General features: G+C 36.4%; 1 protein-coding gene across 2 annotated transcripts; it reads right to left on the bottom strand.

Annotated features, from left to right (window-relative positions):
• Positions 1–51,036: 51,036 nt before the first annotated feature.
• Positions 51,037–116,457, bottom strand: LOC131041517 (disease resistance protein TAO1). 2 transcript variants are annotated; one of them, XM_057974647.2, is made up of 5 exons: positions 115,482–116,457; positions 54,656–55,727; positions 54,178–54,489; positions 51,649–54,099; positions 51,037–51,553 (listed from the first exon to the last, which is right to left on the bottom strand). In XM_057974647.2, the coding sequence occupies exons 1-5, from the start codon at positions 116,018–116,020 to the stop codon at positions 51,110–51,112; spliced, it is 4,818 nt and encodes a 1,605-aa protein (XP_057830630.2). In that variant the 5' UTR covers positions 116,021–116,457; the 3' UTR covers positions 51,037–51,109. The 2 variants fall into 2 exon arrangements, with proteins under 2 accessions (XP_057830630.2, XP_057830631.1); XM_057974648.2 differs by lacking the exon at positions 115,482–116,457 and adding an exon at positions 66,872–67,000.
• Positions 116,458–144,179: the final 27,722 nt, after the last annotated feature.

Raw genomic sequence — 144,179 nt, 5'->3', positions numbered from 1 at the left:
TCCTAATATTTGAATTTCTAAATTCAAATTCTCCTAACTTCTACCATTCCTAAACCTAACCCATTCTACCTACCACCATGTCCCCTTTCATCCAACATCTTCTAGAACCTTTGTGACACTTGTCACTAAGTGTTCCCTTTAATCCAACCCCCTTTGCCAACCTCCTCCAATTTAACCATTGATATCTTCAGATCAATCTCAACCGTTGATTCATGCCAACTCACCCCTAGCCTTGGAAAATCCTATAAATAGACCCTATTTTGGAGAACAAATGGCCAATTCATGAATTCATCCACTTCACTAATTCATGCTCAATTTTAGCTCATTTGCATTGTTACTATAGGCATCTAGCTTATAGTTTATCAGTTTTAGCAATGTTATCATGCTCATTTCAGCTTAACTCTTAGCTTAATCATGCTAGGATAATCATGAATTCATATAGCTTAATCATGCTATCATGCTACATCATGCATCTTAATCATTCAAATCCTCCATCTAAGTGTAGTCAAGTCACTGGAATTTGCATACTAAGATCTGAGAGCAAAATCCACACTCGCATTTACTAGGAGGCAATAAGTCGATTAGCTATGGTTTTACGTTTCATGGATTTAATCTACTAACCATGCTTGTAATGATTTATTGAGTGCATTGTGGTTGCAGGTACATGTACACTTCACAGAGAACGACACTTTGGCACCCACCGTGGGGCCGAAATCATCATTTTTAGCCTCCCAAGCTTCTTTAAACTTCATCTCTGTCGAATCAAAATCAGATTGTCGTACGAGTTGTCTTTCTAGCTCGTACGAACTTCCTTTCAGTCTTGGATGACACCTCATCCTAACTCGTACGAGGTATAAATCTGTGTTGTATGAGTTTTTAGACTGTAAATTCTTTACTCGTTTTAGCTCATTCCTGTGTCGTACGAGTTAAATTTCACTATCGTACGAGAGCTAATTCTGTGTCGTACGAATTCCTGGCTGTTAAATCTTATGTCGTACGAGTCAATTTTGGTCCCTGTGCAAAATTTAATCATTTATCATCCTGTTTGATAAATCATGTCGTATGAGTTTCTGCATCTGTGATTTTTTTTGAAAAACTGCAAACTAGAATTTTCAAATTTGTCTATACGTCGGTAATCTGCGTTTTTGAAGGCTTTCTGGTCATTTAAAGGGTGATTTACCTTCATACTTACTTCCAACTGGACCTTTAGGCATTTTTCTTGTAAATAGTGCTTCGAGTTCTTCAAGTTCTTCATTTTCTTTCCTGCTTTCCTCAAGTTTTTTTGCATAAAAGGCTTTCCAATCAGATTTGTCAAATGATGATGTAGATGATGTTGATGCTTTTAAGGCTAAATCTGTCTTTATAGTAGCAACATGACCAAATTCCTCAATTTCAAAGGCTGAAAGTTTTCCAATCAATGTATCCCTAGTTACTGATGTATTAGGCATTGTTCTCAACTCATTTATAGCAGTAACCTTCATTTTATATGCCGGTGGCAATCCTCTTAAAACTTTTGAAACAATTTCATCTTCACTTAAGGTTCCTCCACAACATTTAATACCTAAAACAATTTCATTAACTCTTTCCATAAAAGCAGAAATCCTTTCATCTTCTTCCATTTTCAGATTTTCATACCTGACCCGGAAGCTTTCAAGTTTTATAATTTTGACTATGGAATCTCCTTCATTCAGTGTTTCCAAATGATCCCAAATAGCTTTAGCAGTTGATCTATTTGATAATCCCATGATTTGCTGATCTGTTAATGCGCTCAAAAGTACTTCTCTTGCTTTGCAATCATTTTCCTCATCTTTAGTCAAGTTAGGTGGATTAGGCTGACTGAGAGTAGCAACAGTATAACCACTCTTTGTAACATCCCATATGTCCTTTCCAATGCAATTCAGATGTGTCTCCATTCTGATCTTCCATATGCCATAGTTGGTTCCATCAAGTTTAGGACTGTCCTTCCTGAAATAGTTAGTAGACATTGGATCTCATCAAGCTGTTAAACTTCTGCAAAAAGAGGACTTAGCTCTGATACCAATTGTTAGGTCCCAGAGGTAACTGAGAGGGGGGGCGGGGGGGTGAATCAATTGTCCAATATAAATTTAAACCAAAACAACTTAACCAAATTATTACTTAATACCGATGAACCAATCTATTATACCGGTGGACATATTTAATAGATAAATGCAATACCGATAAAGATTAATGCATGAAACAAAAAGACAAAGTCATCCACAACACATAACACTAATATTTGTATGTGGAAACCCTGTAAGGGGAAAAAACACGATGGGAAACCTTACCCACAATCAGATGATACTACTGCAGATAGTAAGTTTACATAAATGGGGTCTGCACATGCAGAAAGGCCAAGCGCCTAGAGCTTACTGCTCAAACACAAATGGGAGTCACACTGACTACAATTGGATGGTTAAATCCAATATGAATGTATTGCTCAAAATAGCATCTTCATATGTTGGATTCAGTACCAGTGTAGTTCTGATATGCTTTCACAAAAACCTAGCTTCACCTTCAAATGATGTCTGCGTGTATAGTTCTACTTAATCTCACATATTCCTTTACACAAATCCTTTTTCGCATTCCACATTCGATCTTACAATTAAGACCTTACATTTATACCATAACCTAAGACCAATTTTAGTAGGTTGGCTCTACAAGATATTACAATAAAATCATTTTACAAACAATACAATATTCGATGTAATAACCAATTCAACATGTCGGCTTAATGCATTTACAAAAATAATTAATCATCTCCATAGCGTGTCATGCTGATCTGGAAAAGATAAACCTACCGGTGTATACCCTGGACCTATTTGCCGGTAACAACAAATATGCAAATATGAATATGCTAATAAACAATTCTCCAAGATAAGATGTCCAAACAATGTCTTCGACATTACCAAGTGTTTTCCATGCCACTACAAGTGCCGGTGATCATTATATCCTACCGGTGTACCATATACCGGTGACTGTGCAAAAATCACTTGCTTGCCAGTGAATGTTGTTGGATCTCCAAAGTGATAGAGTTTTAGTAGGTGTAGATGTGCAGCAGATCCATGGACGACACCGGAGTATATATATATATATATATATATATATATGATATGCAGGTTTTGGCAGTGATCTATTTATGTTTTGTTTTTTTGTTTTCCACGTATGCTTATATGATGCTATGAGTTTTATGATGCCCATCTATTTGATTCTATATGATTCTCAATGCCATGGTAGTACATATATGAATCAATGATGCTAATGAATGCAATGGAATCTATATGAATGTTTAATGGAATCTATATGGAATCATTTTTTTTTTGTTTTTTGTATGATAATGCTAGAACTAATTTTTAACTCAGATACACCATGAAGAAATGTTAGTTAGATGATAGAAAGAAGAGATTGATGATAGAAAGAATGTTTGAAAGAATGTGATTTAGAGAGAAGATGAGAAATCAACAAACTATCAATAAGCAAATGAGATGAGAATGAAATTGAAAGAATCATGAACCCGTGTCACATATTTTATTGCGCAATATATATTCATCACTAAGCCTTATTTTTGAACAATGAAGCTTAACACATCAGGGTATAAGGAACCAAGATGTAAAGATATCTCATTGTAGAAACAAACACGTAGCAGACAAGGAGTGAACCCTCCATTCTGGGAATTAAACTGGGGGTCGAGGTATGTGTGGCATCCAATAGCTGAATGCTCCTATCACAGATACCCACTAGAGCAATGTCCCTAAAATTTCATCCGTTCACACCACAAACAACAAACAAAGAAAAAAATAATGCCCATCATAGCTCCTCTAGTCACTTGTAGACATCCTTGAGTAGCATAGGAACAATATCTATCACCAAATGATAAAAGATAAAGACTGACCCAGACAAAATTCAGCAGTTATACTGACCTTGTGCCTTAGTTCTCAGTTGCTTGATGTGATGGTTGATAATGTCTGATCTTAGAAAGTTGCGGACCCCATTTAAGACTGACTTGTCTAATTTCGAGTATATCCTCTTCTGTTTAAGACAAGATAATGATCACTTTGATATGGATACGATACGATTGGTAAGACAATTTGATCAGTTGATTGCAGATGTTTGATTGGATGGTCGTATCCTTTGTTAACTTCGTGCGAAGCGTTTGCTGGATATTTGCTAGGGTATTTGTTTCTCACAAGACATTTTATTGCAAGTTTTTTTGATTGATTGATTTTCGATTTTTAGTTCTTTTCCAAGAGCTTTTTTGATGTTTTTGGATTATGTGGATCGATATTCGAATGTTTTTGATTGATTTTTTTAGGACATTTTGCAGATGTTTTTGGTTGATTTTTCAGGACATTATATAGATGTTTTTTGTTTTTTTTTTTTCTGGTATTTTTTCAGGACATTATATGGATGTTTTTTTTGGATTTTATGGTTTTCACTGTTTTTGAATTTAAAGTTTTTCACTATTTTTTGGATTTTAAGTTTTCACTATTTTTGGATTTTAAGTTTTTCACTGTTTTTGGATTTTGAGTTTTTCAATGTTTTTGGATTTTTTCCGGACTTTATCTGATCTTTAGGATTTTTTCAGGACTTTATATGATTTTTAGGATTTTGTCAGGACTCTATATAATTTTTAGGATTTTTTCAATTATGCCCCTAGTGTGCAGACCTGTATGACATGATGATCTGCAAAATGCATGTGGAGACAAATGAATTTTTGAAATGACCTATGTGTAATGCAATATGCATGATGAAGATGCATTTCCTATTCGAACAAGGTTGACTGTGTTTGTTTTAGCATTTGTAATACACCAATTGAAATAGAGGTGCAAAACATCTCATAGATAAACAATCAATCAATCCCTAAGGCCCTTTGGAACATTCAACTCAACACACTTAGTGACTAGGATTTACAAATGGAGACGCAAAAAACTTCCCCATTGGTTCTTGAAACTTTGATCTTCTTTTGCCCATGCGTGTGCATATGATTTAATTCCTGCTCTTATGTTCACTAAAGATCCTTAGCATCCTATATGACTAGCTACATGGATTATCCTAACTTCAAAAGCATCCTGAATAGAGCCTCGCTGCCAGCAAGCCTTGAGAGCTCCAACGGGGTTATAGATTGTAATTTCTTAAATATTGCTCCATTGCCAGTAGGCGTTCATAGCCTTGATGGAGTTACTTGCATGTTTTCATAGTCAAGCCTTTTATCCCATTTGCATACATGATATTTCAGTTATATATCATTGCTCTTTTGCCTTGAGATGGATATTTGGCATAGCATTTTTTTCTTTTTGTTTTCTTGCCTTGACTTGTAAGTAATGAAACCTACTTGGGTGCGACAATTACAACGCGCTGAAGTAGAATTTTAGATTATTCACTAGTCATATGATCAACTAGGTTTCTAGAATGAATTAGAGATCTTAATATGCTTGAGATATAGCAATTGATAGATTTTGGGCTAACAAGTCTCAAATAGTGAAATCACTACCCAACCATAAGTAAAGTGTCATCACAGGGTAATGTTGAAAATGAATAACCTTAGGGCCTCAAAGACTTCATGTCTGAATATCTAAGAAAGGAGATGACCCTTGTTTCTCTTGGATGCAAACGAATGATAAACTTGGACAATTGCCTTGTTTTATTGATGCTGCTATATGAAAAATGCAGAAACTTTAAGAATACAATGCATTTGGAAAAGAAACTATATGTAATGCAATGTTTTGAATAATATGATATGCAATGCAAAAAGTAAAACCTAAACTACACAACCCTTAGGTATAATATCGTTTAAGGTGCATGCTGTTTAGAGGGTCAGAGAGTGGATCTCCCTCCATGGTAGCCAATTTATATGCTCCATTGCCTATAACCCTTGTTATGATGAAAGGACCTAGCCAGTTAGGTTCGAATTTCCCTGGCTTTTCTCGTTCCGCTAGGTTCCTCTAATTCTCTTTAAGGACTAGATCTCCCACTTGAAAAAGTTCATGGGCGGACTCTTTTATTATAACCCCGTCTCAGTTTGTTTTGATATCCTTGTAGATAGTTGAATGTTGTTTGTCTTTTTTCATCCAGGGTTTCTAGTTCTTGTAACCTTTCTACCCTGTAGTCTTCCTCTGATATGATGTTCTGTAAGAAAACTCTTAGAAATGATATTTCTATTTCAATGGGGAGTATTGCTTCTGTACCATAGACCAAGGAATACGGTGTTGCTCCTGTAGGTGTGCGTACTCCTGTTCTGTAAGCCCAAAGAGTGGGACTTAACTCGAGATGCTAGTCCCGTCTTGTGTCAATGACAACTTTCTTAAGAATTTTCAATATTGTTTTATTTGTAGCCTCTACTTGTCCATTTCTTTGTGGATAATAAGGTGTGGCAAATCTTTGTTGTATGTGAAATTTGTCACACAATTTGTTCACTTCCTGGTTTTTAAATGGACATCAGTTATCTATCACAAAGCACATTGGAACCCCGTATCTGCATATAATGTAGCTGAACATGAATTTTGATATCTTCTTTCTAATGGTGTATGTAAAAGGAATTGCCTCAACCCATTTGGTAAAGCACTAAGTGGCTGTTAAGATGAACTTGTGCCCATTGGAAGAAGTAGGGTTGATTTTACCCACTAGATCTAATCCCCATTGTGAAAATGGCCATGGTGATGTAATGGGTTGAAGATCTTGTGCTAGTGCATGAATGAGGTCTCCATGCATTTGGCATTGTTTACATTTCTGTACATACTTATAAGCATCCTTTTCCATAGTTGGCCAATAATAACCTTTTCTCAACAATTTCTTTGACAATGGTGGACCACTTTGGTGAGCCCCACAAATTCCATCATGGAATTCCTTTAAAGCAAGGTGCGCTTCATTCTTATCAAGACATCAAAGAAGAGTTCCATCAAAGCCCTTAGAAAATTGCATCTAGAACTCTTGGAGACCTTTCCAACGAGGTAAATGGCTTGTAATTTCAAGTCCTGAGCAGAAAGTTATGCCTATTTGAAGTTAGGATAAAATTTCATATAATTTTTTTGAAAATTTCATAGTTTGGATCACTAATGCTAATCTTGTTATGTCTATGAGATGTTTGCAGCCTAAATCTTTCTTGCAGATACACTTGTCAAAGAAAAAATTCAAAACAATGACTACTAATGAGTTTTTGCAGGCTGCCTAAGGATTTCGCAAAAAAAACTTTGTGCATTCTTTAAGATTTTTAGGCACATTTCAATTTGGGCTTAAAGAAATGAACTATCATGTCTTATGTGCTTGTGATGATAGGCGAGTATGCTCTCACCTTTCTTAGGTGATCAGAAAGCTAGACTCATCTTTTTTCTTTCATTACTGCATCTCTTTAGCAAGCCTGCCCTCCCGAGGAGTTATTAACTCTTAGCCATTAAGGCCGGTGAGAGGGGAACGACCTAAGTGGGAACGACTAACATCAAGTAATCCAACCCACTATAAAATAAATGTGTTTTTGATGAAAATCAAAGCAACGATGGTGCTCGGGAATAGCTCTCCTCCATACCTTCGTGTATATCAAACCTTGGTTTTCAAGGCTGGGAGACCTCTTAATTGAGTTTATACCTCGACGCGCCGAACGGATCCCTTACTAGTGCTGGTTAAAATAGAAGCTACCCGATTCACCTTCGAAAGGGTGATAATCTTTGTGCAAGAGAGATAGTAACTCTCCCAAGACACTTGCCATATCGTGCCCCCATTAACGTTTGGAGTCAGATAATACGACATTGAGAATCCATTGCGTGAGACTTAGTGGCCGTATTCTAATTAGCTATTGGGTGTGTACCTAAGTCAGCGAGCAAAGGTTTTCATTCTCAGCCAACTTCCTTAGGGTTTAGCTTGATTAAGAGTCATTTATCACATCATGTGTTTGCTATGTATTCATCCCTAAATTACAAAATCAGACACTTAAAACTGGAAAACCAAAGTAAAACATCAAAATTCAGTGATCCAAACTCAAACAAACAAACAATTTTTATCACTGTTCAAATACCCGTCGTACGAGTTAGAAGTCTCTGTCGTATTTTTTGATCCTTTATCGTACGAGTCAGGAGTATCTGTCATATTGCTTGATCTTCTGTTGTACGAGTCAAGGTTCTATGTTGTACGAAAAACTATTATTCACATGAAGTCACTAGTTTGTCATTCTGTCTTGTATCTCTTGTCGTCCTATGCTGCATAATCTGTCATACGAAACTCTACATCTGTCAGTCCAGAACTGTGTCTTACATGCCTATTTCAAACTTATCATTTATGCCTGATCAATTTGCAATAAGCATAAACACTTGTTATCTGTCAATCTGTGCTTAAATTGTCTGCTTGATTTGCTTGGTCAAGTTATCATCCGTCAAAATTAGACTTTAGAATATAAACACCTTAAGATTTTCAAAGTGCTTACCCCCAACAAGTTCAAGATCTAAACATCTCAAAGTGCATTATCACCCTCTTTGGTAAACTGATCACTCAAAAATAGTTTCTCATCAGGATCAATCATCCTTTATCACGAAACTGAAACGTTTGGTCAGGATAATCTTGTCCCATATCATAGGATAGATCATTCCTACTGGACTTGGTTCTTATCAATCATCATCATTGCACTCCTAAATAGAATATCGGAAAACTTGCAAACTTTTAAACACTTGAATTCTCTTTTAGTGTCATATCACTCTATGTCCTTGAAATTGACTATTGATCACTTACCAAAACAACCTTTAAACAATCAAATCTTAGCACAATATCAAACACAATGCCCATTTTAACAAGAGAGCAGAGACTTAAGATCGTTGAAACATTGGAAATAACTGAAATTCATATCAACATGACATACCAAAGAAAAACACAAGAAGACATAACAAGCCAACATATCAGAGAAATCAAACAAGTTCAAAATCAAACTATGTTAAAACCTCACAAGGATTTAAATACATCTCAAAACAAAGGTGGCTCTTTTATGCACCTCTTAAAGAGATCCCTAAAGGATTTGGCTAAAGAAGATCAAAATCATGAACCTATGTCTAACAATGATCCATCCATCCACAAGAAAATTGACTCTCCAAAGGCATCTATTCCTACACCTCTTGAAAGATTTCAAAAACCTTCCATAGCATCCTTTCCAAACAATACATCCAAAGCTAAAGTTCCCCAAGGGATATCCATGATTGCCATCAAACCTATTTTAGAGGATCCTATTCAAAGCTCATCTCCTTCATATCCAAGCATTGATTCCTTGCAAAATCTCCATAACGCTCTCTTGCAAATTGAAGTCCTCATTCATAGAACGCTTGTTAAACGTGTCCTGATAGATGGGGGAGCTAGCTTGAACATTTGGTCTATGAATCTTGTCCGTGCTCTAGACTATTCAGAAGATGTAGTTGATCCCCAAAAAAGGATAAAAATCAAAGCACATAATGAAGAAGAGCATTCATCCAAGGGAATGGTGATATTACCCATCACAGTGGGACCCTTGCAAAAAGATACAACATGTCAAGTTTTAGACTTGGACCTACCATACAATATACTCTTGAGGAGACCATGGATTCAGGACATACAAGCTACTACATCAACATATCATCAATGCTTAAAATTTCCATACAAGGGACAAGAAATCACAATATCAGCAAAATCAAATCTAGTGTAGTGTTGTAGTAATCTGAGATCAGCTCAAGAGGTCATTGTTTCACATAACAGAGAGGTAGCACCTTCAACAACACAATCCAAGGAACAATCATTTGAATCAATTTTATCAAACATGGAAGAACAAATGCAGCTGGAAGATCAAGGAAACGGAGAATATTTGCTATCATGGAAAAACAAACAAGAGCAACTTCAAATTGAGAGGGGTGAAGAAGAAGATATAGTAGTCGATATAGTTCACACACATGCAGAACAAATGTTAGGAACTAGCCTACTTGAATCAGAATCACATTCGACTGACATGGACTTAATTGAGGACGATCAAGATTTTCTTGCACGATGTCATTCTGATGAGAGTATCGATCTAGACATCAAAATACATACTGAAAGCTCTGACATCTCTATCATGACCCCTAATATCTTTGAAACTATTCAACCTGAAGATCCTTTATCCTTAAGCTATCATGAACCTATGGACTGGGAAAATGAAGGACATACTGCTATTGATATCTTTCCAAATGACCATGCTATATCCTTATATCTTGAGGAAATCAAACCCGCAACAACTTTCATCAGGGATTCCGCTAACATATCTTCAAGTCAAATGGATGTCAAATCTCCTAGTTGCAAAAGTGAAAATAAAGAAAATAATATCAGGTCTAATGTTGAAAACCATTATTTGGCAACATTAGACCAGGAAAAAGTAAAAACAAAGGACGCATCTAATGGTGAAAACCTCCTTGAGGCGCTGGAAGATGGGAAATTCGACACCTTACCTAAATGTTATCAAGAGAAGTTATCTATCCTAATGGAACCAACAAAGACAACTACCATTGGCACAACTAATCTACATCCAACAACTTCTCTATTAGAACCAGCAAGGCAGAAATATTTTGAACCATTCAAAAGATGGCAAATCAACTTTACCTATTCATATACAGATGTTCCAGGGTTCAATCCATATCTTACAATACATCACCCGAATATTAGTCTAGGAGAAAGCATCAATAATGGAACACATCATGGACCAGGAGCAGACATCAATAAAGGAACACATCATGGATCAAGAGCAAGCATCAATAGAAGAACACAACATAAATCAGGAGTAGGCATTCTATTTATCAAAATGGTTGTAGAATGGAATATCAAACAACTTCAGGTCTTCAGAGACTCCCAACTTGTCATTAATTAAATCAATGATGACTATTAAACCAAAGATGACAAACTCATGTCTTACAAAAAGATAGTTGATGATATCAAGAAGTACTTTGTGGAAATAACTTTTGAACAGATTCCAAGAAATGACAACAAAGCAGTAGACGCCATGGCTACACTTGCTTCTCTATTGCAGACACAGGAAAATCAAGAGCGTTATGAATTCCTGGTTGAAGAGTTGTTTCATCCCACCTATAATTGTCCTGATTCCCAAACCATCTGCCAACTTATTGGACACAATTCTTCTTGTTATGGCCAAACTTACACATACCTGAAAGATAACATCTTACCTCCTGACTTATCCAAGAACCAAAAGAGAAATTTTATTTGCCAATCCTCCCATTATACTCTCGTCGTGGATACCCTGTATAAACGACGTCTAGATGGTACTCTCTTAAGATGTCTTGAACAAGAAGAATATGAGAAGGCCTTACATGAAGTCCATAATGGCATTTGTGGCACTCATTCAAGTGGTCTTACCCTTTTGAAGAAACTCATATGCTTGGGCTATTATTGGCCGACTATGGAATGAGATTCTTTTAAAATAGCAAGAACATGCAAACAATGTCAAATCCTTGGGAATTTGATCCATGCACTAGCACAAGAACTACATGCTTTGGCAACATCTTGTTTGTTAGTGGGGACTTGATCTAGTAGGAAAGATAAATCCTTCTTCATCTAATGGACACAAATTCATCCTGGTAGCTATTGAATATTTTACAAAATGGATTGAAGCTGTACCTCTCATCAATATCACAGGAAAACAAATTGCTACATTTATCTTGAACTACATCATTTGTCGCTATAGAATACCAATGACCATTATCATTGATAATGGGCAACCATTCAAGAATCAAGATGTACAAGAGTTATGTGAGAAGTTCAAAATCCAGCACATATTCTCCACACCATATTATCCACAGGGAAATGGGCAAGCAGAAGCATCTAACAAAACTATCCTGAAAATTCTTAAAAAGACAGTGAATGATGCTGAGAAAGATTGGCATATCCAACTAAACTCTGCTCTATGGGCTTACCGCACCAGTATCCACACATCGATAGGCCACACCTTTCTCTCTTGTATATGGATCAGAAGCCATATTGCCAATCGAAGTAGAGATACCCTCTCTATGTGTATCACTAAAAGGACTCATCCCAGATAAAGAACAAAGAGTATCTAGACTGCAAGAGTTAGAACTAATCCATGAACGCAGACACAATGCCTTTGATCATCTAAAGGTATATCAACAAAGAATTTGCTAGAGCTATAATCATAAGGTTAAACCAAGAATCTTTCAAGTTAGAGAACTAGTGCTAAAGGAAAATCCACGCAACTAGGCATATCAAGAAAAGAAAGGCGAATTTGAACCAAACTGGTTAGGTCTGTTTGTGGTCACAACAGTATTTGGGTCAGGAGCATATCAGCTATCAACACAGGATGGAGATCAACTCAAGTAACCTATCAATAGCATGCACCTGAAAAAGTTCTATGTCTGAAAAATCAGAAAAAATAAAAAACAGTGAAAAATCAGAAAAAAATCAAAAACAGGGAAAAATCAGAAAAATGAAAAAAAGTGAAAAAGCAGAAAATCCAAAAAACTCAAATATCAAAAAAAGTGCAATAAAAACAGATGGTGAAAACTTGGCAAACAGGCGCTATCTATCGGCTAGCTCTTCCATCTATTAGTTCATGCATTCATTTTTCCATCTGCACTGATCATCATGAAGCCTTTATACATACGCAGTTATCCCAGGTGGCTTCTTACCATGGTTTGGATCATTGGATATATCATAACGAATTTGTTTCTAGGCTTGGGCAAAAATCCTACACCTACCTGGGGGAAAAACTCTTGATCATTTTGAGCTTAATCAAACAAGTAGACCAAACAGTTAGACAACTCTTATCAAGCAAAAACTGAGACACATCCAACATTGAACACAAGATCAAACTATCAACTATCAAGCTATCATGAAATCAATCTAAGCACATCATACACTTTTCAGTGGATAATATCTTTTTGGCTAATGATTGTAACATGATTGTTCAACTTTTCTATATTGCTTTTCGCTATCATGATTTCTGAGTGACTCCAGGATGTCATTGACTAGAGGAACAAGGAAGAAACATGATATTTTTCTTATCTACTGTCTGAAAATTAATCACGAATATGTGCAAATTTGTCTTGGGACATGATCATCAGAATATCATTGAGGACATTTCTGATTTACATATTGAAATGATTAATATTGTCTACTTTACGCAAACAACACTCGGGTCATCTCGGTTCAATTATACCTCGATGCTTGTGTTAACTTGCTATATCAAAATCCAGGAAAGAAGTGCTTAGGTCATCATGGTTTAATTATACCATTGATGTTTGCACTCACTTCCCACATTTCAAAAGCTCAATGATGACAAAAACACAAAATAATCCAGTGACTGGTCCGGTCATAGCTTTGCATTTCATTTGCATTTTAGCTTGCATTTCACTCTTGCATGGATCCAAAAAGCTCCTTTTTTCCCAAGTTCAAATCTATCGCAGGAATCATCAAAGTATCATCAAAAGTGTATACATAATCAGAATGATGATTCATATCTCTCCAAATATTGTCAACTCAGCGAAAATCTTATGCTATCTCCCTCAAATGCATCAACATCAGCATATCCAAAAATTTCTGCAAGTGATATCAACAAACTGTCAGTTCTTTATCTAATTAATCTTACCAAATGAAATCAATCAATCAAACCTAATCAACTCATGTCTTATATAGGAGGTATCCTTCCTAAAACCAGACGTGATCATCAATGTCTTATACAGGATGTATCCTTCTTGAAACCAGACGTTATGATCATTCATGTCTTATACAGGATGGATCCTTCCTTACACCAGACAAATTGATTCTGACTCATGTATTATACAGGATGTATCCTTCCTGAAACCATACGTGATCATCAATGTCTTATACAGGATGAATCCTTCCTAAAACTAGACATTATGATCATCCATGTCTTATACAGGATGAATCCTTCTTGAAACCAGACTAAATCAAATCAACCAAGATTTTTCAATCTTACTGATCTAGGCAATCAAGCTAATCAAAGAACTGGCACTTTCATCAAACAATAGTTGCAAAAATCAAATCAAATCTATCGGGATATCAATCTCGCAAAAACTCCAAAGATCAATTATCTCAATTGATCTCCCGAGGGGGCATCATTATACTGGGATTTAGCAATCAAGAGCTGGGGCATCCTATCAAATCAATACCATCATCAAAATGAGATTATTCTTTGAATCAATGCGTCATCACACCTCACTTCAAAGAGGGGCAAAATGTATACACCTAAAAATGGTCTAAAGATAATGAATTAAAAAAGCAATTATTTAATTAATCCCTCCTCCCCAATTTAATTGAATTCACTAAGCAATTTGATTAAATGTCTCTTTCATCTACTTATTAATAAATCTAACGATCTATTTAATAGGTTCATTTCACCCCTTTAATTAATTAATTCAAATTAATTAATTCCCCCCATCAAAATCATTTCTTCTAATTCCCTAATTAATTAAAACAAATCAAATCATGAGTTGTTGAAATTAATTAGCCATTTGCCTAATATTTGAATTTCTAAATTCAAATTCTCCTAACTTCTACCATTCCTAAACCTAACCCATTCTACCTACCACCATGTCCCCTTTCATCCAACATCTTCTAGAACCTTTGTGACACTTGTCACTAAGTGTTCCCTTTAATCCAACCCCCTTTGCCAACCTCCTCCAATTTAACCATTGATATCTTCAGATCAATCTCAACCGTTGATTCATGCCAACTCACCCCTAGCCTTGGAAAATCCTATAAATAGACCCTATTTTGGAGAACAAATGGCCAATTCATGAATTCATCCACTTCACTAATTCATGCTCAATTTTAGCTCTTTTGCATTGTTACTATAGGCATCTAGCTTATAGTTTATCAGTTTTAGCAATGTTATCATGCTCATTTCAGCTTAACTCTTAGCTTAATCATGCTAGGATAATCATGAATTCATATAGCTTAATCATGCTATCATGCTAGATCATGCATCTTAATCATTCAAATCCTCCATCTAAGTGTAGTCAATTCACTGGAATTTGCATACTAAGATTTGAGAGCAAAATCCACACTCACATTTACTAGGAGGCAATAAGTTGATTAGCTATGGTTTTAGGTTTCATGGATTTAATCTACTAACCATGCTTGTAATGATTTATTGAGTGCATTGTGGTTGCAGGTACAGGTACACTTCATAGAGCACGATAGCCTGTATTGTTGTATCAACAACTGCATCATTTTGTGACTCAGTGGTAGGTTCTTGTAGGAGTTGTCTCATGTCTTCTCCAGTTGATTTTGCACTAGGCGATGTAGGTTCTTGATTACTTGTTTGAGATGAAGATGGAAGTACCTGCGTGGACAAATCCCTTTGTGGTATATAGTTTGACGGTTTTGTTGATCGATTTAGTATATCAAGGGTACGCTGTCTTACTTCTGTGATATGTTGTACATGCTCTAGTCTTCCTTGATTCCCTAGATTATCATTAGGAACAATAGGCTCTAGTCTTCCTTGTTTCTGTATCCCCAGGCCTGTGGTACCATCATATCCATGTATTTGGAGAATTTTGAATCCATTTCTATACTGATCTGTGGGTATTTTGGGTATTGTCATATGATCTTCTTCTCTATATATCCAATGGTTAACATCTTCGTTCAAGGATTCTTCTTGTAAGTCACCCCATCTAATGAAAGAGCACGAGTCTGTGTATCTGACAATTTCTTTTCCTTTGTCTTGTTGTTGTACTGTATTGTGAGGTTTCCCAAAAGACTTAGGAGAAAGAGATAATTGTTTCCTACTTAAAGTATTTGCAATAGAATACTCTCCACAACCCATATCTTTTATTTGTAAGAAGGATGTTGTAGGCATATCCTTTTTTGTTTCTGTGATTTTTAATGTCTCTAGTTGTGTAGTGAGAGGTGTTGCGTGATTGATAGGTACCTGATTATCCACACTTTCTTTCAAGTAATTGCAATATTGGAAGGGATTTGGATCACCCCTTATGGTGATTTCAATACAATTATATGGGAATTTGACACATTGATGAAATGTGGATGGTACTACTTGCATGGTGTGGATCCATGGGTGGTCCAATAGCATGTTATATCCCAATTCTCTATCCAAGACTTGAAAAGTGACTTATGTTGTTATAGGTCCCACTTGTACGAGTAATGTTACAATGCCTTTTGATGGACGTTCTTCTTCATCATATGCCTATCCTCTTGGAAGAATTAATGTGAAGTTCAAAATATCTTAGTGCCTTAACCAATTTTAAAGTACAGATGTTGAGACCAACTCCTCCATCTATGAGTACTCTTTTGATTCTTTTCTTATGAATGTAAGCTTCCAGATGTAGTGGGTCGTTATGAAGTAGTCTATCACTAGGAATATCTTGTTCTGTGAATGCAATACGCGTGCCTTGTGTCAAATTTCCTACCATAGACTAGAAGGCATTTTCATCTATATCTTTGTCCACTATTGAATCTTGAAGTGCTTTGTCCAGTCTAGATCTATGAGTGGGTGAAATACACAAAAGTTCGAATAATGATATTTGTGCCAGAGTTTTCTTAAGTTGCTCAACAACATTATAGGTCCCTATTGCTGGTGGATGATTTTGTATTATTCCTTGTAAAGTTACCTTTGATTTGCGAGTAACTACTGCTGTAGTACCCCTACCCTAATCTACTTCTAACCTTGGTTTAATCTTGATTAGTTAATCGTAATACTATGTTATAGTCAGATGTTGATTTTACGCATAGCTATTGATGTGGTTCTCACACTAGTTTTATGCTAGTTGTTTAGTGTTCTTATTTCATGGTATTCATCGAGCTAACGCATTCATTAAGTTATTATATATGTATGCATGTATGATCGTTGGTTGCAGGAGATTTCAGGTACGAAGTCGCATGAGTGCGAGGTTCGTCGTCACCTGGTTTTGCAGGTTTGAGCATACCTTTTAATCCTTAGAGTTGGATTAGGTGGTCGTAAGACCCTAGTCGACCTTAGTCGTGCTCAAGTGAGCATCGTCAGTCGTCGTCGGTTACCCCTTTTTGTTTGGGTTTGCGAGTCGTCTGTTTGGTTGACTTTCTCGATTTGCGTGCTTGGTGTGTTTGGTTAATTTGATTAATTAGTCCTTAGTAAATTCTTGATTAAATATGCATTTGTGCATTGATGATTAATGGATTAGATTAATCTGGTTTCCGTTATGTGATTTTCGTTGATATGAATTGCCTATTTTAAATTGGAAGTAAATTAGATTTAATGACTGATCTTGAATATTTAATGCATTTATATATGCTGTCAAAAAAAGAAAGCTTTATATTTTATCGCAATAGAGTTAATTGCATCCTGTGGATTATTAGATCGGAAAGGTTAGATCGTATTATTTGAGGAAATCGATTTTCGATTTGAATAGCAAGTTAATTTGTGGTTATTTTTAGAAAAGGATTAAATTTTGTGAATTATTGGTAAATAAAAAGTTTTAATTCCAAAAATGGAATTTTTGGGTCAACTCTTCCATATAACCCAAATTTGGGGAAAAATGGAAGGATGGACAAATTTGGGAAAATTTTTGGTTGGAGAAAAATTTTGGGAAGGAATTTGGGGATTTTGGATGGAGAAAGAAGGTTTTGGACAGCTGGAGATTGGGACTCCTCAGCAGATCTTGCCAGGAACGCGAGATCAGGTAGGATTCAATTCCCAATTTTAGTTATTGGTTAAAATGGAAATGGGAGTTGGATGTCTTCATGTTTTTGTTTGATTTAGTGGATTAACCAGCTTGGCTGGAAGTGTTTTGAGATGTTGTTTTCCTCTTATCGTTTGGGTGTTAAAACCTGTTTGTGTTTGGGAAAGAAATGGTTATCATCAAATATCTTGTTTCCCAATACACAGTTCGTTTAAAACGAACTTGTTAATTTTGAACCTGTGTGTTTTATTAAAAGAAAATACATATCATTTTCGAACTGTGTTTATATTTTTTTAGCGCTGGGCGTTTTTGGTTCGGAACCAAACTGGGCGTTGTTTTTTTTAATTGTTTCGGACTGTGTTTTGGGGATTGGAGGCGGGGAGCGGAGCTCCACCCAATCCTCCTCCCCTCCCCCGCGCGTCCCTTGTTTTCCCCGCTCGCGCCCCCCTTACCTCCGCTCGCTGTGTAATGTTGTGGCTGCGGCTGCGGCCCACGGCGGTGGCCACAGGGGCCGCGGTGGCCGCAGGGCGCCGCGGCACTTGCGGGCACAGCCGCGAGCGCCGCCCCCCTTTCCCTCGGCTAGGGTTAGGGCATGGCGTCGCGCCTTGTCTTTGTGTCAGGCGTTTTCTAATGCATGTTTTAAAATGCGTTTTTTGTTAAATGAAAACATAGTTTGTTGATTCATGGTTTGTTTTTAATGTATTTTTTTTTATCATTTAAGAAAAAAAAGGAAGAAAAGAAAATGCATATGATATTAGTATCTTTTTCATGTAAGCTATCTTAATGTTAAGTTTTAGTTAGTTTCTTAATTAGGAATATGGTGGCATTAATCTTGGAAAATGATATTTGGATATTGATTAGTGTTATAACGGAGTTTATAGGTGAATTAACTATTCAATTTCATTTCATGATTTTTGCTCTTTTCCTGATCAAGTTCTGAAACTGTGAACTTTTGCAATTGAATATTGTTGTATATATTCTGATCGATCTTGGATTAACGAATCTAGATCTTGATCGTTGAAATACGAAGTAATTACTGCTTGATGACGTTAAATTTTATCGTAGAACATATCATTTGAGTAACTGTAAAGTAGTGAAATATTTATCGTTGGGCATTAGAATTTAACGATATGTATTGGAAATGACTATCTCCATTTAGATTCTCTTCCTACATTTTTATTTCCGTAATCCGTATTATGTAACTGGAATTGAAATTATGAATCTGTAGAGATTAATTTTAGACCAGTATGTCTATGATGCTTGTTGGAGATTAAATATCTTATTTTAATTGTTTACTGATTGTCTGAATTTGAGTATTATGAATTTGGTTTAAAAACTCCTAATGGCTTAAATTGCCTGTTCATTGCTTTGAACCTTAGGAGTTAGAAAACCAAGAACAACTTATCCCTTGATGAGGTAGATAACTGTAACCTGTTTTTAGATCTTGTAGAAAACTTGATCGATTTTAATGATTAAATCAATTTGAGGAAATATTGTCTTTTCTGATTATTGCCTTGCGAGTTTGATTTCTGTATTCGCCTTTAATTATGAAATGGCATGTTTTGCTTTGTGTAGTAGGACCCTGTAGTATGGTTTGACTTGGGGTACCTGTTTCAGTCCTCGAATTTTGAGTTGACTATGGTATTGTGATAGTGTCGTTTTGATCAAATCCTCTTTGAGTGAGTCGAATAATGATTCGTGGTTAACCTTAGTTGTCAGGTCTCTAGTTAGAGTACCATCTGTAAGTGATTACCCTTGAGTCGTGTTTGACCAGATGATTGTATCTCTCTTCTCGAACTCCGTTCGTCTGACCATGTGTATTCCTTGGTTGAGTTCGTTCGAGTATAGTCTAGTGTCGTATGGGAAAGTGGCTTTCGATTGGGGGCCACGCCCAAAGTGGCTGCTGGGTAACCCGTCGAAAGTGAGTCTAATAAGCGATAACCTAAGTAGATTAGAATGTAATTTATAATTAAGATAATGTGCCTCACACATGGGACGAATGCTATCATAGATTCGGCATGCTGTGAGAAGGCCTGAAATGGCAAACCATCTTCCTTGTCTTCACGAGAGGATGTGTGGGTCCACACGAGGCTTGGATGGGCCGGAAGTTCGGATTAGGGTGCCAGGGTGACCCAGTGTATGGGGCTGGGACCTATGAAGACTTGCCATGGTATCCATACCAGGTTGTGTGATGACACTTGTCCCTACGTTCGCTAGTGGGTTGTCGTTTTGTCCTGTTTTGAGTACCTTTGTGAGTCGTCCTTTTTGTCTCTGCCCTTATGAGTGTCGGTTTCATGTTAGACCTTGGGTGGTGATGGCTTAGTTTTATGGATGCTCTCATGGACCTCTTGTTTTTAGCTTTGATTATGTCAGCTGGATCCTGTTCTTTTTAAGGATCGTTTATGTATTATTGACCGATGTGGTCGTTTGTATATTGCTTATGTATCGCCTTGATGGCTGGATAGTACTTGGTGTAACCTCTTGTACTCTTAACCTTATTAATTATCAGAAGGGGTCTTGCAGTTGAGCAAACCCGGAGATGTAGCCCTTTAGGGGTGAACTCCGAGATCATTATGGTGTTATGTGGTGTATTCTCTTATGTTTCCTTTATTCAGCTCTATCATGTATGATTAATTTATGTAAAATGGTTAAGTGGATAATTGGAATTAACTATTAATGCTTATATTCATTTCTTCCTTAAATGCCATGTTGATCGAATGCATAATTGGTTGAGATGCGATTTGTCGCTAATGCATGTGTGTAATCGTCCTTTAAATGCAATAAGTTGGAATATGGAATAATGCATCTTAGAGTAATGAATTATACTCAGTTGTTGTTAAGGAATTTAAATATGCTTGGAAAGATCTCTTATGTTATGATGAAATCCTAGTGTGTTAGATGTTAGATGTTTGGGTTGTAATTCTAAATGAAAAGCTTGAATGAGGTTGATGAATGAATCTTAATGGATGAATCTTTGCTGTGATTATATTTCCGTCCTTTGAAAGAAATTATCCTGATTAAGAATTATCTCGTTGTTTAGATAATCAGCTTATTAGGATTAATTGTGTGAGTTAAGTGAATTGTGAAATTTAAGTAATCTCGTTGGGAAACTCTTTAGGTGTTAGTTGATGTCTTCCGCTATGTAATCTGAATCTTTGATATCTTGTTGCATCTTATGTGTTGTAACTTTAAAAAATAAAAATAAAAAAAAATTGCACTCTATTCTTGTGTTATAGCTTAATCCCTTCGGGGTTTCCTGGCGGGGCATTACAACTGCATAGTCTCTGTCTCTGGGAGTTATGGTGATCGTAGAGACTGCATCATTTGACTTACAGGTTTTATCGGTATCATATGTTGTTTTGTCAATATTTATGTTAAATCCCTCTTCATAGTCTTTATATTTATGTTTTGACATCCATGATGTGTTCTATGAGTTCATCTTCAAACCAACTTGAATGAGATGGTTGATCATGCCCCCAGTCTCTGAGACAAAGGTTTCTATCATCATCGTACTTTGGTGTCTCTGATATCATGCAAATTTGGTTATCATCTATGTGAGTGTCTTGATATTGCTCATCTTGATCAAGTGTTTCTTGTGAATCATTGTTTGCTATATCTCTTGAGCTAATGGCATAAATAGTGTAGTCTTATGAGACCTTTGTGTAGTTAGCTGTATTGGCTTGGGTACCTGATGTGGTAGCTTTCCCTTTGTCATGTTTAACAAATGGATCCTTAAAAATTGTATGATTTGTGTTTGGTGAGGTTTTATTGGTATCGATTGTGATGTTCCCTTGGTCTATCATATCTTGGACCAATTTTTTCAATTTGTAGCAACTTTCTGTTTTATGACCTTTAGTCCGATGATAATCACAGAAATCATTATCATTCCACCATGTAGGTTTGAAAGGACCTGGTTCATACACTCTTATTTCAGGTGAAGTGATCATGTTTGTCTATATTAACTTTTTGAGTGCTGACTCAATAGGTTCTCCTAGAGGTGTGTAATTTCGTCTTGGAGCATTTACCCTGGGGTATCTTGTGTTCATGTTTTGTGTGGCATTTATATTTGTGGAGGTTGTGTTACTCCCTATATGTGGATTAGATGATGGACTCACTCCCAAAGATAAAATGATTGAGTTCTGTTTACTATTCTGGCATCTACAATACCATCATTGGTCACATTTTTGTTCTTCGACCAAAACTTAGATTTGTCATTGTTGTTGGTTTTGCCATACTTAATAAGACCTTGTTCTACTAGCCCCTTCTCACATTTTAGAGCTTTTTTCATGATTTGTTTGAATGTGGTTAAACATTTCATTTGTATTGGATATTTAATCTTGGGAATTAAGTTTTCTATGAACATGTCCACTTGCTCTATTTCTGGGATAACTGTCTTGCACCTCCTATAGAGAACCCTCCATCGTTGTATGAAGGATGCAAATGTTTCATTCTCATATTTTTTAGTGGCACACAAGTCCATCAATGTAACCGGGGTGTCAATATTATGCAAGAAGTTTGCAATAAATTGTTCAGCTAATTCTCCCCATGATGTGATGGTTGGTGGTAAATGTGAAAACCACTCTAAAGTCGGACCTCCCAGACTTTTAGGAAATAGTCTCATTAATTAAGTATCTTCTATGGCAACCTCTATACATGCCATAAAGAACTCTTTGATATGATCTCTAGGATCACCCTTCCCTTGATATCTATCAAATTTAGGTATTTCAAAATGTTGTGGGAAAGGTGACATGTATAATGTGTGATCGAATGGATAAGGGCATCAATCCTGCATTGTGTAGCTCTTTTTATCATTACTAGTCTACATGGTCGTCATTTCTTGTTGCAAATTCTATTTTTGTTGTGTCAGAATATCTGTTTGAGTCAAAGGTAGACCTTGTGTTTGTGTATGTCCCATAAAAGGATTCGTGGTTGCATAACTAGGAGTTTGTTGGAAGGTACCACAATTATAATTTTGTGTGTTGTGCATTCCACTAGGTACTATGAAATAAGTGAGATGTGAACCCATGTTTGGTTGAGTTATACTTGTTGTATTGGTAAGACCTAGATTTGCATTTTGATGACTATATGTTGATCCTATAGAATAAGAAACTAGAGGTTGGGTTGCACTTGTTGCTTGTGTTTAAATAGGTACTGAGACACTTGATATTATCGGTATGCTGTGTTGGTATGCTAACATTGATCACAGAAGATTACGCACTTGTTTGAAAGTTTGCATTTGTGTTGACATTTGTTTGGATAGGTACATTTTGAGGAAATCTGGAGGTCGTTGCTTGTATTTGTGTTATGGGCGATGTTTGACTGTTATCTTGACCTAAAGTTTTTCCCAGTGGTAAGATCTTTGTGACATCAAAATCTTCAGATAGTTTTGCCCCATTTTGTAATAACAACGAGAGATATTTGTCCCTATCACTATGTATAAGTGCATCTAAGATCATAAGGACATGGGGATCTTGTTGAGCTGACTCAATTTCTTCTTTTTTAAAATGTTGTTGTAATTCGTTTAGGGTAGACATTGTTTGAGAACCTGATTGTTGACCAGGTGATATGTCCATATTCCAAGTTGGGTTTAGGATAGGGCCTGAAATAGCCCAAAGGATTGACTCAATACTGGTCTAACACAATGATACATAAAAAAGCACAAAACACAATCTTAGGCTGGAAAGTGGACACCATTCAATGAGGCCCCTGCAACAAAATACTGAAACAAGACAGACAAAGAGAGAGTCTGGCAGCACTAGCTCCACTCCATGACACACACTTCTCGGGCATGCCAGTCTCTCTTACCCCGAAGATCCAAAGATCTTATCACTGAGGGATTTCTATCTCATAATGTAAGGTACATGAGGGGTATCTATGGGGTATGATCCACACTCTCGGAATCACTAAATGTAGGATTTTGGGCAACTAAATTGGTTCGTAGTATAAGGTTTCAAGGGATCCCGATCCAACGATGGATTCTCAGAGCAAGCCACTTAAGACTTAAGTTGAGCTTATCGGTGCATGGAAGGCCCCCACATACTTCAAATTCACTCAACACTCTAGCTGCCTGACCAATATATTTATATAGGGACTCAAAAAACCTGCTTGAGACTACACTGAGAGAGATGATATCCCCAACGCATCCCAATTCGAAGTACCTCTGTGGGGTGATGAAATCCCCAGTCAAAGATACCCCTCACTACGTGGAATAAAATAAAAATGGATGTCATTGTCACCTCCTTCCTTTCTCCCAAGACCCTAAAGGCGGGTGGAAAGTTAGTTAATGCAACAGTAGGTCCACCCAAAACATGATAAAAATTCTTTACCTTAAGAAAAAATAAATATGATTTAATCTAATGCAACCTGATTCACGTTCATTTTATAGCCCAAATTGAGGTGTTGAATATGCATGTGCATGTCCATTTTAAACACCAAATTGAAATATGAAGGCATGCATGTCAATTTTAATCATTTGTTAATTTTAAGCCCACAAAGTGTGAGACACATGCATGTCAATTTTAGCCAATGTTTATTTAAGGCACCAAACAACAAAGTGTGAGATTATGCATGCATTTCCATTTTAACTGTTGTTGATTTTAAGCACCAAAAGATGAAGTGTGAGATTGTGCATGCAATTGATCTAATACTAATCCAATCCTTTCTGTAAATCTGCCACAGGCTGTAAACAGGAGATTAGTAGTAAAATCAAATCAATAGAAGACATAAAATCAAAATTTGACAGAGGCGAATGTGTGACAATACCTGCACGATTGCATGTCAGTGACAGATCAAATGCGTGAATCCAACATAGCATATGCGTGATCCTGACAGCTCGAATGCGTGATGATAACAAATTAATTGTGTAATACTAATAGAGCTATTGCGTGACAGACAGGCAAACAACAAAATATTAAAAACTAAAAACTAAAAACTAAAATAAATCTAAACCCAATTAGAACCCTGCAAAACCAATTGTGAGGCCCTAGCCAAATCTCTCATCATCCATTCAATATTGATTAGATCATATTTAACTTGATAAGAAAGAACTAAGTTGTTATATCTATTAAAGGCTAGTTGATCTTCCGAATCTTGTATCATCTTTTCTGCTTGGAGAACCCTTTGATAGCGTTTGGCATGTCTTCTTTGTTCCTTTGACCTTCTTGCACTTGAAATCCTGAATTGTACCTTTCGTGCCATAAACTGTTATAATCAAATCATGCAATAGAAGTAATCTGTTTCTAGATTAACCCAATTTTAGATAGAATTAAACATATCAAAAAACAAAAAGATTAAAAAAAAAAAAAAAAACAACAACAATTTTCCCTGTGAATGCGTGATCTGGAAAGGGCGATTGCGTGACCTGGAAAGGGCGATTGCGTGATGAAAAATCTGTTCTCAAAATTTGTGCAAAATCTATAAAAAAAGAAAGATCCGTATGACCTGCAACAATTACACAAAGAACAGAGAAGGTAAATTAACTATTGTTCACGTCACGTTCACCAAAATGTGTGCATGTAAAATTCATCTTAATAAAATATCAATTAGAAATAAAGGGAAATCACAAATCCCTATCTAATCAAAGAATTCTAACAAACAAACAATGAAATAATGCAATATCAAACAAATAGGAATTAAAATCATTCAATAAAACTCCCTATTCCAAGATCACATATAGCTTCAGTTGCTCTTCTCTTCACTGTGGTATGATGGCTCTCAGATATTGCACTGGTAACCTGCAAGTGACACAAAGATTCGAAGTTTGCGATTCTTGAAAATGGAGATTGAATGCTCAATTTATAGATTTTTGGAGAAGATTGATTGAAAGGTGGAACATAATGATCAAGAGGTGGAACTCAGGTGAGCTCTCATGAAAATTGATAGTTGAACTGCTGATTGTAGGAGTGAAACTGAATAGATTGAATAGATCAATGGAGTCAATTGATTGAGAAAAAGCTGACTGAAGGAAGAAAAAGAATGATTGGAGGAAATAAAGAGGATGACAAAGAAAGCTTAATTTAGAAAAACTAACTAAAAGATGGAAATATAGATTGGAGAGATAAATGATTTAATTTATTAATTGATTTAATTAATTAATTTAGCATGTGCTTGCATTTATATTTATATTTTCAATTTAATCTTTGCATGAAATTTATTCAAATAATTGAATTTATTTTAATTCAATTTAGTATTTGAATATATTTAGAACTTGACTTTGATTTTCAATTTGGTTTTTGAAATCATGCACATGTATTTGAATTTGGCAGAAATTAGAACAAATAAGAAATTAAACGAAATTAGAATTTGGGGGTTTGGAATTGAATAATTAATTAGTTAATTAAATAAATTAAAGAAACTATTTAATTATATAGAAATAGAACTTAATTAAATAATAAAGATTATTTAATTTAAAGGATTAAATCATAATTAATAAAATAATAAATATTTAATTAATATTTAGAAAAGGGTTGAATGATTAGATGATCAGAGATAGAAATTGAGAATTAATTAATTTGGGGAATTAATTAGGATTAATTAAATAATAAATATTTAACTAATATTTAGAAAATGATTAAATGATGAAAGAATAGGAAATAGAATAATTAGTAAGATGATGTGGAAATATGAAATTAGAAGAAATAGTTAATTAACTTAATTAAAGAATTAAAGAATTAAAGAATTATTTAATCAATTAGAGGAATAATTAGTACATGATCAATGAGATATTTTTAGGTGTCTATAGTCTGCTTTTGATTAATTAATTGTAATTAAAATCAATTAATTAATAAAATTTGCCCCCTTCTTCTACTAAATATATCAAATATGCAATTTGATTATTTAATTCATGTTGACTTTTTCCTCTCAAATTTCCTCATAGAATTAATTAATTTCCCCACATGTCTCCTAACATTAACTCTACATCTAACCCTTCCTCTAGCCTAACCCACCTAATTAACCATATGTTTTAGTCAACCTTATCCCTTGGGCTTCACCATATGTGTGCACATTCCCAAAATATCTCAAATTTCCTAAAATTTGGGGAAAATATTGTTGAATTCAAGGAAGTTTCCTAAAATGTGGGAAAATGTCACAAATATCCTAAAAACATGAGAATTTCACTCTTTTTAATCTCTTTTGGAACATAAGCTTCCAATTTGCGTGTCTTATTCCCAAATAGACATGTGTCCTCAGGGACACATGTCATTCCTTCCAATGACACATGTCCTTCTTAAGGGCACATGGCATTCTCATTCATGACACTTACCCTTCTTAGGGGCACACGTCTCATGCTCATGCCCCTCTATCTCTCATTCAAGCCTATTTAAACCCCCCATTTTCGTTCCCAAATCATCCACTTTAATTTTGTACCCTCATAATGCAGAAATGCTCACTAATCCTTTTGCATAAACACATCCATTTATCATAGTATTTTGCATCCCATCTTAGCTTATTTTTTACCTTAAATTCACTATCATAGAGCACAATCAATTATCTACCATATAGAAAGCACACATCAAATCAAGGAACAATCAAATCGAAGGAGGAAAATAGAGTTTGCGCTTTAATTAATTTTATGTTGTTTATCTAAGTTTTCTTTCTTCTTAAACATCCTAGACTTGAGTGTGGTTGAGATATGTGTCTGTCATTTTCTTATTCTATCTTTTCAATAGTTTACATTCACATTATTTTTCATACAAGCTTCATGTCCATATTATCTTCACATTATTTCATTATCATTATCTTAGGTTTGCATTGTAGGAATACTCCACCTTGCATTTCAATCAACCACAAAGTTCATTCTCTTTGAAGTCATCTTGATATCATTTGTGCAAAATTTTTGAGAGCAAATAGTGACAACAAGATCTCATGAGATAGAACACAATGGGACGATACATGGGTAATCAATAGGTATAATCTTTATTTTTGTTGATTTCTTGATAGTTTCATTGGCGACACTTGGTTAAGCAGGATTTCTCTATTATTGTGGTATATTAATAGGTTCTACAACATTTCCCTCTTCTAAGCTCACACAAGCATCTATAATGAAGAAACTATTCTAGATGTGCTCCCAAAATTGGGCTTTTCTAGCATCACAAATTTCTCAAGTGAGGTTATCAATGTTAATATTCCTACATCAAGTCAACAAATTTCAAAGGCTTGAGTCATTTGGAGGTTTAGAAATTGTCAAATCTAGAACTATCTTAGATATCCAAATACTTATATATTGTAAGATCCTTGTCCTTTTTAGTTCTTTCTTTAAGTGGAGACTCCATATCCACTTAGACATAAGAACCTTATTTTGTTTTACCTAATATCTCAAACCAAATCCACCATAAGAATTTGGCTTACAATGATATATAGGATAGTAAGGAGATAACAAAATAAAATAAGATCACCTGAAAAATTGAAAAAAATCTCTTAAGGGAATGTTGTCACTTTTTTAATGCCATCCTTCACACTTCTACTTTAAGAAAATGACATGTAGAAGGATAAAAATCTTGTTATGTGTACAAATTAAAAGACCTTCAAAATTTGTTGAGTTGAATGCATGATATTGTGTCAAAAATCAAATTCTTATTCAAAATGGAAATTCAAGTTGATTTTGTTCAATGTGACTGCATGCAAAGGCGTTACTTATAGAATATCTATAGAAGGTAATATTTCAATCACCATTGGAATTGTGAATTTTTATGGGATGCTAGCATACTAAAAATATGTCCAGACAAAGTATTCTTGTCTAGAAAATTCAAATTTAAAGAGCTTGAAACAATCATCAAAGTACTAGAAAAATGATATTTTGGTGCTATCATTTTGTAATTAGAATATTTATATCATAGGATAAAGGGAGGGAATTATGCTTGATCTAAAATTGCAAATAGGCAATTTATGACACTGCATTTTACCCCCACTTTAGTAGGCATGTTTCCTACACTAAATATGCATGCTCAAGTAGAAAATTAAAATGACACATGTTACCCAAGGATACTATAGAGTAAGCAATATCTTCAATCCAAGTGGATATGCCCCCAGGAAGAATACTTGCAATACAACCAAGGTATCCTACAAAAGACACAAAATATTATGCAAAAACTTTACAAATAATATGTTGGCTAAAATGAATGCACTAAATAGAGAAAACATAAAATAGACATTCATGCAATATAAGCACGTAAAGACAAAACTCAACCAAAATGAGTAAGAGAGTGTTGCCTGTGAAATTTTTGTAAACTCAGAGAGGTTTACAAAACGTGGGTTTTCACCACAGTATGTGAGAATATCTCTCAGAAGGCAAGATATGGTCCCTCCTACTTATAAGGGAAGCCTCCCCCTATCTACAACAAACTAAATTTAATACTATTCTACCTGCTAACTTTACACTAATCCAAGATGATACAATTACTTTACTCTCTTTTTTCAAAGTAAGTATCTACCCAATTCTCTATTTAGAACAAAGCAACAAAATAATTTTAACTTGCAGTGATGTTAAGAATCTATGCTAATTGGAAGCAAAGTGTCCATAAGAGTACAAAGCCTCTCGTTGCTCCCTTTTTCTGAAAATAACTTGGATAATAAAGCTCAAAGTCTTCTTTTTATCACTATCCTATCAACCTTTAAGAATAGATGAGTCTTTCTTACAATAATCTTTCAAGTACAACCAAGCAGAATTAACCAAGAAGCTCATGAAAGATCAAATACTTTCCATGACTTCCTATAAAATCTTCAGAAACAAAGATGAAATATGTGTATCTCAAAGACTTCAACATACACTTCACCTTAAATACACAAACATAGAAAGTAAAATCAGAACAAAGAATGCAAGTTATCTCCTTGCTTGAGCATGAAACATTAGCTTCAAATGTGATAAGTAGCTCAAAGACTACAAGATCAAGTTTGACAACATAACATTAATTTTAAACACAATAAGCAGCTCAAAGACTACAAGATTGGGTTTGAATCTCTTTCAGATAACACCACAACACTCACAATCAACTCCAAATAATGCCATCACATTGCAACTTGTTCCAACACAAAGATTGAAAGCAACTTGTCTCTTTTATTGATTGTAATTTGATTTACATCTAGAAACAAAGTTTTAGAGTGCCTCCCAAACTGACAGTTTTTTGTTGCATTGCCAAAATATAGACCGCTAATTATAATGAGCATCCTCACATATATAGAGGAGGTGCACTTAGAAAAAATAGGAAAGACTCAACTAACTATGACTAAGTCAAAAGTAGAGACCTATTTGACTCAAGACACGTGCAATCCTATATGTGTACAAGTGCATACATAGAATGACACCTGAGGTGTCGATTGATATTACAATATTGCACCACACTAGAGATGCATAAAAATGACTAAGTATCTATAGACACATCTTTATTATGATCATCCTTCTTCAAAAAATCTTCGTATTGTTGCCAGGGAGCCTGTATTTCAGATTCATCTGGTATTCGCAATTCTTAATGCCATTGAGGATGAGAGGAAGAGTGGCTAGGAGTCTTGTTTCGTGAACTTCATTTCCTTTTTCTTGGAGATTATTCTGACATTTGAATAGCACTGTAGCATTTGGAAAACATCAACACTTGTAAGGAATAATTTATCAACCATCTTGATCATTTGAACTGAACAGGATAATGTATGTGTTGAATTTGGTGTTATTAGGGCTACAAAAACCCTCATTGTATCATAGTAGAACAAGTGTAAATCAAGCCTACGAACCCTATTTATGTGTATGCATTTGGTGTAATTCGGGTTTGTAGGCTCGAATTACATTTAAGGCTAAGTGTGTCTAAAAGATGCAGTTCGAGTTCATAGACCCAAACTATACTTAGGAAAAACAAAGGTTAGGTGTAGATCAGACCTACAGGTTTGAACTACACTAAAAAAGTGCAAGATAGGTGTAGTTTGGGTCTACAGATCCAAACTACATCAAAATGGGTGCACAAGTGCATAATTGGGTTTAAGACCCGATTTGACACTAGAAGCCACTATACAAGTGTAAAATCGGGTTTAGGAACCATAATCAACAAAGATGAAATAAAACTAACTCACAAAAGGCATTTTGCTCAATCTTTCAAATTGACAACTTAATACTTCAAATCAAGATGATTTCTTGAGGGCCAAGTCATGAACGAAGACAATGAAATTATATCTTGAGCAACGTACTTAGAAAACATAGGCTAAAAATTGGAAAAAAATTGTAGGGGTTATCCCACAAATTTGAGCAGGCCAAAATTGAGGATAACAAAGAGATAACAAAAAGAGCATAAGATAAATGATTTAGTAGGTATGACTAGCAAGTTGCATTATGTTAGATTCAATATAATGTTTTTGATTAGTCGTGGTTACTATAGGTTGCATGGTAGGATAACCATGAAAAGGGCACAAAATATGAGGACCCATAATTTATAAAGTTGTATTATGGTAAGTGGCTTATATGCTACCAAGATCTAAAAGCACAAAGCTCATTGGTATTTTAAAATTAAGAAAATAAGTTGTGTGATTGTGATATCCCCCTTAGAATAATTTCATAATGTCATGAATCTTATTTTAAGGAGGGAGAAAAAGGAAAGATGTCTAACATGTGAGCACCAACAAGGATGTTCCATCATGAAACACAACATTCTACTCATGAAATGACATCACACAATATAGGGATGCCAAAAATAAACTACAACATCACTTGCATAAAAATACACCAAGGGATCCACAAACTTGGGGCTAGTACAAATTATGATGATCATGCATATCATAAGAGAAAACATATGTAAACTCATCACTCCCTGAGTGTAGTAGAACTTCAAGCATAAAGGAATAAATTCACATGAAAATGAATACAAACTTTGAGTCAACATGGAAGAGGCCTAAATGCCTCAATGATTTACATCATCCCAAAAGTTATAAATAAAAAATACAAAAAATAGAAGAATGATGACATAAGGAGAATGAATTCCAACATTTTTGCTCTATTATATCCATGTACCTACAAGGCTATCATGGGTTCTCTATGTAAGATTAATAAAGTTAATAAACAAGCATAGGGGAAAACAAAATAATCATTCAAACTCTATATAGTTATGAAGGTATTTCTCTAAAATTCATCCCCAAATAGATCATCCATCTTCCAATTTTGATCATAAGGGGAGGGAAGTTGACCTTGTAAAGGGGGTACTATTAAAACAGTGCTAGGCATCTTCCCAATGACAAGAGCTAAATAACTATCTACAAGTACAACATCACCCTAGACCTCTTACTGGCTAAGTATCAATAATCTTATCCATGAAGGATTCAAATAGATGCTCCCGATGAGGGGAGTCTAGTGAATGAATATCAAAATATGTGACAAGAAGATTTACACTACTAATCTCTTAATGCAAGCAATGATACGAATTGAAAATTTCAAGATTGTTTTGTAAGAAAAATATGTGTAGAGTAGTTTGGTGGAGGTAGAGAAAGTGGATATAACTTTTGTTTTTTGTGTGATAGGGTTATAAAATGCTCATTTTTTATTTTGGTTGATGTTGCAATATGTTCACATTAATATCAACATGATGAAGGATATCTAGAAGACATGATGGAAAGTGCATTGAAATTGAGGAAGTGCAACAAGGAAAAAAAACTAGATACAACCTTATTGTTAGGCATATCCAATGAATCAAAGAGGGGTGGAATATTTGAATGTTTTGGGATGAGAGAATGTTCCATAAAAGGAGTCAACAAAACTTGCACCCTTTTGGGATGAGTTTCATAAGGATCTTGATGAAGAATGGTAGACATTATAGGAGCAATATTGAGAGGTGGAGAATAAAGAGGAAAAGACATAATAGGACATAGTAGTGGTTGCATTGGAGGACAAATTTTAGTGTCAAGCATTTTCATGGTAGCCTATTCTCTAACCAATATATGTTTATGAAACTTGTGTATATGTGATGATCATGGGGTTCATGTAAGGCTATAAGAGAGGGAATATGATTAGGTTGATGCACTAATGAGGTTATCTTTATTTCTTGTATACACCTAAAAATGGTATGAAGATAGTTAATTAAATACGCAATTATTTGATTAATCCCCCTTCCCAATTAATTGATTAATTATATATTTCATTTCATATGTGTGCACATTCCCAAAATATTTCAAAATTCCTTAAAATATCCCAAATTTCCTAAAATTTGTGAAATGAATTTGAATTTGGGGAAAATTTCCTAAAATTTGGGAATATATCCCAAATTTTCTCTAACATGGGAATATCATGATTTTGTAATCTCTTTTGGAATAGAACCTTCCAATTTGGGTATCTTACTTCCAAATGGGCATGCCATTCCTTCCAATGACACATGTCCTTCTTAAGGACACATGTCATTCTCATCTACAACACTTGCCCTTCTCAAGGATATGTCTCGCATTCTCATGCCCCTCCATCTCTCATTCAAGTCTATTTAAACCCCGCATTTTCCTTCACAATCCATCCACCTTATTTTCATACTCTCATAATGCAAAAATACTCACTCATTTTACATCAATTTAGCAACCATCTTTACATATCATATTAGCTTAGTTTCATCTTGCATTTACTATCATGGAGCACAATCAAGTATCTACCATATAACAAGCACACATCAAATCAAGGGACAATCAAATCAAAGGAGGAAGATAGAGTTTGTAATTTAATTAGTTTTATCTTGTTTATCTATTTTTCTTTCTTCTTATACGTCCTAGTCTTGAGTGTGGTTGAAATATGAGTTTGTCAATTGCTTAATTTATCTTTTCAATAGTTTATATTCATATTTTTCCACATACAGTTTTGGCACGCCCAATGGGACCCCACTTCACAAGTTCAATCTCACATTTTTGTTGTTGTTTCATTATGCTGTTTGACAGATTTTTCATACTTGCAGGCAAAAACATGATAATTTAAGTAGATTTTTGCTTCGACAAAGGTCTAATTTTTAGAAAATCCAATTTATAGAAATGGCGGGATTAATTGACGAAATGATGGGATTGACTGGAGAAACAACAGGAATATGTTCCCGCCATCATTGGCAGGTATAATTTTCAGATTTTATGTTTTGGGTTTTTTTGTATTCCTCAATTTCATTTTACTAGTAAAATAGCAGCATTGTAGGTAGAAACAACGGGATTGTGGGTAGAAACACTAGGTTTGCATTTGTAAAAAAATAAAAAGATAAAAAATAATTTTTTTCCTCTTTAGAAATCATGGGAATGCACTGGAAAAACCATGGGAATGCACTTTGAAATAGCAGGAATGTGATCCCGCTGTTCTAGGCAGGTATAACTTTTTTTAATTTTTAATTTTTGGATTCTCAATTTTCAGTCAAATTAGTTTCACTAGTAAAATGATAGGATTGCTTGGAGAAACAATGGTAATGTGTTGCTGCCTGTTGGCAACAATGTAGCAAACTGAGAGGGGGGCGAGATGAATCAGTTTACACAAAAACTTTATATAGCTTAAACACAAATTCAGATCTGATAATTAACAGTTAAAGTACAAATCAACGCCATATCAATAACACACATGATACACATTTTTTTGACATGGAAAACCCTTTTAAGGGAAAAAACACGATGGGAACCTACCCACAATGAGATAATACCCTGTTAGGAGTAAGTGAAATAATACAATGGGGAATGTGTTGGCTTGATGATGATGATATTGTTGTAATAGGTTGTTTGATGACTTTATTTATGTTGTCATTGATGGCAAACATGTTTTGTTAGTTACCTAGCTCATCTAGACAAACCGATATAGACTAACCAGTAGTGGAATTAGTTAGTCAACAAAACTACTAAGTTGTTGTCAACCGGTAAATAGGAACAAAGCGATGATCAAGCAACCGATACAGATAATTGGAGAAGGGTTAGATGTTACAGTTTTACAGGAGTGTTGGAGACAAGAACATGCACCTATGTTCCAAACCACATTAGTAGATTTAGTGTATTGAGCAAGTTATGATGGATTTGCCAGTCACAGTTAGAAAGAACAAAGAACCAGTAAAGCAGAGTTACTAGTAGACTTATTATTATGTTTTTTATTTATGTATTGTTTTGCCGACATAAGAAAAGTGTAATGAGCAGGAAAATGTACAAAGTGACTAGGTTCATTGAATCTAGGAGATTGTTCCAAGGTTCTTAGCCGACTTAACAAAGTTCTTTATAAGGAGAAATTAGGGTTTGATGTTTAGTTGGTGATAGAAGGAGAAATTAGGGTTTGATGTTTAGTTGGTGATAGAAGCAGAGTAGAAGCAGATCTAATCAGGCACATAGGTGCTAACTTCAGATCAGTTGAACTTGTTGTCTTCCTAACAGTTGCAACAAGAAAATCCTCTAACAAGGTCACTCCTAACAGGGTGCGGTAGAATCCTAGCAGGCCTGAATGTGAAATCCTCTAACAAGTGACACACTAGCTTGTGTTTGTAAATCCCAGTAACGTGGGTAGCTCCTAACAGGGATGGGTCCTAACATGCCTTATTGTATAGCTCTTAATCGGGCTAAAACACTCTTAATCGGGTGTACCCCTAACGGGGTGGTTGTATGACCTTAATTGGTCAGATCTCTATATTATAGATAGTTGATCTTTGTGGGTACTAATTCCCACCGTGGTTTTTCCCATTTGGGTTTCCACATGAAAATCATTGTGTTATGGTTTGCATGCTTTGCTAGATGTTTGCTTATGTGGTTATACTTCTTGCATGCTTATTGATTTTCAAGTTGGTGAAAGTTGTTATCAGATTTATTAAGTTTTTGCTTGCACTAATTCACCCCCCCTCTCAGTGCCTTATAAGTTTATCAAAATGCACATGCATTCAGGCACACTGCCTAGAACTCACTGCACAAATCACAAAACAAGAAGGGCTACAGCCCTTGGGGAAGGCTCACTTCCTTACAAGATTCAGACAACAATCCAAATTACATGAATTGTGAAAATAACATCTCTGCATGCCTAGTTACAATTCCGATTAAGCACAATTTGATCTACTCTACCACACATTTCACTTCACACTTCTGAAAGATCATAACACTTGTTCGCATACTTACTTGATCACACACTCACAGATACAACACAAATACATCTCACAAATGAATATTATATACATTTATACAAATCATCAACCTATATTTTAAGGTCGGATAAATCCTCATTACAAACTATAAAGAAATAACCTCACATGCTACAACAACACATGCAAACTAGAAAAATGTTGACTAAGACATAGTCTAGACCCAAATCAACATTGTACATAAGAAACACCACCAAGAATTATGCCTCAATCATCCACGACACACTACAATCATCATGAATGTCCCATAACATGAAGAACACCATCGGATCAAGAAAATGATCAATAACACACACAATAATCAATGCGGACCATCAACATGGACATGACCCGATCTAGAAACATCCACAAAAACAACCACAACAACACCACTTACTAGAATTTCATCATCATTCTGGTAATGCCGACTAATTCCCATGTTTTATTTTTCTCAATCTAATACATCTCTTCTTTCATTGCCTTCATCCAATTCTGATCATTACAAGCTTCTTCTATTGTCTTTGGCTCAGTTTCAGATTAAAAACACAACAAAACTTGTTCTTGAGTTTCTTTGCTTCTTGTGAAGACACATTTTCTCTTATCTCCAATAATTTGATCTTTTGAAAGATTCTTCTGAACATACCTTGGGGTCTTGGATGTAGATGTCGAAGCATCTTGATTATTCTTTTCTTCACTTCTAATTTCCTCATCCTTTTTTTTTCTCTAGACTCATCAAATTCATATCCTATTGCTATTTATGAATCTTTCAAAGTACTTTCATCAACTTTCACATTTGCACTTTCAACAATCTTGTTCGGACTTTTGTTGTAAAATTGATATTATACCTTGATCTAGTGCAGTCACCGGTTGGGAGAGACCTTAAGGAGATCAATCCAGAATGGGCAGTAAGATTAAAGACAATGGAAACAAAAGATATGATGGAGACAATGCACAATTGAATGATTTAGATCATGAAAATTGTTTACAAGCAACCGATAACATCTAGGCTACAAGATTCGGCTCATAGGCCTGCCACATACATGCTCAATTACAGAATCGGTCAACTTCGAACCTCAAAACTTAAGATCTATCTACTATGTTCTATCTGACTAATCTCTAATGTTCAATTACAATAATTTATAGGATCCAAGAAGATCTGGTCGGCCCAAAAGGGATCAAATACCGAAGAACAAGATCAAATATGTAAAATAAATAGGTCGACCTCTGCCAAAGAGATTCCTCCAAAAAATCTAAAGGATAAAGTGAGGATCAATGGGAAGGTTGACCACATGCCAAGGAACATTGGAATCCACAAATAGGGGCTCCACAAGCTATGAAAAGGGTCTGCAAGATTTCGACAGTTCTGGTGTCCAAAGCCAGAGAACTGTCTCAGAATCCAGAATCGATAACTTGTTGGAAAATAATCCAAATGTTCCATAGTTTAGGAATAAAGAAGATGATCATGTCCTCAAGCAAAATCCATCTCCGCAAGATCTGGTGAGCCAATGCAAGAAAATACAGAAAGAAATTCTGAAACTGCAAAACAGAAAACAAACTAAAAGAAAATGTTTTTAGTTGATGCAAGATTGCTAAGAACCGGGGATGCTCCTGCATCAGACATCTGGGGTTGTTGAAAAAGTGAGTCTCTCATTTTGCTAGGGTCAGAGGAAAACCAAGATGGTCCACCTCTGCCTGAGAAATCCAAGATGAATCTTCAACTAGTCTATCTTTCCATTTCACTAGATATTCTTTGTATTGACTACTCTGGGTACTATGCCCAATCCTACTATCCAAAATGTCTTCAATCTGATCTAGTTCCTTCCGGGCCAACTACTTCTCCAAGTCTGTAATACTGTCTTCACTGAATTCTGATCCATGATACTGATGTAGATCTATAATGTTAAATATAGGTGAAATACTCAAACTATCTGGTAGCTCCACTTCATATGCATTTTTAGAACTGTACTTTTTCAAGATCTTGCAAGGTCCTAACTTCTTCATCCACAACTTGTTAGAGGTTCCAACTAGGAATCTTTCTTTTCTTAGATACACCATCACTTCATTGCCAACTTCAAATTCCTTATGTCTTCTCTTTTCATTTGTTTTCTCCTTATACTTGATGTTCATATCCTCCAAATGTTGTTTAACCTGAATATGTAAGGCCTTCATGTGATCTGCAAATTCTTCTACTTCTGCACTCTACTTGTCTTCATTGCAGATATCTCTCAATTTTGATATACCCCTAGGGTGTGCTCCACTAACAATTTCAAAAGGTGTTCTTCTATTACTCCCGTTTACTAAATTATTGTAGGCAAACTTTTCTTGTGCAAGAATCAAATGTTAACTTCCAATTTTCTCTCCAACTAAGCTTATCAACAAATTTCCTAAACTCCTATTTACTACCTCTGTTTGTCCATCAATCTGTGGGTGAAAAGTAGTACTGAACTTCAAATATGCCTTCATCTTCTTCCTAAGTGTTCTTCAAAAGTAACCAACAAACTTAGTGTCTCGGTTTGAAACTATGCTTTTAGGTAATCCATGCAATCTCACCACTTTCTTGAAAAATAAGTCAGCTACATGCACTGCATCTGATGTTTTCTTACAAGGTATGAAATGAGCCATCTTCGAGAATCTATCCACCACCACAAATATAGAATCATTCCCTCTTTGTGTCTTAGGTAATCCAAGTATGAAATCCATGCTTATGTCTTCCCAAGGTCTCTCTGGTATTTTCAAAGGCTTATACAACCCCACATTCTGAGTACTACCTTTTGCAATTTGACAAACTCTATAACTCTGCACAAATTTCCTAACATCCTTATGAATCTGAGGCCAAAATTAATGTTCACTTACCAATGCCACTATTTTGTCGATACCAAAGTGTCTTGCTAATCCTCCACTATGCTTCTCTTTTATCATATTTTCTCTCATAGAACTCTTAGGTATACACAACTAAACTCCTCTGAATAACATCCCATCCTGAATGAAATAATCCAACCACTGACTTCTGTCCACCATAAACTATTCTCTACATGCTTTCCAAGGTTTTGCAAAATCTGGATCATCATACAAGGTCTTCAACTCCTCAAATCCGAATATGGTCACTCTCATCTCCATTAGAAAATTCCTCCTTCTACTTAATGCATCAACAACTTTGTTTGACTTTCCACTCCCATGTTTCAACACAAAGGTGTAACTTAGCAAGAACTCAACCCATCTCATATGTCTCTGATTCAACTTAGTCCAACTATTCAAATATTGCAAGGCTTGATGGTCGGTATTCAACACAAACTCCTTAGGCAACAAGTAATGTCTCCATTTCTTCAAGGCTTGAACTATGGCATAAAATTCCAGAACATACACTGAATATCTCCTCCTGGAATCATTCAACTTCTCACTGAAATAAGCCACTGCTCTCCCTTCCCGACTTAACACAACTCCAATTGTAGTTCTACTTGCATCACAATCTACTTGGAATACTTTGTTGAAATCCGGTAAAGTGAACACAGGTTGCTCAGTCACTTTCTGCTTTAGCAATTCAAAACTTTTATTTTCTCCACTGGTCCACTTTAATTCTTTCCTATCTCCTCTCATTGTCTCATTCATAGGGCTACAAACAAAACTAAAATTTCTAATAAACTTCTGGTAGAAACTAGCCAATCCATGAAATGATCTAACCTATCCAATGATTTCCGATGTAGGCCATTCAACAATTGCTTTCACCTTCTCAGGGTCCATCTTCAATCCATATGCAGATATCACAAATCCCAAATATACCAAATCTTCCTTCATGAAAGTACACTTCTTTAGGTTTATCAACAACTTCTCCTCTCTCAACCTCTGTAAAACTTGTCTCCGATGCAACGTATGTTCCTCTTTTGTCTTCCTGAAAATTAGAATGTCATACAAATATACAATAACAAACCTACCTAAGAATTTCTTCAATAACTCATTCATCAATCTCATGAAAGTACTTGGTGCATTAGTCAAACCAAAAGGCATCACTAATCATTCATACAATCCTTCATTTGTCTTTAATTTTGTCTTCCACTCATCTCCTTCTCTGATTCTGATCTAATGATATCCACTCTTCAAGTATATCTTTGTGTAGTATTTGGCTCAAGTCTCTCAACCTTTGTAAAACTTGTCTTAGATGCAACAAATGTTCCTCTTTTGTCTTACTAAAAATCAAAATGTCATCCAAATATACAATAACAAACCTACCCAATAATTTATTCAATACCTCATTCATCAATCTTATGAAAGTACTTGGTGCATTAGTCAAACCAAAAGGCATCACCAACCATTCATACAATCTTTCATTTGTCTTGAATGTTGTCTTCCACTCATCTTCTTTTTTGATTCTAATATGATGATATCCACTCTTCAAGTCTATCTTTGTGTAGTATTTGGCTCCACTCAAACAGTCCATTATGTCATCCATCCTAGGTAAAGGAAACTGATACTTCACCGTGATCTTGTTTATTGCTCTAGAATTGGTACACATCCTCCATTCTCCATTCTTCTTAGGTGTTAATACTGTTGGTATTGCATAGGGACTCAAACTTTCTCTGATTAGACCTTTCTTCAACAATTCCTATACTTGACTACTCAACTCTTCATTCTCTGTTGGTGTCAACCAGTATGCAACTTTGTTAGGCAAAGTTGCTCCGAGATTCAGGTACATGCAATGACTGATACTCCTCACAAGTGGTAATCCATTAGGCACATTATCTAAAATGATGTCTTCATACTCAGTCAACAACTCCTTTATCTCCTCTAGTTGTTCTTCATGCTCGAGATTCTCAGTCTTCTTAGGAACTAAGACAAAACACACATTCTAATGTCTCATTCCTTCCATCCACTAAACATATTCTAGCATTCGTGTAGACTTAACTCTTCAGGGTCTCCTACAAGGGTAACAAGGTTTGTTTCATCCCATTTGCTACAATAGTGTATATGTTCTTTCTTCAATCATGTATTGCACGTCTATCAAACTGCCAAGGTCTAACCAACAAAAGGTTACAAATATCCATAGGCATGATATCACACAAGACTTCATCATGATAATTTCCAATTTTCAATTTCACAAATCATTGCTCACTTACTAACAACATTCTTCAGGTGCTGTCAATGTTCCTGTGTAAATGTCGTTGCCGCCTCATCAGAGGTTAGCCCCACTTGTATTGCTGATTGTAATGTGGGAAACATGTAGCATGCAGACATTCTCAACTGCACGTCATATTGGCCTGCCCACTGTTGGTAGATCAATCTTTCCAACTTCAACTTATTCACCATTTCTTCTAAAACAAGATTATTTGAACTACCACTATCAATAACTACTTTACAACACTTACCGAATACCTTACATCTGGTATTGAACAAATTTCTCCTTTGCAAGGGCTCTTCATCTTCTCTGGTATGACACAAAGCTCTCCTCATCATCAACAATTCTCCATCTTCTGGTTTGTTAGTTGACCTGGTGGGGCTTTCTTCCACCAAGGCTATTCTCCCAGTGTTCTCTGTCTTTTTACATTCAAAAACATGATGTCCTTCTCCTCCAAACTTAAAGCAAGTACCTCTGAACACTCTCTTATCTTGCCTTCTGTCATCTTTTCCAAATTTTTCATTCCGGTAGCCATTAGGTTCTCTTCTCCGATAGAATTTTTTTTCATCCTTCTAGTATGAACTGCCATCTTTTCTTGCTTCCTTGTCCTTGTTCTAATCTGTACAGGTTCCTCTTCCTCCAGAATATCCTCTTGCTCCTTGAAATCTTCCTTTGAAAAACCTTCCACCTCTACCTCTTTGTCTTCGTTCATGTCTTTTTTTCAACTTCTCTTTTGCCTTCAAGGCATATTGGTAAGCTTCTTCAACACTCTGCAACTTGATCAAACTGAGTTCATCTTTTATAGACATCCATAATCCATTCAAATATCTGGAAACTTGTTCAAACTCATCATCGACATGTTCGGACCTGATATTCAACTTGTAGAATGCTTAAGTATACTCCACACTAGATTCTTTCTGCTTCAAGTTTTGCAACTTCCGAAATAGGTTCACTTGATAATCAGCTGGCACAAACTTTGATTTTAGCTTAGCAACCATCCGCTCCCATGATTTGATCTTCTCTTTACCTCTTCTCTGTCTATCAACCTGCAAATGTTCCCACCAAAGAGACGCATGACCTTTCAATCAGGTACAGGCATATTTCACCTTTCTTTCTACTGCGGTGTGTTCAAAATCAAAATACTTTTCCACCTCCGAGATCCAATCCATTAATTCATCCAAATCCAGCTTTCCATCATACTCTAGTGGGGTAAAATGTAGTTTAGTGTTCGCCCTAGTCAAAACCCTTAAGAATCTCTCTTCCTCTGGATCGATCACCGATGGATTTGCTAATTGTTCTGTCGGTGCTTCTTCTTCCTCATCTTCACTCACATCTTCAATATGTCAGCCTCTTATTTGGGTCGTCTCAATGACTTCTAACCTGACTGCAATCCTCTCAACATTTCCATCACAATAGTGTTTGCATTCCCACGCGCTCCACCATTCCTATTTCCTCTTCATGCCATCTTCATGCCAGTCCTTTGCAGCTGCAAGTTGGATCCACGGTCCGCCACCCTACAACAAGATTCTCAAGACAACACAATCTTCGAAATGAAATCTCGCTTTGATACCACTTGGTGCAGTCACTGGTTGGGAGGGACCTTAAGGAGATCAATCTGGACCAGGCAGAAAGAGTAAACACAACACATATAAGAGGATATGATGGAGACAATGCAGAACTGAATGATTTAGATCATGAAAATTATTTACAAGCAACTAGTAACATTCGGGCTACAAGATTCGACTCACAGGCCTACTACATACATGCTCAATTACAAAATTGGTCAACTCCGGACCTCAAAACTTTAGATCTATCTACTATGTTCTATCTGACTGATCTTTAATGTTTGATTATAATGATTTATATGATCCAAGAAGATCCAGTTGGCCCAAAAGGGATCAAATACTAAAGAATAAGATCAAACGTGTAAAACCAACAGGTCAGCCTCCAAAGGGATTCCTCTGGAAAATTCAAAGGATGAAATGCGGATCAACGAGAAGGTTGGCCACACACCAAAGAACGTTGAATTCATGAATAGGGGCTCTGCAAGCTACGTAAAGGGTCCACAAGATTCCGACGGTTTTGGTGTCCAAAGCCAGAGAATTGTCTCGAAATTTAGAATCGATAACTTGCCGAAAAATTATCCAAATGCTTTGCAGTTTAGGAATAAGGAAGATGATCATGTCCTCAAGCAAAATCTAGCTCTGCAAGATCCGGTGAGCCAATGCAAGAAAATACAGAAAGAAATGTTGAAATTACAAAATAGAAAACAAACTAAAAGGAAATGTTTTTGGTTGATGTAAGATTGCCAAGAACCGGGGATGCTCTTGTATCATGATCTTTGTTGAATAGCCTAGGAATATGCCTTTAAATTCTCTACTATCGAACTTTCCAATATTATCCTCATCTCTCTAGATATAGAACTTGCTTCCAAATACTTTGAAATATTTCACAGTCAGAGTTGGTAACATACCAAAGTTCATAGGATGTCTTCCCATATTTCTTTCGGTACAAGATTATGTTAAGAGTGTATGTTGCTATGTGAATTGCTTCTCTCTAGAAAACTTCTATTAGTTTTTCTCCTTTCATCATAGTTATAGCTAACTCTTGTATAGTTTGATTCATCATTTCCACTACTCCATTCTGTTGCAGTGTCCGTGGGATAGATAAATGTCTTTCAATGTCATGTTTCTCACAGAAATCATTGAACTCATTAGAAATAAATTCTCCACCTTTGTCATATCTTAAACACTTGATTTTCCTATCAACTTCATTCTCAACTTTTGCTTTGAATATCTTGAATTTCTCTAATGCTTCAGACTTTTCTCTTAAAAATGCAACCCAAGTCATCCTAGAATAATCATCAATCAGTAACATGAAATACCTCTCACCTTGAAATCTCCTTGTTCTAGTTGGGCCACATAGATTTGTGTGAACCAAATCTAGCAAATTGGTGGATGGATACCCTTTTCCTTTGAATGTGCTCTTTGTTTTCTTTCCTACTTGACATTCCATGCAGATGTTGTTATCTAATTTGGTCAATCTCGACAAATCTCTCACTGCACATCTTGAATTGATCTGTACCAAGTTGTCAAAGTTGATGTGACACATCCTCCAATGCCATAGTCAGGTGTCATCAAGTTGAGATAACAAACAATATCTTGTAGCCCCTTCCAGCTGATGCATATTTCCATTTGTCCTTCTTCTAGCTGCAATAACAATTCCAGACTCCTTTCAAATCTCACATCCATTATCTTGAAAAACAATATTATATCCATTTTCACACATTTGTCCAAAACTCAAAAGATTATGATGCAAACCCTTCACATAGTAGACATTGTTAGTGTTATGCTTTCCATAAAAAGTAATTGAACCTATCCCAATGTAATTTGTGTTGTCTAATCATCTACGAACCTAACAGACCATCCATCATATTTTTGAAGCTTTATGAACTAACTTTTATCACTAGTCATGATTTGAGCATCCACTATCAATCAACCATTCATTATTATCTCTTCTAGCATGAAATGCAGTAGCAATAGTCTTAGAAATATCAAACCTAGGAACATCCTTTTCTACTAGAAATAAACAATCACCTTCTTCATAATTTGATTCATCATCTAAGATGCCAACATCATCCTTAACATAATAGGATTTGTTATTAAAATTTCCCTTGTTTTCCTTAAACTTTTGTCTTGTTCGCTTTTCCAGACATCTAGTAGCTATATGACCAATATTTCCACATCTAAACCATTTAAAGGGTAACATACCTTTGTACTTGCCAGTGTCTTTCTTCAGTTTCCTCACAAACTTTTCTTCCATCTCATTCGGGCTATCAACATCATTTGAATAATCTTCAAATGCTTTGAATGCTGTCTCTGATTTGTCTTTTGTCCTCTCGTAACTTTCTCACTTTAATTGCACTCAAAGTACCAAATAGCTACTCTCTAGTGAAGATCTTTGGATCATAGGTTTCTTCAATGACTGAGATCTTATCATTGTAACTTACTAGTGGAGTCATCAAGATTTTGTCAATTACATCTTTATCATTCAAAGTGCCTCTGAGTTCTTTGATTTCATTCACGGTGTTGTCAACCTTCTCAAAATAGCTTACTATGCCTTCTCCTTCTTCCATCTTCATGTTTTCATGCCTTCGCCTAGCTATTAGCCTCTTTGTCAACTTAACTCTTGCATTTCCTTCATAGATATATTTTAGCTTCTACCAAACCTCATAAGTAGAGTATTCAAAAAAATAACTTTTGTCAATTCAGTTTTTGATAATACACTAAAGATAGCATACCTTGCCTTTTCATTTTATTCATAGGCTTGAATCTATTCCAGAGTAGTAAGACCATTCACTGATTGAACATACTTAGTCTCCACAACCTTCCTAATGTTGTAACCTAGAGAAACTAGATAACCTCTTATCTTCACTTTCCATAAGCTATAATCAGATCCTTCAGAGATAGAAATGGATGATTTGTGTGCCATTAGATCAAGATCTACCTCAAGCGGTTAAGCTCTATATCAAGGAACCAAAGCTCTGATACTAATTTTTGAATATTCGGGCAATTGAGAAGGGGGGTGAATCAGTTGACAATAAAAATCCTTCTTAAAATTTATTCACAGATTCAGAACAACTGGCAGAATTAATCAAAATAGATAAAGCATGAAAGCATATGCACATAACAAATCAGACACAAAGAACACCAAAATTTATGCGGAAAACCCAAGAAGAGAAAAACCACAAAGAATGCTAATTCTCAATATAGAAACATCGATTAAGGTGACACTGATTAGGGTGATTTTTACAAAGGATGGATCACTGCCAAGATGCTCACTACAGAAGGGCTCATTGCCTAGAAAGGCTCACTACCAAAGGGTTCACTGCCAGAGAGAGAAAAATAAAAATAAAGTCCACCATTTAAACATAGTATGTACTGCTAGAACTACTTTCGGTTATTAGCCACAACACAAATTCACACATCAACTAGATTATTTCAATCTCGCTTATCTTCAACACAAAAAGCCACACTAATTCATCCATATCATGCTCCTACATATACTCTCTGGAAAAACATAATCCTTTAAATTGGTCAAGATAGAGATCTAGAATAGATCACCACTAAACATTCTGGTGGTGGGAAGGAATGAGAAGTAGACCGCATCACAATTTTCCCCATCAAATACATCAACACGCTACATACATCACCAAAGCCGAACCCAAAACAACATCCACACGCTATACAACTACCATTATGCAACCTCAATGTTTAGACCAAAAACCTAGACTTTCAGATCAATATGAACCCAAAAATAGCATTGAGTAACATCAACAACATATCTTCCAAAAAACCAAGAAATCCGAGACATCTTGGAAATCTCTAAACGCCCAACAACATCACATACATACCTATCTTCCAAAGTTGTTCAGTATACCACATCTCGACATAATCCAGACCACATGATTTGACATCAATGACAACATAAAACATAATGCTAACAAGGAGATATACCTTAGATATGAAATTATTGAGGATGATGCGATACTCTTTGAATGTCACGGGGCTTTCATTGGCTAGGCAATATTATATCACATGCATTCATATTGGGGAGTTTAATATCCCAAAAAACTTTAACAATATATTGCCTATCTGGTGAAAATAGGGTTTTTTTTAATTTGGGCTATGAAAAAATACAATATTTGGTGAAAATAGGGGGGTTTTTAATTCCAGTTGTGTATTGGGAAGGGATGACAAAAAAGGGGTTAGGGCAACATTTTTTGAAAATAGGGGGATTATTTAGTATGCCATGAACGCACATGTTATAACCCAAGTTCACTGAGTGAAGCCCCCATGTTAAATGTAATCACAAATGTTGAATGTAATGGCATGACAAATACATGAACATGAAAAACCCTCATCACACACACATATGCTTACATGAAGCTTGATGCAACTTTGGTCCATAATGCTTGAAGGATAAAATGTAGCCTTTGATGTCTAAAAATACTTAATGATGAATGCTTCATGGATACATGAATGATGGATGGAGTCTTAGATCTAAAATGAATTGATAGGATGTCTTTATATAGGGTTCTCTAGGTAAATTACCAATTATACTGACCTCCAACAGTCAAGTGTAGCCATGGGGACCAAATTCCATTGGGGAGGGAAAGAGTTTGCCCCATTTCACATTGGGGCATGTTAAAGGGGGCTGGGGCATTTTGGGGTGCTCTAGTCTAGGACCACAATGCTCCATGCCCTACTCCTCCAAAAATAGAACCAACATAGGAGAAATAGGAGAACATTGTTGGCATTTGCATAAAGATTGCATGAATGATATATTATGTTGTCATGATGTCAATTAACCGGTGATAATGATATTGTTGATATTGTTGTAATGATGTTTTGTAACCAATAGGAAGAACTAGTGAAAGAAACTATAATCGGTAGGAAGAATTTGTGGAGTGAACTAGTATTGCTATGTATTGGAGAGTTGAACCGATAAACCCTACCTGTTGATTGGATAAACCCTAACCGATTAAGTTTGGTGAATTGGTTATATTGGTTTATGATCTGATGATGAGCAGTAATGATTATGACACATATGATTATTGTATGAAGAGAGTTTCAAAGTGATTTTGGCACGTTGATGGAATGGTTTTTTTGTAGGGAATGAGCAAAGTATATTGCATGTAATGCAAAGCGCGTGATGAGTTACTGAGTTCGATGTAGCGGTGATCAAGGAGTAGTCGAGACTTTCTAGATTGATGTGCACAAATTGTTATGTAATCCAACGGTCATACTTGAACCAAATTGTTTGTAATCTCTATGAGAGAATTAGGTTTTTGTTGTGTTACCGACATAATTGATTTGTTTATAAGGTCGATGAGTTGTTTAATTTCAGAGTTGGAAAGTTTTAGTTGAGTGTGTGGTTGCCGAACCAGATAATGTATCTGCAGTTTGAGTAAAGGCAGATAGGAGCATGAAAAGGATCTGAACAAGCAAGTGTAGTGTTATTCAAACAGATCAACAAACTCCTGTTGTTTTCTAACAATTGCAACAGATTGAAATCCCTTAACCAGGTAAGCTCTAACAAGCTTGGTGCTATTCAAATACTCTAACAAGGTGATCCATTACCAAGGTTACTCCTTACAGGGTATTGCTTCTAACAAGACATTTGTAGTCAATCCCTTAACCGGATGGTCCCTAACATGATCAGTTCTTAATAGGACTTTTGTAAAGCTTTAACAGGCTAGGCTCCTAATAGGGTGAACTTTAGAAGAGTTCAGATAATTATCTTGTGAGTCTCATCTCATCGTGGTTTTTCCCATTTGGGTTTCCATGCCAGAAATATTGTGTCAAGTGGTGAAATTTTTTGTGGTTATGTTCTTATGGTTGATTTGCTTAACTACTTAATTCACTGTGATAAGTCATGATAACCGAAAGCATTGTGAAATGAAGTTTTAATTATGTCAGTAAAAGCATTTGGATGTTTATAATTTTGAAGTTGTTTGTTATTAGTTTGTTGTAACAGTCAGTCGGTTTATTCTGAGAGTTTTTATCTTGACAGTGATATTGCATTGATAGTTCTAAGTTTAGAGATTGATTTTGAGGTTGGTGAAGTTTGTATCAGTTTTTCTATCTACTGATTCATCCCCCCTCTCAGTAGTTGACCGGATTCTTATCCTTTCATCATACCATCAAGCGTGACCTCCAAGATGGGGCCCACCCAATGGTGTCAACATGTGACATCAAGGTTGGAGCAAAATGGGGCCAAAAGGACGCTAGGGGGAATAAAAATGGGATACACTAAAGTAGGAGCACAAAAATGAGGTGTAAATTCGTCCGATTACAATTTATGATCCTACAAGTTCCAAGACCTAGTACACATCCACACACATGGGAGTTTGCTAATACCTTAGAACTTAATATGGACAACTCAACATATCACTCTCTCATTACCACAAGTCTACCTTACTCAACTAAATGTTGAGAAATGAAGGAGTGGATAATATATTTAATAAAAATAAAATAAAATGATGCAACTATCAAAGAATAAATAAAGTCTCCATAATTTACACATAACAATATACCTAATGATTCTTGACAATTAAGATGACTTGGTAGGATTGTCAATGTCACCTATCATTTGCTAAATCTCTTGCACCTTGTTGATAATAAAATAGTCTTAAGTTTTGTACTACTTATGTCTAATAAGTTAACCCCAAGCTAGCATAATAAGAAGAAAATTAGAAGAATGCAATTGATAATATATGTGTAACATAAATATTTAATTAAATTTTCACTTTTATTAACATGATATCTAAGATAAATCTACTCATATATTCTTCATAAATTGTACATAATTTGTTACAAGCATATATACACACACCAAATTCACTTAGATATTATTTTTAACATATTATATCTTCTATAGTTTATTCTTATTATTCTCCTTATTCCTTTTTTCTCATTCTCTTCCTTACATATGGTCTCTTTATGCATCTCCATCTTTCCTTTTCTTTATTACCTTTCATATTTACTTTTAATTATCTTCTTCCCATGAATTTCTATTTTTGTTTATGATATTTATTTCTAGTAAAGATTATTTAATGATGTTTAGGTGTGTTTAAAGTCATTTTAGGGCCACATAACCACACATGTGGTTCCAAATAGCATGCATGGTTTGTGCAATGTTACACAAAATCTTCTATCTCTCTACTAAATGTTTAATGTTCATATGCATTGCCATAAGCCCCTTAGTCCCCTTTATAGTCATTGCCATTGCCATTGCCATACGCAATTTATAGTCCCCTTTTCACATTACCTAACTCTCTTTGTGTCATTATATGTAACATCAATGGTACCTAGTATCGTATCCTACCAATGAGCTACCACTACACCCTATAAAAGTCATTCTTTTTAATATAGATGATATTAATTGTTTGTATGGACTAGTTCCCACACTTAAATACTCGGGGTATTGATTCCAACCCTCTACTTACTTACCTTAGACAAAGTAAATATGAGAATAATATTCTTTTTTGTGAATCCTCATAGTGATCAGTTTCTCTCAAGCTTACATGTCCATATAAATTTTTTAAAAGTTGGATTTATAAGTTATTAAATTATAAATATAGTAAACATAACAATTTCATACACCATTTCACAATGTAGAGTAGCTTAAATATTTTTACAATGTATTTAATCTAAATAAGAATTTTTTTTATAAATTGTTACCTTGGAAAGCAACTCTAATAAGAAATTATTTAAATTTGCATAGGAAATATTTTGTTTCCTTCGATCTTACAAAATAGTGGATTAATTGGAAAAAGATAGACATTAAATATAAGACATCTTTTTCTTTTAAATAGTTATATAAAATTTTAGATGTTAAGGTTATACAACTTTTGTTAAATTTCTTGTTTGTATAACTTATTTCTTATAGGATTTTTTTATTTAAACAATTCTGATGTAATAATGATTAATTTAGTTATACATAAATATTGAAGAACACAATTTTTAGTATTATAGACAATTAATTGTTAAATCAATATACACATTATTTATTTAAAAAATATTATTTCATTTGTCAAGTTACTAAAATTATTGCTGCAATTGAATTTATAACTATTTTTTCATATTTAAACGTACTTATATGAATATAAATTGTTGGAAAATTATAATTTTGAAGAGATTCAAAACACTATGGAAATCTTCTACCATATGTCTTGTTCTCATATCACTTTCTTGAAAAATGTTCATATTTCATTTATATGTAATCCAACTTATTTTACTTCTTTCAAAATATCATATTTCATATTTATGTAACCCTAACCATAACAATAATATGAACTCATTTTATCCAAATATCTATATATCTTCAAAAACCATTAATTTTATTACATATAGATAACTCTACACAAAGAAGAAACTTTTATAATTATTGTTTATATGGGTAGAATCAATTTGACATTATCACTTTAATCCCTTTTTCCACTTGCACCTCAACTTCATTCTCATTTTGTGAATATCAATATTTATTAGATCATACTATCCAAATATCTTTAACTTCAAAAAATAATCACTCACTATAAAATATATACAAATATATATATATTAAAAAAAAATCAATAATACTATATTTATAAAAATTATAAAACTATAAAATAATTTTTAAATAAATAATTTTTAATTAAAAAACTCTTTTAAAATAAATAAAATAACTCAAAAGTGATCTTTATTTTTTTCAAATAGCTCATTCATTTGAAGAAGTTGAAAAATAAATCAATTCCTTTGTAAAAGCTGATGGAAAGCCTTTACTAAGCTCCCTTCTTCGCCCACCACTAAACATGCCTCAAATTTTACTTTTCTTGATGCAAGAAAAATGTCTTTCCTTGACCAAAGCCAAGAGGAATTCTGTGTGAAGACGCCCATCCATATCCATTTTCCTCTACCCACTTGGATTTTAAATCCAGATTCTGTCACCACATTTTTCTCATTTATTTCAAACTGTAAGTCTGTATAAACACAAACTATGATGAAACATATCATAATGGCATTGGCATTCCTGGAACTCACAGGCCTTCTCAATTCATAGTATCCTTGTGCCTTTTTGTCCACCTGAGTGTAGTCAACAAAACAGACATCTGGCAATCCTTCAAAGAAGATTTCCAGCGAGCCCACATCAAATACTGACCTCGTGCATATCATCACTTCACTTGGCCATTTCTGCACATTGTTTTCAAAAGGCAAAGCAGCACAAAATGAGATGACTCGTAATAGAAAATACTTTTCATATTTTTAATTCAACTATTTTCAAGTACCTGTATGTAACTGACGAATGGTTCAATAGCTGATCTGCGGTTTGCTATGACTACCAGCGACTCCAATCTCTCAGAGTGCTCTAAGCTGACTATACACGGTGTATTCCAGCAAGTATGCAATTCCAACTTCTCCAATAATCTCAACCGTTCTAAACCATCTATCTTTTGCAATTGGGGGCACCCTAGCAATTTAAATTCTGTAATAGAAATTAATTCTCCAAGGCTGGGAAGCTCATTTAATTCTGGACAGTCACATATGCTGAGTGTCTCCAGTGATCTCAGGTTTTCTAAACCTTCTATCTTTTCCAATTTGTGGGTCATTCGCAAGTCAAATTCCTTAAGAGAAGTTAATTCTGCAAGACTTGGAAGCTCATCTAATTCTGGACAGTCATATATCCTGAGCCTCTCCAGTGATTTTAGATTTTCTAAACCACCTATCTTCTCCAATTTGTGGCACATTCCCAATTTAAATTCTGTAAGCAAAGTTAATTCTGCAAGACTTGGAAGCTCATCTAATTCTGGACAGTCATCTATCCTGAGTGTTTTTAGTGATCTCAGGTTTTCTAAACCTTCAATCTTCTCCAATTTGTGGCATCCTCCCAATTGAAACTTTTTTAGAGAAGTGATTTCCAAAAGACTTGGAAGCTCAGCTAATACTGGACAGTCATCTATCCTCAGCATCTCCAGTGATCTCAGATTTTCAATACCTTCTATTTTCTCCAATTTGTGGCATCCTCCCAATTGAATATTCTTTAGAGAAGTGATTTCTACAAGACTTGGAAGTGCCTCCAACTTTGGACAGTATCTTATGTACAGTGTCTCCAGTGATCTCATATTTTCTAAACCATCTATCTTTTCCAATTTGTGGCACATTTGCAATTCAAGTTCTATATGACAAGTTAATTCTGCAAGACTTGGAAGCTCATCTAAATCTGGACATTCATTTAGTCTAAGCATCTCCAATGATATCAGATTTTCTAATCCTTCTATCTTTTCCAATTTGTGGCACTCTCCCAATTGAAAATTCTTTAATGAAATTAATTGTGCAAGACTTGGAAGCTCATCTAATTCTGGACAGTCATCTATCCTGAGCATCTCCAGTGATCTCATATTTTCTAAACCTTTTATCTTCTCCAATTTGTGACACGTTTGCAATTCAAATTCTCTGAGACATGTTAATTCTGCAAGACTTGGAAGTTTATCTAATTCTGAACAGTCCTCTATCTTAAGGGTCTCCAGTGATTTCATATTTTCTAAACCTTCCATCTTCTCCAATACGTGGCATCCTCCCAATTGAAAATTCTTTAGAGACGTGATATTTACAAGATCCAGCTCTACTTTCTTCACCTTGCTACAACCTTTCAATACGAAGGTTTCTAAAGATACTAATTCTGCAAAACATGGAAGCTCTTTTAACTCTTCACAACACTCTATCTCCAGCTTCTGAAGGTTTTTCAAGCCATGGACACCTCTGATGTCCTTAAGGATATCACAGCCATAAACTTCTATGGTCTTCAATGTTGCTGGCAAGGTTTCCAACACCCTTAAATCCTTATTATATTTAAGAATAAGAGTCTCAAGGAAGGGACAACAATCTCCACCAATTGAAAGCTCATCTAACTCTTCACAGCACTCTATCTCCAAGTTTTGAAGGTTTTTCAAGTTGCGGACACCTCTAATGTCCTTTAGCAGATCACATCCATAAACTTCTATGGACTTTAATGATGGTGGCAGGTTTTCCAACCCCCTTAATTCCTTATTACAGAAAAGCCGAAGAGTCTCAAGGAAGGGACAACAATCTCCACAAATTGAAATCTTGGACACTTTCGTGCCCCCTAGAAGTATACTTTTGAGCATGCACCCTAACCCAAAAATCAACTCGCTGATTGGGGTGTTGATTATTCGCAGCCTTTCAAGATGGATTAATGATTTTGGTAAACATTTCACTCCTGATTGCTCTATATTTAAATCTCTTAAGAAATTGAGATGCTCCAGAGAATTCGGTAAAGATTCCAACTTCTCACACCCTTGGATTTTAAATGTGGTCAAGGAAGACAAATTCCCAAGAGACGTAGGCAATGTTGTCAAGAACTCACTCCCTATCTTCAACTCGGTTAACCTAGTTTGCTTAAAAATGTTACCCGGTAGTAACTTCAAGCTGGTCTCATTCAAATGGAGCTCTGTTAAAGAAGCCACTTCTGGGAGGTGCAACTCTTCTACTTTATTGCATCCATCAAGATTCAAATATCTGAGCTTTGTCATGTTTTCCAGAACGTCTGGCAACATCTTCAACTTGGTGCAACCCTTCAAATTTAAGTGTTGTAGATGTATCAACTCGCCAAAATTGTTCGGCAGCGATGACAGATTTGTACACTGTATTATCTCCAGGTGCTCCAACAATTTGAAACGGCAAAATTGTTTTGGATCAAACTCTCTTGACTGCAAAGGAACCTGCAGCAAATTTTCAAAACAATTAAAATGAAGTAAATTAAAAAATATTTCTGAAGTACCATAAAACAAGATACTTACATTTCCATCCTGTTCCCACAAATCTTCTAAGCTCCTAGCTTTGATAAGTTCTAAAATTCTTAAATTTTTCAACGAAAGCCACAAGGGAACATTTTTGTGTTCAAATTCATAACAATGAAGCCAGACCAGTTCTCTTGATATTTCGTTGTGTCTCTGATTAATAAAATCTCCATTACCAACAAAAATCTTCAACCCAAGCGTGCAGGGTGCAAGGCTACGCTCTCCTTGGCTTGTGTTTATTATGATCTTCCCTTGCTGTTGGTAACAATTGTCACCAACTGCATTTGCTATTCCTCGGACTCGTATTGATTCCTAAGTAGTCAAATAAAAAAAAGAAATATTTTAAAGCAATATAAGGAAGAGAAGTTAAGTTGGTTTCAATAATTAATAAATTTAGTGTGATTTCAGATAAGTTACTTAAACAAGTCAAAATTTAAGATATACTATTAAAATTTATTTTGAAAAGTATTGTCTTTACCAGTTGAAGGGGAATCTCAATAATCTGATGTGGAGACCAAAGACGATAAGGTGACTGTCCATTTGCAATCTCCCTTCCCAAATCTCTCAAATGATCATGCATTCTTATCAAACCATTTTGATCCACTTCAACAAGACACTTGTTGAAAAGCGCATCCCAACCAAGCAATCCATCCCATTCTGCATCCCATGCTACAATGGCCACACTTTTTCTATGTCCAATGAACAAACAGGCTGCATCCAAGAACATCTCCTTTTCTCGTTTCTCTAGCGCATCATAGCTGACTTTCAGCCTCTTTGTGACGTCCCCGTGGGGTATCTGGGAAAATTGATTGAATGTACGCTTCCAATACTCCTTATCAGACCTGCCATAAAGCTGCCCCCCTAAGACCTTGAGAGATAGAGGTAGTCCTTGGCAAGCGTTTAAGAACTTATCAACAAGATCGTCGAATTCCGAAGGTGGAATTTTTTGTAAGAATGCATGCCAACAAAAAAGCTGTTTGGAATGGAAGGCTTTCAAAGGTCTCATATGATAAATGAGAGAGATACCCCACTGTTGAAGAACATTTGCGTCGCGTGTGGTAACAATAATCAAACTTTGGCCTCCAAGGCTCTCCTTCAGTGGTAGTAGAGCATCTAGTTGATCCGTATGATCCACATCATCTAAAATGATAAGCACAGACACAGATTTCAAACGGCTCTTAAGAATCTCTTTGCCCACATCTACATGGTCAAAGGATACACCTTTGACACCAAGGTCCTCAAGAAGCTTTTTTTGTTTATCAACCAGCAGTCCTTTCTCTGCAGCATCTCGAAGATCGAAAAGAAAACTTGATCTATCCATGGCCGAGCATCTTTTGTTAAAGATTTCTTTTGCTAAGGTGGTTTTGCCAGAGCCACCCATACCCCATATTCCCACGATCTGTGCGGAGCCAGCAGATTGAAGTGCAACCGTGTTGAAGTCTTGTACAGCTTCATCCAGACCCACTGGATGCTTGGCAACCTCTAAAGCAACCTTGTTCATTTTATTCATTACAAGATTCACCACATTCTTCACTGCCCTGTGCTCATCACTGAACAATGTGAAACATCATGCATTAATAGAAGGAATGCTAGAAGAGATTTGAAAAATAAATAGATATTATTAAATAATATTTTTTTAAATTTATAGGTGAAAATCAATGAAATAATTCAAATAAGTTTCTAGAGTTGTAAGAAAATTGTATTAAATTGAAGTCTATAAGAAGAAAAGTAATGAATTGTATTTCATAAGATTTTTATAGAGTTTGAAGAAATTTTTTTGATAAGAATATTGAAACAAAGAATTTGTTGGAGATTGTAATCCCAACTATTTCAGTTGAACCTGTCACTTCTGCATCCTCTTCATCTATAGTCAATCTCAGTATTAAATACAAATAGTAAAAATAGCTCCTCATAAGGATTTGAATAAATTCAAACAGATTGCTCCTATCTCTCTTTTGTCACATCTGCACATTGTTGGGAAGTTTAAAAATATTTATTTTATGTATGCTCTCTCTCCTCTGTAGTCTCTAATTGGTCTATATAATGTTTGAATCTGTATTTTTTACGCATTCTCTTTACTGAGAGTCCAGCTCTGCAAAGCTGTAAAAGGCTATGGAAAGCAACGAATTGAAATGTAATGGTGTTTCAAGGTTATAGAGCTGTAAGATGTAATGTTTGATCTTTAATACAAAAAGGTTTGTTTTGTTTTTCATGTCCCCCTTAATCCTTCATTTGGTATTAGAGTCCAAGGCTGAGCCTAAGGCTAGTTAGTAGAGTTCTGCTTTGCTTTGTCAAATCCTAGTGTGTTTCCTTGCTATATCAAACCGCCACTACCATAGTTTTGTTGGAAGTAATTTCTCCCAGGTGTTAAACTTCAGTTTCCACGGTTAAACTGCAGCTACTACTGTCAGCCTTAGTTCCACTGTAACTATTAAGTTACACAATTAGTCTTACATGTGATCTCCACCATCAGTGGTCTCAAGTCTTCAATAAATAAAGGGAATTTAATCTGTTTTTGTGTATCAATCAATAAAAAATAGTCTTGTATGTTGTAGCATACATCCATCTGCTATCTGTTTCTATTATTTCTATTTTTCTTTGTTCTATTCTTTCATATTGGTATCAGAGCAGATGTAGATCTTGGGTGTGAAAGCATATCAGAGCATAGAAAAGATCGTGGGGCACCTCATTTCCCTAGAGTGACTTCATCTTTTTCATTTTGTATATTTTTCTGCTTGTGTCAGTGCTGTGCCCTCATTTGGCACCCTGTCAGCCATAGCTTTCAATCATCTGTGCTGTGAGTGGGTGCCATTGTATGGGGAGATGAAATTATTTTGCTTCGAGAGAATTGTTTGAAGTTGTGGATCTTTTGCTATAGTTGAAAAAGGTTGAGGTAGCACTGATTGATCTTGATTTTGTTTCATGAGGAATCATTGGAGCTGAACCAGAGCAGCTTGATTTTTTCAATGAAGGAAATGATGTAAAGACTGTTGTGTGTACTAGGCGTGACTTCCAGTTTTTCTTTTCTGAAATAGTTCATATATTGGTTCATTTTCTTGATGGAGGAGATGATTAGGGTTTAGAGTCCTAAATTAAAGATTGAAAAAGAGTCTAAAGAGCTTAAAAATCTGTTTGTGTAAAACAATCTTCTGCGTGTGTTGTTTATCTATTTCTTTTTCTGTAGCAGTGAATTCTCTTCCTTCAAATTGGTATCAGAGCTAGGATCATTAGAGTTGGCTTGGGCAATTGTTTTCGCTGAAAGCTGCAGATGCAGAGGAAGAGGAACATAGTAGAGACGTTGGTGCAAATTTTGTCCAGATCATAAAAAGAAGAGACTGGTGGTTTAGGTAGTTCTCAGAATTGATTCATCATACTGGAGTCTGCAAGCTGTGACAAGAAAAGGAGAAGCTGCTGTTCTCTATGCCTCATATTCATCGCCCAGCCAGAAGAATTGTAAGCAAAGCTGTAGCTGTTGATCTTGGAGAATTTGGGCATAATAATTGTTGAAAGAAGTCCATTGAAGTAATCAATTTGCAGCCATGGCAACAAACAACTGTTTATAAAGGCATTGCAATTGATTGGTGGTGTGTTGAGTATTGCATAAGATCCGCATTGCTATGGTGAGTTTTGGTGAGTCCAAGTGTTGTTTATAAGCAGTATGACTCTAGTAATTGATATTCACGAGTCCAAGTTTGAAGGTTGAAAAATTGCATGTCACAAGAAATAAATAAAGGTCATAAGTTTGTTTTTGAGAAATGTAGTTTTTTTTTAGGAGTGGAGCAAGGTAAGAGGAGTCCACCACCTGCCAAGAGATTCAGAGATTGTAGAGATTTGGAGATTGTTTTAACCAGTCAAAATTGGTCATGGTGAAGCTGTAGTTTAAGGACGGAGAGAGCCTGCATTGCTAGTCATTGCATGAGGTTCACGAAGAGAACAAGAGTAAATTAAAGATTGAAAAAGAGCGTGAAGAGCTTAAAGATCTGTTTGTGTAAAACAATCTTCTGTGTGTGTTGTTGTTTATCTGTTTCTTTTTCTGTAGCTGTGAATTCTCTTCCTTCAAGATTGGGTAGTGTAGAGTGGAATTGTATTGGGTGTAGATGGGAGTTCCTGCTAAGTGAGATAGATCTCAGATTCTTTAGGAGCGTTGCAAAGAAGAAGTGCAGATCATAACAGTTGGAAAGAAGCATGTTCTGAAGAATCACCTCCACTTGAAACTTGAAAGAGGTGGAGCCACTGCTAAATGAAAAGGAAGATTGTTGATTTGAGAAGCTGCATACGTTTGAATTTTTCATTAGACAATGGAATCATGGCATAAGAAAAAGGTATGCCTAATATTGTTGAAGAACCTATTGTTTATCACAATAGAAGATAGTCAAAAGTTCAAAACCATAAAAGGAAATGCTGAAGGAGTCAAATATTGTGAAACCCATGCTCAGGCTTGTAGTTGTCAAAAGAGGAATCAAGGGTTTATCATTTTTTTTGGTTTGTTTGCAGCAGTGGCATTTATTGTCTTGCTAGTGACGTGAATCACTATATTGGAAGGGCTATTCAAAGAGTTCTCTATAAGAAGATCGATAGTTTGAAGTTGTATCAGAGGAGTTGCAATAAATTGAGGATTTGGGATCATGGTAGCTGGTAAAAGCCCAACACAAGAAGTTTACAGCAAGGTGGATACTGAGGAATAGAGGATAGCTGACTGCAAAAGAATGGAAGGAAGAGTCGCCCTTAGGAAAGGGAAGAAAAGTCACCACATTGACTACAGGCTTAGAAGGCAGCCAGCAAAGTGGAAGGCTCAAAATGAATATTACAAATCATTGGAGAAAAAAGAAAGAGATCTGCTAAAGAGACAAGGGTCAATTATTGGCTAGTTTGTAGAAAATCTATTAGCTTGGAAGGATAGAGTCGCAGCCAAGAGTAAATGTAGATCACATCCTAAGTTGCAGTAAATATGTCGTTGCCAACAAAAGAAAAGTCTGAAAAAGTATTTGAAAGGCAAAATTTGTGGTATGGCTAGAGTTTCTAAGTCTGAGCCAAAGAAGTTAATGAAGTAACCGCAATGGAGAGAATTTGTAGAAGAGTTTGCAGCTACTTGTTTATGAAGTTTTGATTGTTGGAGCCATTGTCGAAAACCAACCGCAGCTATTGGAGAAAAGGTGGTTACTATTTTTGTTTATGAAAAGTTTGATTATGTTAGTGATTTGAAGATCATATGTGAGATACCAAAGTTGCAAAAATTTGTCTGAAGTCTTAAAATTGTTTTGATTATGTAGAAGTAGTTGTCTGAAGTGTTAGTGATATAGCGTCAATCGGTCTCCTTTTAGCCAACTCTGCAAATCAAAATGTGTGAATGGCCTATTGGCCTTACACATTTTGTATTTTGATTATTTATATTTAATCATACCTATACCTTAACCGTTTTCTAAATGTGTATGCTTAATCAGAAATTAATAAACAAAATAATATTGTTGTTAATCGGTATAACCGATTGACCATTAGGATTAATAATTGTCTATGGCCCGTCACCTTGGAAGGGTGCGATTGTCCATTGCAATCGCATCTCCCTGAGGAGAGTCGCCTCCTATCGGGGGATACATATGCACATGTTCTCCCTTCCATCTAGAAATATATACAGAAAACAATCACAGCATATCGTGTATATATATATATATATATATTGCAGATCGGATCAATCACATATATATACTGCAGATCGGATCAATCACATACATATACTGCAGATCGGATCGATCAACAAAGATAGATAGCAAATCGGAAATATAGATCGCACATAGATATCAACTGAACAACAAGCAGATTAACATACAGTCTGACATCCATACATTGCATCAGATCATATATCTATTACTGCGGGTTAATATCCTACGGAGGACATCAATACATACGCAGTTCGTATGATTCCTTCAACAATTCGTGTATTACCACCTGCACATTGGATTCTTCATCAGCAAATTGAATCTTACATTAAGGCAGATTGAACCTGTGGCATTCTTTAGAAGTCTGAACCTCATTTATTAATAAACCAGTTTCACAGTGTGAAGCATTATTTGTGAAGACATGTTATTGTTTTTGTCTGTCCAATCTGATCACCAATTTAACATGGTATGAGAGAAGGCTTAAGGAAAGATCAGATCAGATTTATAGAAGCAAGGTTATCTTCCACTACTGTCTTCAAGTTCGACTACTCCTATCAAACATCAAGATGGTGAATGGAATTAGAGTTGACGACAGACTTGAGGGAGCATCAAATTTCGTATTTTGGAAGTTCAGAATTATGCTTGCCTTGGGTGAAAACAAATTAGATGAATTCGTGAAGAAAGCCATACCGGAACCAACCCAAGATGAGAAGCTTCAATGGAAGAGAAAGAACCACAAAGCAATGAAGATGTTGGTTGACTCTGTGAAAGATCACATTGTGCCAATTATCTCTAAGTTGGAAACGGCATATGACATGTTCAAAGCATTAGAGGAAATGTATGAGATCAACAACACAAGCCAAGCCCTTGCATTAAAGCAACAACTTCACCACATCAAAATGACGAAAGAAGAATCCATTACCTCATACTTCATGAGGATTACTGAATTGAGAGATCAACTCTCTACCATTGGACACACTATAGAGGGCAAAGAGTTAACCATGTTGGCACTCAATGGTCTCCCTTCATCTTGGGAGTCATTTATTCAAGGGATAAGCGCAAGATCAAAACTTCCTAAGTTTGATTGATTGAAGATAGACTACATTCAAGAAGAGTCAAGATTGGTCACAAGAGGCATTGGTCAAAATTCTACAATTGAAGATATTCATGTTCTTGCCTCTCACTTCTCAAAGAAGAAAGGTAAGAAAGGACACTTCAAAAGAAGGATATTTCAGAAATCCAACGCTTTAGATGTGACAAATATGGTCACTACGCAATGAAATGTCCAACCAAGACTATGCCTCAAGCTTCCATTGTGGATGTTGGTGAGATTCTTCCACAAAAGGATTCAGATGGATTCATATTCTGATTTGAAAGAGATAAGTTTTATGGTTGAATAATGTTCATGAATTTCATATGTAGTTATTAATTCAAGCTAATTACATTATGCGTGTTATTTGTGAAACAACATTGTCAGCAGATGTTCACTTACAACAAGCTGCATTTGGATATCTTTTTTTTTTTAAATTTCTTCAATTTACTATGAGAAACTTGTCCCTTACATATAGGATGCCTTTAGAATCACAGCCTGTTGCTTTTCAGGTTATAGAGTTTTGGAAATCTATTTGTGATGAAGAGATTGAAATTCAGGAAGAATATGCAGAGGACTTTAGTGGAGATTCTGAGAATTTGCATTTCCAAATTTTTATAGAACAAATATTTACCTGCAAAAGTGCAACAATCCACTTGGAAAAACTATCAAGGAATTTGAGCAGGTGATGATAGAATCTAGGGTTACAAAGCAAAGTTGAGACAAGAGGGCTCTCCCAGTGAGAGGGAGCGTACTGCAAGGGGATTTTGTTCTAAATCTTAGGATGGTTAAGGGCTCGATCTTATGACAGTAGGTCCAAGGTGGTCTTGGATCTAGCACTTTCAGCCCTATGTAGATCATACCAAACGATGAGAATCCTTTGGAGCAAGATATCTTCCATGATTGGGACCATGTGAGCAACGTATGCTTTCATGACAGAGGGAGCAGCTAAGAAGACGTGCTTAGATTAATATCAAAGGATCTTGGTCATATTGGTTCAGAGGGAGTGGACCATACCGATATGGTTTCTCTAGTGATCAGTTAGAGGACTATGATTCATGGGATGAAGTCTCATGTATGTAGGCTGGAAGGCCTTTATGTTGACTCCTAGGTCATGATGTTCCTAGATAGATGGATACTTGGTGAGCTTGGAATACACCAAGAGTGATGCAGACTCCAACCTTGTATTTCATGATAGGTCAAAGCATGTGGAGATCAAGTATCACTATGTTAGAGACATGATGAAAAAGAATGCTATTGAGTTAAGATACATTAGTATTGATGAGCAGATGATAGGCACTCTCACCAAACCTCTCTCCAAAATAAAGTTGTGTACTTTCGAGGTAAGCTTGGTATGGTGAAAAATTAAGCCCTAGCTGAGATTGAGTCTCAACATCATTGATTTGTTTATATTTTTATACTAATGTATTCTTCTCTTTATAAGATGTTTAAAGTGTAAACTCTTGTTAATGCATTTCTCTTTGAGAGAGACTTAAGGTGAAGGCCCTTATCTCCACCCTCTGATATGGTTCATGATGGAAGTCATGTGTGTGACACCATGACAACATCACGTGAGAGAGTCCGTGATGATTTTTTTGTACTTGTGTGTTTACTCTCTGGATGAGCCACTGTGAATATCATTGTGAGGTGATGATCTCACAATGATGAACACTTGTGCATCTCACCATCATTGTGAGGTGACGATCTCACAATAATGGTTGATATCATGTGAGGTGATATCTATGAATAAACCATAATGGTGGATATCACGTGAGTACACATTTTGTATTTTGATTATTTATATTTAATCATACCTATACCTTAATCGATTTCTAAATGTGTATGCTTAATCAGAAATTAATAAACAAAATAATATTGTTGTTAGACCATTAAGATTAATAATTGTCTATGGCCCGCCACCTTGGAAGGGTGTGATTCTCCATTGCAATCACATCTCCCTGAGGAGAGTCGCCTCCTATCGAGGGAATATATATATATATATATATACTACAGATCGGATCGATCAACAAAGATAGATAGCAAATCGGAAATATAGGTCGCACATAGATATCAACTAAAAAACAAGCATGAACAAAGAATTGAAAAGGTTGAACAGTTTATGGCGGAGATAAAGAAAAACCTCAAGAACCTAGTCGACATAAGCAAGGAGGCCATGAGTAATAGTATGGAGGGGCTCGAAAAGATCAATATCATGGTTGTGGAGTATAGATCCATTCACAGTGATCCTGAGAAAGATCTTGGAGGTGAAGACATTGCTGCTAGCGGCAACAAAACCACAGGCCCTAGTTCTAGGACTAGAAGCAGTAGCAACAATAAGGGCACCTCGAGATTCATTATGGAGGAACTAGAGGAAATCAATAAGATTACCATCCAGAAGAACAAGGAGCTGGTGCACTCTCTTATTTGAGTGCTTCTGTTTTGCTGTATGTGTCTCTTTTTGCTTTCGTGTTTGTTTTGGGTGTTGAGACATGGACCAGCTAGGACTTGAACCTAGGACCTTCCATATGCTGTTGGAGTGCTCTACCATTGAGCTACTGGCCCCTCTTGGACCAGTGCATCGTCGGTACGGGTGTGGCTTATTTCCAAGACCAACACCCCCCCTAAGCCACACCTCTCATGTTCTTGGGGCTCCTAGCCTGGACCTAGCTCTGATACCATGTTGAGACATGGACCTGCTAGGACTCGAACCTAGGACCTTCCATATGTTGCTAGAGTGCTCTACCACTGAGCTACTGGCCCCTCTTGGACCAGTCCATCGTCGGTCCGGGTGTGGCTTATTTCCAACACCAACACTGGGGTACTCCCCTGTTTTGCTGTTGGTTTCTGTTTGTTTGGCTGATGGCCGGCTTTTGTAAAACTTATGGTTTCGGGTCCATGTAAAACCCGTTTATCTTTATCAAAAACTAAACAACAAGCAGATTAACATACAGTCTGACATCCATACATTGCATCAAACCGCATATCTATTACTGCAGGTTAATATCCTACAAAGGGCATCAATATATACACAGTTCACATTATTCCTTCAGCAATTCGTGTATTACCACCTGCACATTGGATTCTTCATCAAAAAATTGAATCTTACATTAAGGCAGACTGAACCTGTGTCATTCTTTAGAAGTCTGAACCGCATTTATTTATAATCCAGTTTCACAGTGTGAAGCATTATTTGTGAAGACATATTATTGTTTTTGCCTGTCCAATCTGATCACCAATTTAACATGAAGTATTTAGAAGATGATATAGTATGTTTTGTGTTTGTCCCCATTATCCATTTTGAAGTTAGATTAGTGGATAGTAGAAAGTTTGAGAAGGTTATAGATAAGTGTCTAGGCTAAGAGAGAATGAGATTGTGTAGAAAGCAAGAGGAGTTGATTAAATGATAAGAAGATGAGACAAGGATATCAAGTTTTTCAAGTTGGGAAAAGTCAAGTGAATTTGTCAATAGATAAAGAGGTGAAATTGTTGAATGTCGCAACATTATATTATTGAATGCAAGAAATATTTGAGGCTAACAGAGCCTACTTAAACTAGGATCCCCAAGCACCAATAGTTTGACTCTATGGGAGGTGTTGAAAAAAAAAGTGTTTGACACCTGAACCTACAATGGATTGGCTACCAAATAGGCCAGAGCTTATGGTCAGCGCATCCCAACAACATCATGGCATTTCCTAGGTTTGATCTCTAGAATTTGAATATTTAGATGCTGAAGCATCAGTGAAAGAAATAAAAAAGAATTAAAATTGGAAGTTGTGATTAAGGGGGACTGTTGGAAATTGTAATCCCAACTACTCCAACTGAACCTGTCACTTGCGTATCCTCCCCATCTACAGCCAATCTCATTATTAAATACAAACAGTAAAAGTAGATCTTCATAAGGATTTGAATGGAATCGAACAAATTGCTCCTATATGTCCTTTCTCACATCTGTAGATTTTTGGGAAGTTCAAAAATATTTATTTTATGTATGCTCTCCCCTATGTAGTCCATAATTGGTCTATTTAATGTTTGAAATTCTATTTTTTATGCACTCTCTCTTTTGAGAGTTGAGCTCCACAAAGATATAAAAGGCTATGGAAAGCAACAAATTGAAATGTAATGGTGTTTCAAGGTTATAGAGTTGTAAAATGTAATGTTTGTGATGTTTGATGTTTAAAATATAGAAAAAATGTTTTTATTTTCATCTCCCCCTTAATCCTTGAGAATTATGCTCATTAATATAAGTTATTTTCTTAACAAATAGAACTACACATCTTTGATCATCATAAATAAGATCTCATATAAAACTATAAATTTCTCTAGAAAAATAATAAAACATATCATAATTTTATAAGTCGAACAAAAATTCTAGTATATCATCAACAAGTCTCATGACTATAACTACAAAATCAAACTTTTAAATATTAACATATAAGTATAGACTTTTTACTGCACTTATCAAAATAAAAAACAAGCAATTAGAAAAAATTAGAAAAAAAAATGCATGAAGAGTTTTTCAACAAAAAAAAGTTACATACAAAAGTAAAATAGCTATTCAAATAAACATAAAGTAAATAATGTAGTAATATAAAATAGTTCTTGAATACGCAAACTATATATTTACTTATGTGTGTGGCTTACATTCAAAAACACATTTAACCTTTCTCTTTCAAGAAAGAGCAATATAATATATGTTTTTTTATTCTTGGATTTTTTTCTTAAGGGAATATGATGTTGCTTTATGTCCTATTATGCAAGATATTAAATATTCAAAGTCAATTCTTATTCTTCAACCTACCTAGAGGAATATCCTCATTAGAACATGAAATGAAAGAAGGCAAAGATGTACAATCACCACAATAAACATGTCAAAATGATTTATTATGTTTACTTGATTTTAGATTTTTTTTTTGTCATATTACAACAATAAAGGCTTCATCAAGTTTTATAAGAATTATATTCCTTCACAAATTATTGCTAATGTTCGATTAGAAGTTTCCAAATTGATTATATTGTTCTTTGACTTAAGTTGTCTATGGGTTTAAGAATTTTCCCAAAAGAATATAACTTGAATTAAAGTTATTTAAGATGATAGTGTAGTTTCAAAAGTTGCACACCCTTGCAATTTCGCACTACATAGTGTTCTCTTTTTATTCATCCAAACTAACATGTTATAGTTAAAAAATTCTAACACCTAAAATCTTGATTTCTGATAATTTTATCTGATGTTTTTAGTCCTCTACATTTGAAATTTTTGGACCAGAGAACTTGGTGTGGATATCTGCACAACACACTAGTGTCTTGTGGAAGTTCAAATTTTGATGGTTATTGAAGCATTATCATCCCATTTATTTTTTTGAAAGTAACACTATCTACATGTAAATGCATTGAAAAAATCAACTTTGACTTTCTATTTTGTAAAAAAAAGCTCAACTTCTCTCATGCATTTGAGTTTTTTATTTTCAAAGAAGCTCTCTTATCCTCATCATGCAACAACCTTTCTCTCACTTTTCATGTTACTTTCTTTAAGCTATTTGATCACCATATTTCTAGGACTATGCAGAACAACAATATTGAAGAGATGGAATTTTTCTTGGAGGTTTCTCATTGTTTCTAGGTGTTTTTTAACTTTATTTTTTTGTTCTATTACTTTCATATATTTTTTATGCTAGAACTTGTAGATTCAAGTTGTTAGCATAGTGTTACTAAATCATTTTATATCTCAAGATATTGCATTTTTAATTTAAAGTGTTACTAAATCATTTTATATCTCAAGATATTGCATTTTTAATTTAAGACAAGAACATTTATCTTTGATATTAAATTCAGAATATAAGTAACCCACCACATGAATGTATTAATCTTGGAAATCAAGTTAATAAAGAATATATAAATTTCTATTGATAACGCTAAATACTTTCTTTCAATAATAATGAAATTAACAACATACCCTATTAAGAATCTTAATCCAGAGGGAGTAGTGGATCTATAGCAGGGTCAATTGCCCACCCAAATATTCCACCTACTGTGTAAAGATGGACCAGTAGGCCAGAAGGGCAAGTGACTACTCCTGGGTTTGGGTCTGGCATGATGAACCGCGCCTACCATCCGCTGTCTCTAGGAAAAATGAAGAACTAATTAAGAAGTCTTATTGTACCATGTTTATGGAAACCACATTTCAAAATACATATTTGATATCGATAACCAGTAACATATATATAAACTTATTAGTCTGCACTTAATATTATCTTGGGAAGTAAAAGGGATCTATAGTGGGGAGATGCTGCCCACCCAAGTAAGTCACCTACTGAATGTTAATGAAGCAGTAGGCCAGGAGGGCACATGACTTCTCCTAGGCTTGGGTTTGGTAGAATTCAGCCACTGCTACCATCCACTGACTCTATGGCATAAGAAAACTGTATTTATGGAACAAAGTATGAGCTAGGGGGCAAGATCCACACCATAGGGGGCCAGAAGGGCATGTGACCGCTTTTGGTTCAATATGGGACGGTTGGGCAAACCTGGTCATGCTTTGACCCCCTAACTTAAATGATTAAACTACCTCTATCGTCCATTGGCTCTCTGGCCAAGATAATGATTAACTGAGGAACAAGGTATGAGCTAGGGGATAAGACCCATGCCATTGGGGGGCAGAAGGGCATGTGACCGCTTTTGGGCTCAATATGGGACAGTTGGGCAAACCTGATTGTATTCTTGTTTCAAATTCTTATAATTGAATAAATTACCCTTATGATCTTGTAAATAATAATTATGGATATGTAAATTATTTATGATTATGTGTTTACTACATGCCCGATGTGTCTTCAACTTCATTGCTCCATTATACATGTATGTTTTGTATGAATAGGATTGCTTAATGCTGTCATATTTTCGGCATAATTACATCATACACCCTCCTAATGTATGCTTCATGTATTCTTTGTATATATACTACTTGTATTCATGTGATTGCTTCATGTCTAATATGGTTTTTTTAACATGTATGCCTTGTGTCTTTATGTGTTGCTTCATGACCGATATGTCTTCAACATGTCCACTCCAAGAGTGTCTTTGTTATATGTGCTTTGTAATCTACATATATTTGTGTATTGCTTCAGGCCCTACATGTCTTATGCACATACTCCGTGCCTCAATGTATTAGTATGCTACTTTGTATTCTATGTGAATGCTCCATGCCTTATGTATATTACTTTATGTTTACATGTGTGCTATTTCATACTTCATGTATATACTTCTGGATTGTGCTACATGTCTGATATGTATTTAACTGAATTGCTTCATGCTTTAAGTGTATTCGCGTGCCTTATGTATGTTTCTCTTAAATGTATATACTCTTCATAATTTGTGGATAGTTATGTGTGTACTGTGTCTTCAATATGCTTGCTCCATTGTATGTTTTATACGGGTACATGCATACTGGTATTGTATAATTATGTGATTGCTCCATGTTTGTCACATTTTCAGCATGACTAGCGTGTGACTTATATCTTGAATATGCCTCACATCATGATTGATATGTTTTCAACATGCATTTTATGTATGCCTTTCTCAAATGCTTCATATCTTAAGTATATATACTCCATGGCTGATATGTTTTCAGAGTGTCCACTCTGCATGCATCCTCGAAGTGCCTTTATCATATATGCTTTCTGGCTTATGTGTGATTGCTTCTTGTCTAATGTGCCTACAACATGTGTGTTTAACATTAGTGCCTTACTCATATCTGCAGATATCTTGTGCGTATGTTTGTGCTTCTTTGTGTATACTCCATGTTGATTCATATCTAATGTGTTTGTCTACTCCATGAGTGTTTATGATTACTATAGACACCTTTATTCAAGAGCACTGTATTTGAGGTCATAGATGTGTGTCATCATAAGATCTTAACATTAAGACATAAGAAATAATGAGGACAAACTTGTTAACCCCCTTAATGAATATGGGGAGTCAATTATACTATGATGAAGGGAAACCCTCAAGGGTCAATTTAACTGATTTACTTGAGGACAAGCAAAACTTGAGAGGGGAAGACTGTCATGCCCCATCCTTGATCGTTATATATATATATATCAATTATTATTATTATTAACTAAAATAATAATTACCAACAAATATTTATTTGAAATTTATATTTTATTAAAAATTATTATTTAATTAATATTTACTAATATTTATTATAAATAATATTCAGATGAAAATAAACTAATGCGGTTGATGATAATCCGTTACCGGCTATCAGTAATAATGAATGGTTACATGTACAAACCCAATTGGGATTAAGGCAGCGATGAAGAGAATGATGGAATGATGCAGGTATGAAAGGACATGGGACGTGTCTTTCACCAAGTGTCTTATCATTCCACAAATAAGATATATAAGGCATTTATAATCTCTCAAAGAGGGGGGAGAGTTTTCAGTATCGGCATACTCTTCAAAAATCAAGCTATGGTAATATTATTGGTTTTCCTTATATCATCACGGCGATTACTAGTTGATGTGAATTATTGAAGATCGATACAAAGTCAAACAAATATTAAAATCAAAATTAAAGAAACAGCATAACTACGTGGCCAAGGGGATATAAGTTTAAACTGTGGAAGACAGATATAAATTATCACCATGGATCAAATCAGATCAGAACCATGATTAAGTTACAGGCAGTAACATCCTTTTTCTTGGGGGTTTGCATGGTGATGTGCTTAATACGTATGTTTAATATATGAAGTCTGATGATGTTTTTATGCAATGGTAATATTAGTATAAACTATGACAGTCATCCTTAATTCCATATGCAGTGGCAGACCAAATCTAACATGCATTACCAGCCACCTAACATATTACTAACAAGTAATGTTTAAGTAGTAGTATTAGTAATTTATATAATAGGTGGTAGTATTACTTAATTTACTTATTTATTTATGTATACATATATTCAAATCAGAGTAAGGAATAATATAACTATTGTAAATATAGATATTGATAATAATAAATGCTAATATAATACCTTACAAATTAGAAATAATTCATATAAATAGTAATTAGTAAATACGTAATGATCTATAAATAAATCAGAGTAAGATTAACTATTTAGTATGGTAAGATAACAAGTACTTGATTGACTAAAGAAAGAAAGAAAGAACATTCCGGATATGATTTATGTTAAGGGAATCTTGACTCTTAATCAAGTTAGTTTATGTCATAAGTACTTTGAAAAAAGATTAATTATGGTTAAAATTGATCAAAACCTAGTAGGGGACATTACATTCTATTATTAAAAACACTACTAATTCACTTTCAAATATCATTAGAAACTATATTTTTATTTTTATTTTTATGCCTATTCCTACCATGCACATGTTGTCTACTATGCCCATGGCCATGATAGCTACATATTCTTGAAATTTCTCTTTTAGCTTATTTGAAAGAACCTTTGGCATCTCTCAACCTCTAGGCTATGCTAATTTTACATGTACAGACTTGTAGGCTTATACTAGCTACATGTATTCTAAATTTATCATGTTCTTAACCATTTAATGGAAAAAAGATTCTGCTAAGAATGATGCTGCATCTTTACCCACAATTTTGAGACTACTTGCCTTTAATGTTGACAAACTACAAATCCATCTTGATACCTTAACTCGCACTCCATCTCAATCACCTCATTGCTCCTTATTATAGATGTAGTCATCTTTCATTACATATTCTTGCTACGCCTCTACTTGTAGGAATTGAGGTGCCTAGTTGTGAGAATTATGATGGGAAAGACAACCCTCAAATGCATGCTTTTTTTTCACTACTACATGCAATTATTTCTTATTTCAAGATTCTTTGTTAGAATATAATATATTTCCATGGTCATTGAAAGACATCACATTGGATTGGTTTCTCACTTCTTGATTTCTCTATAAACACATTTGAATAATTAATATATTGGTTCCTTCAAAATTTCCAAGTGAACATTGGACCACAATTCACATTTATTAACCCTATCCATTTTACTTAGGGACCTACTAGAAATGTAACTAATTTTATATTTATATAGCAATCAATATTTTCATTAATTTTGCATGCACTTCTTTATTCTAATGTACAATGAGTATTCGTCAAAAACTTGCATTATTCATTCAAGGTGGTCTATGTTAAATAGAGATCCATTAAGGAAGCTACTTCTACGAGGTGCAATTATTCCAATTTCATACATAAGAGATTTTGACATGATTTTCCAAAATATTTGGCAACATGCTCAACTCGGTGCAACCATTCAAATTTAGTTGTTGTGAATTTGTCAACTTGCCAAAATTACTTTGGCAATGATGATAGATTTGTACATTGTATTATCTCTAGGTTCTTTAGTGATTGAATATGACAAACTTATTTTGGATGCTTTCTCAATGTATCCTAATTGACATAATTTTGAGATATAGGCATCCATTTCAAATTATTGAAAACTTATTAAGATTAGAAGAAACAACTAAATAGCCAAATCTCTTAACTACAAAAGAGCTTACAACAAATTTTCAACATATTTACATGCAATAAAAAATATATCTTAGTAGACCAATTTTAAAAGAACAATAAAGCAAGATACTTACATTCACATCCGACCAAATCTTCTAAGCTCAAAGCATTGACAAATTCTAATTCTTTTAATGAAATCCACGATAGAAGATTATTCAAACTAGTTCTCTTGAGTCCTTGACATTTCAGTTTGTTCTTGATTAATAAATATACATTACCGACAAAAAATTTCAATCTAAGTGATCAAGGTGCAAGGCTATGCTCTTGTTGGCGTGTGTTTATTATTATCTTCCCTTTCCATTGATAATAATTGTTACCAAATGCATTTTTCATTCCTTACTCATATTGCTTCCTGAAAAATTCAAAATTCAAAATAAGAAATATTTAATAGTTCAATATAACTGGAGGAGCTAGTTCCCATGCCATGATTTATAAAAAGGCACTGGCTTCACCTCTCGAGGGGGGATCTCGATAACATGCTATGTAGACCAAAGTTGCTAAGGTGACTATCAATTTGCAATGTCCCTTCCCAAATATTTCATGTGATCATGCATTCTTATGAAACCATCTTCACCACTTGAACAAGAAATTTATCCAAAAGTGTTTCTCAACCGTGGAATCCATCCCATTTTGGTCCTTCTTATACTTCAATGTACATATTTATCTTCTTTCTAATGAAAAAATAAGTTGTATCCAGGAAGATCTTAACTCATAAAATAAGTTCATATTTTTAGAATAATGGTTGAAAAAATTGGAAGAGAATTTTAAGCCAAATACTTGTATTGATGAATCTTAAAAATTTAGATTCTTATTGAACCATTTTCTTAATATATAAAATTACATATATTTAATCATTATAAATAATGTACTGAGGCATCTTACAACGACAATAAGGATGAAATGTAATGATCTAAATGTGTTAATAAAACACTTAGCTTTTACCTTAAATTTGATAGGCATTTACATATGAAAATATTAATATTTAGTAATAAACATAATAATTCTCAAATAAACAATACATTAAGTTTAAGTCTATATATATAATAAATAAAATAAAATAAAATAACTCCTAATTAATATATCTCATTTTTTAGATAAATCTTTTTACTAATAAACAAGATACTCGAAAATATTATTATTTTTATCCAATATAACTTATCAAAATTTCTAGAGCCGCTAGACGTAGAGGAATGCTTTCGAGAGGTTCCTCTCCTTCAATTTGTCCAGTTCAAAGATGCATCAACAAGCAACAAGGGGGTCAATCTAAGCGCTAAATTGGTGGGGATATCCTCTGGCTCGGGTTCTAGTTTGGCTGCTCCTTCCTCTTCCCATGCTTCAAAGGTTTAAGCAAGGTGCTCGAGCCAATTGCCCTTTGTTTCAGGCTCTTTTAGATTTCATATGTTATAGTTGGAAAGACTATTGGAGATTGCACAAGAAGATTTTGAAGATTTCTTAAAGATTTCTATAGACTTTTACATTATTGTTAAACTCTGGTTTTTAGGCCTTGTTGGCTACAGACCCATTTCTGTAGGTAGATAGAACTGGTTAAAGATAGTTGGTCTTGATTCTATTGAATTGAGATTAGGTTTTGCTTTAAAATTTTGAACTCTTTCTATGTTTATTATCTTCTTAATCTTAATATATATCAGCTTCAAGCTTTTATTGACCAAAAAAAACTTATCAAAATTTCCATAATACAATCAATACTTATAAATAAAATGCAGGAGAATGTGTTGAAGTTTGGTTGGGGTGATGAAGCAGTGGCAAACCTGCTTCCCCCCAAGGATCCATTTTGCCGTAATACAGACCATGTGCCTCAATGGGTATTTCGAGGCGAGCAATGGGTGGATATGGCAGTCCGACAAATGGTTTCTTCTAGTCTTCCTCGCCTTGGTGCTTGCGATGGTAATGAGGGTTTGTCTTGGGGTAAAAATTTCAGGTGAGATTTTTGTGAGTTCCCTTCCTCTAGTTATTTTCGGGGGTTTTTTCGTCAAAGGGGGGATCGGGGCCAACAAATGGGGACCAAGGCTCTTGGTGTTCAGCAAGTTGGCAAGGAACCTAGGGCAAAGTCGGGTGTTCCTTTGCCGAAGGCAATTTTGGGGGAAGCTGCTCGCCCTCTGCCGAACCCTGAAATGTCATTGCAGTCGCACTCTGTTTAGCTTCTAGTTCCCCTGATTGATGCCTCTGATATTGTTCTGGGAAAGAAGGCTCGTGATCTTCAAGCTCTGGCAGTCATTATTCAGGTTTGGGGTGACACCATTCCTCTTTCAAAGCTCCAATGTAAGATCCATTCACACTGGTATGGTACCCTGTATTTTCAAGTTTTATCTGCAAGTTCTTTTATTATTGTGTTCGATTTTGCTGAAGCTAGGGATAAGGCTCTGGATGTTCAATTTTTTTGGCTAGGTAAAAATTTGATTTTTGTGGAAATTTGGAAGCCATTTTTTGAGCCCTCTTGGGTTTCCACTAAACAGGTTCCTTCCTGGTTTAAACTCCCTATGTTGCCCTCTGAATTTGTTGAATCTAATATTTTAAGGAAAATTGGGGACTCTTTTGGCAAGTTTTTATTGTCACATTCTATTTTTGAGGATGGCTATTTTGTGGTCAAAATTTGTGTCTTAGTTGTTGCGAATGACTCTCCTCCTAGAGCTTGTAATATTCGGTCCTCTTTTGGTATATGACGTCAAGGCCTTGTTAGGGATTTGGTGGAGTTTGGTTGTACTTCTGTTGTTATGGATTCACCTTTGTTTTTTGATATGAAGAAGATTAAATTTGCTTCACGAACCCTTGATTCTTCAATTGATAAAAATATTGAATTTTTCTCTTGGAATAAGGTGCAAACAGCTATTAAGAATTCACATATTGCATCTGTTATTCCCCCTCTGGATAAAAATGTTTCAACTGGGCTTAATTCAGATTTAGCTAATTGCTCTGTTCCTTCTCCTGTCGAGGGCTTTGATAAGGTCTCCGGTGTGGATATTGTTAATTGCTTGTCTAATGCTGGTAATTTATCTTTGAATTCTGGGGGTTTGGAGAAAGATAAGAGGGTTGCTAAGGGTACTCCTTTGTCTGTTAGTTTTGCTAATTTGGTTAAGAAGAACGGTGAACTCCCTCAGGAGGTTGATAATTCTATTGTTGTTTCAGATGATTATCTTATTGCTTAGGTGCAAAATATTGTTAGCAATAGTAACATTGCTCTAAACTCTGTTTTAGCTGATAGAGTAATTACCTCAATTTCAGCTGATTTAGGCAAATTGGATAATGACTTAGTTGCTTTCCCTACAAATAACTCTTTTGAATTGCTTAATCTGGAGAGGGCAATGGATTCCATTGAGCTTGGTGGTTTGGATCAAGGCAAGGATAAGGGATCTGTTGATCCTGCACCTTTGGGTTCAATGGTTTACCCTTGATTCAGTCCCCTCTCTCTCTAGCTTCTCCTTTTACTACTCCTGGTAAGAGGGGTCGAAAGCCTAAGCATGTAAAGACTCAGTTGGAAGTTGATGCTGGCATCCAATCAACCCTTCTTTCTTCTTTGGAGTCTTCCAAAAAGAAGCAGTCCAAAAAGCCTTTTAGCCTGCTGGTTACAAGAGCCTTGGCTTCTAAAAGGAGTCTTCATAAGGCGTTTATTGAGGGAAAGGCCTCTCAGAATTCTTTTTGTGAAAAGAGGGGAGCTGATGCCTCCCCTCTGGGCCAATGAAGATTATATCTTGGAATGTTAGGAGCTTAAATGCCCCTAACAAAGGACGCTTGATTAAGTCTCAATTGGACTTAATGAAGTGCGATATTGTGATGGTGCAAGAAACTAAGTTGAATTTATCCTCTGCAGATTTGTTATTTTCCTTCTGGAAATCTTGGAAATTTTGTGCTTCTTCCTCGTTAGGGGCTTCAGGTGGACTTGCTTTTCTTTGGAAAGATTCTAGTGTGGAGTTCTCTTTGGTTGCCTCCTCATCCAATTGGATGCTTGGACTAGTTAAGAGTAGGTTATCAAATACTAAATTCTGGCTTTTTAATGTCTATGGTTCTGTTGGAGTGATGGAAAAAAGGAAACTCTGGGAGAATTTAGCCTTGGTTGCTTCTCCTTTGCTGCATACCTTCTTGATTTTTGGGGGTGATTTTAATGCTATTTCTTGTCTAGATGAGAAGGCTAGGGGGATCATTCCTAATAAGCATATTATTTCAGATTTTTGCCACTTTATCAGTAGCTTGAAGTTAGTTGAATGTAAACCTCTCAATGGTCCTTTCACATGGACCAATATACGAAAAGATTTTTGTCAAATTGCTGAAAGACTGGATCGGTTTTTGGTATCTGAAAATTGGTTTAATTCTGGTCAGGATTTTGTTTCCTCAGTTCTCCCTTTCACTGGTTCAGATCATTTTCCTATAATGTTTTCTATACATGAGGATAGGGCTCTTAGGAAACTTTCTTTCAAGTGTCATGTCCCCATCTTTTTGATGCAATTCCCACATTGCATTTGATGAATAAAGACACTTAAAATTTCTAAGTGTCAAAAGTTAATAAGGAAAAGTAACTTTTATAAAGTTACTTTATAAGCCTAAGTTTCTTTTTTTAATAAAGGCTTATGTTTGAATAAAGTACTATGCGTACCTTTAATAAAGTGGCCCCTTTTTTTGTCAACGCCACCCCTTTGCTCAAATCACTTAAATGACATGGCATGGTGGGACCCTTGCCATGTCATTCTTTAAAAGCCTTTAAGCCTTTAAGCTGCGTGGACCCAAAAGATGCCAAGGAAGATGCCTTTTGAGTTGGATTCCAATGGGATATTCCATTTAGGGTTACGCCACTCTTTGGAAAAGGTTACTAGACATTTTGGAGGAGAGAATTGGTATTATGTTATTATTTTATTTCTGATTTTCTCTGCTTTGCATCAGCAGCAGAAATTGCAGGTGTTTGGAGGACGTAAACCCTCAGATCTGCATTGGTAGTGGAGGTGTACCCACTATTTTGCCCACGTGGGGCAAGGATGTGCCTTGTCTAGACCCATTGGGGGTCAATTTAGCAACAAAACCAGCCCAACAATCACCATTAGGTATGTGTTGTGACCATTTCACACATCGCCCCATCGCAAATGGGGACCCCCTCTTTTTCGCTTGTTTTCGCTTTCGTTTTTAGGGTTTTGTTAGTCCGTTAGTTGTCTGGATTTAGGGCTAAGCCTTAGGGTTTTAAATCTTGCCTTTTCAAGCCAAAATCCAGTCATTTTTTGAGAGCTTTTGAGCTTTCTTTTCTAGAATGCAAATTTTGAATGCAATAAATTCGCCAAAATGGTCTAATTTTCGATTGGAATGTTCATGCAAAGCTTAAACTTGTCTAAATGATGACCGTCAATGTGAATTTTTGTCTGATTGAATATTTTGACCAAATTTTGACTTTTTTGAAGTTTGATCCTGGGCATTGGAATTGATTTGTTTTCGCCTCGTGAAGTGTTAAAATGTGAAAAATCTTGTTATTTTGGCCTGTAGGAGCAAAATCGCTCCTGTCCCTCAGTGAAGGACGGGAGCTCAATTTCAAATATCTCATTGTCCTTGCAGAGTCCAGACGAAGTTTACGTTTGAAGTGATGGAGAACGACAAGATCTTTCCATTGAATATAAATTGAAGATTTTCATGAGCACAGAAAGGCCTCCAGGAAGAAAATCGCTCCTGTCCCTCAGTGAAGGACCGGAGCTACAATTCAAATTTCGCCATGTCCATGCAAGATTTTGATGACTCAGCAATTGGAGGACGTCCGAAGGAAGATACTTTGCCAAATGAATATAATTTGAGATGCAAAAAATGAAGGAAAATGACCTATATTGACTAAATCGCTCCTGTCCCTCTCCAAGGGACCAGGGCGAGGTACCTTGTAGCTCTCGTCCCTCTCCCAGGGACCAGAGCGATTTCCTCCATTTTGCAAAATCCAGACAAGGGTCAAGGCAAGTTTACGTTCAAAAACAAGGGAAAACATGAGATGAACGCATTGAATATAAATTGAAGATTTTTGGGACGCCCATAACAGTGCTAAATGCCTAGTTCGCTCCTGTCCCTCAGGAAGGGACCAGAGCGATTTTTGATATAATTACCTCTTTTTGCAAAATTCCAAACAATGTCAAGGCATGGACGAATGGGGTGAAGAGGGACGAATCCGTTGAATATAAACTTGGAACCTGGCAAAGTGAGGTAGTGGCCACAAGGGAAGGATCGCTCCTGTCCCTCTCCAAGGGACCAGGGCGATACATTGATGATAATACTCCCTACGCAAGTTCAAGGTCGTTCCTCCGAAGTTCAAGGTCGACACAAGTCAAGACAAGGTGGCGAGGGACATTTCAAGGCGTCTTCATCATGCGCAAACACTCAAAGGACGTTAAAATGAAGAAATTGACACCCTATAACATAGATCGCTCCTGTCCCTTGGGAAGGGACCAAGGCGATGTTAGATGCATTGGCCATTTCATGCAAAATTTACGTAAGGACAAGACATTGCAATGTTTTAGAGGGTCCATGGTATGGTAAAAGGATGATAAACAAGAGTTTTGAACGTGAAATGATCATTATTTTGAGCATGGAGACTATATCGCTCCTGTCCCTCTCCAAGGGACCAGGGCGATTTGCTTTGGATTCCTTGTTTTGCTTCAAGATCAAGCTAAGTCAAGACGTCTTAAGATAGCATATGGTCCAAGGCATCGTTTGAAGATAATTTGCAAAAGTGTTGAACGTCCAAACATTGCCAAATAATGTAAAAGCCTCACATCGCTCCTGTCCTTTGGACAAGGACCAGGGCGATATCATCAAAAGCACGCACGTTCCTTCAAAGATCAAAGCGAAGCAAGGTTAGGTAAGGTGAAGGACGACGTTTGAAGGGCATTACAATGAAGATCGAAGTGCAAAGTTGACAAGGTCAAGGAAAGGACATGGATCGCTCCTGTCCCCCTCCAAGGGACAAGGGCGATGATCCCTTTAATACACTCAAAACTTCATGCGAGCAAATGGAATAAACGCAAAAGATACGAACAAAGGATGCTATTCGCCCACAATAAAAAATCGAAGTTAAAAGATGCAAGATAGACATGAAAACAAGAGGATCGCTCCTGTCCTTTGGACAAGGACCAGGGCGATGTGCACTTAAAGGACACCCATATGCGCACACAAGGCGATCAAATTCGAAGGACCATCAAGGTGATCGATTTTCAACGTGGAGATGAAGGAGTTGGACGTAAGAAATGCAAAAGTCAAGACAAAATGGTGAATCGCTCCTGTCCCTCTCCAAGGGACCAGAGCGATGAGGTACGTCCCTTTGTTTTCCAATTTTGGCGCCAAAAAAACAAATTTAAATTTCCTTAAATGCTAAATCGATTAAAAAATTGAAAATCCATTTTTATTTAGCATTTAATATGGCGTTATCTTTTATTAATTATTTTTTGCCTTTATTAAAAATTGAAATTTTCATTTAAAAAGCGCAAGGCATTAATAATTAATTATTTAATTAATATAAAAATCGATTTGAAGCGCCCAATTAGGCAAGTCGGCCTTGTTATTTTATTGCAAATCATTTAAAAAATGGTTTTATTTGTCAAGTCGGCCTAAGAGGTGAAAGGGTATGAGCGCTATTTATAAGGGGAGTGAAACGTTCATTTTTATAATCATTTTTACCTTTCTTCATGCGAATCAAGAAGAGGCGAATATAGTGCGAAGTGTGTTCAAAGGTGGTGCGATTTCAAACCAAAGGTGGCGCTAGTATCATCTTGTGTGGAGTGCGAATTGCGTTGAAGACCAAAGGTGGTGCGAATTTCATTCATCCAAGGGTGGCGCGTAGTTATCAAAAGGTGGTGCGAATTTGAAGACCACACCAAGGGCGAACTTGGAGATCATTTAAGACCACGTCTAAGGCGTTACTTGAAGATCACGTTCTCTCCAGAGGTGGCGAAGTATATTTTGAGGGAATCATATTGAAGATTATCTTATACCTCAAATTTTGCCTAGGCGAATTTTGTTTTTGCATTCTAGAGTTAGCTCTCCATCAAGGTATGGCGATTTAATTGTTATTGCTTTATTCATTCATCGTCATATTTCATTTTTGAATTTTGAAATTTTGAATCTCTTAGCTCAATCGTTGTTTTTTTTTAGGAAATGATAACTCTAGGGACTTATCATGAGGTTTCCTAAAACCTATCTCTCTTATCTACGTTATTTATTGCAAAATCTATTTCTTATAATGAAATGTTGTGTAGGTATGGCGACCCCAAAGGCGGGAACATCCACCAGTCGCTCGGCTCTCATGAAAGAAGATCAGAAGACTGAAGAGGTGGAGACCAAGATCGTGTCCAAGTGGAGCAACATTGGAGATACAAACTTGGGAAACTTTAGCACGAAGAAGTTCCGAGAGGTCCCTTACATCGGCAAGCCATCACCTGTCGCCCGGAGAATAATAGAGAGTGGCATCATTAAGGCGGCCGGTTTTCCTCCAGCTATTCAGTGCCACGAGTTGATGATCGAGTGTGCCCGTCATTACAATCCACAGTCCAGGACAATTGTGTCCAATGAGGGAAACACTTTGGCGTACCTTTCAGAGGAGGCCATAAGTGAAGCCTTCCATCTTCCAGAGCACAGGGACATGATATACAAGAGCATTGAAGGAGCTAGATCAGTGTACGATGACGATCCAGATGCTTGTCTAAGCATCATCAACAAGAACTGGCTACTCAAGAGTCGTCCCCGTCTGAGCAAAGTACCGAACACACCACACCGGATCGATTTCCAAGAGGAGTACAGAGATTTGATCACCATGCTCAACAGAGTTACAGGAGCACCTCATGCCTTCTATTTTGAGAAATGGATGTTTTATTTCATCCAGGTGATTGTTCAAGGGAAGGGTACAATACATTGGGCTAGGATAATTAGCCATTGCTTAGACGTACAGTTGAGAAGACTCAGGGCTACTAAGTCCTTCCACATGAGTTCATACGTCATTTATGCCTTAATCAGGAGCGTTGAGTACGCAGGACTACCTCACAGAGGAGTGATTGGAAGAGGACCCGGCGAGGTCAGAGTTTGTGAATCCTATACCTACTTGCATCATCCACCAGGGAAGAACTACAAGTTAATCAATGATACTTTCACGATGAACATCACCAGGACGTTGCAAGGAGGGATTCACAACAGATTATCTCAGGATGCCCAGGAGTTAATCAAGAGGTACGGTGCTTGGTTCATTCAGTTTCCCAAGTTCACTTACATTAGAGTGTATGGATGTCCTTTACCTCCATATATGTTGCCGAGGTACCCGACAGATAGAATTGTGTTACTTGAAGTAACAAGGCAGTTGGCAGCATATGTGAAGGCATTCAGACACAGACATCAGAATGGAGTTCAGGTACCTATTATTTTGGGTAATTCAGTTGAGGTATGTCCCAATGTCTCAGCCATGGATGACGCAGAGAGGGAGTTAGCCTTGTATCCTTTTTCATCTTTTGCTTGGAGGAATAGTTTTGATCCTCATGGACATTTAGAAGAGACAGTCGGTAGAAGATTTAGACATGAATACCAAATTGAAGATTTTATGATGAATCTCCTAGATGATCTTGAAGTGAAACGCAAGATACATTCTAGATTGCCTTTGGATTTCATCAGGAAATGTAAGATTTACAGAGTAGCCGACCAAGCTCAGGACAACGGCAGGCACATCCAATCTTCATATGATAGAGAAAGTAAAGCAATTAGTTTGAATTGGAATGAGCCCGAGGCCGTGGATTTAGATGATTTGATGGCACCAGTCTTGTCTTGTACTCGCAGATGGGTAGACATTCAACATCAGAAGTTGAGAGAACAAGGCATAGCCATGTCTTTTACTTTGGAAGAAAAGCCAGCCGAAGGTGGAGCCAGTGTTAGTGAAGGCAATCCTAATCCTAGGAATTCAGGTGAAGGTAACCTTCGATGTGCCAGTGAGGGCAATCTCCATCCGAGAGGTTCAAAGAGAAAGGAAAGATCAGAAAAGAAAGAGCCTTCCAAGAAAAAGCAAGGTGCTAACAAAGATCAAACACCAGGTACTTCTTCCAGGCCAGAAGATAGAACAGTTCGAGTGGAAGAATCCATGGAATCGATGGTACAGAATGATAGACAGGAGGAAGAACAGGCACAGCATGTTTCATCCGATGGATCTCTCCAAGACTATGATTTAGATAATGATAATGAAGTAACATCTCCTCCCAGACAAGAAGAAGTAGTACACAAAGAAATTCAAGTTCAAGAGACAAGATCAAATATCCCAGACTGGTTGAAGGAGAGATTGACTAAGGTGATCGTAATTGAGGACGAGGACAGTGCAATCGATCTAGAGAGCCTTGTTGGACGCTCACATATGACAACAGAGAAGAAGAAGGCTACAAAGATGTCCAAGATGATTCGAGATGAGACTGGATCTAGAAAACTGCAGATAGCTACACCGGCAGCAGACAAATATGAGGGTGAGATCCTAGCAGAGGACTATCATATACAGACTATTGAGTTAGGACCATCCACAGCAGAGCAGACTTTAGATGATGCCACCGACACATTTGAGGCATTGAAGGATAAGTTTAGAGAAGAAGTAGAAAAGAATAGAAAGCTTGAGAGAGAGGTCGGTGCATGGAGAACATATTTCAGTCACATCAATGAACCTTTGGGACGTCAGGATCCAGTTAGATCACCATTGCAGGCATTGCCCCTTCAATCAATCAATGAAGCAGAAAGATTCAGGAATATGGTTCAGCGTACATGTAATTGGATGGATAGATCTCACACGGTGGCCATTGAGTTTATTACAAGGATGTCGAAGATCACCCATCAGGCTATCCAAGTTCTTGAGATAATCCACAGATTGATGGCAACAGTAGCTGCATTTGCCCATACCAAGGACGTTGTCATCCCTGTCTTGAGAGTTATAAGACATACATCTAGAAAAATTTTAGCACAAGAGAGGATCTTAGAAGGTGATTCTCACAGCTTGTTTCAGTGGTCAACCTTACTCCATATAAAGAGTGTTCTCTTTGAGGACATCAGCGTTAGATGTGGTCAAGTTGAGGAGGTGATCAATCCGATCCAGGACAGAGTATTTGAGGTACTTCGTACCATTCTTGGCAGGAGGATCGAGGTCGAGACAGATGTGGATTTACAAGAGTTTGAGGATAGAATCACTATCATCTTTCGCAAGGACGCAGATGTTACAGATGAGCAGTATGATCAGATGTATGCTACCATGCTCCTGATTGATAGAACAAAGGAACTTGAACCTACTTGGGACACGGCTCTTCTAGATGCATTTGATCAAGTTATCCACTTAGAAGAGAGTATCAAGAATCTTCCCGAGATTCCAATCACAGAAATCGAAGGAATTGTGACAAAATTCATTGCATATGCTAAGAAGGAAAATTGGAAAGGGAATAAGATTCTAGATGAAAGGTTGTTACAGATGACATGACATCTTATTTCTCATTAGTTGATACCTCCTAGATTTTCGTGCCAAATTTAATATTTGGCTATGTATTTAATATTGTTCAGTAAAAAGGAGGTCATTTGTAATAAACCCTAATTAGGGTTTAGGTGTCATGATCTTGTCCGTTGGTTTGCTTTCGATCTGGACCTTTCATTGTAATTGGGGATGCTATTTATACCCCCATTTTCATTTCATTTGTAATAGTCAGTTAATAGAGAATAGTCAATAGAGAAATAGAGAATAGAGTTGTAAGCAATTTTTATGTTGTAGCAAGATTGAGTCTTGAAGAAAGAAGTTCAAGCAATTGTTGTATATGATGACTTGGAAATCAATAAAATATTGAAGTTATGGTGTTTTGTTGCAAGTTTCTTGAGTTATCTTCATGGTTGTTGGATGTACTTGAATCACGCTCAATCAAAGTAGTTTGTTAATTTGAAAGACTAAGTGTGAGATTTGATATTTGGTAGGATTCGCAATCCAAACCACTAGCTTCTTGCTGATTGTAGGAACGCCTTGTGTGGTCGACTGGAAAACACCTTGAGTCCTTAACCTTCAAGCATTTTCGTATCTAGGATATGTACCTTCGTAGTAGTGTCCTTGGTCTTTGATGCATTGAACATCATTATTACCTTAGAAGATCGCACTAATTTCAGTTGAGTTGTTGTCTTATGGCGAAATTGAAATTGGTTGAGTCTTGCCAAATCTCATCCATGCTAAGTCGTTCATAGGGTTAGGCTAGATTAGACCTCTTAAGCCCTATCTTTTTCCATTTTTTTTGAAAGTTCCTTTTAGATTAGTGAAACCTTCGAACTATTGAATCCGTAAGAAGCCTTGAAGGAAACAGCAAATCACATCATACCACTAAAAGCTTGTCCACACGTGGAGACCCCACTAAAAGAACCTTGGAGTCCACCTAACTGATCCTTTTTGCAGATCTTCAGCAGTTAGAGACTATTTTCTCAAGAGAGGATAAGATGCCTGTCGGTATTTTATTCTGTGTATGATTGTGTACAAAATACACGTCAACAGAATTGGCGCTAGAAGGAGGGCTTCTTTAGTTTCAAAGTTCGAAGTCCGAAGATTTTGAAAAGAGAAAAACATTGCGAACATGATCATGAAGTACGATGGTGTTGCCAGATGAAGGACTGAATCAGGTGGTGCAACCCAATTTGCAAATAGGCAATACCCAGGAAGACATCATTTCCCAATTGAATCAAGTAGCTTGGAACGCAAGGAGAAGCCAAGTCGAATATAACAGAGTTAGAATCATCTTAGAGCAAGAGGAAGATATAGCCGAAGAACATCAAAGGGTCATAGCTAGGAATCTTCGCAATCAGAGGAATCCACAATAATCCTTGCAAGACTTCACGCTGGATCGCATTGGTTCTTTCTCGCCCGAGAAACATCAAAGGTTGTTGAGGTCCACACCAGGCATCAAGGATCTAAGTGAACTTCAGTTTACTTCCAAAGCAAAGCGAGTTAAAAGAGAGGACACTCCCAAAGAGTTCGAACTAAGATTGGAAGAATCTCCTGAGTCATCACAAGTTCTTCAAGAACAAGTCCAAGCGGCGATCCAATCTAGTATCCAAGCAATTTCACAAACAAAAAGCCAAGCTAGTTCATCAAGTTCAGTTTCAAGGAATACAATGGCTCATCGTGCTCCACCTCCACCTCCTCCTCCTCATGTACTTAATGGTGCGACGTGGCTAGTCAACAATCCATCACCGTTGGAATTTGCAGTTTATCATGATATGCCGAAGAATCCAGAACACTTTTGTTCCAAGTTTAATGTTAGTGATTTCCATCGCACAGCAGAAGATCACATCAAGATGTTCGAGGACCTTCTTCGAAACAGACAAATTGAATATGGAGATGTGGCATGTAGGCTTTTTCCCTACTCATTGGGAGAAGAGGCATACTTTTGGTTTATTCATTTGCCTACAGGGTCCATCAGGACTTGGGACGCGATGAAAGATGCATTCATTGCTAAATTTGGCATTCCAACTACACCAGCGGAGTTATATAGACAGTTTGTTGAGGTTCGAAGGAGAGAACATGAACCTATTACCTCCTTCAATGACAGATTTCACCGAGCCTACACAATGCTACGTCCTCCTTATCTTATTGCAGATCCAAGGGAAATTTACTATGGAGCCTTAGATCATCTCACAGCTATGTTCGTAAGGACACATCCAGCTCCGAATGATCTAAATGCGGCATACACAAGAGCCATTGAAGTGAGTAAGCACATGGGACAAAACATCACTGGACCACTACTACACATGGGGTCCGTCGCAGCACCTAACCAGATGCAGGCAGTTGGCACGGCTTTGGCCAACCAAACTCCAGTCATGAATCCAATTCCGCAAGCGACATATCCCAACGTACAGCCGGCGAATCAGTTGGTCCTTCACCCAGGAGCTCCAATTTCTCAAGCCCTACCCGCTCAACCTGTGTACCTGCAAAATGCTACAAATTCGTCAAGGACACAAGAAGAGAAAGATGAAATAAAAGAGCTGATTGAGCAAGTCAAGAAGTTATCAACTGAGGTCACCCATTTGAGGAACCAGAATAATCAACTCCAGAGCATGCAGAGGGCCAACCATGGCCAACACGCGAACAATCAGAATTTCCAAGGGAATAATAATCCAGGATTCAGAAACAATTATCAAGGAAATAACAATCAAGGTTTCCAAAGAAGACCATGGAATACAGCTCCCAACAATGGAAATGTGGTGACGCCCTTGGACAATCCACCAAACGCGCAAAGTCAAGAGAACCCCTCTTCGAGCAAAGTGTTTTTAGCCGAAGCAGCCTTGTCTAGTTGGTGTAGACTCCACAACACGAACCAACATTCCGAGTTGCAATGTCCTGAGTTTAAAATTGCGGCCGATATTTTCCAACAAGAGATGCGTACCACCAATCCACCTGAAAATCCTCCCACCACAGGGTACGAAATTGTTCCAACCACGCAGTATGGTCAAGCCATGATCGTTGAAACCTGCAGATATTCACAAGAAGGAATTAGTCAAGAACAAAATGGGAGATTTCCTCCAGAATCGGCCAATGGACCGATGTTACCACCAGGATCTCAGTTTCCGCCAGCATCTGCAAATGGACCTGTAGAGGATTCAGAATACTATTTCCCACCATTGAACGACAGTGTTTTAGTAGAAGGAATCAAGGAAGTATTCCACCAATCGTCAGGAGGTGCAAACCAAAGAGTTTATCACAGGAATCAGAGAAATCCCGAACCATTGACAACATCGATTCCTCCAAACAATTTTTCAACTCCACCGGATCCCCAAGCTAGCAACGTCCCTGAATATCCACAAAACACTCAAGAATACAGACAAAGAAGAAATATTTCACCTCCTGCGGGAAATGAAATGAAAAGATTGGCCGCCTTGGTGTTGGATGAACTCAAGAAAGTCAAGGTAAGTTTACCACTCTACGAGTTGCTCAAAGTGTCTGAAATTAAAGAGGCAGTGATCAATAGTTTGAGTGAACCTAGTGCAACAAGGTCAAATATTCAAGCCACTATCAATGTGACTCAAGAGGAAGCCGATTCTCAAGAACAACCCGAGCAAAATGAGTGCATGGTTCAAACTATAACCTTCCCAGCTAAAAAGGAAGATATGTTGGAAGGAAAGGTATTACTCAAAAGAGGCGAAGCAAAGAAAGCTCAGCCTACAGTCAAAGAGAACCTCACTACTAACTTGGTTCTTCCCGAAAAGGAGGTCGCAATCAAGAAAGATGTGGTTAAAAAAGGAAAATCTGCAAACCAAGCCAGTCACTCGAAAGAGGAGAGCCCAGCGAAGGAAGATTACTCGAAAATTAATCAAGTTAAACATCAAGAATCAAGTGAAGGAAATTCAGTGCCTTCTCAAGGAAAGGACGAACCAGCCCCGTTCCTGTTATCAGTCAGAATATTTGGAAAGCTATTACACAATTGCCTTTATGATTCCGGAGCCTCAAGCAATGTCATGCCTTTAGCCGTTTGTCAAAGACTGGGAATAACTCCCGCACCTACCAAGAGAAAAGTCACTCAGCTTGACAAGACAGAAGTTCCAGTCATGGGAGAATTGAACAACATTCACATGCAATTGGCCGCAGATCCAAGGATCCAGAATTTTATAGATATATCAGTAGTGGATATTCCAGATTCATATGGAATGCTCCTGAGTCGAGATTGGTCCCGAAAATTGAATGGATATGTATCGACCGATTTCGCACACATGTGGCTACCATGGAGAGGAGTCCCGAACCAGATTAAAATTGATAGCACCCCAAGGTTGAGATTGATGATAACTGAATATGGAGAGGACAACGAAGTTCTATTTTTAGAATCCGACCTAGGAACATATAAACCAAAAGTAGAAGAGATCTTAATGATACAAGACATACAAGATGAAGATACCCAACCAGAGGTCATGGAGTCAACTGAGATCGTCATTGAAAGCGATCAAGGATCCGACCAAGAGGACGAAGGGATGTTTGAAAACTTCAGAAGGTTTGTACAAAGAAACATCCAGCAAAGTGTACAACTTGGCAATATAGCATCTGTTCGAGAATTGCTCCTTCCAAATTGGTGTAGAATTCACAATGCCGTCCACTCGGAATTATCTTGTGCTTTATGCCAGACCGCATTGGAGCAAGTAAACAAAAGAATCCCGCAGACACTAATTGTAGAGGAAGCTCAAGATTCAGAGAATGAAAGCTCTACAGACACCGAAAGTTCTGTAGAAGATGAAGTTTCGTCCGATACAACAGATGAAAGTCATGAAAGTCCAGAAACAGACAATCAAGAAAATCAGATATGGACACTAAGGTTCGACGGATCTAAGTCCAAACAAGGATCCGGAGCCGGATATGAATTAATTAGTCCTAAAGGAGAAACATACCTTGCCGCTCACAGATTGCAGTTCCCTTGCACCAACAACGTAGCAGAGTATGAATCTTTGGTTCATGGATTACTGTTAGCCATCCAAAAGGGGGCAAAGATACTGCAAGTATACGGAGACTCAGAAATCGCAATAAGACAAATCAGGAAGCAATATGTCTGCCATGACAAAAGGCTAACTAAGTATAGAAATCGAGTCTGGGATCTGATTGAAAGTTTTGAAGCTTTCAATATCAATTCAATTTATAGACATCAGAATCAAGTGGCCAATTCACTTGCACAGGCCGCGAGCTCATTGATTCCATTAGCAATGGAAGGATTAAAGAAGTTTACAATCGAGTTAATATCAGTTCCTTCAGTCCCAGATAACATTACCAATTTCCAAGTTTTCGAAGACGACAAGCACATTCTAGACTTCCTAACCAGCACGGACGTTTTCTTAACACAGATCATAGATGAAGATGAAGTGGGTGAAGCTGAGTTCGATGCCGAAGGAGTCCTGAACTTAAAGACAAACACTATTCCGAAAGGAATGGTTGAATTAGAAAGGATTTTTGATCCTGACAAGTTGAAAGAAAAGAAGAATCACAGTGTAGAAGGCAATATGTGCGACGCGATCAATCTAGGTGACGAGACACAAGTTAAGAATGTTTTCATTGGAAAGTCCTGCACAGCAATTGAAAAAGAAGGAATCCTAAAAAACATGAGGGACTTCCCAGATGTCATTGCATGGAGCTATGAAGATCTCAAGACCTACGACACTGCAATTATCACTCACACAATCCCGTTGAAGCCAGGAAGCAAGCCATTCAGGCAAAGACAAAGACCTGTCAATCCTTTGTTAGAACCGCTGATATACCAAGAAGTGAAGAAGTTACTCACAGCTAAAATCATCTTCCCAGTAAGACACTCGACGTGGGTCGCCAACCTGGTACCTGTTAGAAAGAAAAATGGAGAGATCAGATTGTGTGTGGATTTCAGAAATCTTAATAGAGCGTCAGAGAAAGATAACTATCCGCTCCCATCATTAGATGAAGTACTGCAGATCGTCAATGGATCGCAGATGATGTCCTTCCTAGACGGATATTCAGGATACAATCAAGTCCTAGTCGAACCTGAAGATCGAATAAAGACTGCTTTCACCACCAAATGGGGAACATTTGCCTATAAGAGAATGCCTTTTGGACTCATAAACGCCGGGGCCACATTCCAGAGAGCTATGGATATCGCTTTCAGAGATTTAATTGGTAAAAGCATTATTATATATATGGATGATATCACAGTTTTCTCTAGGCAGAGAGAAGATCATGTGGACGATTTGAGAAGAGTCTTCCAAAGATGTAGAAGATACGGTGTCTCCCTTAATCCGAAGAAATGCATATTTGGAGTCACAGAAGGAAAGCTTTTAGGACATGTCATCTCAGAGAAAGGAATATCTATTGATCCTGAAAGGGTGAGGGCCATATCTACTATCAATTTGCCAGCAAGTAAGAAAGAGCTCAAATCATTTTTTGGCAAAATCAACTTCGTCCGAAAATTCATTACCGGATTTGCCGAGATTGTCAGACCATTGAATGAAATGTTAAAGAAAGATGCAAAGGTCGAGTGGACTCCACAAGCCAGAAGAGCATTTGAAGAAATAAAGACCGCCATCATGGAAGCACCAGTCTTGATTAGTCCTGATTATCTCAAACCATTTTATTTATATTCCTTCGCTTCCGAATACACTTGTGCCGCCATTCTCACCCAAAGAAGTGAAGAGAGGGATGAAAACCCGATTGCTTTCATGAGCACCCCGTTGAAAGATGCAGAATTGAGATATCCAAACATTGAAAAGCAAGCATACGCATTAGTAAAGGCAGTAAAGAAGTTCAGACATTACCTCCTGAGAGCCAAGATTTATGCAATAGTACCTGATGCGGCAGTCAAGACTCTTCTCATGCAAAATGAATTAGGAGAGAGAAGAGGAAAGTGGGTCGCCATCATCCAAGAATTTGATATTGAGATACAACCCATGAAACTTGTCCGAGGACAAGCTTTGGCACAGACATTAGCGATAGATGGGCCAGGATTAGTCCAACAAATTTATGAATTAGAAGATGTCACACCTGATGAATGGTACAAAGACATTGTGACATATTTGCTTAATCACAGATGTCCTGCTCAGATGACACCTACACAAAAGAGAGCATTAAGGTTAAAGTGTCAACATTACGTGCTTCAAGGATCTGTTCTATACCGGAAAAATTATGAAGGAGTATACCTGAGGTGTGTTGGCAAAGACGAAGCAAAGCAGATAATTGAACATTTCCATTCCAAGTTTGGAACCGGACATGGAGCCAACCTCGCCACAGCTCACCAGATCCTAAGAGCAGGATATTACTGGCCTACGCTTTTTAAAGATACATTCAATCACATTAAGACTTGCCACACATGTCAAGTCGCAGCTATAAGAGAGAGAAATCCTGCTATGCCACTGAATCCCGTGATTGAAGCCAGACCATTTGCGAAATGGGGAATGGACTTTATTGGTGTTATCAACCCCGCATCCTCAGCACAACACAAGTACATCATTACAGCTACAGATTATTGTACCAGATGGTCAGAGGCACAGGCACTTAAGGTTTGTTCTACTGAAGTTGTAATCAAGTTTCTAGAGGAGAACATAATCACGAGGTTTGGATGTCCCTATGCGTTGGTTTGCGACAATGGATCGGCATTCACATCATTGAGATTCTCAAATTGGGCTTTTGAGTACGGGATAACCCTCAAGTTTTCATCAAATTATTATCCTCAGGGTAATGGATTAGCAGAATCCACAAACAAAAATTTGCTCAGTGTTATCAAGAAATTATTAGAGAGAAGCCCCAGAGAATGGCACACCCAGCTGAGATTTGCTTTATGGGCAGACAGAATCAGAACAAAGAACGCATTAGGCATTTCGCCTTATTTCCTAGTCTATGGCCAAGACCCAGTCTTCCCTATGCAACTCAGGATTCCAACCTTGAGATTTATTCAGGAGTACATGGTAGACACTGATGCGGTACAGGCCAGGTTGACACAGTTGATGAACCTAGAAGAGAAAAGAGATCAAGCACTAGATAACTTCGCTAAACATCAAGGAGTGGTGAAGAGATGGTTTGATCGACAAGCAAGAGTCAAGGCGTTCCGAATTTCGGATCTCGTCCTGTATTGGGACAAAGCGCATGAGAAAAGAGGAGAACATGATAAGTTTGATAAGCTTTGGAAAGGTCCTTATCAAATTTCAGAGATATTGGGAGAAAATGCATTTAGGTTGCAGACTTTAACTGGAGAGGACATTCCGTTGCCTGTCAATGGGAGATATCTCAAACACTATTTCCAATCCTAAAATGCCAAGGCCTTCCCTTGTACATAGCTAGTTTAGTTTGCTTTCGTCGTTTTCCGTTTGTTTGTTTTTCTCGCGTTGGTTTGCCTTTTGTTTTTCTTAGTTTAGGTGCTTTTGTTTTTTTTAGGTTAGTTGTTTTTGTCCTGAGGGGTATCCATTTGACATTGGGTGATTTTGTTATATAACGCTCTGACTTCCTGCTGGATTGTTGGATGCATTTGGAAAATCATGAGGTCTTTTGGAATTACTGAGGGAGTTTCTTTTAATGAAGCTTTGAGTCAGGACATATTTGCATTGAAGTAGATTAGCTTATTGAACTCACGTATTTTTGTCCTCCAGTTATTATATTTCACACACTTATAATCTCCGAGTCATTATGGTTTACAGGCGAAGCTGTGATCAGTGAAAAATCTAAAGTCTAGCTTCAGCGCCACCGCAATCCTCAAACCCTAGTGAGTTTCGTTACTCACAAGCCAAAGAATTGACAGAACTGAAAAGCAGTATCAAAAGAAAAGTTGAAAAGATGAGAAAAAAATCAAAAGAAAAGAAATGAGCTAAAAGGAAATATCAAATTGGCTAAAGGGAATATGCGAGTAACTCCATCGGGGCTATAGACGCCTGACTGGCAATGGAGCAATGTTCGTGAGCTTGCGGCGATAACCTCGTCGGGACTATGGACGTCTGACTGGCAGCGAGGCTCTATCCAGGATGCTTTTGGAGTTTAGACGAACTATGTAGCTTATCACAGGGGAACTTGGAGATCATGACTGTCTTGTTGAGGGGAATTAACGCATTTGCACACACATGGGTAATTGTGGACTTGATACTTTGTCTCAATATGATGGTCTCTTCTTGTAAGTGTTTCTTAACTCCTCGTTTTGTTGAGGGAGGTTTTCTGGGTCTTCTTTTAGAAAGATTGATTCCCAAATGTTTTGCAACATTTCTCAGTGGTGTCGCCAGATGTTGTGACCATTTCACACATCGCCCCATCGCAAATGGGGACCCCCTCTTTTTCGCTTGTTTTCGCTTTCGTTTTTAGGGTTTTGTTAGTCCGTTAGTTGTCTGGATTTAGGGCTAAGCCTTAGGGTTTTAAATCTTGCCTTTTCAAGCCAAAATCCAGTCATTTTTTGAGAGCTTTTGAGCTTTCTTTTCTAGAATGCAAATTTTGAATGCAATAAATTCGCCAAAATGGTCTAATTTTCGATTGGAATGTTCATGCAAAGCTTAAACTTGTCTAAATGATGACCGTCAATGTGAATTTTTGTCTGATTGAATATTTTGACCAAATTTTGACTTTTTTGAAGTTTGATCCTGGGCATTGGAATTGATTTGTTTTCGCCTCGTGAAGTGTTAAAATGTGAAAAATCTTGTTATTTTGGCCTGTAGGAGCAAAATCGCTCCTGTCCCTCAGTGAAGGACGGGAGCTCAATTTCAAATATCTCATTGTCCTTGCAGAGTCCAGACGAAGTTTACGTTTGAAGTGATGGAGAACGACAAGATCTTTCCATTGAATATAAATTGAAGATTTTCATGAGCACAGAAAGGCCTCCAGGAAGAAAATCGCTCCTGTCCCTCAGTGAAGGACCGGAGCTACAATTCAAATTTCGCCATGTCCATGCAAGATTTTGATGACTCAGCAATTGGAGGACGTCCGAAGGAAGATACTTTGCCAAATGAATATAATTTGAGATGCAAAAAATGAAGGAAAATGACCTATATTGACTAAATCGCTCCTGTCCCTCTCCAAGGGACCAGGGCGAGGTACCTTGTAGCTCTCGTCCCTCTCCCAGGGACCAGAGCGATTTCCTCCATTTTGCAAAATCCAGACAAGGGTCAAGGCAAGTTTACGTTCAAAAACAAGGGAAAACATGAGATGAACGCATTGAATATAAATTGAAGATTTTTGGGACGCCCATAACAGTGCTAAATGCCTAGTTCGCTCCTGTCCCTCAGGAAGGGACCAGAGCGATTTTTGATATAATTACCTCTTTTTGCAAAATTCCAAACAATGTCAAGGCATGGACGAATGGGGTGAAGAGGGACGAATCCGTTGAATATAAACTTGGAACCTGGCAAAGTGAGGTAGTGGCCACAAGGGAAGGATCGCTCCTGTCCCTCTCCAAGGGACCAGGGCGATACATTGATGATAATACTCCCTACGCAAGTTCAAGGTCGTTCCTCCGAAGTTCAAGGTCGACACAAGTCAAGACAAGGTGGCGAGGGACATTTCAAGGCGTCTTCATCATGCGCAAACACTCAAAGGACGTTAAAATGAAGAAATTGACACCCTATAACATAGATCGCTCCTGTCCCTTGGGAAGGGACCAAGGCGATGTTAGATGCATTGGCCATTTCATGCAAAATTTACGTAAGGACAAGACATTGCAATGTTTTAGAGGGTCCATGGTATGGTAAAAGGATGATAAACAAGAGTTTTGAACGTGAAATGATCATTATTTTGAGCATGGAGACTATATCGCTCCTGTCCCTCTCCAAGGGACCAGGGCGATTTGCTTTGGATTCCTTGTTTTGCTTCAAGATCAAGCTAAGTCAAGACGTCTTAAGATAGCATATGGTCCAAGGCATCGTTTGAAGATAATTTGCAAAAGTGTTGAACGTCCAAACATTGCCAAATAATGTAAAAGCCTCACATCGCTCCTGTCCTTTGGACAAGGACCAGGGCGATATCATCAAAAGCACGCACGTTCCTTCAAAGATCAAAGCGAAGCAAGGTTAGGTAAGGTGAAGGACGACGTTTGAAGGGCATTACAATGAAGATCGAAGTGCAAAGTTGACAAGGTCAAGGAAAGGACATGGATCGCTCCTGTCCCCCTCCAAGGGACAAGGGCGATGATCCCTTTAATACACTCAAAACTTCATGCGAGCAAATGGAATAAACGCAAAAGATACGAACAAAGGATGCTATTCGCCCACAATAAAAAATCGAAGTTAAAAGATGCAAGATAGACATGAAAACAAGAGGATCGCTCCTGTCCTTTGGACAAGGACCAGGGCGATGTGCACTTAAAGGACACCCATATGCGCACACAAGGCGATCAAATTCGAAGGACCATCAAGGTGATCGATTTTCAACGTGGAGATGAAGGAGTTGGACGTAAGAAATGCAAAAGTCAAGACAAAATGGTGAATCGCTCCTGTCCCTCTCCAAGGGACCAGAGCGATGAGGTACGTCCCTTTGTTTTCCAATTTTGGCGCCAAAAAAACAAATTTAAATTTCCTTAAATGCTAAATCGATTAAAAAATTGAAAATCCATTTTTATTTAGCATTTAATATGGCGTTATCTTTTATTAATTATTTTTTGCCTTTATTAAAAATTGAAATTTTCATTTAAAAAGCGCAAGGCATTAATAATTAATTATTTAATTAATATAAAAATCGATTTGAAGCGCCCAATTAGGCAAGTCGGCCTTGTTATTTTATTGCAAATCATTTAAAAAATGGTTTTATTTGTCAAGTCGGCCTAAGAGGTGAAAGGGTATGAGCGCTATTTATAAGGGGAGTGAAACGTTCATTTTTATAATCATTTTTACCTTTCTTCATGCGAATCAAGAAGAGGCGAATATAGTGCGAAGTGTGTTCAAAGGTGGTGCGATTTCAAACCAAAGGTGGCGCTAGTATCATCTTGTGTGGAGTGCGAATTGCGTTGAAGACCAAAGGTGGTGCGAATTTCATTCATCCAAGGGTGGCGCGTAGTTATCAAAAGGTGGTGCGAATTTGAAGACCACACCAAGGGCGAACTTGGAGATCATTTAAGACCACGTCTAAGGCGTTACTTGAAGATCACGTTCTCTCCAGAGGTGGCGAAGTATATTTTGAGGGAATCATATTGAAGATTATCTTATACCTCAAATTTTGCCTAGGCGAATTTTGTTTTTGCATTCTAGAGTTAGCTCTCCATCAAGGTATGGCGATTTAATTGTTATTGCTTTATTCATTCATCGTCATATTTCATTTTTGAATTTTGAAATTTTGAATCTCTTAGCTCAATCGTTGTTTTTTTTTAGGAAATGATAACTCTAGGGACTTATCATGAGGTTTCCTAAAACCTATCTCTCTTATCTACGTTATTTATTGCAAAATCTATTTCTTATAATGAAATGTTGTGTAGGTATGGCGACCCCAAAGGCGGGAACATCCACCAGTCGCTCGGCTCTCATGAAAGAAGATCAGAAGACTGAAGAGGTGGAGACCAAGATCGTGTCCAAGTGGAGCAACATTGGAGATACAAACTTGGGAAACTTTAGCACGAAGAAGTTCCGAGAGGTCCCTTACATCGGCAAGCCATCACCTGTCGCCCGGAGAATAATAGAGAGTGGCATCATTAAGGCGGCCGGTTTTCCTCCAGCTATTCAGTGCCACGAGTTGATGATCGAGTGTGCCCGTCATTACAATCCACAGTCCAGGACAATTGTGTCCAATGAGGGAAACACTTTGGCGTACCTTTCAGAGGAGGCCATAAGTGAAGCCTTCCATCTTCCAGAGCACAGGGACATGATATACAAGAGCATTGAAGGAGCTAGATCAGTGTACGATGACGATCCAGATGCTTGTCTAAGCATCATCAACAAGAACTGGCTACTCAAGAGTCGTCCCCGTCTGAGCAAAGTACCGAACACACCACACCGGATCGATTTCCAAGAGGAGTACAGAGATTTGATCACCATGCTCAACAGAGTTACAGGAGCACCTCATGCCTTCTATTTTGAGAAATGGATGTTTTATTTCATCCAGGTGATTGTTCAAGGGAAGGGTACAATACATTGGGCTAGGATAATTAGCCATTGCTTAGACGTACAGTTGAGAAGACTCAGGGCTACTAAGTCCTTCCACATGAGTTCATACGTCATTTATGCCTTAATCAGGAGCGTTGAGTACGCAGGACTACCTCACAGAGGAGTGATTGGAAGAGGACCCGGCGAGGTCAGAGTTTGTGAATCCTATACCTACTTGCATCATCCACCAGGGAAGAACTACAAGTTAATCAATGATACTTTCACGATGAACATCACCAGGACGTTGCAAGGAGGGATTCACAACAGATTATCTCAGGATGCCCAGGAGTTAATCAAGAGGTACGGTGCTTGGTTCATTCAGTTTCCCAAGTTCACTTACATTAGAGTGTATGGATGTCCTTTACCTCCATATATGTTGCCGAGGTACCCGACAGATAGAATTGTGTTACTTGAAGTAACAAGGCAGTTGGCAGCATATGTGAAGGCATTCAGACACAGACATCAGAATGGAGTTCAGGTACCTATTATTTTGGGTAATTCAGTTGAGGTATGTCCCAATGTCTCAGCCATGGATGACGCAGAGAGGGAGTTAGCCTTGTATCCTTTTTCATCTTTTGCTTGGAGGAATAGTTTTGATCCTCATGGACATTTAGAAGAGACAGTCGGTAGAAGATTTAGACATGAATACCAAATTGAAGATTTTATGATGAATCTCCTAGATGATCTTGAAGTGAAACGCAAGATACATTCTAGATTGCCTTTGGATTTCATCAGGAAATGTAAGATTTACAGAGTAGCCGACCAAGCTCAGGACAACGGCAGGCACATCCAATCTTCATATGATAGAGAAAGTAAAGCAATTAGTTTGAATTGGAATGAGCCCGAGGCCGTGGATTTAGATGATTTGATGGCACCAGTCTTGTCTTGTACTCGCAGATGGGTAGACATTCAACATCAGAAGTTGAGAGAACAAGGCATAGCCATGTCTTTTACTTTGGAAGAAAAGCCAGCCGAAGGTGGAGCCAGTGTTAGTGAAGGCAATCCTAATCCTAGGAATTCAGGTGAAGGTAACCTTCGATGTGCCAGTGAGGGCAATCTCCATCCGAGAGGTTCAAAGAGAAAGGAAAGATCAGAAAAGAAAGAGCCTTCCAAGAAAAAGCAAGGTGCTAACAAAGATCAAACACCAGGTACTTCTTCCAGGCCAGAAGATAGAACAGTTCGAGTGGAAGAATCCATGGAATCGATGGTACAGAATGATAGACAGGAGGAAGAACAGGCACAGCATGTTTCATCCGATGGATCTCTCCAAGACTATGATTTAGATAATGATAATGAAGTAACATCTCCTCCCAGACAAGAAGAAGTAGTACACAAAGAAATTCAAGTTCAAGAGACAAGATCAAATATCCCAGACTGGTTGAAGGAGAGATTGACTAAGGTGATCGTAATTGAGGACGAGGACAGTGCAATCGATCTAGAGAGCCTTGTTGGACGCTCACATATGACAACAGAGAAGAAGAAGGCTACAAAGATGTCCAAGATGATTCGAGATGAGACTGGATCTAGAAAACTGCAGATAGCTACACCGGCAGCAGACAAATATGAGGGTGAGATCCTAGCAGAGGACTATCATATACAGACTATTGAGTTAGGACCATCCACAGCAGAGCAGACTTTAGATGATGCCACCGACACATTTGAGGCATTGAAGGATAAGTTTAGAGAAGAAGTAGAAAAGAATAGAAAGCTTGAGAGAGAGGTCGGTGCATGGAGAACATATTTCAGTCACATCAATGAACCTTTGGGACGTCAGGATCCAGTTAGATCACCATTGCAGGCATTGCCCCTTCAATCAATCAATGAAGCAGAAAGATTCAGGAATATGGTTCAGCGTACATGTAATTGGATGGATAGATCTCACACGGTGGCCATTGAGTTTATTACAAGGATGTCGAAGATCACCCATCAGGCTATCCAAGTTCTTGAGATAATCCACAGATTGATGGCAACAGTAGCTGCATTTGCCCATACCAAGGACGTTGTCATCCCTGTCTTGAGAGTTATAAGACATACATCTAGAAAAATTTTAGCACAAGAGAGGATCTTAGAAGGTGATTCTCACAGCTTGTTTCAGTGGTCAACCTTACTCCATATAAAGAGTGTTCTCTTTGAGGACATCAGCGTTAGATGTGGTCAAGTTGAGGAGGTGATCAATCCGATCCAGGACAGAGTATTTGAGGTACTTCGTACCATTCTTGGCAGGAGGATCGAGGTCGAGACAGATGTGGATTTACAAGAGTTTGAGGATAGAATCACTATCATCTTTCGCAAGGACGCAGATGTTACAGATGAGCAGTATGATCAGATGTATGCTACCATGCTCCTGATTGATAGAACAAAGGAACTTGAACCTACTTGGGACACGGCTCTTCTAGATGCATTTGATCAAGTTATCCACTTAGAAGAGAGTATCAAGAATCTTCCCGAGATTCCAATCACAGAAATCGAAGGAATTGTGACAAAATTCATTGCATATGCTAAGAAGGAAAATTGGAAAGGGAATAAGATTCTAGATGAAAGGTTGTTACAGATGACATGACATCTTATTTCTCATTAGTTGATACCTCCTAGATTTTCGTGCCAAATTTAATATTTGGCTATGTATTTAATATTGTTCAGTAAAAAGGAGGTCATTTGTAATAAACCCTAATTAGGGTTTAGGTGTCATGATCTTGTCCGTTGGTTTGCTTTCGATCTGGACCTTTCATTGTAATTGGGGATGCTATTTATACCCCCATTTTCATTTCATTTGTAATAGTCAGTTAATAGAGAATAGTCAATAGAGAAATAGAGAATAGAGTTGTAAGCAATTTTTATGTTGTAGCAAGATTGAGTCTTGAAGAAAGAAGTTCAAGCAATTGTTGTATATGATGACTTGGAAATCAATAAAATATTGAAGTTATGGTGTTTTGTTGCAAGTTTCTTGAGTTATCTTCATGGTTGTTGGATGTACTTGAATCACGCTCAATCAAAGTAGTTTGTTAATTTGAAAGACTAAGTGTGAGATTTGATATTTGGTAGGATTCGCAATCCAAACCACTAGCTTCTTGCTGATTGTAGGAACGCCTTGTGTGGTCGACTGGAAAACACCTTGAGTCCTTAACCTTCAAGCATTTTCGTATCTAGGATATGTACCTTCGTAGTAGTGTCCTTGGTCTTTGATGCATTGAACATCATTATTACCTTAGAAGATCGCACTAATTTCAGTTGAGTTGTTGTCTTATGGCGAAATTGAAATTGGTTGAGTCTTGCCAAATCTCATCCATGCTAAGTCGTTCATAGGGTTAAGGCTAGATTAGACCTCTTAAGCCCTATCTTTTTCCATTTTTTTTGAAAGTTCCTTTTAGATTAGTGAAACCTTCGAACTATTGAATCCGTAAGAAGCCTTGAAGGAAACAGCAAATCACATCATACCACTAAAAGCTTGTCCACACGTGGAGACCCCACTAAAAGAACCTTGGAGTCCACCTAACTGATCCTTTTTGCAGATCTTCAGCAGTTAGAGACTATTTTCTCAAGAGAGGATAAGATGCCTGTCGGTATTTTATTCTGTGTATGATTGTGTACAAAATACACGTCAACAGTATGATACATCAGTTTTGAGCAGTTTGTCTTGAAATTGCAGCAAGTGTGGGTTTCATAATTGCAGCCGTATCATTCCAGGCAGGGCTGTACCATTCTAGAAGCTTGTGCATCAATTTAAAATTAAATGGAGGGTTCTAACTCCATTTATTGTGCTTGATTTCATTGTTAGGATTAGAAAGGGTAGTGTGGAAGAAATCATAGTCAATTGACTAGATTTGTGATCAGGGTGAGCAAAACAGTGGGAAAAGAATGTCAAAATTGTATTATTTTGCTTGGCAAAGGTTGGATTTCCAGCTGGTAATTGGGTTCTTTGCTCAATTTGTTACTGGTAATTCATTTTATGGCAAAATAAGTAGATGGGATCCACTGATCGGCTCCTACACCATCCTTCTCAGCTTGTATCCATTTTTTGGATAGCAAACCAGCCTCAAACCCTAGCATTGGATCTTTGGTATGTTTTCTGCTTGTACATGTGAATGTTATTTCACTTCTAGATGATTGTAATCTGCTGTCATATAAAAATCAGAAGCTGATCTCTTGATTACAGTTCATTTTTATGTTGTTTCTTGTCATATGTTGCAAACCCCATCACCAAAAAAAACAACACAAAAGAAACAAACTCTTATGCATCTTCTATCTAGTCTCTAAGAACACCAAAAAAGGCCCCAAAATATAGTAAATTAAATTAAAAGTAAAACAAGGCAGCAAAAGACCAATTTAGGGATCTTTCAGTGATATCAGAGCTGACATCCTGCCAGCTTGAGGGTTACAATTCTTGTATGTATCCTGGCAGAAGAGATACTTACAGATTCTACTCCCGTGGAAGGGCACAGTTTAATTCACAACCAGATATGGGTGACAGATCAGGTGATGTAAGTCCACCCCATGAGGGAAGAGCTGATCCAGATGCCTTATTGAGAACCTTGGCAAATACACAGCCTTAGATAATAGAAACTCTTGATAGGTTACAGGTGACTCTTGATAGGTTGACTGCTGGGAACCGCAAAGACATGCACGATAGTTAGACTCGATCAGCTTCTGTAGCCGGGAGTCATGGTAGAAGCAGAACTCCATCTGTTAGGAGTGCTTCTAACTCACCATCTAGAGACAGGACACGAATAGGAACTACAGACAGACCTATGATTCCACGTTTTGCTCCTAGAGTGGAACAAGCAGTGGAAGAGCCACTGAATGGAGTGACTTTCCAGGACACTGTCATGGCAGCGAGTGATGAGTGGGCACGTTTACCAAAGCATGTTAGGGATGCCTTTCCCTTACATCAGTATTGTATGTAGCGTAGGGATGCTAACCGAGGTCAGAATGACATGTGGCCCAGACAACAGTGGAATAATGATCTGAGGAGAGCTACTGATAAGCTCTCTATGTCCACATTTGATGGTGTTGGTTCTACCAGTGCATGAGCTTGGGTCCACAAATTGGACATCTATTTATCCCTGAAGCCCATGACTGAAGATGAGGCTATACAGTTTGTTGTTTTACACCTGGAGGGAGTTGCGTATGACTATTGGCACCATGGTTTGGTTACGCAAAACCATACTCTTATTCACTCTTATACTGAGTTCACCGAGAGATTGATTGCCAGGTTTGACAGGAAGGATATAGAGCTGTATTACAGGGACTTAGCTCTACTTAGGCAATCAGGTCATGTGGAAACTTATATTAATGAGTTTCAGCGGATAGCAGTGATGGTTCCTGAGATGCCTTATAGAGAGTCGTTATGTTGTTTATTGAGGGTCTACATGAGAGACTCAGGGGACTGGTTAAGGCTTTAAGGCCTGGGACATTACAAGAGGCCATTCAGCTTACCTTAGACCTTGACACTACTCCTCCCCCATCCACTTTCTAGCAAAACGAAAACTTCACCAGGAACTCTAAACCTTTCCAAAAGACTTCTCAGTTTCAGCAAGGCAATACTTCTGCCCCAAAATTTGATCTGGAGTCTAGGAATGAGTTAAGAAGGAAGAAACTATGTTTTACTTGCAAGGAGCCTTGGGAACCTGGTCATCGATGCAGTGGAAAGGGAAAGGTCCATCTTATTGAGGTCCATTCAAATGGTGATGAGGACCATGTTGCTGATTCAGATCCAGATAATGAGTATGATGATCAGAAGACACCTCAGATTGAGTTAGATGTTCATGAGGGTACTGATATGGCTGATGTTGACGTGGCTACACTTTCAGGATACCCTAAGTTTGATGCTTTCAGACTTAAGGGTACTATTCAGGGGCAGCATGTTGTGTGTCTAGTTGATACTGGTGCTACACACAACTTCATCAGTGAGGAGTTGATTGACAGGTATGGTATTACCCTAGAGGAGTTTTCTGGTTTTGGAGTGAAGGTAGCGGATGGAGCTATCTTAGGTTGCACTAAGAGAGTGCAACAGTTGCCGATAGAGATGAAGGACTACACCCTGATTGATGACTTCCATGTCTGTCATGTCCCCTCCTTGATCATTATATATGTATATATCCTAAATGAAGCAATTATTATTATTATTATTTCTACAATAATTATCAACAAATGATTATTATTATAATAATTATCAAACAATTATATATAATTATAAATGTTTATTATTATTTGTTATGATTATTATTTATTATTATTGTTATATATGATTATTATTTATATAATAAATATCAAACAAATATAATGCAATAAGGCAGCGGTCATCAAAGATATGTTGAGGAAATGATCATTAATGATATTAATTAAGATTAACAAATTAGTAATCCGAATAAAGCAACATTAAATTAATATTATATGGTCGACTTATAATATTGATGGTCAACTTCATCAGAATATTAATATAGTAGCGATAATAGAGGTGGCAAACAAATAAGGAAAAAGAGTCTAAATTTCATTGATAACCAAATATGTAAAGACCAGTATTTTCCACTGACGACCTTAGCAGATCTAGATTAATATTTGACACATAATATATTGAAAGTTCATTAGTGGAAGTAAGCGGAAATTCAGAAAATTATCGATAACAAAACATATAATGCATTTGATTCATGAAATACCTTCATGCCATCGAATAAATCTCTTTTACTAACTTGGACTGCTCATTCTGAGCAATTGCCTTTGGCTTGTATCACTTGCTTAAGTACCCGATTACACTTGAAAGACAAAACATCCTTATTGGTAATTTAATTCATTGAGATTTATGGAGTAATAGTTCACTTTGGACGAGCATATAGAGTCACGGTTTAGAGAGTAGCAAACATCAATCATTATCGTTAACAAGGATCAATATACATATAACCATAGCAAGACGACAGTATATAGAATATACAACAAGACATGTATTTGTGGATATTTTGAAGAGGTATAATGACATTGCCTCGAGAGTGTGAACTCATGAATTCCGATGGGAACCTTGTTTAGCAATAATAAATTGATATAATCAAAGACTGATTCCTTAGTAGTAATCACTTCACTTGGAAAAGGTGTGTCTTTCTACATTGACACCAATGTATAAATAACATTGGAAGATCGGGGGAGAAAAGGGAGGATCAGAACTAAATATCTGGGACTCATCAGTGAACCGAAGGAAGAGATTATTACCATACCACATCAAGGAGAGGATCAAACATCACAATCTGTGGTAATGATTAGTAAGGTGTATCTCAGCTAATGACTATCTACAGATTACATAATGATAATATTAAGAAGAACAATTAAACCATAATCCGGGACACTACATTAATAAATATATATCAGAAAATACAGCCAATTAATTATGCCAATAATATTTAAGAAATCGGATTAACTAAAGTACTTTTGCATTGGTAATACTTGGAAAATTAAAATAATAAACGGTCTGATCCTTGCTCTTGGTGGTATGCATAGGGACGGGCTTCATATGAATGCTTAATATATGAGCCCGACAATGTCTTTAGGCAGAATTCAATAACAATATTAATATGGACTGCAAACAGTGGCAGACCAAATCTGACATGTGTCAGATTTGTCTGCCTTTACCAGCCACTATATATATATATATATGATTAATAAGCAATGGTAGTATTAAGGGTTTATACAAAAGGTAATAAGCAAATACATAATAATTGCTAATAAAAATATATATATAAAGATGCTTATCAAGAGAAATAATAATATTAGATCAATAAAAATTAGAAAGAACTCTTAGTAAATAGTCAATAAGAGGAATAACGAGATTAATCGTCTAATGAGGAAAATACATAAGTACTTGTTAATAACTAATAAATTGAAGAATATCACTGTCTGGCTTTTTGTTTAGTCTCTCAATTGATCAATATTAGTATATTGAGATAGATGAATTATGTTAATCACGTAGGGGACATTACAATGTCTTACGGTTGGAGGACTATGATGTAGTTCTCGGTACACAGTGGCTGTAGGGTATTGGCAGGTACATTATTGATCATCGTAAGATGCAGCTTGAGTTCATGAAGGGTGGTAAGAAGACCATTCTGAGGGCATATTCAGATGGAGGTCCTAAGGTGGTTTCTTCTCACATAATGGAATCTATTTTCAGACACCAAGATATTATTTGGGCTCCTCAATGCTTTGTATCATCTAGGAAGTCACCAGTGAAGGATGAGAGGACTTTTCACATTGATATTCAGACTATCTTAGATAAGCATGGAGTGGTGTTTGGAGACATTCCATCTGGTGTACCCCGTGATAGAGGTTTTGAGCATGTCATCGAGCTTGAGGATGCTAAGCCAGTTATGACCACACCTTATAGGCATCCCAAGGCTTATAAGAATGAGATTGAGAAGACCATCAGGGAGCTTCTGGATATGGGGTTTATTAGACCCAGTTCTAGTCCATTTGCTTTTTTAGTCGTTCTTGTGAAGAAGAAAGATGGCACTTTGAGAATGTGCATTGACTATCGTGCATTGAACAAGAAGACCATTAAAAATAGATACCCCATTCCCTGTATTACAGAGTTGCTAGATGAGTTACATGGGGCAGTGTACTTCTCGAAGATAGATCTTCATTTAGGGTACCATCAAATTAAGGTGAGAGAGTTAGACATTCAGAAGACTGCTTTTAGATGCCACTATGGTCATTACGAGTTCTTGGTGATGCCATTCGGCCTCACTAATGCTCCTGCCACTTTTCAGTCTTGTATGAACCATTTGTTCAACAGGCAACTATGTAAGTTTGTTTTGGCGTTCTTTGATGACATCTTGATTTACAGCAGATCTTGGGAAGAACACTTGTTACATCTTGAGGAGGTCTTGAGTATCATGGAATCACAGTCACTGTATGCCAAATTGTCAAAGTGTGATTTTGGGTTATCTGAAATCTTATATCTGGGTCATGTGATTGGTGTAGATGGGGTTAAGGTGCATCAAGAGAAGATACAGGCCATTGTTGATTGGCCACCACCCAAGAACATATCTGAGTTACGTGGTTTCCTTGGTCTGTGTGCATACTACAAGAGATTGTCAAAGGTTATTCACAGCTTGCAACACCATTGACAGATCTTACAAGGAAAGGGGATTTTGGTAGGTCTCTGGAAGCACGGGTGGTATTTGACAGGCTTAAGCAGGTGATGAGCTCTTGTCCCATTTTAGCATTACCTAATTTCACTCAGCCCTTTGTAGTGGAATGTGATGCTTCAGGTGAAAGTGTGGGAGCTATATTGATGCAGAATCATCACCCCATTGTTTATGAGAGTAGGAAATTGAAACTCAATGAGAAACTTTATTCTACTTATGACAAGGAAATGCTTGCAATTATGCATGCATTGACTAAATTCAGGCAATATCTAGTTGGCTGCAAATTTGTGGTGAGAACTAATCACAATAGTCTGAAATATTTCTTGGAGCAAAAGGATCTCAATGAAAGGCAGCAAAAATGGGTTTCTAAGGTCCAAGCATATGATTTTGACATAGAATATGTCAAAGGGAAGAATAATGCTGCTGCTGATGCATTATCTAGGAGACCTTCATCTGCTGTCCTATGTTCCTTATGTGAAGTCTCAGCTGATTGGAAATCTCAGCTATTGGTAGAGTATTTGAAGAATCAGTTTGCATGTGAGGTCATGGATGGGATTATTCAGGATGAGAGATATTTGGTTGTTGATGATATCATTTACTATAAAAGAAGGATTTATTTAGTACCTGAATCCCCACTTAAAAATCAGATTATGCATGCATTTCATGATTCTCCAACAGCAGGACATCAGGGATATGGAAAAACTTACAGACAAATCAGGGAGAGATTCTCATGGAAGGGTCTTAAGAGTGATATCCTACAGCATGTGTGTGAGTGTCTTACTTGCCAACAAAATTAAATTGAAAACATGCACCCTACTATAAAAGAAGGATTTATTTAGTACCTGAATCCCCACTTAAAAATCAGATTATGCATGCATTTCATGATTCTCCAACAGCAGGACATCAGGGATATGGAAAAACTTACAGACAAATCAGGGAGAGATTCTCATGGAAGGGTCTTAAGAGTGATATCCTACAGCATGTGTGTGAGTGTCTTACTTGCCAACAAAATTAAATTGAAAACATGCACCCTACTATAAAAGAAGGATTTATTTAGTACCTGAATCCCCACTTAAAAATCAGATTATGCATGCATTTCATGATTCTCCAACAGCAGGACATCAGGGATATGGAAAAACTTACAGACAAATCAGGGAGAGATTCTCATGGAAGGGTCTTAAGAGTGATATCCTACAGCATGTGTGTGAGTGTCTTACTTGCCAACAAAATTAAATTGAAAACATGCACCCTACTATAAAAGAAGGATTTATTTAGTACCTGAATCCCCACTTAAAAATCAGATTATGCATGCATTTTATGATTCTCCAACAGCAGGACATCAGGGATATGGAAAAACTTACAGACAAATCAGGGAGAGATTCTCATGGAAGGGTCTTAAGAGTGATATCCTACAGCATGTGCATGAGTGTCTTACTTGCCAACAAAATTAAATTGAAAACATGCACCCTACTGGTCTGCTACAACCACTTCCCATTCTGGATCAAAAGTGGACTAGAATATCTATGGATTTCATTGCTAGACATCCCAAGGTCCAAGGGAAAGATTGCATTTATGTTGTGGTGGACAGATTGACTAAATATGCCCATTTCTTTCCCATAGCATTAGATTACACAGCATCACAGGTTGCTGATTTGTTTTTCAAAGTGATCTTCCGATTACATGGTCTTTCAAAGACCATTGTGAGTGACCATGATAGTAGGTTCATGAGTGCCTTTTGGCAAGAGTTGTTCAAACTCGTTGGTATGGAATTGACTCCCAGTACTAGTTACCACCCTCAGATGGATGGCTAGATAGATATTGTCAACAAATGGATAGAGGGGTATCTACGTAACTATGTTTCCGGACAGCAGCGTGCATGGGTTCGTTGTTTGTATTTGGGGGAGTTCTGCTATAATACTACATACCACATGTCTATTGAGATGACTCCATTTCATGCACTGTATGGTTAGGATGCCATGACATTCACTGACTTAGCTTTGGCTGATAATAGAGTGCCTTTGGTTCGGGATTGGTTATAGGAGAATCTGGATATATTAAACTCTCTCAAGAACAATATTCAGCAAGCTCAGAATTAGCAGAAGATGTATGCTGATAGGCATCGAGTTGAGAGATCTTTTGAGATTGGGGATATGGTCTTTTTACGTTTTCAACCTTATAGGCAAAGCTCGGTTAAGGTTAAGGGAGCTGAGAAACTAAAGCCCAAGTTTTATGGGCCTTATAGAGTGTTGAGGAGAATGGGTGAGGGAGCATATGAGATTGAGCTTCCTCCTGAGAGTAAGATTCACAATGTCTTTCATGTATCATGCCTCAAAAAGGCAATTGGTCAGGGTATTGTAACTTCTCCAGTACTGCCACCATTGGATGATGAAGGCAAACTGGTGATGATTCCTGTTGAGATTCTGGAACAGCGAGAGAGGCATTTGAGGAACAGGGTGATCAAGGAATATTTGGTTAGTTGGAAATATTTACCCATTGAGGATGCTACTTGGGAAGGAGAAGAGATTCTTAAGCATCCAGCCCTGTCTTTGCTTGTGGGCAAGCAAATCCGGGAAGGGGAGATTGTCATGTCCCCATCTTTTTGATGCAATTCCCACATTGCATTTGATGAATAAAGACACTTAAAAATTTCTAAGTGTCAAAAGTTAATAAGGAAAAGTAACTTTATAAGCCTAAGTTTCTTTTTTTAATAAAGACTTATGTTTGAATAAAGTGCTATGCATACCTTTTAATAAAGTGGCCCCTTTTTTTGTCAATGCCACCCCTTTGCTCAAATCACTTAAATGACATGGCATGGTGGGACCCTTGCCATGTCATTCTTTAAAAGCCTTTAAGCTGCGTGGACCCAAAAGATGCCAAGGAAGATGCCTTTTGAGTTGGATTCCAATGGGATATTCCATTTAGGGTTACGCCACTCTTTGGAAAAGGCTATTAGACATTTTGGAGGAGAGAATTGGTATTATGTTATTATTTTATTTCTGATTTTCTCTGCTCTGCATCAGTAGCAGAAATTGCAGGTGTTTGGAGGACGTAAACCCTCAGATCTGCATTGGTAGTGGAGGTGTACCCACTAATTTGCCCACGTGGGACAAGGATGTGCCTTGTCTAGACCCATTGGGGGTCAATTTAGCAACAAAACCAGCCCAGCAATCACCATTAGGTATGATACATCAGTTCTGAGCAGTTTGTCTTGAAATTACAACAAGTGTGGGTTTCATAATTCCAGCCGTACCATTCCAGGCAGGGTCATACCATTCTAGAAGGTTGTGCATCAATTTAAAATTAAATGGAGGGTTCTAACTCCATTTATTGTGCTTGATCTCATTGTTAGGATTAGAAAGGGTAGTGTGGAAGAAATCACAGTCAACTGACTAGATTTGTGATCAGGGTGAGCAAAACAGTCGGAAAAGAAGGTCAAAATTGTATAATTTTGCCTGGCAAAGGTTGGATTTCCAGCTGGTAATTGGGTTCTTTGCCCAATTTGTTATTGGCAATTCATCTTATGGTAGAATAAGCAGATTGGATCCACTGATCTGCTCCTACACCATCCTTCTCAGCTTGTATCCATTTTCTGGATAGCAAACCAGCCTCAAACCCTAGCTCTGGATCTTTGGTATGTTTTCTGCTTGTACATGTGAATGTTATTTCACTTCTAGATGATTGTAATCTGCTGTCATATAAAAATCAGAAGTTGATATCTTGATTATAGTTCTTTTTTATGTTGCAAACCCCATCACCAAAAACAAACAACACAAAACAAACAAACTCTTCTGCATCTTCTGTCTAGTCTCTAAGAACACTAAAAAAGGCCCTATTTTAATTTTAATTTAATAAACTATATTTTGGGGCTTTTTTTGGTGTTCTTAGAGACTAGACAGAAGATGCAGAAGAGTTTGTTTCTTTTGTGTTGTTTTTTTTTTGGTGATGGGGTTTGCAACATATGACAAGAAACAACATAAAAATGAACTGTAATCAAGAGATCAGCTTCTGATTTTTATATGACAGCAGATTACAATCATCTAGAAGTGAAATAACATTCACATGTACAAGCAGAAAACATACCAAAGATCCAGAGCTAGGGTTTGAGGCTGGTTTGCTATCCAGAAAATGGATACAACCTGAGAAGGATGGTGTAGGAGCAGATCGATGGATCCAATTTGCTTATTCTGCCATAAGATGAATTGCCAATAACAAATTGGGCAAAGAACCCAATTACCAGTTGGAAATCCCACCTTTGCCAGGCAAAATTATACAATTTTGACCTTCTTTTCCCACTATTTTGCTCACCCTGATCACAAATCTAGTCAGTTGACTGTGATTTCTTCCACACTACCCTTTCTAATCCCAACAATGAGATCAAGCACAATAAATGGAGTTAGAACCCTCCATTTAATTTCAAATTGATGCACAACCTTCCGGAATGGTATGACCCTGCCTGGAATGGTACGGCTGAAATTATGAAACCCACACTTGTTGCAAATTCAAGACAAACTGCTCAGAACTAATGTATCATACCTAATGGTGATTGCTGGGCTGGTTTTGTTGCTAAATTGACCCCCAATGGGTCTAGACAAGGCACATCCTTGTCCCATGTGGGCAAATTAGTGGGTACACCTCCACTACCAATGCAGATCTGAGGGTTTACGTCCTCCAAACACCTGCAATTTCTACTGCTGATGCAGAGCAGAGAAAATCAGAAATAAAATAATAACATAATACCAATTCTCTCCTCCAAAATGTCTAATAACCTTTTCCAAAGAGTGGCGTAACCCTAAATGGAATATCCCATTGGAATCCAACTCAAAAGGCATCTTCCTTGGCATCTTTTGGGTCCACGCAACTTAAAGGTTTAAAGGCTTTTAAAGAATGACATGGCAAGGGTCCCACCATGCCATGTCATTTAAGTGATTTGAGCAAAGGGGTGGTGTTGACAAAAAAAGGGGCCACTTTATTAAAAGGTACACATAGCACTTTATTCAAACATAAGCCTTTATTAAAAAAAGAAACTTAGGCTTATAAAGTAACTTTATAAAAGTTATTTTTGCTTATTAACTTTTGACACTTAGAAATTTTTAAGTGTCTTTATTCATCAAATGCAATGTGGGAATTGCATCAAAAAGATGGGGACATGACATCAAGTTTGAACCAATGTGGTTTAGGGACCAATCTTTTTTGCCTTTGTTAAAACAATGGTGGCTATCTGCTCCACATATTTATGGGTCAAGGATGTATCAGATCGTTAAGAAATTGGCTTATTTAAAAATAAGATTAGAGTTTGGAATTCTTTACACTTCAAGAATATTTTTGGGGAAAAGGCTAGGGTACAGGAAGAAATAGAACAGATTAATAAGATTATTCTCAGCTCGAGTATGTCTTCTGTGACCTTTGATAGGCTTAAATTTTTTAACGCTCAACTGGAAGAAGTTTTGGCAAGGGAAGAATCTTATTGGAGGCAGAAATCTAAGGATCTTTGGTTATCAGAGGGTGATAGAAATACCAAATTCTTTCATTCTTCTACTAAGCTTAGGAGGCAACGCAATAGAATTTTGTGTATTATTGATTCTAATGGGAGGAGTTTGCTAGATGAGGATGCTATTGCTTTTGAAGCCTTTAGGTTTTTTAAGTCTCTGCTTTCGGCTGAGCCTGTTTCCTTAGATAACTCTTTTGTTAATTCGGTCCCCCCTCTAGTGAGTCAGAAGGATAATAAGATGCTTATGGCTCCCTTCTCATTGGATGAGCTAAGAGATGTGGTCTTTTCCATGCATCCAAAAAAGGCTCCAGGTCTGGATGGTTTTACGGCTTTATTCTTTCAAAAGTGTTTGGATTTTGTGGGGAATGATGTCCTGCTAGCCTTGGAGGAGTCTAGGAGGAATAGAACGATCTTGAAAGAACTCAATACTACTCTTATTGCCATTATTCTGAAAGTGGATAATCCTAGCTCCTTTTCTGATTTTCGCCCTATTGCCCTTTGTACTACTTTATATAAGATTATTACCAAGGCAATTTCAATTAGGCTGGCTAGGCTCCTTCCCAAGATAGTTTCCTTTGAGCAAGGTGGCTTTGTTCTTGGCAGGGAAACCTTGGAAGGTGCGATTGTATCTCATGAGATTCTGCACTCCATTTCGCGACAAAAGACTCCGGCTATGATCCTTAAACTAGATATGCTTAAAGCTTATGATCGAGTCAACTAGTAGTCCCTTGTTGTTTTAAATCGCTTCGGGTTTGTGCATAGTTGGGTTAAATGGGTGTTCTCTTGCATATCTTCTGCTTGTTTCTCAGTTTTGATTAATGGTTCTCCTTCGGGGTTTTTTTCTTCCTCTCGGGGGGTTAGGCAAGGAGATCCTCTTTCTCCCTTTTTGTTTATACTTTTGGCAGAGGCTTTAAGTAGGGCCATTTCTGATGCTACATCATCTGGCCTATGGTCTGGCACTAAAATAGATGGGTATCCTTCTTCACAATCCCACTGCCTTTTCGCAGATGATACCCTTTTGTTTGGTTTTGCCTCCTTGACAAAGGCCAGAATTATCAAGAAAATTATTTCTGAATACTCTTCTTTTTCTGGTCAGAAAGTTAATGTGCTGAAGTCTAAGGTTTTCTTTTTGAATGTGTCCCCCCTGGTTATGAATAGACTCACTCATTTTTGGGGTTTCCAAGTGGGGGCCTTCCCTTGCAAGTATCTAGGCATTCCTTTTTTTGTTGGCTCGGACAAGGCCTCCTTTTGGGATAAAGTGGTTCATGCGATATTGTCCAAAATTTCCTCCTGAAATCATAAATGGCTCACATTGGCTGGTAAGATTCTTTTAATTAAATCAGTTCTTAATGTCATTCCTACATATTTGATGTCTACTTTGAAGACTCCCCCCAAAGTTGTCCAGGATCTTAAGGTATCCTTAAGGTCCTTTCTTTGGAATGATAACGTTGGGGGCAAGAAGAAGCTTCCTCTTCTAGCATGGGATAAAGTTTGTCGTCCTAAAAAGTTGGGAGGAGCGGGTATCCAAGATTTAGTAGCTCAAAATAAAGCATTGGGGGCTAAACTTGTGTGGAAACTATACGCGGACCCTTTGAATAAATGGGCTTCCATTATGCTTGCTAAATACTTAAGGGGGGCCCTAAAGAAAGGATTTTCACAGCCTCATCTCTTCCGAAGGGATCAACATTTTGGAACTTTCTGGTTACTTGTAGATCGGTTATTCTACCACATCTTTCTTGGGTTGTCCATAATGGGAAGAAGGCCCGGTTTTGGGATGAAGTTTAGAATGAGAATCTTGCATTATCTTCCATTCGGGACTGGTCTCCTTTGTTTGATATTCTTTCAGATCTTTGGGGAGTTTTTGTTGTAGATTATGTTGATATTGATTCTTCAGGTCCCTATTTAGTAGCTAGATGGAAGGCTATTCCTTCGTTGCCCATTGATAATGATCTTAGAGTTGCTTTTGAGGCAGAGCTCCAAAAAAGATCCCTTGTGTTTCAAGATAAAGAGGATAGTTTGGTTTGGACTAGGAGTGCCTTAGGCTCTTATTCAGTAAAGGAGGGGTATAAATCTTTATCTTAGACCTCCTCTTCTTCCTCCTCTTGGCCTGCTAAGCTTTTTTGGCACTCGGCTTGTCTTCCTAAAGCCAGGTCTTTTGCTTGGTTTGCAGTTCAGGATAGAGTTCTCACCGGGATGAGATTGGATAGGCTTGGGATTACTGCAGTTTTCCCTTGTGTATTTTGTGGATATTGTATGGAAACCATGGATCATGTGTTTTTGCTTTGTCCTTTTGCTCTGGATTGTTGGTACTGGCTATTTGGAATGCTTGGTTGGTCTTCTGCTATTAGTCCTAATTTATTATCGCATTTCATGGCTTGGCCTTTGTTGTATTCATCCTCTTTTTATTCATCTCTTTGGATAGTGGCACCTTCTATTGTGGTTTGGAGCATCTGGCTGGAAAGGAACTCTAGGATTTTTAAACATAAAATAGCTTCACTAGAAGAAGTTCTTAACAAGATCCTATCCTCCATTTCTGAGGTGGTGCTTTCTTACATCTACAAAAATTTGGAACATCTAAGGTCTTTTTCTCATTGGGATAATTGGGTAACCTGGAAGTGGTGTTCACTTCGTGTTATGCCTTCTCATGGGGCTTTAACAGCTGGATTGTCTTCACTTGTCAAACGTAGGATGGCTAAATGGATGCCTCCCCCCCAATTCTCCTTCAAGTTAAATTTTGATGGGGCTTCTAAGGGTAATTCGGGGAAATCAAGAATTGGGGTGGTCATCTTTGATCATACTTCTAAGATTATTAAAGTTGTGGGAAAATATATTGGTGTAGGCTCTAATAATGTAGCAGAATTTCAAGCGTTATCTTTTGGTCTTGATCTAGCCATCTCTTTGGACATTAAAGACATTGTCATTGAAGGGGACTCAATGTTGGTTTTTCAAGCGATCTCTGCTAAGAAATGTATCTCTTGGCATCTACAGTACTTGTTAGAGCATATTCTTGCACAGTTGAAGTGTTTATCTACCTTTACTATATCTCATTGTTATAGGGAGATAAATGTTATTGCGGATTACTTGGCCAATAGGGTTGTTGCTGAAGGTGCTGAGTACTTAGAGGTTCTTCCTTGGGACATTCCAGCTTCTTGCATTAGTATTCTTTTTTAAAGGGTGCTAGGTCTTGTTTTGTAGCCTTCATCATAATCCTTGTTGGATGTGATTTTTCTTTCGCATATGTCAGTAGGGAGGGTGTTGTCTTGCCTTATGGCAACATCTTTATTGTTAGAATATTCAGTAAGTATCTCCTCATGGAGCAAGGAGGATGTGGTGGCTGCTCTTGCTTGACCTGTATCCTTCATGTTATGCATTGGCTTTGTGTTTGGTGTATCATTATTTGATAAGTTGGGATGACTTTGGTCCTGTGTAGGGTGATTAAGTGAATATGGTGGCTGCATAACAATCTCGGCTCGAACCATTCATTGTTTGGGAATATTAATTTGTGCTCTTTTTGCATGGCTATGGTTCTGACTAGGCAAAAATTTATTATTTCAAGTTTATGCAGGTTGGCGGGTGGTTTGTGTGCATATTGTTATTATTACTCTTCTTGCAATTTGGTGGTGTGATTGGCAATCATGTTTAAGAGTGGGAAGGCTTGTGTATAATTGCTCGGCTTCACTTCAAATTTTTGGTCACTTGCACGTTATGTGATGATGTGTTGGCAGTGTCCTCGTTCGGTGCTTTGGTAATGAGTGGGAGATGAGTTTTTGTAAAATGCTTTCGCCTCATCATTTGCCTTACTTCTACCTTTTGATTTCTTCTTCTGATATGTTCATCATGGTTTGCTCACTCCTCTTGTGCGCTGCTTGCTTATTATGATATGGGGTTGGTTATTATTCTTTCAATGAGGCTTCATGTCTTGGGGTTGGTTGTTTTCATAATGATCCCTTGGCTGGTTTTGTTTATATCTGGGGCTGGCCGATGGTTTTCTTATATTCATTGCTTCTTTGGTATCGATATTCATTGGGAAAGATGCTTTGTTTTATTTGGAGAGGTTTTGTTAAAATTGGAGGATGGTGGTTGTCCTTGAGAAATTGGAAAATGCAGATGGACTGGTATTTGAGATGGTCTCTCATCCTTCTGCTATTTCTTTGGTTGTTGCTGTGAGCTATTTTGTGGCTTGGTCTTATTCTGGTTCCTCGGGTTCTTCAGCATCCTTCCCTTCTTCTCTGGATTATTTTATGTTTGCTCACAATATTTGTTTTGGCAGGTTCTCTTATCATAAGTTCTCTTTTGGTTATTGGTTTCATTCTAATCAATGGGTTGGAGAGTTGTGCTTCTTAGACAGGGGTAACCCAGTTTTGATGTTTCTTTTGGGTTTGGAGCACTTCTGACTGATGTTTCATTCTCATAGTTCTCTATTGTATGCCTCTTCTGGCAGCTTCCTTTATATCTAATGAGGCTGGTTATGTAATTGGGAAGGATTTTGGGTGGTTGGGCCCATGGGCTTTTTGTAATGGGTAGATAGGCTTATGTTATCTGAGCAATACTAAAGGGTTTTCTTACTGGTTCTTTCCCTTCAGTGCTCTTTGAACTAGACACATGTAAAAAACAATTTTATTAATATAATTCAGTGGTTTTATCCACTTTTATTTAAAAAAACATTAAAAAAAATGCTTCATTTGAATCACAAATATTAATATATAGACTTCAAATCATTTCACTTACTGTAATGTACAAGTGACAATTTTGAATAGTCCATTTGCAATATTTAAAATTGACAGCTATAAGTAAAATATGACAAGTATTTAACAACTGCAAAACGTGTAAACAGGCACAGTTTTAAGCTATAACGGAAGGAAAAGTATTAAGGTACTTACTCATCATTCTTGATGATTTCGCCGATACAAAATGAAACTTGTTGGAGTGCCTGTTTCCACTGCTGAAGCACGTCTGAAGCGTATCTATGCTTCTTTTCATGCTCAGAGAAGGCATCTGCATACGCTCCTTTTCCTTCAACAGCCCATCTTAAATCACAAGTATCAACATGATAGAAGACGGGGATAATTGTCTTGCAAGTTTTGACCATAAATTCCAGTTCGGTCAAACACCAGGGGGATTTTGCATAATTCTGAGAGAAAATGGCGATATGAATAGAAGCACTTGCCATGGCTTCTTCTAAGGTTTTGGGGAATAAATCCCCAAGATTCAGCTCATTTTTATCCAAGAACACTCGCAGACCCGTGGCATCAAGGGAATTGTATATCCTGCTGGCCACAGTATATTTGACATCTTCTCCACGATGATTTATGAATACATCGTAGGGCATGTGTTTGGTTCCAGATGAGGATGCAACAAAAGTAGAAGCAGAAGGTATTATTGCATCAAAAGCACCAGCGGTGTTGAAAAAGGACGCCATTACAAATACAAATTGAAATCAAGAAAAATGCTGATAAAAGGAGCTTGGTGTTTGAAATGCTTTAGAACTGAGGTTGAGGCTTTGCTATAAAATAAGGCAGACAGAAACAAGGAAAACAGATAAAGCTGGCTTAATGCAGAAATGCTTGGAAAAGATGGAATTGGATTGCATACTAATAATTATGAAAGACTGAGCCTATAGAGACAGGTAAGGAGTGGAGAAGCATGATCATTTTTCGTTCTTTTGCCCACTAAACCTGTGATAGGCCCTGTACGATTCTCTCTTAGCGTTTGCTTTACGAAGGCGCGTGGAAAGAGGAGATGCGGAGTGGAGAACAACGTTTTCTCTTTCACTAGTTTTGCCTACTAAAGCATGTACAATTCGGAGAAAAGATAAGCATCCAGACCAAGTGAAAGCCCTCACAATTATTACAGCAAACGAATCTTTGAGGAAAAATCTAGCCTAACGTAGGTACTAAGAAACGGAAGAATAATTTCCTATTCTCTTTTTAATTTTTACACTTTACATTATTCTTTATATAATGATTTAAAAAGTTTAGATAGATAGTGGGAGGGATTCTTTCTTACATAAGTTTATACCCGCAACCTGATATGGATATATTAAATTGGTTCATATTGTTTTTTAATATTCATATAATTAAATAATTTCCAATAGATGTATTGAGTGGAAATGAAGATGTACATTTAGATGTTACATCGTTTTAACTTTATATTATAAGCATGTGTGTACATGATGATTGTGTGTACATGATGATGGAAGTGACTTTTCTCCCTAAAAAATTGTATATTTATGTCTATTCGTCTTACATGTATAGCACTTGATGTGGTAGATGGGCCTATGAGGAAACTAAAAACTATTCTCTCGCAGATATTTTTTAATACAATATTTATTTTTTCAACAGCTATTATTTTTTCTTAAAAAGAGGGAAACAAGTGCATTTCGATATGATTTGTTGAACAAAACCATATTGTTCAAAATACTAATTTTTGTCTATGAAAATTCCTTTAACCCATCTTGGATCACCTTTCACTAATCATAGTAAAAATAAGTTGAATTTTTTTTATTGTTATTAGTAAGACCTATAGTATGATGTGTTTCATACTAATGGAAGCAAAATTTTGGGCTTGCATTTACTTTGTTATATGAAACTGTATTTAATAGTAGCAAGATAAAGTCTTGTAAAGGAGAAGATTAGCTAGTGGGTAGTAGATATCTAAACCTTTTTAATGAATATTTATTTGCCTCTTAAATATTTTAGAGTATAGATGGTAATCAATATAAAATTAGAGTGGATGAAGATGTTTTGGCGCTAGTGAGCTCAAGTGAGCATCAACAACATTTTACTTTTCTTTAACTTCAACTTTACGATAAAGAGATACATCTGTAGACGTCTAAAACTTGCACACTTAATTAAATGAATTTATTTATTTAATTATCATTTAGCCACCTATTAATTAAACCAAGGTTTGATTAATATCCCTTTTGTTCTATCTAACCATTAATTAAATACAACATTTAATTAATATCTCCTTTCTTCCATTAATTGAATAAATTCTATTTATTTAACTAAATTCCCTTCCACCATTTTAATTGAATTTACATTTAATTAAAAATCCCTTCTACAAATAAATAAATCAATATTTATTTATAACCCCCCCCCCCCCCACAACACACACACCCACCACTTGCATTTTCCTACAAATGCAAGTTGCATAAATTTTAGTTGAAATAAATCCTTTTATTTTAAATAAAATTCCTATTTATCCCACTTGCATTCTCCTACATTTTCCATTAACCTCTTAACCATTCTTCTAGAAGTCTTCAAATCCCACTTAACTAGCCTAAATTCCTCTAATCATGTCACATCCCTAAAATTGAGGGAGTCACTTCTCCAAATTTGGGGAAAGTCTTCAAAATGTGTTGAAGACTTAACCTTTTTCAACAAGCTAACTTGTTGAGTTCCCCGAATTTGTAAGGCTCTTACAAATTAGCCCCCAAAGTCTTCTAAACCATTTAATGCCTCTTACAAGACAACATCCTAGCCCATGATGGTTGTCCCTTTGACCATCTTTCAATTTTGCACAAGAGTTTAACTCTTGGACAATAGCCTTCATCCTTGGATAATAGCTTTATCCAATGGTTCATCATCTTAAGGTTAACCCTCAAAGCTTAATAAGCATTTAATGCTTGCTTAACATCCTCTCAGGCCTCCTCATGATGACACTTGTCAACATGAGATTGGGTTGAAAATATCACATGGATTGATAACTTTCAATGCTAACCCTTCTCAAGACAATTCAATCTTGGCCATCCATTTGATCAATTCCTCTATAAATAGAGCCCATTTCTTCAATCTACATATCCAATTTTTATGCATCCATACTATAGTCTTATTTCATCAAGCATATTAAGCCTCTCTTTGAAATCATTTTAGTTGCATCATAGTATAGATTTCATCATAGCTTAGATATATCATGTTAATCTCATATCATCTTAGCTACATATCATCTTAGTATCATCTTCATATCATGTTCATGCTAGCTTAATCTCACACTAATCTTATCATTTTGCACCATATCATAGTTTCATATCCATAGCATCATCTCATCACTAGGATCTTAGTTGCATTCATTTAGATCTTAGAAACATACACTATCTCTCATTCTTTGAGTAGTCATCCCAAGATCAGGTGCTTTTCCAAGCTGAGAGCCACCTTGAATCTAAAGGGATCCTTGGAGATAGAGGACAATGAGACGTGCTTAGGGATTTTGATTTCATTTCCTTGTTTATGATTCTAACCTCTAACATAATGTTTCATTGGTGTGTTTGAGTGATTTGTGTTTCTCTTGCAGGTCTCCACACTTCCAAGCATACATTTTTGGTGCTCACCATGGGGCTCGAACCCATTTTCTGATATTTCTAACTTTTTTTTTCCATAGATGCAGACATAGGTTTTTGAGAACACATCTTAGCACATACATCCTCTTCTGCGGCACATATACCTTATGTTTTGGTGCATACTTCACTTATTTTTGTGCATTTACACCATTCTATGGTGCATTTAACTACTTCTGTGGTGCATATACATTATGTTGTGGCACATTTGTAAACTGTTTTAGTGCATCCAATCATTGTTCTAGCGCCTATAAAACAAAGATAGAAATTTGTAAAAGAGTTGAGATATTTTAGGCTTGTCTAGCCCACTTTGATTTTGCAGGTTGCTAACTAGTATTTTTACCATGGAGATAATTGTGGAAACGATGTAAAAATGTCCTATGTTTTAGAAGGAGTTTGCAATTGATATAGAGGAACTTGTTTCGCTTCAATACTTTCTTTTGACTAGGTTGTCTCCTTTTTAGATAAGTTTTTAGACAAGGATTCTTCTTCTTGATGTGTTGAAGAGTGGTCATGCAAGTGATCAAAGTTTCAGTTGTGAGATTGATTGGATGAATACTTTTTTTTATCTCTAAGTCTACTCAGTTGATTCGAAGGTTTGATATGCCCCTATTGATATGACTAAGCACGTCAAATGATATGATAAAGCTTCCTGATATTGGAAACTAGATGGATTTAACTTGGTATTTTAATGTTTGATATGGGTTGATTTGAAACTTGTGATCACTAGTTGATACATCTTTGATTTTGAAGACAAAAAACTATTTGAGATAGTTAAAAGTGAAGTACTTGGATTAGTTGTTGGATTTTTGAAAACTTTCTCGGATAAGGCTCTATGTCAAATGCGCCACTTAAATGTGCTACAAAATTGATCAAATGCATGAAGAGATTCAGTGTATGTGCCACTTAAATGATCATATGCACCTCTGTTTTGTTCAAATACGCTACACGATCTGCTGTATGCATCTCAGGATTGCTCAAATGCGCTACAAGATGGACTATATGTGCCTGAGAAATGGTGAAATGTGCCATAGAAGCAGGCAGATGAGCTACTTTGTGAATTTCCTGAATGTGACTTATTGATTTTTCTTGCAAGATGTTTTAGGAACTTTGACAAAATACACAACAAATAAACATGAAGACAGTGGTCATTTTGCTCCCAAAACTAAACATTGAGTATCTGTTCTGTTGAGGATGTGTTCAAATCCCTGATGTTTTCACTGGTTTATACACAAGAAAAACACATCAAGTAGACTCTTTAATTAAGGGTCATCAATAATACCATAGCCCACATCTAGATACTCCTTCAGCTCAAACAATCGTGTCACCCCCTAAAGAGCGCCCGTTATTTGCCTTTGTCTGGAAATTTACTCAAAGAGGATTGCTCCTCAATTGAATCGTTATCCTGGGAGATATATGGTTAGTGTCTTGGGGGCGGATTCTTCCCCACCCTTGCACTATGATATTATTAATGTTTGGATACTGACTCGACAAGGCTTCTATTTCTAAAGTTCGTAATCAGGCTTCATGTTCAGTCTTTAGTGATAAACTCCCTCAGGAGGCTTCCCAACCTTTAGAACAAAGGCTTTACATAACATAAGGATATTGAGGGAATACTTAGAATTGTTGAGCAAAACTATTGGAGGGGATTTTCATCAACCTCCACATTTGATTATAGTGGGTTGGAATAATTGGCTAAAATTCATTCCCCACTTAGGTCATTCCCTTCTCACCGACCCCCTCAAGGCAACTCGGGAAGGCAAGCCCTCTAAAGGTTTTAATTGCTTGAAAGGAAATAAGGCATGAAGGAGTGAGTCTAGCTTTTTTGTCACCCAATGAAGGGGAGAGCATATACCTATCACTCAAAATAAAGAAAACAATGATTCTTTTTAATCCTTTCAAAGTAATTATTTTCTAAGTCCTAATAGGAGATGTTGCTCCAATCAAACATGGTGTTCCTTTTACCCACAAACCAATGATTTTCTAAGCTAGGAATATGAAATCCTGGTCAACGAAAGTAAAGTCGCCAAATGAACAACAACGATTTTAACTTGAAAGCTTCAAAAAAGGTAAAATGACAATATCATTTTTATTTTTACTTTTATCAGTAGATCCACATCAAATTTTTTTGTAAAAATCTAAAAAAATGGCCAAAGTTTTGTAAAAATGTAAAAAATCCCAAAAATCGCCAAAATTTTGCATAAAAATCCAAAAAATAAACAAATTTTTCCATAAATTCCAAAAATCATCCAAAATCAACTAAATCGCCCCGAGCGGCAAATTTTTCTCAATTCATCTCCTGAGGGGGCATCATTATCATATTGACATCATATCAATATCCATATCCATATCTGGGGCATCATATCGAAAATTTTTGCGACGACAACAAAACCAAAAAATTTGGTGACATATCGAGTGATTTTCTTTTAATCAACATGTGGTCACACGTCACTTCAAAGAGGGGAAAATTGTAGACGCCTAAAACTTGCACACTTAATTAAATGAATTTTATTTATTTAATTATCATTTATCCACCTATTAATTAAACTAAGGTTTGATTAATATCCCTTTTCTTCTAGCTAACCATTAATTAAATACAACATTTAATTAATATCCCCTTTCTTCCACTAATTGAATAAATTCTATTTATTTAATTAAATTCCCTTCCACCATTTTAATTTAATTTACATTTAATTAGAAATCTTTTCTACAAATAAATAAATCAATATTTATTTATAACCCCCCACTTGCATTTTACTACAAATGCAAGTTGTATAAATTTTAGTTGAAATGAACCTTTTATTTTAAATAAAATTCTTATTCATCCCACTTGCATTCTCCGACAATTTTTATTAACCTCCTAATCATTCTTCTAGAAGTCTTCAAATCCCACTTAACTAGTGTAAATCCCTCCAATCATGTCACATCCCTAAAATTGAGGGAGTCACTTCTCCAAATTTGGGGAAAGCCTTCAAAATGTGTTGAAGACTTAACCTTTTTCAACAAGCTAACTTGTTGAGTTCCCCTAATTTGTAAGGCTCTTACAAATTAGCTCCCAAAGTCTTCTAAACCATTTAATGCCTCCTACAAGACAACATCCTAGCCCATGATGATTGTCCCTTTGGACATCTTTCAACTTTGCACAAGAGTTTAACTCTTGGAAAATAGCCTTCATCCTTGGATAATAGCTTTATTCAATGGCTCATCCTCTTAAGGTTAACCCTCAAAGCTTAATAAGCATCTAATGCTTACTTAACATCCTCTCAGGCCTCCTCATGATGACACTTGTCAACAAGAGATTGGGTTGAAAATCTCACATGGATTGATAACTTTCAATCCTAACACTTCTCAAGCCAATTCAATCTTGGCCATCCATTTGACCAATTCCTCTATAAATAGAGCCCATTTCTTCAATCCATATATCCAAGTTTTATGCATCCATACTATAGTCTTATTTCATCAAGCATATTAAGTCTCTCTTTGAAATCATTTTAGTTGCATCATAGTATAGATTTCATCATAGCTTAGATATATCATGTTAGCTACATATAATCTTAATATCATCTTCATATCATGTTCATGCTAGCTTAATCTCACACTAATCTTATCGTTTTGCACCATCCATATCATCATCTCATCACTAGGATCTTAGTTGCATTCATTTAGATCTTAGAAACATACACTATCTCTCGTTCTTTGAGTAGTCCTCCCAAGATCAAGTGCTCTTCTAAGCTGAGAGCCACCTTGAATATAAAGGGATCCTTGGAGATAGAGGACAATGAGACGTGCTTAAGGATTTCGATTTCATTTCCTTGTTTATGATTCTAACCTCTAACATAATGTTTCATTGGTGTATTTGAGTGATTTGTGTTTTTCTTGCAGGTCTCCACACTTCCAAGCATACAACATCAAGTACGATATTCTATTCAAATGGTACAAACAATAAAAATTTTGTTACCATTCATGTTGGATTAGTTGTCATTGATATCAAAGTAATGTTCCCAAGGGTTTCAACATCCACTTTTTGCAGCCATCTATTCAATATTAGTGTAGTCAAACAAGGTGGAGTTGAAAACATCCACTTGTAGGGCTAGAATATCTTGGATTAGTTGTCATTGATGTCAAAGTCATGTTCAGAAGGGTTTCATTGTCTAAGCATATTGTTATTGATGTATGGACAAGATTGTTAGAAGTTTGTCATTGATGTCAAAAAATAGATCCACTTGTATGTGGTGCCACAATGACATCATAAGGCCAACAAATCTTTTATAAGGTGAAAGATATATTTATGAAAAGAAACATCTAATTATTATGTAGGTAGCAATTTATAATAAAGGAGCAACAACTACCCTTGTTAAGATGAAACAATTTATGTTAAAGATCAATTTTATATTTAATTATGGTGTCAACATATGAAATTGTACATTAAAGTGTTATGATAAGGTGACATCAAAATTGCAATCCTACAACATTCATATGTCTCTATGTTCTTTGGAAAGTGTCAACTAGAATATGTGAGAAAAATATTAAATATTTGTACTTTATGGCTATTTGTAATTGCATTTTCAAGAGGTGAACATGAAAATGGATAAAATACATTCCTTCCCACATCCATTATGAGACATGAAGGGTATGAATGCATAAGGAGATCAAGTTTATGAGGAGAAAGGTTGTCCATTTGGGGTTATGAACAATCATACTTCAGAGCACTCAAAATGTGTAAAGACTAAGTGGCTTTGGGTTTGATGTCCATGAGGAGTCACTTGAAGAGTTATTTATTATTTTATTATGTCTATTAGCTATTCATTCTCTAAGGCATGGGTTTTTGCAAGTGATTTTGGCCCCTTGTGATGGAAAAACAATAGTGGTTTTTCCTCTCCCATTTGGCTATAAATTGGAGCCAAGGCATAGTTGTTTAATGATTAGTTGGTCATTGTTTCTAAGTAGTTTCGAGGTCATTTGAAGAAGTGTAGTGAAGTGTATTATTGTGGTGTTCTCTCTTTCAAAGAATAGTAATATACTTGCCCTCATTTTTTGGTGGAGTTTTTTCCCGAAAGGGTTTCTCTATGTAAATCTAATGTCTCTTTTGGTATGGTTGTCTTTATATTTATGTTGAATGGTGAAATCACATGTTCATTTCAGATTTAGTTTTATTTTTGGTAATGTTTTCAAATTTGTAATGACATAATAAGTTGATATTGCAAGCTTTCTTCACTTTGTTTCTCAACATTTGGTATCAAACCTGATGGTTCTATTGAGAGGGGGACGCCTTTCTCTTTAAGGTTTTGAACATTTTTTGCTGCAATGGGAGCTTTTGTTGTGTGTTTTAGTAGATTTGAGAAGGGAATTGAAATCCATGACCTCCACTTCTCACACAGATATTGAAAAATTCAATGGCACTAGCTACAAGATGTGGAAAATAAAGATGCAAAATCTTTTGGAAGAAAGAAATTAGTGGTTGCTAGTGTATGTGGGAAAAGTGGGCGAATAAAACTTAAAATGTGAAAATTTAGTAAATACCAGTCCACACACACACACAGGACTTCTTGATGCAAGCTATGGAGTAACGTAGTGTTACTCAGCTTCCCAAGGAGGGTCCCATGGTTCTCTATCTCACAATGTCCCTCAAACCAACGTTTTTGCTCTCAGATTACTGAGCAAAATGGTTTAGGGATGGCAAATATGAGAATGAGAGATGCTTTTTTTTAGATTTTAGTATGAGATGTGTGTTATGCTATGTATGATGTTAGAAATGCAATAAACTAAATGATAAGATGACAGGGTTAGTATGAATACTATCCTAACATACTATATTTAGTCTATGATTGAACTAAAATGATAAATAAAGTAATCTAAGCATGCATATTAGTCTAATTTATGATCTAAAAGAGGCTAAATGATGAGCATAAAAATGATATAAAGGCTTGGAAGAATTTGAGCATAAGTGTGATGCTTCAAATTTGAAAGATGATTGTTGAGAATGGAGGAATGAGAGCTCTATTTATAGCACAAACAGGGCAATGGATGGTCAGGATTGAAAGGTTTAATCAAGGGCCAAGTTTGAAAGTTGGGGATCCATGTGCACAATTTGCACCAATGAAATGATGACAAATGTCAACATAGGATTGGGTTGAGAGAAGGGGTTGGAGGCATTAAAGGCCTAAGAAGACCTTATGGTTATCTAAAGGCTAAGGGTCAAGTCTAAGTTAGGTTTACCCAATGAATTAGGATCTAATCCAAAGATAAACCTTTGTGCAAATGATTAAGAGATAATCACGGTCAAAGCATTAATGACCTGATGAGACCCTTGGGTTGGATAGAGGTTGAGTCAAAACAAATGTTTTAACCATGTGGGAGAGTTTGAATTAACCATTAATGGTTATTGGAGACTTTGGGGATTAAGTGGTTGAAGGTTGGAAGCCTTTAATGGTTTTCAAAGACTTTAAGGGTTTTGGTGGTTGAAGGTTGAAAACCTTTAATGGTTATCAAAGACTTTGGGCCATTTGAGAAGTGACCTCCCTTTGCTTAGGGATGTGACAAAGTTTAGAGGAGGGTTAGGTTAATTAGAAGCGATCAGAAGATTCTAGAAGGGATTAGGAAGGGGTTTGGGATTTTGCAAGTGGATGGGGGGAATAATATAATTTAATTGAATAAATGATTTTCATTCAATTTGGTTATAATTTGGAGAAATTAAATAAATTAGATTTATTCAATTTAGGATAACTATTTAATTAAATTTGAATTTAATTAAAAGTGGGTAGGGGGGATTTAATTGAATAAAATGATTTATTCATTAAATGGTATAGTGAATTTTATTTAAATAAATTGAGTAATTTACTTAATAAAATAGAAGAATGTGGATAATTTAATTAAATTGGATTTAATTAAATAGAGAAATGAACATAAAATATTCATTTAGGAATATGGTCATTTTTATACATCTATAGCTAGTATCACATAAAAAGAAACCAAAGGACTCTACTTTGGATGATGATTCTTGGAAGAAATTGGAAAATAAGGCACAAGGAACTATTTAGTTGTGTCTTATTGATTTCGTCCTCTTGAATGTCTCTACAAAAGACACGGCATACAAGTTGTGGAAGAGGCTTGATGACATTTATCAATCTTAAATTTTGTCTAGTAAGTTATATCTCAAAAGAAGGTTCTATTCTTTGAAAATGAAAGAGGGTGAATCTATTACAAATCATTTTAATTCCTTTAATTTGATTATAAGTCAGCTTGCATTCATAGATGTTAATTTAGAAGATGAAGATAAATGTATCTTATTTCTTTGCTCTTTGCCCAAATCTTAGGAAAATCTTATTGTGGCTATTAACAGTGGTAGTACAAAGCCAAAGATGGACAATTGTCATACTTCTTTCAGAGAAGGTGAGAAGAAATTCTATGAATGTTGGCTCCCAAGATGTCTTGCATGTGCAAGGAAGGTCCAAATAAAATGGACCTAAAGGGGATAAAAAGAGGGAGAAGTCTAAAGGATGATCAAAGACCCTCAAAAAGAGTAAAGTGTTGGAATTGTGGGAAAAGAGGGGCATGTAAAGAACGAATGTAGAGTTAAGAAAAAGAATGTTGATTCCTCAACAGAAAAGTCCTTTGTGTTGGCATTATAACAGACAAGGGAGAATGTTGGCATTCCAATTACAATGAGAGATTATTGGTATTTCAATAAGGATATTGAGAAGGTTGTTGATGACTATGGATATAACTGATTAAGGATGTTCACTATCTTAATATTATTATTTTGTCATTGATGTCAAGAAATTGATTTTCTGACTTAGTATGATGTTGTCATATCTTAAGTAGTATGATTTGATGAGTATAAAGATGTCGGTAAAAGACACAGAAAGAATGTGAAGAATAAGGGGAGAAATAAGTTATTCAATGGGCAACTATTACCGAGTTAGACAATGATGAGATCATGATGTTTAGATTATTTTGATATCCTTCATATGCTATTTTTTGTAAGGTTAATTCTATACTATGTTACCGAGCAAAGAACCTAGTCGGTAAACCCTAAGGTTATCGCTATCGGTTAATGAAGGCGGAATGTCTACCGAGTGAAGTTTAGTATTTACCGAGTTGCAACCAAGTAATAACAGAATGCATTGAATGAATAAAAGCATTATTTAATGAAGGAAGCTGATGAGTTGGAGTTGATTAAATGATTGGTAAGCCATGCATGAAGTTTGTTAAAGAATCTATGGTAAAGAAAGATCGACAGGAAGATCTACAGCTCAGATTGAACCGCAATAACCTAGCACAAGTTCCAAGGAGAAAATGCAAGTTCCGAGGCGAGGTAAAACGTTTTTAGATTGAAGGATACATTGAACCTGGACAAGATTGAAGATTTGATGGCTATGACTGATCATGGGAAATGTGATCAAGGAGATTAAGTGGTTAGAAGATTGTTTATAAATAAGGAACTGTTAATCAACAATGTATGCGGGCAAGTATATGCACAGGGATGCTACATAGTGATTACCAAGCACAGAAGCTTGAAGATCTATTTTGATAACAGAGTATAGAGCCCAGCAGAGGGACAAGACAAGTCCTATGATTAGATTGTATTGAGAAAATAAGAATCTGCTTCAGCATTTTTAGATGTGAAGTTGCAGACATATTTTATTACTATTATTTTGTGAAGTAGTAGAAAATCTCTTAACCGAGTGGACTTAATAGTCTTATTTGTAAAACCCTCTAGCAAGGTGACATTCTTATTGAGTGTTTGAAATCTTTTAAGAAGGTCACTTCTAATAGAGTGAAGATCCTAACAGATTTGAGGGAAATCCCTTAACCGGGTCACATCTAGCAATGTGTTTGTAATCTTTAATAGGATTTGCTTTTAACCGAGCATACTCTAGAAGAGTATATTTCTTAGTGGGTCCGAAATCCCATAGTGGTTTTTCCCTATTTGGGTTTCCACGTTAAATCTGGTGTTATATGTTTTGTGATCTTATCTGTTTATGGGTCTGCATGCATTATTGTTTTTCTGATAAGGTTACTGAGGTTGAATCTGTTGTTTTTATGGAAGATTAAGTTTGAATGATTCACCCTCCCCTCTCATATTGTTAGCTTGGCATCTGTACTTAACATATTTAGTATCAAAACCATCAATTGGTATCAGAGCCTTGGACTCCGGAAGAAAAGTTTAAAGGCACTTGAGTTAAAGATCCAAAGATGTATAAGAGGGATGCACCGAAGCTGAACAAGTCAAGTTTCTCTACATGGTAGAAAAGGATGAATATGCATTTATCAGGAATTGGAGAATATGTTGTCTATTGTCTGGAGAATGATTTCATCACACCGAGCACCTATCCATTGACAATGGAAGAGATAAAGACAAAGCAAGAACATATTCAAGCAATGATTGAAATAACCTCTGCATTGACCGACTCAGAGTTTAATGATCTAGAAGGATGTATTGATGCTAAGGCAATGTGGAACAAGTTCATATCTATGTATGGTGGAGATGAACATGTTCAAAGAGAAAAAGTGGATAGTCTAAGAGGACAACTTGAATCTATGAGGATGAATGAAGGTGAGAACATAACCCAGTATAGTACAAGACTAAAGGAGATTGTCAATCAAATCAAACGAGCAGGAGGAACTATTGAAGAAAAGGATGTAACAAGTAAGTTATTGAGAACCCTTCTACCAGCTTATGCAATCTGAGTCTCTGCAATCAATGAATTGAGGTCTGTACCCAATATGCCAGTCTCTTTAGATGCTACTATTGGTAAGCTACATGCATTTGAGTTAAGTAACTTTGATAATAGTGGGTCATCAGTAAATAAAGTTGAATCTGCATTCAGTTCTTTTCATATTGATGAATCTGATGATTACAATGATAGAAAGTATAAGTACTCTGAAGGTAATCACAGTGGAGCAAGTGAAAGATTTCGCAAAAACATGGAGGAGGTACACAAACTGTATGAGGAAATCAGAAAGCAAGAAGAGTTTGAAACACTATTGGCCAAAAGGCTACCGAGAGGAAAAGGTAAGTACAAAGGAAAGCTACCTTTGAAATGTTTCAATTGTGATAAGATAGGACATATGACTTCTAACTGTCCTAACAAAGAATCTAGTGAAAAGAGAGATTACCGAGATGACAGACAGAAAGATAATCATTACAGAGGACACCGAGACTTTAGGAGAAGAGATAAGAAGACATGCCTAATAGCTGATGAGGAATCTAATGATGATAAATCAGATGAAATTGATACAGAGGAAGTTGTTTATGTGGCTATCAAGGATGGATCAGATGAAGAAAAGTATGAAGAAAAAGCTTTAATATCTCATATAAATACTAATGATTCTTGGATCATAGATAGTGGATGCTCACATCATGATAGGTGAGAAAAACAAGTTTGTTAAATTAGACGATTATGATGGAGGCTATGTAAGATTTGGTAATGATGCACCATGTCCGGTAAGAGGTAAAGGATCCATAACACTTCTTGACAATGCTAAATGTAATGATGTTTATTGGGTTGAAGGTTTGAAATACAATTTGTTGAGTGTAGCACAGCTAGACAACACAGATTACCGAATAGAGTTTCAAAAACGAATTGTCAAAGTTCATGACAAGCATGGAAAGTTAGCTGCTACCGGGACACAAACAAAAGGTAACACATTTCACCTTGACTCTACTCAGAATAAATGTCTATATGCAAAGATAGATGATACCTGGTTATGGCATAAAAGGGTTTGTCATGTAAATTTTGATAATCTGATCAAAATAAGTAGAAAGCACCGAGTAAGAGGTCTACTGAGTCTTGAAAAACCTGAGAATGCTATGTGTTGAGGATGCCAGATGGGTAAGATGACAAGATCAAGCTTTACAAGTAAGTCCTACACTTCTAGGGGAATTTTAGATCTTGTGCATACTGATCTTTGTGGTCCTATGAAAGTTCAGAGTTATTATGGTGATAAATATTTCATATTATTTGTGGATGATTACTCAAGGATGATGTCAGTAATGTTTTTAAAAGAAAAATCAGAAGCTTTTCAAATGTTTAAATGGTACAAAGCAAGAGTTGAAAATGAAATAGGAAGACAACTAAAATGTCTTAGATCAGATAGAGGAGGAGAGTTTACTTCTAATGAGTTCAACTTATTTTGCAATGATCATGGTATAAAAAGACAATTCTCTGCACCGAGAACTCCACAACAAAATGGGATAGCTGAGAGAAGAAACAGATCCATTGTGGATTGTACAAGAACCCTGATGATTAAAAAGAAAGTTCCACAAACATTTTGGAGAGAAGCAATAAGCACAACAATTTACACCCTGAACCGAGTACAACTGAAGAAAGGTACTTTGAAGACACCTTATGAAATCTGGTATGACAAGAAACCTAATGTAAGTTATTTTAAAATATTTGGAAGTAGATGCTATGTACACAAAGATGATAGAAATGGTAAGTTTGATCAGAAAAGTGAAGAAGGAACATTTCTAGGTTATTCTTCTAGAAGCAAAGCATTTAAATGTCTGATCAAATCATCTAACAAAATAGTAGAAAGTGCAAATGTGAAAATTGATGAATTTGCAGAAAGAAATGATGAAGGAAACTCCAAAGAACCAGAAGATTATGAAGAATTTGTCTATGTTCAACCGAGAAGTCCTACCAAGAAGACTGCTGAAGAAAATGAAGAGAATATCCAGTTACCGAGTGATGAAGAAGATCATACAGAGCCTACCGAGCCTGTATTAGCTAAGTATGTCAGAAGGAATTATGCACCAAGTCAGATTATAGGAGATAAGAATGATCCAGTGATGACAAGGAACAAATTGAGACATAACACATGTCTGATATCTGAATTTGAACCGAGGATAGTGAAAGAGGCATTTAACAGTGAAGATTGGATAAATGCTATGACAGAAGAGATTGATCAAATCAAGAAGAATGACACATGGACATTGGTCCCAAGACCGAAAGACAAAAATGTAATCGGCACAAAGTGGATTTTCAGAAACAAGCTAAATGAAAAAGGAGAGGTCATTCGGAATAAAGCAAGACTAGTTTGCAAAGGCTATGCTCAAGAAGAAGGAATAGATTATGGTGAGACTTTTGCACCTGTGGCAAGACTTGAAGGAGTAAGAACATTGTTGGCATATGCTGCTTACAAGAATTTCAAGGTATATCAAATGGATGTCAAATCTGCATTTCTGAATGGTATATTAGAAGAAGAAGTTTTCATTGAACAACCTGGAGGATTTGTTGAAGGAGAAAATAATGATCAGGTATGTAAATTGAACAAAGCTTTATATGGTCTGAAACAAGCACCTAGAGCATGGTATGAGAAATTGCACTCATATTTGATCAAAATTGGTTTTATAAGAAAACGTGAAAACAACAATATGTACATGAAGAATGATGAAAATGGAATACTGATCTCAGCCATATTTGTTGATGATATTATCTTTTGTGGAAATGACTCTCTATGCAAGAGCTTTGGAAATGAAATGAGCAAAGAATTTGAGATGTCATTAATCGGTGAGATAAAGTATTTTATAGGTCTACAGATATTGCAAATGAAAGATGAGATTTTCATTACCCAATCCAAGTACATAAAGGAAATCTTGAAGAAATTTGGAATGGAGGATTCAAAACTAGTAAGTACTCCTATGACTACCAACTGTAAACTATCAAAGAATGATGAATCTGCATCTGTTGATGAGACATTTTACCGATCTATGATTGGAAAGTTGCAATATGTTGTTCACAGCAGGTCGGATATAGCACATGCAGTAGGTATTGTTGCAAGATTTTTTGTAGATCCCAAGGAAACACACTTGACAGCAATCAAAAGAATTTTCAGATACTTAAAAGGCACTGAAGATTATGGCTTAGCATATCGGAAAGGAAATGTCTTTGATTTAAAAGTTTATACTGATGCTGATTGGGTAGGCAACATTGATGATAGGAAAAGCACAAGTGGAGGAGCTTTCTTTTTAGGAGAAAGACTAGTGAGTTGGCTTAGCAAGAAACAAGGATGTGTTTCACAATCAATAGCAGAAACTGAATATGTTGCTGCGACATTGAACTGTACCAATATAGCATGGATCAAACAACTGTTGGAAGGCATAAATGAGCATGTTACCGAGCCAATAACTATATTCTATGATAATACTAGTGCCATAAACATTTCAAAGAATCCTGTTATGCATTCTAAGACAAAGCACATCTCTATCAAGTATCATTATCTTAGAGAAGAAGTTCAAGAGAAGAAAGTGGTGTTGGAATATGTTAGCACAAAGGAACAAATAGCAGATATCTTCACCAAGCCACTGCCAAAGGACACTTTTGAGTATCTCAGAAGTCAGTTAGGGGTCCTACCCCTATCTTCCATTCATTGACCAAGTTCGGTGAACGCATCAATTTGATGACTCTACAGAATATCTTTTAGGAGTTGATGCTAATTTACACACTTTAGGAGGTTTTCTAAAGGTGTGCAAGAAACAATAACATGGAATGGGAATTAAAGATAAAATGCTCTGACCGAGACTGAGTTGATACATAACAGCATGGAATTCACTTCTCAGTGGAAGAAATTATGTTTTAATTCTTTACTTTTTGGCATTGTTGTCAAAGGGGGAGAAGACTAATGAATGGGGGAGAAGTCTGAAGGAGAAGACTACATTTCAGAACCGGGGAGAAGACTAATGACACAGGAAGAGCATTTCAGCATTTCAGCAATCTGAATTAGAATCAATAAGGTCAAATCAATTGGTTTTGCCATCAATGCCAAAGGGGGAGATTGTTGGCATTATAACAGACAAGGGAGAATGTTGGCATTCCAATTACAATGAGAGATTGTTGGTATTTCAATAAGGATATTGAGAAGGTTGTTGATGACTATGGATATAACTGATTAAGGATGTTCACTGTCTTAATATTATTATTTTGTCATTGATGTCAAGAAATTGATTTTCTAACTTAGTATGATGTTGCCATATCTTAAGCAGTATGATTTGATGAGTATAAAGATGTCGGTAAAGACATAGAAAGAATGTGAAGAATAAGGGGAGAAATAAGTTATTCAATGGGCAACTATTACCGAGTTAGACAATGATGAGATCATGATGTTTAGATTGTTTTGATATCCTTCATATGCTATTGTTTGTAAGGTTAATACTATACTATGTTACCGAGCAAAGAACCTAGTCAGTAAACCCTAAGGAATCTAGTCGGTAAACCCTAAGGTTATCGCTATTGGTTAATGAAGGCAGAATGTCTACCGAGTGAAGTTTAGTATTTACCGAGTTGCAACCAAGTAATAACAAAATGCATTGAATGAATAAAAGCATTATTTAATGAAGGAAGCTGATGAGCTGGAGTTGATTAAATGATTGGTAAGCCGTGCATGAAGTTTGTTAAAGAATCTATGGTAAAGAAAGATCGATAGGAAGATCTACAGCTCAGATTGAACGGCAATACCCTAGCACAAGTTCCAAGGAGAAAATGCAAGTTCCGAGGTGAGGTAAAACGTTTTCAGATCGAAGGATACATTGAACCTGGACAAGATTGAAGATCTGATGGCTATGATTGATCATGGGAAATGTGATCAAGGAGATTAAGCGGTTAGAAGATTGTTTATAAATAAGGAACTATTGATAAACAATGTATGCGGGCAAGTGTATGCACAGGGATGCTACATAGTGATTACCGAGCACAGAAGCTTGAAGATCTGTTTTGATAACAGAGTATAGAGCCCAGCAGAGGGACAAGACAAGTCCTATGATTAGATTGTATTGAGCAAATAAGAATCTACTTCAACATTTTTAGATGTGAAGTTGCAGACATATTTTATTACTGTTATTTTGTGAAGTAGCAGAAAATCTCTTAACCGAGTGGACTTAACAGTCTTATTTGTAAAACCCTCTAGCAAGGTGACATTCTTATTGAGTGTTTGAAATCCTTTAACAAGGTCACTTTTAATAGAGTGAAGATCCTAACAGATCTGAGGGAAATCCCTTAACCGGGTCACATCTAGCAATGTGTTTGTAATCTTTAACAGGATTTGCTTTTAACCGAGCATACTCTAGAAGAGCATATTTTTTAGTGGGTCTGAAATCCCATAGTGGTTTTTCCCTATTTGGGTTTCCACGTTAAATCTAGTGTTATATGTTTTGTGATCTTATCCGTTTATGGGTCTGCATGCATTATTGTTTTTCTGATAAGGTTACCGAGGTTGAATCTGTTGTTTTTATGGAAGTTAAGTTTGAATGATTCATCCGCCCCCTCTCATATTGTTAGCTTGGCATCTGTACTTAACATATTTAGTATCAAAACTATCACTTTGATGATGATTTTGATGCTTTGTTTATTTCTGCTAACACAGTTAGTGATGATGCTTGGCCTATTGATTCAAGTGCTCACTACCACATGACTCCTCACAAGGAGTGGTTTTCCTCTTATAAAGCATATGATGGGGGAGAGGTTTTCCTTAGTGACAACAATACAAAGAAGGTTGTTGGTAAAGGAAAGGTACAATTATGTTTCAATGATGGAAGAGTAAAAACCATTGATAATGTTTTTCATATTCTAGGGCTTGCGAGAAATCTTCTTTCTGTACATCCAAGTTGAATGATTCTAGAGTGCATGTGACATTTGACAAGTATGGTTTTAGGTTGGTAAGAGGGAGTTTGGTGATAGTTTAAGGTTCTCGAATAGGGACTTTGTTTAGGCTTAACGACTCTACCTTTTGTAACTCTATCAATGTAACCAGCAATTAAAATACATGTATGATGTGGCACAAGAGATTGGATCACATTGGTGAAACAGGTCTTAGGACCATTCTAAATAAAAAGTTAGATGACAACGTTTTTATTATTCTATTGGCAAAAATGTTTTTTGTGAGAATTACGTGTTTGGTAAACTAAATAGGCCATCATATCCTAAAGGAATCTATAAGGTGAAGAGATCATTAATTATTATTCATTTGGATGTGTGTGATCCAATGGATGTTTTTTCTTTGGGTAAATCTAGTATTATGTTTCCTTCATTAATGATTTCTCTAGATACACTTGGATTTATTTTATGCATTCTAAATCCGAAGTTTTCACTAAGTTTGGTGAGGTGAAGGCCTTAGTGGAAAATCAATCAAATAATAAGATAATTGTTAAGAACTGATAATGGGGATGAATATGTTTAAGGGAATTTGATGAGTTTTCTAAGCATACAGGTATTGTTTAGCAGAAGACTACTTCTTACACTCTCTAACAAAATGAGGTAGTAGAAAGAATGAACTGAACCATAATGGAAAGAGCTAAGAGCATGTTGAGTGGTGCTAAGCTTGATAGATGCTTTTGGGAAGAATCTATTGGTACTGCTTGTTATTTGATTAATATATCTCCTTGGTTATCTCTTACTAACAAAACTCCTTATTAAGTGTGGATAGGTACAAAGTCATCAGTTGCACACTTAAGGGTCTTTCGTTGTGAGTCTTTTGTTCACGTGTCTCAAGAGAAGAGGTCTAAGTTGGATCCAAAAGCTCATAAATGCATCTTTGTTTGTTACGATAAAAATGTAAAAGGTTATAAGCTTTGGAATCCTCTAACGCCAAAAATTATTCTTTCTAGAGATGTTATTTTAAGGGAGTTTAGGGCTTACTCGGGTGAATAAAAACCAAAGAAGACAAAGACAGCGCACTTTGAAACAAAGATTGAGAAGAAATAAGATGCACATGTGGAAGAACAAATAGATGGATCTGAGGATGGAGAAGAAGAAGAGGGTTCAGAGAGTTCAAATGATGTGCAAGATGAGCATAAAGAAGAAGATGAATAGGTGTAGCCCACCTAGCCCACTAGATTTTCATTATATATTTGCTTTGTTAATTACTGACAACGAACCTGTATCCTTCAAGGAGGCTCTCTCTTCAGATGAAAGTGAGTCTTATGAAGGCCATAAACGAGGAGATGATGGCCTTATATAGTAGTGAAACCTCTGATCTAGTAAGTTTGTGCAAAGGAAGGAAGCCCATCGGATTCAAGTGGGTATTTAAATATAAGTTTGGAGCAGATAGATAGTTAGAGCAGTACAAGACCAGACTAGTGGCCAAGCACTACTCCCAGAGGGAGGGAGTTGATTTTGGTGAAATTTTCTCTCCTATTGCAAAATTGACTTCTATTAGATTCTCATTGTCTATTGCACTACTTGTGATTTTGAAATAGAGCAAATGGATATTAAAGTTGCTTTCTTACATGGGGATCTTGAGGAGATTTATATGCGATAGCCTAACGATTTTGTTGTGACATGAAAAGAATAATTGGTTTGTAGGTTAAAGAGACCCTTGTATGGTTAGAAACAGTCACCTAGGATGTGGTACCAAAAGTTTGATACTTTTATATTGAAGTTGGGTTATAGGATGAGTGAGGAAGATCATTGTGTTTATATTAAGGTTATTGAAGACCAGATACTAATCATTGTCTTGTATGTTGACATGTTGTTTATGGGTAACAACAAGGTGATGATTAGAAAACTCAAGGCTCAACTTTATGGCACATTTTATATGAAAGCCTTGGGGGCTGCAAAATATATCCTTGGGTTAGCAGAGATCAGGTTCACATAAAGCTTTGGTTAAGACAAATTAAGTATGTTGATACTATTTTGCAAAGGTTTAATATGCATGATTGTAAGCCAGATAGTATTCCTTTTCCAATTGGTACTAAGTTGATTTTAGACATGTGCCCAAGTTTTGATGATGATTATGAGGATATGTCTAAGGTTCCTTATTCTAATTTCATTGGTAGTTTGATGTATTCAATGGTTTGCAATAGACCCAATATAACCCAAGTAGTGGGAGTTCTAAGCAGGTTTATGTCTAATCTTGATAAAAAGCATTGGATTTTTGTTAAGAAAGTGTTTAGATATTTGTGAGGTGCTTTGGATTACTATTTGGTTTGTCATGGTACTGATGATGTGCCTAATTCATTGGACATATAGGTATTTGTTGATGAAGATTGGGCAGGTGACTTGGACAGTCAAAGATCCACTAGTGGCTATGTATTTACTTTGTTTGGAGGTATTGAGTTGGATGAGTAAGAGGCAATCCAAAATTGCTTTGTCCACCACTTAAGAAGAGTATATGACTACTACTCATGCCTCTAAGCAAGCGACATGGTTATAGAGACTTGGTATTGGAATTGGTTTTGATTAAAGGACTGCAAGGATCAGATGTGACAGTCAAAGTGCTATATGTTTGGCCAATAATCCTATGTATCAACTCGTACTAAGCATGTTGATGTTCAATATCACTTTGTACGAGAAAATGGTTGATAATGGTACAGTCTTGATAGAAAAAGTTGACACTCTGGATAAAATTGCAGATTCTCTTATGAAGCTAGTGGCCATGAAAAAGTTCTCTTGGTGCAGGAAGGTCATGGGCCTTGATCACTGTACTTGATTTTATTTTATGTATCTCTTGGATGTAATTGCAATGTATAATGTCAAGTGGGAGAATGTTAGGACGAGGTGACATTAACCTTGCAATCCTAAGCCATTCATTTGTCTCCATGTTCTTTGGAAAGTGTTCCCTAAGACATGTGACGAAAATATGAAATATTTGTACTTTATGGCTATTTGTAATTGCATTTTCAAAAAGTGAACATGAAGAGGTGTAAATATAAATTTAAATGGATAAAATGCACTCATGCTCGTGTCCATAATGAGACATGAAGGGTCATGCATAAGGAGATCAAGTTTGAGAGGAGAAAAGGTGTCCATTTGGGGTTCTAAATAGTCACTGCAAGCTTCGGAGCACTCAAAATGTGTAAAGACTAAGTGGCTTTGGGTTTGGTACCCATGAAGAGTCACTTGAAGAGTTATTTGTTATTTTATTATGCCTATGGTCTATTTAGTCTCCAAGGCATGGTTTTTTGTAATTGGTTTTGGCCCCTTGTCTTGGGAAAACAATAGTGGTTTTTCCTCTCCCATTTGGCTATAAATTGGAGCCAAGGATAGTTGTTTAATCATCAGTTGGTCATTGTTTCCAAGTAGTTTTGGGATCATTTGGAGAAGTGTAGTGATGTGTAGTATTGTGGTGTTCTCTCTTTTGAAGAATAATAATATACTTGCCCTCATTCTCTGGCAGAGTTTTTTCCCAAAAGAGTTTCTCCATGTAAATCTGGTGTCTCTTTTGGTATGGTTGTTTTTAGCTTTATGTCAAATGGTGCAATCACATGTTCATTTCAGATATACTTTTAGATTTGTAATCACATAAGAAAGTTAATATTGCAAGATTTCTTCACCTTGTTTCTCAACATATAAAGAACATTAAATAATAAAATATTTTAAATTATGATGACCCCTTAATCTGGTGCATCCATAACAAGGACAAATTGAGGTTATGAAGAGGCACCTCTTCATAAGCTATGTATTTTAATAAATTCTCCAACCAGGTATTAACAGGAGATGTGTGGGACATAAAAAGGGCAAGTTTCTAATTGAAATATGATATGAAATAAAAGGTAGTGCTTGATTAGAATGAAGAAAAGATTTGGAAATAATTTTTAACAAAAGGACATATCTTTTTAGAAAGATATCTCTTTTCTAAAAGATGCATTCTTTCACATGAAAAAACAAAATGATGATATATTCATCTAAAGATATAAAAAGAGATGAGTGGAAACAGATAAAGAAAATAAATTAAAAGGTAATGATCTTTCTACTTGCAAGAAGACTTTAGAAGGGGAAATAATTGTGCCATGTGAAGATCATCATACAAACACAAGGAAAGAATTATGATTCTTTTGAAAACACTTCACTATTCAAAGAGATGTCTATTTTCACAAGAAACATGAAGATATAAAAGGGATTTTGTGGAATGTGGAGGAAGTGGTGTGGAAAGAAAATAAATAAATCAAATATACACTAGCAAATTGATGAGAAGGGAATATAATAGAAGATTAGGCAAAGGCATATTTTGCGCAGGAGATCTAAGAGAAAGATTGGAGCAACATATTAGAGCAAACTTTTAAGCATATTTGAGTAGATCTAAATTAGATTAAAGGGTAGATATGAAGGAATTAAATTATACCTTGTAAAAAAAATTGAAGAAGGTCTATAAGAAAATCTTGAAGGAGATTTAAATGTATATACCAATAGTCTTGTATGAAGAAGACATAACAACAAATCTAAAGAAGATCTAAGGAGATTTATAAAGACAAAATAAAAAATAAAAATAAAAAGATTTTTGTATGAAGAGGTGCATTTTATAGGAAGTTTTATCTCCCTTTGCAAAAGACATCTCCAATTATAGAATCATTGAAAATATAAAAGGCACTTGAGAAGTCATGAAAAAAAGTGTGAGGAATAAAAAATATATATCATACTTACACAAGCATATCTACAAATGAGAAGATAAAAAGATCATCAAAGGAGTTGAAAGAAAATTTGTAAGAAGCATCAATGGCAAATTTGTAAGAAGTATCAATGACAATTTTGTAAGAAGAATGTATGGCAGATTTGAAAAAGAAGTATAAGCAGATATAAAAGGAAGATCTAGGAAATGGTTGTATCAAATTCTATGAAGAGAATTGCATCTACAAGATCTTTAATGAAGGTAAATTTATTGATCATCATTCACTTAAAAAGTTATATTCAAGAAGACAAGACTTTGTTAGGTTAGAGGTTGGTGCCTCGTGTTGGAAAGATTGATGTCTCTGAGTAAGTTGGTTCCTTGCAATGGGGGTTGGTGCCAACAAATTGAGCGGATTGGTATCTCTACTAAGTTGGGGCCTACAAAGATAATGAGGGTTGATGCCTCTAGTAGGTTGGTATCGACAAAGTTTGTAAGACAAGTTTATATAGGCAATATTTTGACGTGGTTTTCTCCCCTAAGGCTTTCCATGTAAATCATGTGTTCAACTTGTGTTGTGTAATTTTTACATCTTATTTTCTTTTTATTGTACAATTGACATGCTTATGGTATTAAGTTTGAAAAAGTAAGATTGTTGTTATATTGATTCACCCCCCTTTCAGTATTACGGTGTGCTCGTCAAATAAAACATCTATAGGCTCCATGAACTCTAAGAAGTACTTTGTCATAGCTTAGAATTTTTTTTCTCTTAGGGATCTTGAGAGACCTTGTTAGAACTATGAACCCTAGATGGATCAACACACCTATGGAATGAAATGGGGCCTTGACAAGTATGTTGTACTGCAAAAACTCAATTAGTTAATTTTATCAAACCACAAGGTGTCTAGAGCTATTTGCGGTAGAGTTATTGGGAAGTGTATCTTTGGATCTATATTAATGGTAGGAAATGTTGGCTACTTAGCTATCCTAAAATAACTATATAGTGAATATTTAATCTATTAGACTAAAAGTATCATACTTTTGTAGAAATTATTTATCTAAACTAAAATAAACTCCTATTTTACTACACTTGTAGAATAAAATCACACTTCAAGAATTAAATTCCATCCTATAAGACCTACAAAAACAAATTCCTGCTTTATCACGCTATAGAATTGAATGCCAAAATGGTATGAATCATATACACATACATTTATCCAAATGACATTGAAATGCTTTTAAACAAAACTCAATATTTTGAGAATTTAAGATGTATATAGACTAAATTAGACAAAGAAGAATGTGAATAAGATTAACTAACACTACAATGCATTTATCAATGCCCAAACAAACTAACAACAAAAAAATGTTAAAAGGAGATTCAAAATACAAATGGTCACCTCTATCTAGCCTTTGGGAGGGATCCAAAACCCTAAAAAACTTAGATGAATAGGCTAATTATTTTCATTCCAGGTTAGCCCCAAGGTGGATGAATACAAAAGAGTATCTTCCAACTTTTGTTTCTAATTCAAAAAATAAGAACCAACTAATAAAAGATATGATGTACTTTTATACATTCAACCTTTATTTCTCTAAGCCAAAATCTATGGATTGATGACATATCAAACTTGAAGAAGAGTCAAATAATCTGGGAATTATCATAAATCTACTCTAGGAGTTGAAGTCTTTAAGAGTGTCTTTATATGGAATGTGAAAGCCTTGATGTTACCATAAAATTTATTTTCTCACCAAATCAAGTGGCACTTGTGTTGATGGGCACTCAAATTATTTAAAGAGATGATTTTGTTTTAATAGTAGGTTCCAACTCTTTGTGACAATCATCGTGCTAGCAATCAAAAGTAAGTTTGATTGTGTAGTCAAACACAATCCATCTATCATGGTGTTATCATAACGATGGTAGCTTATTTCAAGAGTATTGATCAACTACAAAATCACTGGGAGTTATTGATTAGTTCAAGAATTAAGCTCTAGAGGGATTTGTAAACTTCACCTAGAATGGTTAACCTGGACAAGGCATGCACATACATACAGAAAAAATGGGAGATATTTCATTATTTAGGAAAAAAAATTACATGAAAAATAATAATCTCAAGATACATAATCTATTCATCTTTACTTTGGTTAAAATTATTTTATTAATACACTAAATATAACAAGTTTCTTAGAACAATGATATAATATGACATAAAATGCGAAATCATAATAGTATATTTCTAAAACCATCATTCAACCATGTCCTCATGGCTAAAGCTATATGTTGATATTTTTTAATTGATATCCTCTTTCTAGCCATGTACAAGAGTCATATTCTTCCCTCTTGTAATACTTAAAGTCCATACTAGCATCTAGATATCTGTGAGTTTGAGTGACTCTTTTGAGCCATTGTGCCATCATATATATAGGTAGTTGATTATGAGATGTAACAAGAGGTGTTGGTGTGAGGAGTAGTGGTGGCCAAAGCCTCATTCCAATCCAATCTTATTTTTATTCCTTAAAATCAACATAATAATTTATTGTACTCGGGCAAGTCTCCAATGCAGATTGATTAGCGAGATTGGCTCATGTTGATTGAGTGGTTTTGGAATGTTTTCCCACCTAGAAATGCAAACATTGGTGGCAATTGGAAAGAGTAACTCCATTATATTGAAATGTGGCAATGTTGGAGCAAAGACTTTAAATACTATGTCTAGTGATTTGTAATGTCTCCTACTGGGAGTCAGCCAATTTCCCAATAATTAACATACATCATTAAACATTATTATGCCTTAAATTAAGCTTTTTAGATTAGAAAGTAAATAATTCTTCATAATATAATCAATAATCAATTATATTTAGGGTTTATACTTATTACTTCCCTAACCCTAATGGAGGGTGGGGAATTACTGTGCTAGAGCGCTTAGAAACCAATCTACAAGTAGGCTCCCTTGAGGTTTCAGGAACACATGTCCATACCCCATCTTGGGTTCCCTCAAGGTTTTATGAACAACTATCCACACCCATCTTGGGACTTACTTGTCTTGTGAGAAATTACTCCGCCTCTCCCTACACAAACCAACCTATCCTCACAAAGGCATTATCAGAAGATTAATGAATGGGCTATATATATAATAGTCTTTCATGTACTATGAATGCATATGAAATTAAGTATGACTATCATACATATTGCAATCTATATTAATATTACTACTAAATTCTGCATAACAAAATTATTAGGCTTCATATATTAAGCATACATATTAAGCACATCCCCATGCATACCACCAAGAACAAGGATGTTACTGCCTACAATTTAATAACAATTCTGATCTGATCTGATCCATGATGATTCATTGGATGCTTTGATTCCTTTCCTTTATATCTCTCAATTATGAGGGACAGGTCACACTTCTTCATCATATATGCCCTTTGGCAAGAGACACACCCTTTCACCATTAGCACCCTTTGAAAGGGACACAACCTTTCACAATGAGATCTGCACTTCTTATTTAAACCAAATCTGCATTTCTGATTCCCAAAGTATCCCCCCTTCAAATGAATTCTCTTCTCCCTTTTATACCTCATATTTGGGGGGTCATAACTTATCATTTCATGTCTTTTGACCATTCATTAACTTTAATCAAATTTTAATTATATTCTTTTATATTTTAATTTAATTTTAATTTTTATCCTTTTGTATTTTAATTTTATTATTATTATTTAGTGTTAAATTACATTTCAAAGTGGGGACATTACATGATCTATGACTAATAAACCAAAGCCCTAAAATCTTTGGTAAATTGTGTGGCCTTCTAAGGCACTTGTGATATATTGGGAGGCCTAGAGATAACTATGTCCCATAGTATTCTACCATCATTTTTCCTCATTCAACCTAATTATAAAATAAAAAAGTGAACACCCAAAGTTGTAGTTTTCACCAACATATAAATTAAGCATTGACAAGACATGGTGACGTAGAAGGAAACCATGTTGGAAAAAAAATTACTATTCAAGATCACAAAGCTTTAGAGGGCTATGGAAATAAATTTCTACATACTCCATGTCATTTTTAAAATCCATAAGAAGATTTGATGAAATCCACATAAGCTTCCACTGTAAGAATTGTTCATGTAGAAACAAAGCATACTTATCGAAGGGTGTTTGCATAGCAAGAAGTACATTGCTAATCTCACAAACCTAGAAAGTATGGGTTTTTACTAGATTTTTCTCCAATTGAAGGGTCTCTATATCCCTATAAGGTTGTTGAGTGTTTTTAACTTTAATCAAAGAGTTGTGAGAGAAAGGAAGCATGAAGACGGTGGAAAGGACATCTGAAGGTCTACATCCGACATAATGGGGGTGCGGGTCCTTATCATGAAAAGTGGCAAGCTATTAATATTTTGAAATAATTATGGCCCTTTCTTGGGTTAATTTTTGTTGCAATTGTTGAATCAATCTAGCTTAGGTAGTTGTTTCCCAAGTGGCCTTCTTCCACGCTTCCTCTAAAGTGGCATATGTGGCTACTAAGAGATGTCACACCTGCATGAGTTGCTACTTACATTCATATAATTAATACTTTACCTAAGATAAGGCTAGGGCCCATGCAATTTATGTGTCATCTTCTTGCTTTAGAGAATATTCTATCATGAATTTCTTGCCTTTCATCAATATTGAAGCTTCTATAGGGATGAGGTGGCTAGATGAGAGGCTACTTGAGATGTTCGTAAGCTCAAAAATTTTTGTAGCATCATCCACTACCTCATTTTAAATTAAAATTTGATGGTGCCTCTAATTTTTTCATGTTGTGGGGGAAGCTTCCTCTAGTTGTGCCATAGGGGAAGGTTTCCCTGGAAGTGCAACAAGGGCATCTCCTTCATCAATTTCTTCTAGATTAATCATAAGAGGCTCTAAAGCTAACCATAGTTAG

The sequence above is a fragment of the Cryptomeria japonica genome, chromosome 7 (assembly GCF_030272615.1).
Source record: "Cryptomeria japonica chromosome 7, Sugi_1.0, whole genome shotgun sequence".
Taxonomy (NCBI): domain Eukaryota; kingdom Viridiplantae; phylum Streptophyta; class Pinopsida; order Cupressales; family Cupressaceae; genus Cryptomeria; species Cryptomeria japonica.
Note: the sequence above shows the minus strand (reverse complement) of the source record. Positions and strands in the feature narration are given on the sequence as shown.

What these genes read in the sequence shown, in the direction of transcription:
- LOC131041517 (XM_057974647.2), bottom strand. Translation starts at nt 116,020, where the DNA reads ATGGCGTCCTTTTTCAACACCGCTGGTGCTTTTGATGCAATAATACCT. An exon ending in GAAATCATCAAGAATGATGA is followed by an intron (nt 55,728 to 115,481) that starts GTAAGTACCTTA and finishes CACATTGTTCAG; the next exon opens with TGATGAGCACAGGGCAGTGA. An exon ending in CATTCGTCAGTTACATACAG is followed by an intron (nt 51,554 to 51,648) that starts GTACTTGAAAAT and finishes AACAATGTGCAG; the next exon opens with AAATGGCCAAGTGAAGTGAT.